Source organism: Nelumbo lutea, chromosome 8, assembly GCF_056320005.1.
Source record: "Nelumbo lutea isolate HS-2025 chromosome 8, American lotus-T2T, whole genome shotgun sequence".
NCBI classification, from domain to species: domain Eukaryota; kingdom Viridiplantae; phylum Streptophyta; class Magnoliopsida; order Proteales; family Nelumbonaceae; genus Nelumbo; species Nelumbo lutea.
In genome coordinates, this window is record NC_142691.1 from 34,328,373 (window position 1) to 34,470,464 (window position 142,092).

A 142,092-nucleotide genomic window follows, 5' to 3' on the forward strand; every position below is an offset into this window, starting at 1 on the left:
TAAAACCTTTTGCAAACATTTTGAAACCATAAGATATATAAGTATGTTCTTATATAAATATATTTTGCAAAACCAAATTTCAAACACATTTGAAATCCACTGCCGGTAGTTTAGTTTTCCATCAGAGAGTACATTTTCTTGATCATTCACTTTGTCAGACAAAGGGGTTGATCTTGTCACTATGATCACCCACTCAGATGAGTTCTCAGACTGTCCCAACATACACAGGTTTTGACCCCCTCTAAGGATCTCACTGATTGGCACATCAAAGACGGCCCAATCTGACACCTATTGTAGTATGATAATCGAGTCTAGGGGTCATGTGTAACATTTTAGCTTTTCCCATCTATTTCCAAGGTCCAGGGCGATACTATAATTTTGGTCTGGTTCAGGGTTTCATGATTAGCCATTGCCTATTTGTAGGCTACCCCAATGGCTCTATAGGATATTTATTCTAACCCAAAAGAGCAAAAGGTGTTTTGTAGTCAAAATGCCCATTTCTTGGAAGAAGATTACATCTTTAATAATCATCATCAGGAAGTTGTTCTTGATGAGGAGTTCCCAGGGGTAGGAGAGATGTCCCACAAGCTCCAGATAGTAAGCAACCAAGAAGGGCTACTTTGGTATCCAGGCCTCTAGTTCATTGCAACTATGACTAAGAAAGTTATTTGGTGGAAGCCATGACCAGTGAGGATGATCCTGTGACTTATATGAAAGTTATGTTGGACATAGATTCCTTGAAGTGAGTAGACGCAATGAAAGCCGATGTGGACTTGGTGGAGACCAACAAGGTCTGGACTGTTGTAGACACCCCCTTTGGGGTGAAAGCAATTGGTTGCAAGTGGATTTATAAGAGGAAGTAGGGTCCAGATGGTAATGTTGAGACTTATAAAGCTCTACCTGTGGCGAAAGGGCACACTCAGAAAGTGGGAATCGATTATGAGGAAACCTTTTTGCCAATAACCATGCTTACATGTATTAGGATCCTACAAACTGTCGCAGCATACCATAATTACAAGATTTGGCAAATGGATGTTAAACCGTGTTCCTAAATGGAGATCTTACTGAAGATATCTTTATGCAACAACCATATGGTTTCATAGCTATAGGTCAGAAACACATGGTGTGTAAACTCAATCGATCCATTTATGGACTTAAGCAAGCTTATAGGTGATGAGGCATCTAGTTTGACTCTATTATCAAACATTTAGACTTTGAGCAGAATCCGAATGAGCCCTGTGTTTACAGGAAGACAGTGGGAGATAAGGTTACATTCCTGGTTCTATATGTAGATGACATTCTACTCATTTGGAATGACATAGGAATGTCAACTAAAGTGAAGGTATGGCTTTCACAGCAATTATCCATGAAAGATCTTGGAGAGGCCTCTGACATCTTGGGACTTTGACTCTATAGAGATAGATCGAAGAGGATAATGGGACTTTGACTCTATGGAGATAGATCGAAGAGTATAATAGGATTATCCTAGTCTACTTACATTGTCAAGATTGTGAAAATTTATAGTTTGGAGAATTCCAAGAAATGAAATGTTTCTTTTAGGCACAGAGTCATTTTGTCCAAGGGCATGTCTCCCAAGACTCATGAGGAGATTGAAGGCATGAGAGAGACTCCCTATGCTTCAGCCGTAGGGAGCATCATGTATGCTATGTTGTGCACTTGGCTTGACATTGCTCAGGTAGTGAGTGTGATAAGTAGGTTTCAATCTAACCCAGGTTAGGAGCACTATATAGTTGTGAAACACATACTAAAATACCTTTGAAGGACAAAAGAGTTTTGTCTGGTATTTGATGGTACTTCACTATAGATTCGGGGGTATATTGATGCCGATTTTTAGTCAGATCGAGATGATAGAAAGTCTACATTTGGTTACATCTTTACGATGGAGTCCTGTGTAGTTAACTGGAAGAGTAGCAAACAGTTGTCCACTACAGATTCTACAACCAAAGCCGAATACATTGCGCAAGTGACTAAGCCACTAACATAGAAAGTGTTTGAGACACATGTGGAAAGGATGAGACTCCGACTTATACCCAATTGGACCTAAGTGCAAGTGGGAGCTGTTAGATAGTGTATGCCCATAGCTCCAATCAGCTTGATGTACATTATGACATTTATTGTAAATGAATAAAGTATATATTTGATTCATGTTATAGTGGTGTGTTTCTGTCTAATACTCTTGAATTGGACACTTATAAGACTTTTGTTAGTTTAGAATCTTCACCCTTGTTGGGTAGATCTAGGCTGATTTGTCCTAAAAACGCTAACACTGGTGTGCTACCATGTGGGTTGGGGTGGCTTTTCTCAGTTGCCAGTGTGAGACCTGAAGCACATGTAGTGTGGGTTTGCTTGAAACTAGACCATTTTCAATTATGCCCTAGACCTTGGAGATAGATGGGAAAAACTGAAATGTTACACTTGACACAAAACTCGATTATGGTACTGTACTAGGTGTCGGATTGGGCTACCTTTGATATGCCAATTAGTGAGATCCTTAGAGGGGGTCAAAACTTGGGTATGTTGGGGCAGTCTAGGAATTCATCTGAGTGGGTGATCATAGTGACAAAATCAGCCCCTTTGTTAGATAGAGTGAATGATCGGGGAATGCACTCTCTTTGATGGAAACCCTACTACTAGCAATTGATTTTAAATTGTTGAGATTTTTTTTTGCAAAATATATTTATGTGCGTAAAGAGTGGAACACTGTACCTTGCAGCCGAGGGAGAGTTCCTTTATTGTCAGGAAGTGTTTGATCATTATGGGCTGAGAGGTCAAATGTAAGACCATCTAGGGATAATTAACTGTTGGTCTAATCTCACATAAGTCCATAGTCCCTGGGCCTTTATTAGGTGGCTGGACCGATGGACCATTTAGTGTTAATGTTGGGTCTACTTAGAGTTCATTTTGATGGACTCGGGGAGTTCATCGTCTTTAGCAATGAATTCAGCCAGGCTTTGTAACATAGGTTGGGCTGGACCCATATGACTTTTGTGGAGATCAATGCTAGGGTCCCACGCTATATAAAGAGAACCAAACTAGCCAGCATTTAAAGGGAAAGTGAGCTATGTGACTAGATGGGCCTAAAGCCCATTTCGAACTAGGCTTAAATGAGTTAATTAAATGGGGCAAATTCTGGTTTATAATCTAACTAGGATTAGTTAAACGATTAAATAAGTTTTATCCATTTAAGAGTCCAGATCCAAATAAAGATTTGGATCAATGAATTCTTTCCTAATTGGGTTAGGAAGCTGATCTAAAAAAGGTTATAAATAGGAGGGCGAATTCTTCTTAAAGAAGTAATTCTTTGTACAACATTTTTCTCCCATTGCTCTTGCCACCCTACCTAGTTCAACCTCCACCTCTTGGAGTGATCAAGAATAGTTCTTGATATTGCTTCTTGGTAGAAGAAATAATCTAAAGTCATGCTCACATACTCCCTACTCGATTCTTGGTGGAGAATCTGGGTTCAACCGCTAATGTTGTTTCCGCAGATGCCTTCGTGAATTTCTTGGAGTACATACTCACCTTCTTGGGCTGCCCGACGTCAGAGTCTCTTGGATTCATTTCTGTCATTGGGCAGTTATTCAGTTAGAAGAAAGTTGATAATGGGGTCCATCCACGACAGCTTGACTTCCACTAGTAAGACTTGTGCTTCTTCTACGGATGGCCGAGGTAGCTTGTCAAGGCAGATAGTGCTGTTGAGGGTCGTGTCCGAGGTACTTGCCAACTTAGAGAGAGCGTCAGCTCTTGTGTTTTTGGCTCGTGGGACTTGTTACATAGAGAAGCATCGGAAGTGGCAAGCTAGCTCCTGAACTTTGGCGAGGTATTTAGCCATTCTTTGTTCTCTAGCCTCGTACTCATCGTTGACTTGATTCACCACGAGTTGTGAGTTGCTGAAGACTTCAATATGCTGAGAGCTGAGATCCTTGGTGAGCTGCAGTCTGGCGAGGAGGGCTTTTTACTTAGCCGTGTTATTGGATGCCGGGAAATTGAACCTCAACGCATACTCCACTACAACGTTATATGGGGTAAGGCGGATGTGGCCTATTCCACTTCCCTTAGCATTGGACGATCCGTCAATGAAGAGTTTCCATTTGGACTGAGCTTCCTCTTCTGGCTAACTCCCTTCTTCATTTTCAGGTGCTCGGTGGAGGGTTTGGATGAAGGTGCATTCTGTTACAAAATCTGCCAAGGCTTGTGCTTTGATTGTGGGCCTTGCCCTGTACTTGAGGTTGAATTCAAAGAGCTCGATGACCCACTTAGTCAAGCGTCTTGAGGTCTCAGGCTTGGTGAGGACAAATTCAAGGAGCTGGTTCATTAGAACCACATTTCTTTCTTGCCAATGGTCAATGTTACACCTTGTTTGTGTGCTTCAGCCACCTTGACCATTGATGGCAAGGAAAATAGCAAAAGACATTGGAAATTACTGTGTGTAATGCTCCATCCTGGCAACAGGCGAGCTCGTGTTGAGTTTTTGTATTTCAGCCCCCCATGGCCATTGAGAAGGGCGGGGTATAGCGAGAAAGCGTATGGGATTGCAATATGTATTGCCTTTTTCCTGGAAATGGCTGAGTTTGTGTGGTGCTTTTGGATTTTAGTCCCCCTAACTGTTGGTAGGAAGGAAGGGAGTGGCTAGGGGTGATCCCGTTACTGCTTTTGTGGGCACAACCCCCCTATATCTTGATAGAATGTCTTCTATCGAGAAACACTCAGGTTAGGTTTTGGTGGGTGTGTGACCTTCATCTTAATGTGGTCAAGGCCGATCTCTCAAAATCTACTGAGAGGCTGGAAGCCCTCATGGAGGAGTGTGGTTGTCAGCGTAAGTTAATGTTACGTGCGTAGAGAAAGAAGAAAATTGAGTGTTGTTCTGATTCCCGAAACATTGCTAAGTGCGATAAAGTGATCAGCAAACAATCTTAGCACATGCATTGGAAAGGCTAACTGGACATTTCCCCCGAAACTACATAAATGTTGTTGTGCCTAAAGAAAATGATTCTCTGGGTGTGCGATATGGTTAGGGCTCGAGACTAAGTCCTTCGTTAACTTTTGCGAAAAAGTTTTGTCAACAAATGAGAAAAAAACACCGGAACAAATGTTATTCTTAGCAAGTCATCATCCCCTATCGTCACTCGTTTGTAATTTTTGATCTTGTAAGAAAAAAAATTATCGCATATTAGTTTAAAGGGAAGAGTCTTAAACAAAGTAATGTGGCTTGGAAGTTGTGTGGTCTATGAATTTTTTGTCACGAATTGTATTAGCACATATGTCGAATGGTGATCAAATCATTTAAAGTTGCTCATTATGTGCCGACGCGTATTTGAGACACTAGAAAGTGCACTAGCTGCACAAGTAATAGAGTGATGAATAGAATATCGTTTCCCATGAGGATTTATGTAGCAACTACTAGTAGTATATCATCCTACTCTTATCTGATTAGCCGAATTGTAAATCTAATTCAAAATAGAAATTCTATCTAACAAGTTATCTCTAAGGAATTGGATCAAACACCTTGCATGCAAATTGAGAAGACAAGCTAATTAAGCACAGAAATGATTCAACAATTAGTTCTCTAGGTCATTCGAGTAGATTAGGATTCATCCTTGGTTTGGTGAAACCCCAAGGCAATGAACAGCCTCTCTCAAGCGCATGTTCACTCTATGCATGAGTGATGATTCTTATATCTCTACCAAGAATGTAATCCCCATGCATGCATTAACATCTAACAATTCTAGGGCATCATTTCAGCTGAATGAACACCAACCGAATTGTGCAAATTATCTCTAACCTTGCACTTAATTTGGTTCTTGATTATCAAATCTGAAACCCTAGAGTCTTTCTTAAGCACTTTAGAACATCCAAGAATTAAGAACAGTTTGGCCAAACAAAATTAAGATTGCCTAAATTTTTTCTCAAGCAATTCAGACATTACAAAATCAAGATATGAAATTACAAAACAACAATTCGATTAACTGTTCTACAATCAAATTTTTAATCAAGAAACATCAAGATTGCATCTAATCCATTTGAATGAACCAAGAAAACTAACTACATTCCTATGAACCCCCATATCCTCACCATTTACCGGATTATTTTTAGGAGGAAAATGCGTTGAGTGGTCAGGAAACTTGTGTAAGTATTCTGCTCCATTCCTATGAACCACCATTCTTATCACATACATAAGAGCCAAGGCAGGGGAGAATATGATATTCTTCAAGTTCCAACTTTCACTCCCATTCAATATGTAGATTAGCTCATTGATTGCCAAAATTAACCATCAGTTTGAGTTAGGTCTCAAATTTGTCACTGCACCTCATTGAGTGTTCAACTGCATTTTGTCCCTTTGAACCTCAGCCGTCATTGAATTTTTTTCTTTTCTTTCCCCTATTTTTTTGTGTGAGTGCATTTTATGCTCCATCTAACACGAGGTATTTTCTTCTTTCTTCTTTTTCTTTTTTCTTTCGGTGTGTGTGCATTTTATGCTCCATCTCACATTTTTTTTTCTCTTTTGTTTTGGTGTGATGCATTTTATGCTCCATCTCACACTGTCACAGGCTTGAGGTAGATAACAATACTCATATTCCAAGTTGCTAGTTTTACTATTCAGCTCGGAATAGCGGAGTTGGTTGGACTTTGTCCTTTTTCTTTTTTTTCTTTTGCCTTTTTCAATTATTGAACCTCATGTATTAGCAATTCAGATATGGACTAGCATTAATAATTCAATCAAGTGCTTCATACACATGAAGGTAGTTAGGGTTGGTCATGATGAAAGTCATATTCAACTCCCTTAACTTCATGCATTTTGCTAAGTTGGATCATTCACAAGAATAAAAGCTAACACATACAATGGTATCCCTTAACTCATTGTATTCCCTCTTTGAATTCACATCACCTAATAAACAACAATGATCTTGAGGGGATTTTTAGTCTATTTGGTTATGTCATTGCAAGCATGTGTGTGTTGGGATGATTGAGGTGCATGGCTACAACCTCACTCCCCCACACTTAAGATGAACATTGTCCTCAATGTTCCTAGTGTTAGAGAGAAACAATAAATTCAGCAATGAGGTTAAGTGCCCGAAAAGCAGTATCAGTTAAGGGGGGGGGGGTTAGAGGACTTCCCTGAAGATTATTCTGAATTTTGCAATAGCTCTTTTGATGTGAAGCCTCTAACTGCTAAGAATCACACAAAATTTGAAAGAGAGATCAATAACCTTATTTTTTTAAAATCATAGGAAACAACTAACTAAACTCAACTACTAAATATAAGAAAAGCAGAAAGCAAGTAAGACAACTTATGACTAAGCATCAGAATTGGGATGTCTCCCAACAGCCTCTTGTTCTCTTGGGTTCACCACGGTGTTTCTTGGTTGGGTGCCCTATACTCTTGCTGAAATCATCTGCGCCAACTGCCTGACTTGGTTCTCCAAGTTCTTTGTTGATGCTTTGTTATTCTGAAATCTGGTTTCAACACGATCTATGAAGTTGGTTATTAGCTCCTCTAGGTTAGATTTCTGTTCTGACTGATGGAAGTTTTGGTGGAAGGGCTTCGGTACATGCTGATTTGGTCATGGCTAATTCAGGTGGCCTCTCCATCTGAGGTTGAAGGAATGATGGCTCTGACTGTATTATTGCCTTGCAAAGTTGCCAACAAAGTCAACCTGTTCCGTAGACTGTATAAACTGATTGCTCGCTTGGCATTCAGTGCTGATATGGCCTCCTCCACACTTATCACAAGTCATGTACTGCACATGTATGGCTGCCATCTGCATCTCATCTATTTTCTTGCCGAGTGCACCTATTTGCGCAAACAGAGTTGTATATGTGTCCACATTATGAAGAACATGCTGCTTCCTAACTTTGTCTCTTTTTGAATGCCATTGGTAATTATTGGCTGCTATATCCTCTATAAGTGCAAGGGCCACTTCAGGGGTCTTATTGTTGATGGAGCCCCTGGATGCCCCATCTAGGAGGGTCTTGTTGGCTTCGGTTACACCATTGTAGAATGTTTGCACTTGCAGCTGAAGGGATGAAAGATCTATCGTATGGACACCCAAATCTTGCGGAAAAAAGGGGCAAATTTCAAAAATTTTTCTCTCCCTTCAACTGGGAATCGCATTCCCTATTTAGAAAATCATATTTTCAAGGATCATTCTTGAACCATAAACTGAACCGGATCTGAACCAAAAGGAGTAGGAGAGGATTATACCTGATACGGAGAAATAGTATCCCCCAACGAAGGTGTTCACACCCAAGGAAGGATCCAAAGACTGCTCCCACTGAAAATGGCGCAGTGCAGGATGGAGCAGAATCAACAGTATTCTTCTCCAAGAATTCTGTCATTCGCAACAAACAGTAGGATGGCATGTGCACACAGCTTCCTATCAATTCTTTCTCAAAGAACTAATGTCAAGATCAAATCTCGGCTTCTTCCACAACTGGAGATCGAATTGGATGTCTGGCGGCTGCAGGAAGGAGGCGGCAAGAAAGATCTTTGTAGGGATTGCAGAAATCTTTCTTCTATGCTTACAGCTCTGAAGAGGGCCTAATTATTTGATTCTTCTAAAGGCTGCCTTCCCCTCATTCTTTTGTAACCCAAAGGATAAGCTCCTAATCCACTTAGGAGCTGCTTATCCAAATCATATTTGGATCAGACCTCTCTTTAGGTGATTAGAATAAACCCTTATCTTATTTGTAGATTAGATCAGCCTTCTCCTAATCTCATTAGGAGGTTTCTAGATCTGAATCATATTTAGATCTGGACTCTTTGAGTGGATAGGGTTAAAACCCTATCCTATCTGTTGATCCATCTCAGAATTCGCCCATATTTAACTTATTAAGTAAGTCCAGTTCGAAATGGGCTTTAGGCCCATTAAGCTTATGTGCTCACTTAACCTTCCTAACTGCTGCCCAGTTGAGCTTCCTAGAATTTGTTGCCCCTAGCTTCCCTTGAAATTTCTAGAAGTTGCCGCCCCTAGCTTCTCTTGGGTTGCAATTTGGGCTGTTCTTGAGCTGCAAATGGGCCTCCTCCTTGCTGGGCCGAATATGCTCCCTTGGAAGGTTGTGGCTAGGCTCTCTCTTTGGGCATCTCCCAAAGAGCACAGCATGGGTTGCATGGGCCGAATAGCCCTGCTTTGTCCTCTTAGCAGGGTTTTTGTTCCGGTTGGGCTGAATTAATTACCTTCAATTTAGCACCTTTTTCCTTGTTTTATGCTTCCTTTCTCTTGTATTGGTTTCCTTTCAAGATTTCCATAAATTAAGCGGAATTGGGTTAAAATTCACACAAAACTAGCATAAAAACCATGCATAAAGCATCACAAAATATGTTTAATTTGTGCACTCATCAAATACCCCCACACTTAAAGCTTTTGCTTGTCCTCAAGCAAAGACATCATCCATAAACTGATCATCCCTCTTATTATCACCATTTACCGGATGAATTTTTAGGAGGAAAATGCATTGAGTGGTCGGGAAACTTGTGTAAGTGTTCTGCTCCATTCATATGAACTACCATTCTTATCACATACATAAGGGCCAAGGCAGGGGAGAATATGAGATTTTTTAAGTTCCAACTTTCACTCCCATTCAATATGTAGATTAGCTCCTTGATCGCCAAAATTAACCATCAATTTGAGCTAGGTCTCAAATCTATCACTGCAACAAATCATATTTGGATCAGACCTCTCTTTAGGTGATAAGGATAAACCTTTATCTTATCTGTAGATTAGATCAGCCTTCTCCTAATCTCATTAGGAGATTTCTAGATCTGAATCATATTTAGATCTAGACTCTTTGAGTGGATAGGGTTAAGACCCTATCCTATCTGCTGATCCATCTCAGAATTCGCCCATATTTAACTTATTAAATAAGTCCAGTTTGAAATGGGCTTTAGGCCCATTAAGCTTATGTGCTCACTTAACCTTCCTAACTGCTGCCCAGTTGGGCTTCCTTGAATGGCGTGGGACCCAAGCATTGATCTACACATCTGCCACATGGGTTCGGCCCAGCCTTTGTTACAAGGCCTAGCCGAATACACTGTTAAGGATAGTGCACCCCCTGAAACCCATCAAATGGGCTCTATGAGCCTAACACTTACCCTAAGTGGTCCATGGGCCAAGCCACTTTGTAACACCCAGGGGCTGTGGGAAGATGCAAGATTAGCCCATCAGGTATTATCCTCAATGGTCTTACACTTAACCTCTCAACTCATAATGATCCTACAGTACCCGACAAGAGAGGACCTCTCCCTCGGTTGCAAGGAATAGTGTTGCACTCTTTGCTTATATGGATCCCGGGAAATAAAACCTTCTTGCAAACATTTTAAAAACCATAATATATATACTTTTATATTTCATATAAAATATACTTTGCAAAACAAATCTCAATGAATGAAATCGGTTGCCGGTAGTCTAGGTTTCCATCAGTGAGAGTGCATCCCCGATCATTACCTTTATCCGACAAAGGGGCTGATCCTGTCACTATGATCACCCACTCAGATGAATTCTCAGATTATCCCAACATACCTAGGTTTCGACCCCCGATAAGGATCTCATTGATTGGTACATCAAAGACAGCCCAATTCGGCACCAAGTGCAGTATCATAATCGAGTTAGGGGTTGGGTGTAAGTTTCCAATTTTGTCCATTAATCTCCAAGGTCTAGGGCAATACTGGAAATCTGGTCAAGTTCAAAGATTCAATTAATCCTACACTGTATGTGCCTAGGGTCTCACCTTGGCAGCTGAGACAGGCCACCCCAACCGACTTGGTGGCACCATAGTGATAGCCTTATCAGGATAGGTCTCCCAGACCGACCCATTGGCTGTGAACATTCTAAACTAACATGAGTCTCATTAAGTGTCCAGTTTAAGGGTGTTAAACAGAAACATACCAAGGGAACATGAATCAAATATGCACTTTTATTCATTTAAATAAACTCATAAAGTACATCATTCTAATTGAAGCTAAGGGCATACAAAACTTTCTAACAACAGCCATATAGGAAGTCCATGATGAGGGACTTTCCTTAACAACTCCTTATAACGCTCCTATGACTCATATAGAGATTCTCCGTCTTGTTATAAGAAAGTGGTGATGTCATTTCTCATCTTTGCTATATTAGATGGAGGAAAGTATTTTGAGAGGAATCGGCTAGCCATCTCATCTGACGTGGCTATAGATTTGGCCAATAATGAATTCAACCAAAGCGTTGGCCTTGTCTTTCAATTAAAATGGGAATAACCTCAGCCTAACAACATCATCACTCACTCCATTGTGCTTTAAAGTGTCATGAATCTCCAAGAAGTTGGCTCTGTGAGAGTTTGGATTTTCATGAGCCATACCACAGAACTGAACTGTGTTTTGCAACATCTGAATTATGGCTGGTTTGATCTCGAAGTTATTAGCAGTTGTGGCTGGTCATACAATGCTTGAAGCAGCCACGGTTAGGGTTTGTTTGGCATAGTCCATCATAGTCCTTGGTTCGGTCATCTCTTCAATTTCAGCTCTAACTTGTCTAACAGCTCTGAGGCAGATACAGAGGGTTCTTTCACTCTTTGGATCGTAAGGGGCTTCCTCTGGTTCAGGTCTGCTTGTCTTAAATTGTAGAAGTGAAAGCAATAAAAAAAAAGTCTAATGTATACCAATTAGAAATGTAAATAATCAAACAATCAACAATCCTAATAAAGAAGTACTATTAACCACTACTGTAGCAACAATTTAGAGGGCAAAGATTGAATGCTATCTAAAAAGAAAAGCCTCAAGAAAAAGAATAATTAGCTGGATAAAAACTATAGTAGACAGATCTGAAATCTGATGTACAAGATTGTAATCAGAGATGTAACCTATCAAATCAAGAAGACTGCATACTACCAAAATTATAACAGTAATCTAAGATAGATGCAATCAGCAAGAAGCACAATCAACAATCTACAAAACACGGGAGCTGAATGCTAGCTAAAAAGAAAAACAACCTATAGAATTCTGATTTCAGAACTGAAGGTCAATGTACATAGATCTGAACTATAAAATTTTTATAAACTGTTCAGAACTGAAAATCTGCTACACTACCAAGACTAGAATAGCAACTGAAGACTAAGCAAGTTAGCAAAAAGAAATAAAACTACTTCTATCAAAGCAGCCAAGTAGCCTATAGAACAACAACCAAGACTACCAAGATAGGCAACCTAAAGAATTCTATCAAATTAGCAATCTATCAACTCAGGTCTGAAATCTATAACAGAAACCTATTGAGTTTTACCTACAAAACACAGGTCTGAATTCTATCAAATCATCAAAGTAACCTACAATATCAAGAAAATACATTCTACCGTAAACAAGAATCAGCTAATTTTTTTTTATGTGTGCACAGATCTGATTTCTGATTTCAGCAATGACATTTAATGTATACAGATCTGAACTACACCATTTTTTTATAACATATACATAACTAAAATTCAGCTACACTACCAAGACTAAAACAACAACAAAAAACTAAGCAAATCAGTAATAGGGAAAAAAACTACTAATATCAGTAATGAATGTTACTATATACCAATCTGAATCCTACTACAAATCAGAAATCTATCAAATCAGAAATGAAAACTATAATAGCAAGCTATAGAATTCTTCCTACAAAATGCAGATCTAAAATCTACCAATTGAGCAAAGTACCTATAGAATCAAGAAGCCACACACTATGGAAACAAGAACAACAACCTAAACTAAAAGCATTCAGCAAGAAGAAAGAAATCACTAATTTAGTAATGTAGGATAGTGTGTGCAGATCTGAACTGTAACGTATAGACTAAAGAGCAGCTACACTACTGAACTAGAACAACAACCTATGTTAGATACAATCGGCTATAAAAAAGAAAATTACCTAAATCAGCAAAATAGGTTAATGCATACTAATCTGAAGCACAATCAACAATCTACAAAACACAGGAGCTGAATGCTAGTTAAAAAGAAAAAACAACCTATAGAATTCTGATTTCAGAACTGAAGGTCAATGTACACAGATCTGAACTATAAGTTTTTTATAAACTATTCAGAACTGAAAATCAGCTACACTACCAAGACTAGAACAACAACTAAAGACTAAGCAAGTTGGCAATAAGAAATAAAACTACTTTTATCAAAGCAGCCAAGTAACCTATAGAACAACAACCGGGACTAACAAGATAAGCAACCTAAAGAATTCTATCAAATCAGCAATCTATCAACTCAGGTTTAAAATCTATAACAACAACCTATTGAGTTCTACCTACAAAACACAGGTCTGAATTCTATCAAATCAGCAAAGTAACCTATAGTATCAAAAACCTACATTCTGATTGACCATTTATCACATTTTAGATTTCAAAATGATTATTTTACCTTTTGCTTAAAAATATTCCAAATAAACCATCATTGTCGCTTGATATGCTCTATATTCAAGTTATCCGTCACCATGCATCATTCGACACCACCAAATCTCATTGAAACCTCCCATTTGTTGATTTGTTAAACTTAGACTTTAAAGTAACAATTCACCCCTCATCAATAAAGATTCCAAATTGAGGGCTCTCACTGGCTGCTACTCTCCTATTTTAAGATTTGCATGTCGTACACCCTCTAATACACGTAGACCACACCATCACCTTCTTAAACATGCAAACAAAGCCTCCTCCATTTTTAAACCCAAAATGACCATTTTATCCTTCTATTAGGAAAAATCCTAATTCAACTGCCTACATTGATCAACATACTCCAAATCATGATTTTTCACTCTGACACACCCTTTGAGGCCATCAAACCCCATCATTGCCCATTTTCGGACACCTTAGAACCCCCATGAAAAATCTTGCTATAAAATTCCCCATTTTACCCCTCCATCTACGAAGATTCCAATTTGTGCAGTCTTGTTGTTCAGACATCTTGAGTTTTAATATGAACCCTTGAATCATACACATCATACCCCCTTAGATTTGCCCTCTAATTGCAAAAAACACCTTCTATTTTTTCATTTAAGTCCCTACACATTTCTAGAAATCACCCAGAACCCCCCATCTACCTTGAATGCAATCTTAGCCATAGATCTAAATACCCTTTTCTTCCCCACCCATAGATCATCCTTATCATCACTTTAGTACCCCAAAACCCTAAATTGTAAAACCCTAGCCACCCCCTCTTGTTTTGCCTCCTAAGTTTGAATTTTGAAATTTAAATTTCAAGTCCCCCTCTTCTAGACATTGAATGAGGGGGAGACAAGAATGAGTGATTTAAGGAGCCTTGCCTTGGAAGCCCTCATCCCTTGGATTAGAACAAAAAGATCATATCCCTTCATCCTTTTAAACCACCATGCCCAAACCCTAAGAATCCATAGCCCCTCTCATTCAAGACCTAACTAAACCCTAACCAAACCCTTTCAATTCGAACCAAACCTAACCAATCTAGTCCTAATCAAAAGCCCAACCCCAATTCGGTTTAAAGGAAAATGCAAGAAAAATAAAAGGAAAAGAGAAAAAACCTAGACTGAAATACCAAAACAAAAACAACTCCAAGAACTCTCTCTCTCACACTCTCTTTTCTCCAAGACTCATTCTTTCCTTTCCATTTCTAGACCAAACCCTAACCTCCATCCTCCTCCTTCCTTTTCTCATTCCTAACCTCCAAAAACCTCCATGAATGAACTAGTTCTCCTTCCTTACTAGCTTTTCACCACCAAACCCCTCTCAAGCTCTCTCCCTTTCATAATGTCTCTCATTTCCTAGCCTCCCATCTCTATTTGCCTTAACCTCCACCAACACCACCACCAAATACCATCATCTCCCTTTTCCATTTCCCTCACTCACAAAAAAAAAAGCAAAAGAAAACAAGAACAAGGATTCCGGACAAAAAGGAAGAAGAAGAAAGAAGAAAGAGGAATGAGCATCCCTCTCCATCATTTTGGCTAGCCAAGTGAGAAGCAAAGAAAGAAGGAGGTTCCCATCATTGCATTTGTGTAAATTCGAAGCCATTTTCAGCACCATTTTCTACAATCGATTTCATCACCAAGTATTTGTCAAAAGGCCACAAAGAAGTGAGCTCCACACCTCATCCTTTTTATTTTATTTTATTTTATTTTTATTTTTAATAATATCATTTTTTTGGAACTTTATTGGTATATTAGTTAAACTACAATTTCAGCATGTGGCTCTTTCCTTTTGGATGACATTATGTAATTATTTTGAGTAGTTTTTAGGTTGATTAGATGTAGGAATCATTAGAACATTTTTTTTAATCAATTTGGATAAATATCCCTTGTCTTATAGTGTTCATTTTGGCTAAATTTGAATGTGTTTCAATACTGAAATCTATTTATTTTAATAGCTTTTCAACTTGATTTAGTCTAGGTTAAATGTTTTTTTTTCTGAATTTTTTATGTTGGGAATCACAATTGGAAGGGATTTTCATAGGGAATCAAATCACTCGTGGCTTTCCCTTTCCCATTTTCTTGGTAGGAATGAGGGGAACCTTGGACAAAGGAGGGTGGCATGTAGTTGCCAACTACTTTGCTCCATTAAGAGTTTTCCATACCCAAATTGAGAATGGAAATGTTAACTCATTTAAGAGAGGAATCCTTTCTAACAATCACCCTTTGTCTAGTTTTTTTTTCTTTTTTGTTAAACAATCTTTGTATGCCCTTAGCTTCAATCAGAATGATGTACTTTTGACGTTTATTGTAAATGAATAAAGTGCACATTTGATTCACGTTCTTGTGGTTTTTTTTTATGTGTTATACCCTTAAACTAGACACTTAATGAGACTCGTGTTAGTTTAGAATGTTCACAGCCGGCGTGTTGGTCTGGGAAGACCTATCCTGATAAGCCTGACACTGATGTGCCACCAAGTCGGTTGGGGTGGCCTGTCTCAGCCGCTAGGGTGAGACCCAAGGCACATGTAGTGTAAGATTAATTAAATCTTTGAACCAGACCAAATTTCCAGTATTGCCCTGGACCTTGGAGATTAATGGGCAAAATTGGAAGTTACACCTGACCCCTAGACTCGATTATGATACTGCACTAGGTGTCGGATTGGGCTGTATTTGATATGCCAATTAATGAGATCCCTAGCGGGGGTCAAAACCTGGGTATGTTGGGACAGTCTGAAAATTGGAATCCAAGACCAGTCATTGCCTATTTGTAGGCTACTCGAAAGGCTCTGTGGGTTACCTATTCTATGACCCAAGTGAGCAGAAAGTGTTCTGCAGCCGGAATGCACAATTCTTGGAAACTAATTACATCCTGGACACCCATCATCAGGGAGTAGTTCTTGATGAGGAGAGCTCAGGAGCAGTGGGAGATGGCCCACAAGTTTCAGGTAGTGACCAAGCTAGAAGATCCACTCGGGTATCCAGGCCACCAGTCCATTATGGTTATGACCAGGACAGTTACCTGGTGGAAACCTTGACTAGTGAAGAGGATCCCGTGACTTACGCGGAAGCTATGTTGGACATAGATTCCCAGAAGTGGGTGGTGGCCATGAGAGCTGAGATGGACTCAATGGAGACCAATGGAGTCTGGACTCTAGTAGATCCGCCCTCCGGGGTAAAAGCAATTGGTTGCGAATGGATTTACAAGAGGAAGAAGGACCCCGATGGTAGGGTTGAGACCTATAAAGCTCGTCTGGTGGCAAAAGGGTACACTCAGAAAGAGGGCATCGATTATGAGGAAACCTTTTCGCCTGTGGCCATGCTTAAATCCATTAGGATCTTGCTATCCGTAACGGCATACCATAACTGTGAGATTTGGCAAATGGATGTCAAAACTGCGTTCCTGAATGGAGATCTTACTGAAAATATCTATATGCAGCAGCCGCAATGCTTCATTGCTGCTGATCCAGAACACATGGTATGTAAATTTAACAGATTTATTTATGGACTTAAGCAATTTCTAGAAGTTGGAACATCCGTTTTGACTCTATTGTCAAATCGTTTGAATTCAACCAGAATCCGGATGAACCCTATGTTTACAGGAAATCCAATGAGGATAAGGTTACTTTTTTGGTTCTGTATGTAGATACATTCTACTTATTGGGAATGATGTAGGAATGTTAACTATGGTGAAAGTATGGTTTTCATAGCAATTCTTCATGAAAGATCTTGGAGAAGCCTTCTATATACTGGGTCTTCGACTCTATAGAGATAGATCGAAGCCGATAATAGGATTATCTCAATCTGCTTACATTGACAAAATAGTCAAAAGATACAACATGGAGAATTCAAGAAAGGAAATGTTCCTTTTAGGCACGGAGTCACTCTCTCCAAAAAGATGTCTCCCAAGGCTTCTGAGGAGATTGAGGGCATGAAGGACATTCCCTATGCCTCTATCGTAGGGAGCAACATGTATGCCATGCTATGCACTCGCCCTGACAATGCTCAGGCAGTGAGTGTGGTAAGCAAATTTTAAGCCAACTCATGGCAGGAGCACTGGACTGTTTTGAAAAACATACTCAAGTACTTTCGAAGGATAAAATATTTTGTCTGGTATTTGATGGTAGTTCGCTATAGATCTAGGGATATACTGATGCCAATTTCCAATCAAATCCAGATGATAGAAAGTCTACATCTGGGTATGTTCTCACGATAGGATCATGTATTGTTTTCTGAATGTCAGCAAACAAGGGTCCTAAGTAGCAAATTAACAGTCCACAACCCAAGTCGAACACATTGCCGTAAGTGAAGCTGCCTTATGAATGAAGGTGTTCATTCCTGAATTTGGAATTCAACACATCACCCATTCCACTGTTGTGTAACAATGGGAGGTTGATGTTAAGAGGTAGCATCAGTGGAGAATTTGGCAAACCCATTGACTAAGCCATTGTCACAGAAAGTGTTTGAGAAACACGTGGAAAGCATGGGACTCTGACTTATAGCAGATTGGACCTAAGTGCAAGTGGAAGCTGTTAGACAGTCTTTGTATACCCTTAGCTTCAATCAGAATGATGTACTTTTGACGTTTATTGTAAATGTATAAAGTGCACATTTGTTTAATGTTTTTGTGGTTTGTTTATGTGTTATACCCTTAAATTGGACACTTAATGAGACTTGCGTTAGTTTGGAATGTTCACAGTCGGTGGGTCGGTCTGGGGAGACCTATTCTGATAAGGCTGACACTGATGTGCCACCAAGTTGGTTGGGGTGGCCAGTCTCAGCCACCAGGGTGAGACCCAAGGCACACGCAGTGTAGGATTAATTAAATCTTTGAACCGGACCAGATTTCCAGTATTGCTCTAGACCTTGGAGATTAATGGGCAAAACTGGAAAGTTACACCTGACCCCTAGACTCGATTATGATACTGCACTAGGTGTCGGATTGGGCTGTTTTTGATATACCAATCATTTAGATCCCTAACGGGGGTCAAAACCTGGGTATGTTGGGACAATTTGAAAATTCATCTGAGTGGGTGATCATAATGACAAGATCAGCCCCTTTGTCGGACAAAGGTAATGATTGGGGATGCACTCTCTGATGGAAACCAAGACTGACAACAACGATTTCGATTGTTGAGATTTGTTTTGCAAAATATATTTTATATGAGATATAAAAGTATATATATTACGATTTCTAAAATGTTTTAATTCCCGGAATCCACATAAGTAAAGAGTGGAACACTGTTCCTTGTAGCCGAGGGAGAGGTCCTCTCTTGTTGGGCAGTGTTTGATCATTATGGGCTAAAAGGTTAAGTGTAAGGCCACTGAGTGTAATGCTTGCTGGGCTAATCTTGCATATGCCTACAGTCCTTGGGTTTTTATAAGGTGCCCAGGGACCATTTAATATAAGTGTTGGGCCCAATAGAAGCCCATGTGATGGGTTTCAGGGGGTGCACTGTCCACAATAGTGTATTCGAACAGGCCTTGTAACAAAGGCTGGGCCGAACCCATGTGGCTGATGTGTAGATCAATCTTTGGGTCCCACGCCATACAAAGAAGCCCAACTAGGCAGCAATTTAGAAGTAGTATGAGCACATGGATTTATTGGGCTTAAAGCCCATTTCGAACTGGCCTGTTTTAATTAGTTAAATAGAGGGGGCAGATATGAGATTAAATCTACAGATAGGATAGAGTCCTACCCTATCCACTCAGAGAGACCAGATCTGAATTCAGATCTAGAAACCTCCTGATAAGATCAGGAGAAGGCCGATCTAATCAGTAGATAAGATAAGGGTCTTATCCTTATCACTTGAAGAGAGTTCAAATTCAGATAATGATCTGAATTAGGAAACTCCTGATAGGATCAAGAACTGATCTCTTTAAGCCTATAAAAACAGGAGGGGATGAACCATCCAAGCATCTAGAAATCCAATCTTAGATAACCAAGAGAGAAGACATCTTTGCCATCTTCTGCTCTTGCATTCCCCTCCAGTTGCTACTTATCAGTCTTTGGAGAAAGGCTGATAGGAAGTTGTGCTTACTGCCTCCATTGGATTTTTTTTGAAAAGTTTGGTTCGTGGGACGGACACTGCTGATTCTTCTCCTCCATCCACTATGTCATCTTCAGTGGGAGCAGTTTTTGGTGATCTTCTTTGGGCATGATCACCTCCATTGAGAGGTACTATTTCTCTGTATCAGGTATATTCCTCTCCTACTTTTTCATTTCAAATCTGGTTCGGTTTATGGTTTAAGATTGATCATTGAAAAATATGATTTTTCTAAAATAGGGAATACGATTCTCAATTGAAGGGAGAAAATTTTTTGAAATTCGCCCACCCTATTCCGCATGTTTTGGGCATCCATGTGATGGATATCTGACATCCCTTCGTTTTTTTCTTTTTTTTTTCACTAAATCAGGGGAATGATACTACTTATCAATTATGGGAGAGGGGTGCTTAATACCTTCCCTCTCTCCCCTAAAAAGTATCTAGACTAGCTTTGTTTTTGGGTGTGAGTCATGTCTTGTTTTGGTTCTTGAAATTAAGAGGCCCATCACTCCCATGTTCTTTTCTTTGATGGGTGGCAGCTCCATTCCATTTCAGCCTGAGACACAATATGTGATGAGATGAGGTGAAGTGACATAATGTGTTTGGAATATTGCATTTTGAGTATAGTATCAAGTGTTTTGAAACAACAAGGGGCTCACCTATTTAAAGGAGGAGTTCTTCATCCAAGAATGGGCATGCCACTCACATGTGGTTAAAGCTTAATCCACTTGTCACAGCTCTTGGTTGACATGTTATGTCCACATAGTGTCTAGCATGCCTCTACATGGATGTCCATGTGTTGCTTCCTCGGTTAATCAAAAACACATGTCATGAACCAATATTAGGTCCACACAACCTAGTCAAGTGGTATTAGGTGAGCTCAGCTAAGTTATTTACTCTTAAGTCTATTCGGGTAAGTCAGCCCAATCAACTACTCTTAGGTCAATTTGGCCTGATCAACCTAGTTATCTAGTCTTAGGTTGGTTCAACCTTCAACCAAACCTTCTATGGTGGTGTGAAGTCAATTGACCACTTTTTCTCCTCAACTTATTGTCATGTGGTGACTCTTGTCTAATGGTTGGTTTTGGTTGTATCAATATATTATAAACATATAAAATGTATAAATATATTATATAATATATCTAAATATAACAACATATAATATATTTAATATCCATATATTAAACACTTTTATTTTATAATAAAATAATAAAATAATAAAATAAAATGTTTTAACTTTTAACTTTTTCTTTCTAACCATTTGACATACTAGTATGAAAGCACATGCACGTAAAAAAAAAGAAGAAAACTTGGGGAGGGGTTAACACTTCTATTCAACTATGCCTTTAGCTTTTAGAATCTTGGTCCTAATCATTCCTATTGCTAAGTTGTAGGGTGATAAAATGGTTGGATTCTATCTAAAAGTGAATGGAACCAACCTCAAACTCACCTTGAACTAACTCTACCCATTTTTGGAACCAAACCCTATCTATGTTGGTTCTAGGGTCTAGGGGTTTACCTTACCCAATCTAACTAGGAAAATTAGCCTTGGTTGGTCTTGGTGGAACCAACATTGGTTAACCTGATGGAACCGGCCTTGGAACTGAACTTGGCATGAAATAAATCCTAAAATATTTTGAAAATGTGATTGTTTTTCATTTTAATATTTTAATGTGTATATAATAAGTAGTGAAAAAGGTAATATTTACAAAATTTAAGTTATAACAATAAGTTTTGAACCATATATTAATATATTATGATAACATGCATATCAAATTACTTAATTGAATCAATAAATACATTTTTGAATTATATTATTATTATTATTTTTGAAAATCAAGTTTTTAAAGTACACATATCACTTTTTTAAAGGGGGCAAAGAAAGAAAAGGTTCTATGGGTATACCTTAAAACTGACCCAGAACTGCCAAGACTAGAATCGAACCCTAGAACCGACCTTCACAAGTAAGGTTCTAGTTCTAAAAACCTAGAATCATCCTTATAGGGTAGGTTTTGCATTGGATCTGACCCAACCTAACCCAACTCACCCCTCTAAATGGTGCCATTGATACAATTTAAACAACTCTGTTTCAATTTTTTGCCAAAATGTGAGAACTGGCAGTTAGATAATCCAACTCCTCCAAACTTGTCATGCCTAAGCTCTTTCTCCATTGATAAAATTCTCAAAATCCAAGAAAACCTCTCCAAGTCCTCACGAATCTAGAACCAATGCTATCTAGAATGCATCGACAATGAAAGGCTGCCTACACTAAAGCTAAGCCACACTATCTCGCACTCTATAGAATCATGCAAGGGGACATTGAAAAAATTCAACTAGGTGCACACCCAACTCATTGTCTTAGGTCTCTTCTGGCACTCACTCATGGTCAACCAAACAATAAAGAAGCTATGCTCCTCCCATCTTTGGTTCCTCATGTCCTCTCTCTCTTCTCTTGCCTAGATGAACTAGATGCTTTCCTTTGCAACACCATAATCAAAGCCTATGGGAGATTCAATGACCCAAATAGTGGGTTGGGATTCTATTATAGACAAATGATCCAAAAATGCATCCCATCCAATAATTATACTTTTACACTTTTGAATAAGATATGTGTTGAGCTTGGTTCAATTTGAGAATGGGAGAGGTTACATGCCTAGATTGTGAAATTTGGTTTAGAAGTGGACTCGTTTGTACAGAATTCGCTTGTTCATATGTACTCTATTTGTGGAGAAAATGTGGTTGCACGTCAGTTGTTTGATGTATCTCTTGAGACAGATGTGGTAAGTTGGAATTCAATGATTGATGGGTATGCGAATAATGACATGGTTAGTTTGGTTCATTCGTTTTTTTGATAAGATATATGAGAGAGATATTGAGTTGGAATTTGATGATTGCAGGTTACATGGCAGTTCAAGATATGAAGGCTGTAGAAGAGCCCTTTTAGAGGTTGCCAGTTAGAGATATTGTTTCTCGGAATTGTATAATTGATGGATATGCTAGAATTGAGCATGTGCCGTATGCTCATGGGCTTTTTGATTGGACACCATATCATAATGTAGTTTCCTAAAATACAATGTTGGCGCTTTATGTGACTGTTAGCACCTTATTTTTGCTCAGTCCCGTCTTTCTGAACCCCCAATTCACCCTCGAACACCAATCAAACCATTCCGACCTTGCCAAAACCAAGAGAATCCAAAGAAACCCAAATCTTAACCCCCAAATCCAAAAAATCCATTGTTGATCTCACTTAATACCCTTAAAGCCCAAAAATACCTCTCATGCCAAATGACCAAAATTCCCCCCATCCCAAATTCCCAATACCCTACGTCCAAATCTTGGAAATACCCCTCATCCCCTAATTTCCCAAAATACCCTTAGATAAATTACCAAAATACCCCCCATGCCAAATACCCAAAACTACCCTCTTTTCAAGTCACTAAAACTACCCCTCATACCAAATAACCGAAGTGCCCTTCATTCCAAATCCCCAAAATACCCTACAAGTAGTTCCAAATTATGAAAAAACCCCATTTTCCAAGTTCTCAAAATACCCCTTCTTCTGAATTCCCAAAATACCCTTTAACTAAATCTCCAAAATCCCCCTTCCTCTAAGTTACCAAAATACCTCTCAAACCAAACTCCCAAAATATTTTCCATTCTAAATTATCAAAGTACCCCCCCAACAAAATTACCCAAATACCCCTCTAAGCTTGCCCTTTCAAACCCTACCTTTTAATCTCTAATTCACCAAGTTACTATTTTTCCCAAATTACCAATTTACCCCTAAGCCTTAAAATACAAAATTACCCTATCCAACCCAATTTTTGAAATAAGCCTATCTTTCCACATCCCATCTTACTAAAACCTCGACCCACTTTGAGTTTTTCTGAAACCCCTCCCTCCTACTATAAATATGAGGCTCCTTTCCTAAGAAAGGGAAGGAGAATGAGGACAGATGAAAGGGGATTGAAAAGGAGGAGGTCTGAGGAGTAAGAGGAGAAGGTCCTAAGGGTTTCAAATGACTGAGGGAGACTTGAAGTAATTCGATAAGCTTTGAAAGGTTGCGGAGAGAGAGGGGGAGAGGGTTTAGGAGAAAGCTTGAGCAAAAAATAGAGAGGGGTCCACTGGGTAGGAAGATTATAGAGAATGCGAGAGAAAAGAAAAAGAAAAATGACAAGAAGAGTCCCTCGAACAGAGAAGACAAAAGAGATCAAAGAGGGTTCCCTAGAAAGAGAGAGTGTGAAAGGAGTAGGGAAGATGAGCTGAAAGCAATCCCAAACAAGATGGAAACACAATTCAGATCTTCAATCTCGTCTTTTCTCAGCAAGATTCAAAAGGACGTCCTAGTGTTTGAAGCATTTAGCAGCGGAGCCTCCCTGATTCACGACATCTTCTCTTTTTCTTCCATCAATTGTTCAGACCCTATCATTTTCATTTCCTTGTTCGAAATCCAGTTCAAAGATTGCTATCTGAAATCCATTTTTCAATAGATATCAGATTCCTAAAGCTTACTGCAACATCGTTATTTCATTCAAGGTCACAAGAGGTAAAAACAGATTACCTAATATCCCTAAGTCCCTAGTTTTGCTACAGTTATGTGTCTATTTGTTTCTTTATTTTTCTTTGATTCTCTTTTTTTCTCTTTGCTAGTTTAATCTTGTTTTTTTGCCTTGCATTCAAGTTTGAATATGAGAACCTGCGCATGTTTTAGTAGTCTGAGAGGATTGTGTTTCCTCTCTCTTTACACCATTCGGTTGAGTCCGAAGGTGGGGGTCAATAGAAAATGGGTGAGGGAGTAATCTCTCACCCTTTTGCTCTGGCCCCTGCATCCAAAAGGGGATTGGTCAAGAAGTACAAAAGGGAGCATCCTTTTGAACTAGAAGGATCTAGGTCTCCAATTCAAATTTAAATTAGGAAAGGGACTTAGCATTCACACCGACAAGAGAGAAGGGTGCCTAACCTCTTCCCTCTCTCTCTCTCTCAACTTACCTAGACTATCCTTGTTTAGGCCAGATGGTGCGGAGTTATTATTAATTTCAAATTTGTTTATGAAATATATATTAGGGAGGCCCATCACTATGTATTCTAATGGGTGGAAACTCCATCTGTTCGGCCATGAAGTGAATTGCTAGAGTTTTTTTCTAATGTTCACAAAATGGCAACTCTATTGGGGACATCTGAGAGTTATGTGGATACTGCCATTTTCTTATTTGTTTTTCTATTTTGAATCTGGAGTTAATCTAATCTGTTTTCTTTTTCATTCTTGTTGTAGTCTTAATATTGTTAGTAGCCTTGTTTTCTAATTTATAGTTAATTCATACCTTTTGAGTTAAGATGTGGCATCTCTTATGGTTTTGGTAAAAGAATCATTTTAGACTTGGTTGAAGATTATCTTGAATTTAAGATTCATATCACCCTATGAATGATGCTCCTGACTTGGTTTCATTTTAATTGTGTTGGACTCAGAGACTTCTGATCTTGTAGTTATCTCTTATGCATTGTAGTTTCTATATATGAAAATTTAATATAGACATAATTGATTTTTTATTCTAAAATTAATTTTGGAGCCTGTCATTTGGACCTCTTCTAGCATAGAATTTGGCTAAATGCTATCCTAAATTATGGTGCCTCTCCAAGTGGTTACCTTATTTTGGTATTGTGGTCATATGAAAGAGAGATGGTGTTGTGCCTATCTTGTTCCCTATTTTAAATCCAAAGAGTCACTCTTAGATTGTAGTTCAAACTCATGAAAGTTTTCTAGTCATATTTTAAGTTGATATTACAACTTGATTAATATAGCATTTCATTCTTCACCTTTCTACCTGAATTTTATTAAGTAAACTAAAGTGGTTTTGGTTTTGAAAGTGGTTAAGTCTAAACCTAGAATAGGAATAGATGTTGCTATTGCTTGGCCAGCAAGAGGTTGGTTTCTTAATTAACTACTTGAAATCTAGTTTTCTCTACTGTTGGCCTGCATGATACAATAATAAGGAATTTCTTGAATGCTTGTTCCTTGCTTAGAAATGATGTAGTTACCTTTTCAGGTAAGAACCAACTTAAATAATGCATGGATTTTTTTTATTGGTTATGACTTGTTTTAGATTAGGATAGCACTTGTGTTGGAACATGTGAGTGGTTGCCCTAACCCCTGAGTCATAGATTTATATCTTCATATCAGAATTTGAGTCTCTTTTTTTTTTTTTTTCATTTGAGAAAAAAAGATGTTTAAAGATCCTTTTGTTCAGCAAAAGGGAAATAGAACCTAGAAAAGATAAGCACTTCATGGGAATAGCAGTAGTTCCTGGGTAGCCTTCACTCTCTAATCCAGGCCTTTGTCTTACTGGAAGCCTCTTATTCGCATTGCAACCTCAAACTTAGATCGGATTTTGGAACAAGTGTGGTTGCAGTGCAATGTCTCTAGTGGGTAACTGCTTAAAGTAATTCAGATTCTCTCCCCTTGGGTTCAGACATTATTTGGGTGCAACAATAAAGATGGCTTTAGGGAGCAAGTGGGCAATCAGGTGGTCAACTTTTTTTTCAGAGAGAGAGAGAGAGAGAAGAAAACTTCAAAAGCCTGGGTAGTCTTGTTCTTTGAGTGCATCTATAGTTGGTGGAACAAAAGACTTTAGTTTTTCATAGCATAACCTACTAGCTCAGTTGTCATGAAAAATGTGATTGATCTTTGACAATTCATGCCAGGCGCAAGTCTATATTCTTTTCTTCCTTTCTAAAAAAATGAAATGAAAATCTGTTTGTTGTTCATTGATTTCTGACTCTGCTCCAGTCTTAAACATGTTTGACTCCTGTATGGGGATTTCTGCTTCGGAAGCCTTTGGTTATGTTTCCGGATTTAATCAAGGATTCAATGATTCACAGACTAAAGTTTCCATGATTCCTGGTCCAAAATTTGAACTTTGAAAGAGCATGTTGGACCCCCTTACCTCAACCATTAAGCTTAACCATCTGAGCTTTATGATGCTTGAGAAACGATCCTTGTTGCAGCCTATGACTATTGTTGCTTGCTGTATCAATCTCATGACATATTGGTAGGAAGCTGTAGTTTTGTAATTGATGGACAACACACTCATGTGAAGATTGTTGGGGCATGCTAGCATTGAACTTTTTCTTAGGCTGAAATGGGTACTGAGTGGTGTCATTAATTTTTACTATGAGCATATAGCAACTTGGGTTGAAAGAGGACTTGAATTCTTTTGTACATGTGGAAGTATGGGTCCCCATTGTTGAGTTTCTTTAGCTTCATAAGCCAGAGTCCCCATTGATCTTGCATTTGTAAGTCATTTGTATCACCCTTGTCTCCTCTAGAAGTGAGCTATAGGCAAACTGAAGTGGCCTTAATTTGAATTTATTTTATGGTTGCTGGAAATTGTTCTGGTAGACTGGTAGCATGTTTTCTAGCCTGATCTTAGACTGAACATGACCCTTGTTGAGGTGTTAGTTAGCTTGTTCCATTTTAGGTAGGTAGAATTAGTTGGCCTTCTCAGAACAAACCTAGAATCATGTGATCCTACTTGGAAAGTCTAGGGTTATCAGAAAGTTGTATTTGCCCTTGGGAAGAATAGGGGTATTTTGGTCTTTTGGTTTATCTAATTAGAAGTGAAAGGTCTGTTTTATTCAAGTTTAAGTTATGTGTCCCATCACTTGTAAGGGACAATACTGCCTTTCTTATAACTCAATTTATTCAATATAAATACAAAGTGGGTCGACTAGAGAGGTGACTTTTCCTTTACTTGCCGAACCCTTCTTCTACTCTTTCTATTCTTCTTCTTCTTCTTCTCTACTTTGAACCTAGAACTGAATAGGATTATTTACAGTGTATTAGAGCAATAAGACACTAGTTTTTTTCTTTTTTCTTCTTTACTCATCGCCGTTTCTTCTTCTTGAGTTTGCCACCAGCCATATCAGTTTTCTTTATTTTTCTCCTAGATTGATTGGAAGTTCGACAAGAGGCCAAAAAGGAGTAGTCGTTTTTTGTTTTCGGAGGTGAATATGCCTCTGTTTGTTGTGGTGGTGGTCGTTGAGGTGGTGTGCTAGAAACCCTCTATTCGGTGATGCAAAGAGGGCTATATGTGGATAGGTTTTTCAATTGTTGAGTTCTTGACAATAGTAGTGTCGTGATAATTATATTCTGTTGATTAGTGTATGGTGTGGTGTTGAATAGTCAAAGTAGAACACCTTGTCTATAATAGTGATTTCTTTGTGAAGTGAGGAGAATTAGTTAAGATGGTGTTAACCGGAGATGGAAGTGACAATAAAACAGGTGTTATGATGTCTCTAGATTACTTAAATGCTCAATGACATCTATTAAGTTGAATGGTGAGAACTATGTGCCTTGGGCCAAGTTAGTGGAGGTGTTCTTAAAGGCCAAGAAAAAGGTAAAGCATGTGAGGGAGGAAAAACCCTCATCTGATTCTCTAGGGTTGTTCACCTTTTTGCTTTCCATCGCCACTTTATATCCTTGCTATCCTCTGTTTTCACTCCCAAAACTGTCCAGGAAGCTCATACCTCTGTAGAGTGGCGACAAGCAATGGAGGAGGAATTGTCTACTTTACAACACAATTACACATAGGAACTTACTACTCTCCCTCCTAGTAAGCATGCTGTTGGATGTAAGTGGGTCTACAGAGTGAAGTATCTTCTAAATGGCATGCTGGAATTATTAAAGGCTAGGTTAGTGGCCAAGGGCTATTTTCAATTGTATGGTATGGACTATATGGAGACATTTTCTCCTGTGGCTAAAATTAGCTCAGTTTGGGTCTTGATTTCATTAGCAGCAATGTATGACTAGCCTTTCTTGCAACTTGACATCAAGAATGCCTTCCTGCACAATGATCTAATTGAGGAGGTATATGTGGAGCAACCACCAGGGTTTGTTGCCCAGGGGAAGGACAATAAGGTTTGTAGACTTAAAAAGGCAATTTATAGGCTGAAACAATCTCCACATGTGTGGTTTTAGTGGATTCAGTGAAGTAATGAAGAACTTTGGGATGAAAGTGTCAGGTGGATCATTCTGTGTTTAGCCATGACTCAAAAAATGGGAAAATCTTGTTAGTGGTGTATGTGGACGATATTGTCATAACTGGGAGTGACAGTAATGTGATTGACAGGTTGAAGAACTTCCTACAGGATCACTTCAATACGAAACTTTTGGGTAAGTTGAAGTACTTCTTGGGAATAGAAGTTGCAAGGTCAAGGCATGGAGTTAACTTATGTCAACGGAGATATATCTTTGACCAACTTGAAGAAATAGGGCTGTTACGTGCTAAACAAGTTGTGACACTATGGAACCAAATGCTAAGTTGAGTATTGATGCATGTGAAGAGTTTGATGATCTTGGAAGGTACTGGAGGTTGGTGGGAAAATTGAACTATCTGACAATTACATGGCCAGATATATCATTTGCTATAAGTATGGTGAGTTAGTTTATGCAACATCCTCAAATTCCTCATTAGAAAGCAATTCTAAGAATTGTTGGGTATCTGAAGGGTGCTCCAGGTCATGGTTTGCTATACAGAAGTAGAGGAACTCTTGAGATAGAAGGGTATACGGATGCGGATTGGGCCAGTTATGTATCAGACAGGAGATCAACTACATGGTATTATACCTTCCTTGGTGGCAATCTAGCAATTTGGAAGAGCAAGAAACAAATATTGGTGGCAAGAAGCAATGCAGAAGTTGAGTACAGGGCTATGGCTCATACCACATGTGAGCTAGTATGGTTGAAGAACTTGTTACAGGAGATGGGGTTCTCAGTTGACAAACCCATGAGGTTATACTGTGATAATCAAGCTGCTGTACACATCTTTGCTAATCCAGTCTTCCATGAGAGAACAAAGCATATTGAAGTTGATTGCCACTTTGTAAGAGAGAAAGTGATTAGTGGAGTGATAATTACATCTCATGGGAGCTCAGGAAAGTAGTGGGTAGATCTCTTTACAAAGGGACAGTTTCGGGGCAGAGTAGATTATATTTGTGACAAACTAGCACTATATGACGTATACTCTCCAGCTTGAGGGGCAGTGTTAGTGTCAACAGAAATAGGGGTATTTTGATCTTTGGATTTATCTAATTAGAAGTGAAAGGTTTATTTTATTCAAGTTTAAGTTATGTGTCCCATCACTTGTAAGGAACAATACCATCTTTCTTGTTACTCAATTTATTCAATATAAATACAAAGTGGGTCGACTAGAGATGTTGCTTTTCCTCTACTTCGAACCTAGAACTGAATAGGATTATTTACAGGAATTATGGGAGTTCACTTGGAAGGAAACCAATGATGGGGAATTCGGTGAAGCTGAGCTGGGCTCTTTGTCATACACTTGCAGTGTCTAAACTGGTTTGTCAATTGGCCCACTTGAGCTTTAGTGCCAGACTTGACCTCTCAATGGTATCCATAGTTGAAACCTCTATGGCTTATTTGCTTCTATTGGAACTTCAGTAGCTGGGTTGGTGTTGTCTAATACTTTTGTCTTTTACTTAAATTCAGTTATAGCTTAGAGTTCCCTTCAGTAATAAGACACCAACCCCGATCAGAGTAAATCTCTAAATCTTGAGTTGGAGTGTTGAGGTGGGCCATCTTTTTTATTTGACAGTAGCTTATATGTTTGACACCTTTTAGATCTGATAATCAGTTTTGTTCTCCAAGAAAATAAGGGTTTTAACTAGTCTGACTTCTGAATAATTTTCCACTATTATGATAGATTATTACTGTTTTTTTTTTGAAGAGTAGATTATGACTGTTAGAAATAACATTTAGACCCTTTCTGTCAGCAAGGTTTCTTTTACCCGGTGAAGAATAAGGTATGTCATAAATAAAAACTGTAAATATCCTTTTTTTCTCTTCCTCCATGATGAGACATTGATGTTTGGATCTGATCTTGTTCGTCCCCAGGTGGACGAGATTAAAAGTTAAGTGTCAACTTTCAAGGTAGAGTTCTTTACGTTATCTCTTGACTGCCAGTAATTAGGATATTAGTTTTTTTTGGGTCCATTCCCCATTTTAGCTTTGAATTAATCAAATAAACAGTGTGGTGTCATAGGCTTTGAGCAAACATCATGGTGTTACTCAAACTATGAGAGTTGGTTACCATGGCGGGCCACCACTTCTTCCCCTACCTACACATGTAAAACCGGCCATTGTGCTTTCTTTGCCCCTCAGGATCGTGTTGGGATCCCTCCTATCAACCGTCCAATTTGCTCCTTGACCACTCGGGCCCATACACAGTACTTGGTTTGCTGATTATCTCCAAGTCAGTTTGCATATTAAGAATCATGCTCTAAAGACTCAGCTGCAATGATTTGTCCTGGTTTTTCAAAGGATTATAATTTTTGTTTCTCAAACTGTGATTAGCGTAGCCAAGGGATGGACAACAGAAGCGTATTGATTTTAGAACCACAAGGGGTATTCTCTATTGAACATCTCAGTGGTAACCTGGGAACATAGGCCTGATAACCAAATGGAAAAGGGGATTCTGTCAATGAGATTTTTTTCCTTTTTTTTTTCCTTGTTTTTTACATTCTGGGATGTCATGTCTTTTGAGAATGAGTGTGGTGTAGATCATAACTTAGAAAAGTTAGGTTTTCCTCTCTTTAATCAAAATAATCGCTTGAAGTTGTTCCTTTTAGTGACAATTGAAGTTGTTTATTTCCTGGTTCATTGTTTCATATTGAATATCTGATTGTGTTGGAATTGACAAAGCTCTTATTGTTCTTTTGCAACTGTGTGCTTATTTCAAGCTTGTCCTTTTCTTGAATTGTTAGGTTATGATTTATGTTTCTGGCCAGAATGGGTGAGGGCAATACTATCAATTTGCTTCCGAGCCGAGGTGTGGCTGAGTAGTTCGAGACCTGGGGTGGCTGAGGGATAAAAGGCCGGTCCTACGAGGAGCAAAGGAGAGAGAACTTTAGAGGCCTCAGGTTGATACTCGAGGTGGGGACTACGATGATCAAGTTAGTATGGGTGCAACGCAAGGTGTACGAGGCCTGAGGTGGGAACACTTAGACGAGCCCACAAAGGAAGTTAAGAATGCTTAAGTCAAGATTCTAGATGTTTACCATGACGGGGTTGCCCCATATTTATACTTGAGGCCTCTTGGAGGTAGGTGGGCTTGGATGGTCAGGATGCGGTTCAGCCCTGGGGAGCACGGTCATCTGAGGTTGCCAAGTGCGACCATGCCATTGGTCCCGAATTGCACGCAAGCATGTTATTGGTTAGGGCCATGTGCACTTACATCATTTGCCCCCCACTCTCGAGGTTGTGGTGGGGGTCTGAGTTGAGGACCTCGGCGTCGAAGAGAGTGTGTCGCATATGCTGGGAGGCTCCCTTGGGCCTTCTTGATGAGGGCTTCGGCTTGTTGGAGATGAACTTGGCATGGCGTGCAGTGGCGTTGACTTGATCTTTGCTCATCTCTTTGAGGGGTGTCGTGGAGGCCTCGGCTTTGGCTTTGGCGTATGTGCCAGATATGGATGAGAGAGGTCCTTCCCCTATCTTGCTTCTTGTGGGTATTGAGGTGAGTCTCTGTGTGGCATCAACCTCGGTTGGAGTTGCCAAGGGGATCACTTTCTGTGTGGTGGTCATGACTTAGCCGTGTGTGGAGTGGGTCTCATTTCACTACTGGTAGGTCATAATCCGTGTGGGAAATGGATTTCAGTGACAGCCGTAGACCGTACACGCCACAGGTCCCTGCGTTGGTGGGGTAGGACCGTGTCCAGGATAGGCTCCGAGTTGGAGCCGTGTGAGAGATGGGTTGTGGGGTTGTGTCTGTAGGCAAGATGGGCACCATGTCAGCCGGGTTACGCGTTCTCCAGTTCAGCACCGTTGGGTAGACTGGTTGATGCAACGAGTAGATTGGTTAGTTCACCTGGTGTCATTTCGTCTTCCTGAGGCAAGCGGCGTGTGTCGGTCGCCGGATAGGACCACGAAGACGGTCATTGGATTGGAGGCAATCTAGCCATCCATTTTCCTTTAAATTGGGGCCTTGGTCACATTTGCTTCTAGGCTCCTTCGCATCCAAGTGCCCGTGTTTCCTATTGCCTTTGCATATGAGAGTCCTTGGCTTTCCTTAGGGTCTTCTAGACTTTGTATCATTAGGTAAAGAACCCCTTCTACACCCATGTCTTACTTAGACTCTGGCCTAGAATACTATGAACTCCCAAACTTATTGGGGTGAGCTCCTTCCAAAGTTTGTTGACTATAGTTGCAGCGGAGGCATAGCGAGTGAGCCCAAGGTCCCAACTTTGAGGCCCAAGATCGAGGTGTTGAGGGAGGGAACTGCCCTGGTAGGTTCTGAATGCAATCGATGGGGTGATGAATCTCTCAATGAGAGCATCGGATCTATGAGGTCGAGGGAGGCTAAAGGGTCTTCGGGGTCACTTGACGTGGTTGACAACGAGGAAGTCCCCGAGCCCAGCCTGAGGACTATGGCCAATTATGTGGCCTGAGGGGTGAACATAAGGCGTTTGCCACACTTAGAGTAGGATAGTGTTCTTCACTTCGAGCAGGTGAAGGCCTTGGCGAGGAAGTACTACAACCCTCGATCTTACAGGCATAGGGTTCCCGACACTAGTGATCGGTCGTGGACGTTGGATGGGGGGAGATGCACTTAGCCATCGAGAAGCCACAACCTTTCCTTCGGGATGATGAAGCCAACGTGATAACCCACATTCTCGTGTTGGGGACGATCTGAGCCAAGACCCTAGTGGAGGAGGAGCTTCCATTGGTTTTTGTCTGGCTCAGTCTTGCCCGCCTCGGTAAGCGAAGTCCTACTGTTAGCTTTTAACATGTTGGTCTTTCATTTTTTCTTGGAGGTACTAGTGCTCACTTCGTTTTCTTGCAAAGATGCCAGTTGATGCAAAGAGGCCATTGTTGGAGAGGGCCCGGGCTAATAAGAAAGTGCTAGGTGAGGGCATGTTAGGGAGGCAGATGTTGAGAGGGCCTACACCTGTCGAGAGGATGCCCCAACCTCAGGCTCTATTTGACACGGGGCTGATCAAGGCAAGAGAGGAGCCGATAGCGGGAGATTGGCTAGAAGAGGCTAACTGATGCACTTCAACCCCCTCTGTGGAAGAGGTTGTCATACAAGGACCATCCAGTCGAGGGCGGTGTGCGAGGGAGATAGGCCGTCGTTGCGCCGAGGGTGCCACGATAGGGCCTTTTTCCACTCCTCTGCCTTCATTGGAGCCACAGGAAGAAGGGGGACTGGTTACGCAGAGAGTGTTTTGCCCCTAGTGGTATGTCCGAGAGGGGGATTGCCTTGATGTCGAGGGGGTTGGGAGAGCTTTGATTAAGGGGAGGATCCCATAGGGGGATCGTCTAGCGATGATGAACAGGAACCCTATCGCCCTCTAGGACCACCTGGCCAATGTATGCTTTTCTTTTTGTCGCTCCTCTAGTTGGAGTTGTCTTTCTCTCTCTTTTTGGCTTTAACTTTCTGATGAGGGTATTTTTGTTGTAGATCTACCAGTAGTTCGTCGGCTTGGATGACCGAGTTAGGCTCCTCCTCAATCACTTAAAGAAGGTCGAGGGTAAAAAGGAGAGGCTCGAGGTGCGGGTCACCGAGGCCGAGATGCCTTCACCTTGCCTTTTGATGAGGAGAAGGGGGTCCAAAGGACGTTGGAGGAGGACCTCATGGTAGAGAAGGCCCATACAGCCGAGCTTCAAGAGGCCTTGAAGAACTCAGAGCTCGAGCGTGTTCATCTCGACGAGGCCTTGGCGACGGAGGCCGAGAAGGCGAAGGATGTCGTTGACATCTGGAAGATGATGAAGGATTATCAACGCTGCCTCGCCGTTTATGGGGCTAGCTTCTACCTGGAAGGGATCAAGGACATGAAGCTCGAGGTACTGAGGTTGGCGTCGGACTTCTCGGTGCACTGGCTAAAGGTCCCAGGAGATGTTGAAACCCTACCTGATGAGGGCATTTTTGTTGTAGATCTACCAATAGTTCGTCGGCTTGGATGACTGAGTCAGACTCCTCCTCAATCACTTAAAGAAGGTCGAGGGTAAAAAGGAGAGGCTCGAGGTGCGGGTCACCGAGGCCGAGATGCCTTCACCTTGCCTTTTGATGAGGAGAAGGGGGTCCAAAGGATGTTGGAGGAGGACCTCATGGTAGAGAAGGCCCATACAACCGAGCTTCAAGAGGCCTTGAAGAACTTAGAGCTCGAGCGTGTTCATCTCGACGAGGCCTTGGCAATGGAGGCCGAGGAGAAGGCGAAGGATGTCATTGACATCTGGAAGATGACGGAGGATTATCAACGTTGCCTCGTCGTTTATGGGGCTGGCTTCTACCTAGAAGGGATCAAGGACATGAAGCTCGAGGTACTGAGGTTGGCGTCGGACTTCCCGGTGAACCGGCTAAAGGTCTCGAGTGATGTTGAAACCCTACCTGATGAGGACGTTGTTACTCTCACTGCCGAGGACTTTTCTGTCCTTGCTGCTAAGGTTATCGAGGTTTCTGCCCCACCGCCGAGGATGCCACTTAAGCTGCTCTGTTTCTTGCTTTCTATCTGCTTGTATTTTTTGTTTGGTGTGTTTTTTGTAAAGGGCCCGACCCCTCCATCTAAAACATACTCTTTGTGAAACTTGTGTCGTTCACTTAAGAAATTGAGTTAGAGGTCGAGCTATGCCACTGTGGTGGTCGGGGCCCCTTCCCTCGATGGGGAGGAAAGGGAGTTGTTAGCACCCAATTTTGGCTCGGTTTCTTCTTTGACCCATTTCCTACATTCCGAATGCCTGATCGGACCACACCAATCACTTTAAAACATGCCTAAACCCTAAGAAACCAAATTTTTGCCCAAATGCCTATAAATCCACCGTTAAACCTACTTGATTCCCTTTTGATGGTCTTGATTATGGCACATCACCATACCTGATCCTCGATCAAAATCTATCATGTGAAACAAAACCCTCTAACAAATACTCACACAAGATTTCAACCTTGAATTCTTGGATTTAGTCAACATTCCAGGATCTGTACATACCTAACACAATCAAACAATTCCAATAGCCCCATAATCCTGATTCATACTGACCCACCAAATTTTATTCCAAGATTCCCTCATTTGACCTAACATCCAGCCTTGTTTCTGTTTTGGTGAATCTTATTGATTAAAAGCTCACCTATCACAAATCTTCATCATCATAACCTTATTTGACCAATTAGACCCCCCACCATGTTTAGAGACCCAAAGAACCCTAGCACATCAAATTTTACGACCAAACACTTCCATTTGACCATTAAAAAATTAAGATTCCATTTCAGACCCTCTTATTGATTGGAAAACCATAAGAATGTGATCTAAACTGAACTAGTAAATCAACACCTTTGATCAAAGATTCATCACTTCTATCAGATTCAGGATGTTCAGAAATGCATATCCACCAAATTTCATCCCAAAATTCTACTGTTTGACCTTTCATTAAACAAAGATTTTATTTCAGCAAATCTTATTAATCCGAATTTATCAGCTATAGATCTCAATCTTCTTGACCTCATTTGTTCGATTAGATCTCACCACTATGTTTAGACACCTGAAAAACCCCACAACACCAAAATTTACAGCCAGATTCATCCATTGGACCGTTAAATTAAAGAGATACCATTTTCCTTTAAACATATGAACCAATGAATTTGAGCCTAATAGGCTTAAAAGGCTCAAAATGCCAAACAAGCCCCTACTTAAAATCAAGAAAAGACGAAATATCAATTAAATTTTTTTCAAATTTATGTTTTTTGCCATCGTTAGCCCCAAACACGGGGCTGTAATGTTTGGCACGCTTCAATCCCTCATTAGACGCCGAAACCCATAAGAAACCACCTCTTTTTCAAAATCCTTGCCTATTGTGGTGAAAAAACACTACTGAGCTACATACATTGTAGCTAGACGAGTTTCAGTCCCATCTCCCTTCATTTTCTCTGTAAATAGAGGCCTAGCTCAAGCTTGAAGGGAAGAAAGCTTCCCAACTCTTGTAACATACTTTGTTTACTTGACACATCGAAATCCTTGAAGCCAAGCTCAAGCCTTATCCCTTGTTTTCTAGACTTAACACTAGAAACACCCAGCCTAGTTCCTGCCTTGCTCAAGTTTCATTTGAAATTCTGTCAGTTACTGGAGAACTTGTTTCAAGGTCGTAAATGAGAGTTAAGCCTCTCATTCCACCATATCTTTGCTTTTAGTTTAGTTTTAGGTTGCTCAAATCCCTGAAATCTTAGGAATCTTGCATTCCCCGCTTCCTCTAGATTGAGAAAAAGAGGTAGAGAGGCGAGGGTGTTAGGGATACTAGTACTTAAGACCTAATAACATCACCTCAAATCAACTATGGATGAAGTTGAAAACATTTTTACCAGATTTCAGGAGCTTTGGCCTAAATTAATCCCGTAGTGGGGTGTCAAACACCTTCCCTCAATCTTTGGAATCCAAAGCCTTTTGGTTCAATGCCTTTCCTTGGCAGAGAATGGAGTCACTATCAAAGCAAGTAAACCATTTCTCAAATCTAAAAATGAGAGCCCATTTCCTCTAAAAAATGGGTGGCGACTCCAACTCCTTTGATTCGGCCATGAGCTTTCTGGAGTTCATAGTTGGTGACTCCATTGGGGGACTTTAAGGATCTTTGTGGAGAGACATTTTGACTCAAATTCGTGCTCAGCTGTTGTGTGCTATAAGGCATAGACTGTTTTTGTTGGTTAGCGATTGAAAATCGCACATCAAGAAGATTAGGCATGATAGACCTTCCTAGCGCAATTCAAAACCACGTTTTAGCATTCTTTATTGTAGGTGACATCCTCTGTGTATGCCCAAAACCATCACTGGGCCAAAATTACGCCTAAAGCTCCACCTAGGATTATACCTTTGTTGAAATCGCAACCAGAGTTCTACCCAAAATACCTCTTCTTCAAAATCATACCTCATTTTATCTCTATCTTAGCCTAAAAGCCAAAAACCACACATTTCCGCAATTTCATTACACTTCAGAAATCCGAATAGCACATTCTCAGAATTTTATCGCAACCCATAACTTCATCGTAACCCGTAACTTCATTGCAACCCATAACTTCATCGCCACCCATACTTTCATCGCAACCCGTAACTTCATCGCAACTCAGAAGCTCATCGCACCTTCAATTCAACCTAGAAGCTTAGAATTGTAACGCAATCCAATCACATCACAACTCAGTCTAACCTCATTGCAAACTAGAACATGCTCATCGCACCTCCTTCTTGTCCGTCACACAGTATTCTAGTCTTATCGCACCTAAATCGCACCCATCTACCCTTTCCACGCCCTGTTATTGCATTGTACCCCTATCATAGCGCACTAAGTGCCTACCGTGACTAGCATTTGGTCTAGCAAAAAAAATCATACAGTTCCTATAATCTCTCAAAATTTGTAATTTTTGCTTTCTTTATAACTGAATGTGTTTTGCTTAGTTGTAGGTAGCGGTAAATTGCATTTGTTCATTGTTTCTTTCATTCTCTTTGTTTTAAAGCATTGAGAGAACCTAGCTGCTATTAGATCCCCAAATGTGGCCACTTGGAAACTTATAGGATTGCTTGAATACTTAAACATGTGGTTGTATTCTTATATAAATAAAATTATAATCCCATTTCACCTATTAAAGGAAGGGTAGTAGGTGTGTGCCCCTGGATTTTGGTCGTTAAAGGATCCCCCAAAACTTTCAAACTAGCTACCAACCGAAGAATCCAATTTGTCCATGGGTGGAGGTTTGAAGGCTAGCAACCTTTTTGGAACTTTAAAGTCTAGAACTTCCCCAACAACTTCATGCATTGCTCCTAGAGTGCCCATATCAAAATAAACCTCAAATCCCTTAAAAGAAAATCCTAATATAAGAAAACATCAAAGTACCCTTTAAGCTATCAATGTTACACCCAAGATCAAAGTCTAAAATCTCAATCAAATCTGAAATCAATATTAAAATCCAATAAATTTACCAAATATAAAGCTCCCATTAGAAATACTTAAAGAACCTTATCTTGCCACTCATGGGTTGTTGTCCTCAAGTCTAAGTAATGCCCTTATGAGATTAGCTATTAGGAAATAGCATCAAAAGGCCAATTTTTGATATCTTATGTGCTTCATCATGTGCCCATCTCAATACTACGTAGATGCATGACTGTATGAATTCAACTCTTGAGAATTAGCATCAAAATGCCATTTTGACTTCTACTATTGTCTATCCTATGCCCATTTCAAGGCTAAGTAAATGCATAACTCTAAGAGATTAACTCTTGAGAAGTAGTATCAAAAGACCATCTTGACATTCCTTATTTCTTGGAGTATTTAGTAGGTATGCATATGGCAAGGGTCTAACCCTCTCTTGACCGATATCAAAAGATACTTCATCTCTCAATTAGTGCACTTTGGCTTTGCCCGGTGGCTTTTGAATAGGACATAGGGTATGTGACACACAAGGGAATCAAAGGGTAAGCCATTGCGAACCATTTAATTGATAACCCCACCTCAGAGTATGAGGCAATCCCAAAAAGTTACTCAGATGAAACCATTTTGGAAATACAAATGGGGAAAAGGTGGAAGGCATACTTTAACGGAGCATATGAATGGGAGTGGGAATGGTCCTTATGGACCCCCGAGGCACACAGTTTCCTTTATCTATCTGTTTGGACTTTCCCAACACCAATAACACTTGAGAATGGGAGGCATGCCTAAGAGTAGTCCAAATGGCACTAGACTGGGGCATTGATGAATTGGAGATTTATAGAATCTCTTTCTTGGTCATTAGTCAAGACAAGGGCGACTGGGAAGTACAGGATGAACAACTAGCATTAAATCATAAATGTCTCAAGAAATTTATCAAAAAGTTTAAGTGCATTTCCTTCAATTACCTGCCTAGAAAGTATAACCGTTAAGCCAAGTTGTGCTAATATCCCGCATAACCTTGAGCCTTAGCCACATTTCGTCCTAGTACTAAGACATCCCTAATTACAGATAAAAATAGGAACATGAAATCAGATGACAAAGAAATTATTTCCCCCATCCCCTTGTGGTAATGATGGGAGAAGTAGTGAGTGGAGAGAAATAAAAAGTAATGGCATGGCCTGAAAGGGAAGAGTGAAAACTCAAAAGGGCACTTGGAGTAAAAGCATCAAGCTGTGGCAAAATCCAATTTCACCGGCCTGGATGAAAACCAATGGTGGCTTTGATATGCAACAATTAGGTGACACCCAAGCTCAGTGAAAACCTAGATCAAGTCACTGAGGGCAAAAAAGGGTAAAAAAGTAAAAAATAAAGAAAAAGAAAAAAAAGGAAAAAAAGGAAAAAAGAGGAGTTCAACTTATCAATAGGTTGGGGAATCCTATCGTTTATAGGTTCTCTCCTCTATTCGTATGAGTGTAAAGTTTTCTCCTTTAGTTCTCTAAAAAATCTTGTTTCAATGTTTGATACACCTCATAATTCCAAGAATTACAGTGGGACTAAGGTTAGACCAAGGTTATGTAAGGGCTCGGGACTAGACAAAGTTAACCCCTCTTTTAAGGTTATGCGCCTCCAATATTCTTCCAAAAAGAAAAATAGTGATAATAATAATAAATAAAGTCCAAAAATAAGAAAAAAAAACAATCAAATGCCATCATAAAAAATAAAAAATTATCAAATCATCAAATTCATCAAATATCAAAATTATCAAATCATCAAATATCAAATGTCAAACATCAAAATCAAATTATCAAATTCATCAAATATCAAATATTAGTCATCAAATTCATCAAATATCAAAGTCATCAAATCATCAAATAACAAAGATCAAAATCAAATTATCAAATCATCAAATATTAAATCAAAATCAAATTGAAATCAAATCATTGAATATCAAATAGCAAAATAGCAAAATCAAATTATCAAATTCATCAAATAATCGCATATCAAAATATTAAAATCAAATTATCAAATTCATCAAATATCAACATATCAAATTTATCAAATTGTCAAATATCAAATATCAAATTATCAAATCATCAAATATCATAATATCAAATTCATCAAATATCAAATTTATCAAATCATCAAATCATCAAATATCAAATATCAAATCAAAACCAAATCATCAAATTTATTAAATATAAAAGTTATCAAATCATCAAATAATCAAATATCAAATTCATCAAGTATCAAATCAAAATCAAATCATCAAATATCGAATATCAAATATCAAATATCAAAATCAAATTATCAAGTATCAAAATTATCAAATCATCGAATAATCAAATATCAAATCAAAATCAAATCATCAAATATCGAATATCAAATATCAAAATCAAATCATTAAATTCATCAAATATCAAAATTATCAAATCGTCAAATATGAAATATCAAATTCATCAAATATCAAAATTATCAAATCATCAAATAATCAAATATCAAATTCATTAAATATCAAAATCAATTAATCAAATATCAAATCTAAGTCAAATCATCAAATATCAAATATAAAAATATCAAAATCAAATTATCAAATCATCAAATATTTAAGTATCAAATTCCTCAAATATCAAAACCAATTCATTAATCAAAATCAAATCATCAAATTCATTAAATATCAATGTCATCAAATTCAAAATCAAATATCAAATTTATCAATTATCAAAGTTATCAAATCATCAAAAATCAGATACCAAATCAAAATCGAATCCTCAAATTTCGAAATTATCAAATCATCTGATCATAAAATGTCAAATATCAAATAAAAAAAATCAAATCATCAAATTATCAAAATTATCAAACATCAAATCAAAATCAAATCATCAAATGTCAAAGTCATCAAATATCAAATTCATCAAATCATCAAATATCCAATAATAAATTCAACAAACATCAAATCAAAATCAAATACCAAATATCAAATGCATCAAATATCAAATCATCAAATCATCAAATATCAAATATCAAACATCAAAAATAAAAAAGATCAAAACTATCAAATTCATTAAATCATCAAACACCAAACTATCAAATATCAAAAATCAAAATCAAATAATCAAATTCATCTGGGTTATCGGATAAAAAATTCATCAAATATCCAAGCTATCAAATTTGAAATTGTCAAATCAAATTCATTAAATAAAAAACCTCAAAATTATCAAACTAAAATGATCAACAAAAGTTACCAAAAAAATCGAGAATAAGACTCATCATATACAAAAATTCATTAGATGTTAAAATTCAAAATCACGTTTCCCAAAGTCACAAATACTCGAATCTTCAAATTCAAAAATTATCAAATCTAATCAATAGAGATAAAAATTATCAATGACTTCTTCTGGCATGACACCACTTTATTGTTTGTGTGATGGTTGCATTTGCCTGCTAAGGCCTGGGATGGTACTACACCTTCCATGCGAGGGTATTGCATTATATCAACTTTGACATTGACTAAAATTCTAGCAGCAAAATCTTCTCTCCTAACCTCTTGCCCCTCACAAAAACCTCTAGGTGCATCTTTTTTTTCTTTGTTGTTCAGCAACTTGCTACCTCCAATGAAGAAGGGTAGCTATTAGCACCCAATTTTTGCTCGATCCCTTCTTTGATCCATCTTCTACATTTCGAATGCCCGATCAGACCACACCAATCGCTTTAAAGCATGCTTAAACCCTAAGAAACCAAATTTTAGCCAAAATGCCCATAAATCTACTATTAAACCTACTTGATTCCCTTTTGATGGCCTTGATTATGCTACATCACCATACCAAATCCCCGATCAAAATCCATCGCGTGAAACAAAACCTTCAAACAAACAATCAAATAAGATTTCAACCTTGAATTCCTAAAATTTAACTAAGATTCCAGTATCTGTAAATACCTAACACAATCAAACCATTCCAACAGCCCCATTATCTCGATTTATACATGCCCACCAAATTTTATCCCAAAATTCCTTCATTTGACCTAACATCAAGCCATGTTTAGAGACCCAAAGAATCTCAGCACAACAAATTTGACCAATCATCCAAACCTTGTTTGACCAATCAGACCCCACCACGTCCAGAGACCCAAAGAACCTCATCACATCAAAATTCACTACCAAACACATCCATTTGACCCTTGAAAAAGTAAGATTCTATTTCAGACCTTCTTATTGATTGGAAAACCATAAGACTGTGATATGAACTGAACCAATAAATCTACACCTCTGATCAAAGATTCATCACTTCCATCAGATTTAGGATGCTCAAAAATGCTTATCCACCAAATTTCATCCCAAAATTCCCCTATTTGACCCTTCATCAAAGAAAGATTCTATTTTAACAAATCTCACTGATCCAAACTTGTCAGCCACAGATCTCAATCTTCCCGACCCCATTTATTAGATCAGACCTTACCACTATGTTTAGAGATCCAAAAAAACCCCACCACACCAAATTTTAGAGCCCGGTTTATCCATTTGACCGTTAAGTTAGAGAGATACCATTTGGACACACCATATTAAATTGCCACATCAGCTGTCAAACCTAGCGTCTTAAGTGGGAAGGGATTGACGTCAGCTCCTTACTTAACCCCCTTTAAACACCTGGACCATTGAATTTGAGCCTAATAGGCTTAAAAGGCTCAAAATGCCAAACAGACCCCTACTTAAAATAAACAAAAGATAAAATATCATTTAAAAGTTCTTTAAGTTTACGTTTTTTGCCACTGTTAACCCCAAATACGGGGCTGCAACGTTTGGAACGCACCAATCCCTCATTGGACACACGAAACCCTTAAGAAACTACCCAAAATCGAGAAAATTTGTTGCACAAAGATGGAAGGGTCAACTTGCAAGCCCCTCTCTCTCAAACTTGCTTATTTCTGTTAAAAAACTCTGTTGAGCTACAGACACTGTAGCTAGACGAGTTTCAGTCCCATCTCCCTCCATTTTCTCTATAAATAACATATTCAGTATGCTTGAAACCCTAAAATCCTTGATGACAAGCTCAAGCCTCATCCCTTTTTTTCTAGACTCAACACCAAAAATGCCCAGCCTAGTTCCCACCTTGCCCAGGTTTCATTTGATGTCCCGTCAGCTGCTAGAAAGCTTATTTCAAGGTCGTATAAGAGAGGTAAATCTCTCATTCCACCATATCTTTTCTTTTAGATTAGTTTCAGGTTGCTTAAAGCCCTAAAATCTTGGGAAACTTGCATTCCCAGCTTCCTCCGGATTGAGAAAAATAGGTAGAGAGGTGAGGGTCTTTGGGAAACTAATACCTAAGATCCGATAACATCATCTCAAATCAATTCTGTGTGAAGTTGGGAACATTTTTACCAGATTTCAGGAGCTTTGAGCAATCTTGTTAGTTCATGTTTTTCAGGAATTTGAGCCTAAATTACTCCCATAGTGAACTGCTACAGTAGCTTGGAGATAGGGGTGCCTAACACCTTCCCTTTCCCAATCTTTTGGATCCCAAAGCCTTTTGGTTCAATGCCTTTCCTTGGCGAAGAACGGTGTCACTATTAAGGCAAGTAAGTTGTTTCTTGAATCGAAAAATGAGGGTCCATTTCCTCTAAAAAATGGGTGGCGGCTCCAACTCCTTTAAGCCAGCCATGAGCTTCCGGGAGCTTACAGGAGATAATGTCCTTGGTTCTCTTGGCCTGCTTTTTATCCCCATGGGGTGTTGGTTGGGCCAGGTCGGGATGAGCCACCGAGGTGTCGAGGCTGCTTCTCTCTAGACCTTTGCCCTTGCAAAGTGAGTGGATCCGAGGTGGCGGCCTGTTGCTGCCAAGGGGTCGGGGCGAGGTGTATGCCTTGGCTGACCTGGCTTGACTTTCTTAGGAGTTCGTTGGGGTGTGATCCTTTGGACGGCCAAGGCTACCGAGCTGTGCCTGACCGAGGTCACCATGCTCTTCCCATTTGGTGAACCACTTAGGTTATTTTTAGTGTTTGTTCATTATAGGTTGGTGTTATTGGCTGATGCCTATAGCCGATGTCCCTGTCGTTCCTTGCCATGGTGCGAAGGCGGGGTGGATGTATGGTTCGTAAGGAACCATGTGTCCTGACCACCAAGGGTGTACGGGTCGGCTGGTTGATGAACTTACAATTTATCTATAATTTTTGAGGACTTTAGCATGGATTTTTATGCCGGTTTTATTAATTTTTGCCTTAATTTAGCTTGATTGCAAGAAAGATTTCAGGGGGAGCCAAATCAACAAAAAGAGGGCAAAAGCAAGGAAAAGAAAACCCAAAATTTATCAAGTTCAGCCCGGCCCAGCCATGAGAGCAAGAGAATTTCATTCGGCCCAAGAAGAGCAAGTGAAACTCTTTGGAAAATCCAAGGGAAGAAGCCTAGCAAGAAGGAAATTTCGGCCCAGCCCATTTTTAGCCCAAATAACAGCCTAGAGTGTAGCCCACATGAGCTCAAAAGCAAGTTAAGTTGTAGCCCAAATAGCAGCCCAAAGGGAGCTAGGGGCGACAACTTCTAGGTGTTTCTTGAAGAGAAGGAGGGAGCACTCTAGAAGGTTCATGAGGGCTGTAATACACCCCATTCTAGAGGCTTCAAGAAGGGGCAAGAGCCCCCTTGAAAAACTATATAAGGAGGCCTCTAGGAGGGGAGAAAGTTGTTCAATTGCTTGAGAGGAAGGCTCTCCCACTCTTAGAGGTTCGGCCACCTTGAGAGAAGAGAAGAGAAGAAGGCTAGGCGCAAGGAAGAAGAAGAAGAAGGGCTGAAGGAAGTTCAAGACAAGCAAGCTAGAAGAAGAAGATGAGTTTGAATTGAGGGTTTGTGATTCAAAGATCTTTTGTAATAAATCATTTGTAGTTTCATTCTCTTTTGATTTGAATTTAGTTTCTTAGTTATATGTTTTTTCTTCTTTCTCCTTGTTTCCATTCTTCCTTGATGTATTTCAGCTTATAAAATTTCAGTTCAGCAATCTAATTCATTTTTATTCATTCAAATGGTCATGCATTGTACTTGAAGTTTCTTGAATAAGGGTGTGATTGTAGATTAATTCGGCCAACTAACCTTCAAAACTCAGATCTGAATTCTCAGATCTGAGATTGCAAGATCTGAATTGCTTGAAAGAGAATTCAGATCTGCAATTTTCAGATTGGGCGAATTAATCTACAGCTTGGAATTCCTAGAGTGCTTGAGAGAGACTCTAGGAATTCAGATCTACTATTCAAGAACTGAATTGAGTGCAAGGTTAGAGATAACTTGCACAATTCAGTTGGTGATCAATTCAGATTTGAATTGATGCCTTAGAAGTGTTTGAAGAAATGCATGCATGGGGATTAGATTCTTGCTAGAGATAGAAGAACCGTCACTCATGCATAGGATGAACATGCGCTTGAGAGAGGCTGTTCATGACCTTGGGGTTTCACCAAACAAAGGCTCAATCATGATTCATTCGAATGATCCAAATTGATAGATTGCTGAATTCTGAGATTGACATTTACTGCTTACTCTTCTAACCTGATTTGAAGGCAATTGGACCAATGATTTAGATAGATTTTAATTTAGGATTTCTTAGCTTTCATTAGAGTTTTGATTTATTTGTTGATCAGATAAGAAGTGCTCAATTTAGTATTGGTAATTGTTTCCTAAATCCTCGTGGGAACGATACTTCACTCTCTACTTTATTACTTGAACGGCTAGTGCACTTGCTAGTGTCACAATGAGCAACACACCACTGGTCGTGTGGCCAATGGGTCTTGCTACTCGGCAAAAATAAGAACATGTATAGTAAAACATTCTGTCGAGGGGGAGGAACTTTGCACTTGTACTCATTGTTCAGCTAATAGGGAGTACATTCACTGGTAATACATCAAGAGGTTTTATGAATTCCATGTTCGAGGGACTGATCTTCCATTCAAATGCTCGAGCCAAAACGTGATGGAGCCGACAATTTGCTTGATTCTGTAGGGACCCTCCTAATTGGGGTCAAGCTTGCCTACACCGAGCTCGAGCACCATGAATTTTTTGAGAATGAGGTATCCTTCTTTGTAATGCCTTTCTTTCACCCTTGAATTATAGTAGTGGGCAACCTTCTGCTAAAAGGCTGCTAACTTGATCTGCACCTGTTCTCGAACTTCTTCCAACAGGTTCAGGTTTGTTCTAAGTTCTTCATTGTTCTTGGCTTTGTTGTACGCCTCGGTTCGAAGCGTCAGTTGGCCGATCTCTGCTACAATGACAACCTCGGTGCCCTAAGTTAAGTTGAATGGGATTTCTTCTATAGATGTTCGAGGTGCCATCCGATAGGCCCACAAGACACTATTCAATTCATCAGCCTAGAGGCCTTTGGCTTTGTCAAGTTTGGTCTTCAGTCCTTCTAGGATAGTCCTGTTGCTGTCATCGGCTTGGTCGTTAGTCTGGGGATAGCCTACCGCTTAATGCCAAGGGAGGCACACCATTCTTGGAACCTCGCATCATCAAATTGCTTCCCGTTGTCGATGATTAGCATGTGAGGGTGGTCGAAGTAGCAGATGATGTTCTTCTAGAAGAAATTTTATATCAATCTAGTTATGGTGGTAGCCAATGGCTTGGCTTTGACCCATTTAGTGAAATAGTTGATGGCGATGACGATGTACTTTTTTTAATGGCTTAAGGGAAGGGGCCGAGGAGGTCCATGCCCCACTTGGCAAAGGACCAAGGGTTACTGATGGCCGCCCGGGTTATTGCTAGCTGGTGGGAAATGTTGTAGTGTTTCTGGCATTGATCGCACTTCCGCACCAACTCGACTGCATCCTTCCAAATTGTTAGCTAGAAATACCCTTATCTTAGTGCTTTTTTTGGCCAAGGCTTTACCTTTGAGGTGGTTGCTGCAGTTGCCTTTGCAAATCTCTCGAAGCACGTGTAGTGGGTGGCCTACCATCGGATTTGCCTGGCCTGTTTTTGTCATTGGGCAGCTACTCGATCAGGAGGAAAGCAATGATAGAACCCATCCAGGATGGCTTTGCCCGTACTGGGAATATTTGGACTTCTTCGATGGTAGGGTGAGCTAACTTCTCCACGCGGATAGTGTGGCCGAGAGTTGCGTCGAAGGTGCTTGCCAATTTTGATAGGGTGTCAGCCTTCATGTTCATGGATCGTGGGACTTGTCGTAGGGAGAAGTGTTGGAAGTGGTAGGTGAGCTCTTGCACCTTGGTTAAGTATTTGGCCATGCTTTGTTCCCTGGCCTCATACTCATCGTTGACTTGGTTCACCACCAACTAGGAGTCATTGAAGACCTCAATATGTTGGAAGCCAAGGTATTTTGCGAGCTGTAGTTCGGTGAAGAGGGCTTCATACTCAGCCTCATTGTTGGATGTCGAGAAGCTGAACCTCAACATGTATTCTACTTCGGTGTTGTCTAGGGTAAGGACGATGAGGCCAGATCCACTTCCCTTAGAGTTGGATGACCAATGGAGGAACAACTTCCAAGTGGGTTGAGGTCCTTCGACCGGTCGAGGCCTTTCTTCCTCCTCTTCTTCCGGGGCTCGGCGAAGGGATCGGCTAAAGGTGCACTCCATCACAAAGTCGGCCAAGGCTTATGCTTTGATTGTGGGCCTTGGCTGGTACTGCATGTCAAACTCCGACAGCTTGACCACCAACTTGATTAGTTGTCCTGAAGCCTCTGGTTTGGCGAGGATAGCCTTAAGGGGTTGGTTGGTTAGGACCACGATGGTGTGGGCTTGAAAATATGGTGTAAGCTTCATGGTTGAGACCACTAGTGCGAAGGCTAGCTTTTCTACCTTGGGGTATCGGGTCTCGGCGTCACTGAGAAACTTGCTGGCATTGTAGATTGGTCTCTACACTCCATCTTCTCTAATCAATACTGAGCTGATGGCCTCATCACCGGCCAGGAAATATATGTAGAACACATTTTCTGGGAGTGGCGACGAGGCAAGGTAAGACTTGAGTTCTTCAAAGGTGCACTATCACTTTTCTGTCCACTGAAAGTCTTTCAATTTCTTAATGGCTGGGAAAAAGGGCAAACAACAGTTAACTGACTTCGACATGAAGCGACTAAGGGCATCCACTCGGCCAATAAGCCTTTAGGATTCCTTAACTGACCAAGGTAGCGCCATGTCTATTATATCTTGGATTTTCTCTGGATTGGCCTCTATACCTCGTTGCATGACGACAAAGCCCAGAAATTTCCTGATGTAACGAAGGCACACTTGTTGGGGTTGAGCTTCATGTTGTGCTTCCGCAAGGTATTGAAGGTCTCAGTTAGGTTCGAGGTATGCGAGTTAACTTTCAGGCTCTTCACAACCATGTCATCTACATAGGCTTCGACATTTCTCCCCATCTGGTGCTTAAAGACTTTGTTTATGAGGCACTGGTAGGTGGCTCCAGCGTTCTTGAGGCCGAAGGGCATGACTTTGTAGCAATAAGTGCCATGCTCGGTGATGAACGAGGTATTTTCTTCGTCCTCGGGGTGAATTTTGATTTGGTTATATCTGGAGAAGGCATCTATAAAGCTAAGTAGCTCATACCCTATGGTGGCATCGACAAGGTGGTCTATTCTCGATAGAGGAAAATTGTCTTTGTGGCAAGCTCAGCTTAGGTTTATAAAGTCAACACAGATCCACCATTTCCCATTAGCTTTCTTTACCATAACCACATTGGACAACTAGTTAGGGTAGTGTACCACTTAGATGAAACTGGCGTCGAGTAGCTTGTCAACTTCCTCTCCCATGGCCTTAAATCGCTCTGGTGCAAAGTTCCTCTTTCTCTACCGAGACGGCCTAGAACTCGGGTCCATGCTCAGCCTATGAGTAATGGACAAAGGGTTAATTCTAGGCATGTCAACGACAAACCAAGCAAAGAAGTTGGCATTAGTTCTAAGGAAACTTACCAATTTTGATTGGCTTTTTGGGGGAAGGTTGGACCCAACGCGGATTGTTTTTTCAGGCTCGGCCTCGTCCCGGGGGACCGAAACGAGGTCCTCAACCGATTGGCCTCGGCTCACTGGTTCTTCCCTGAGGTCAAAACTCTCAAGTGGCAGGGTCTCCTTATTCTTGCCCTTTAGTGCTGCCACATAGCACTGGAGGGCGACTTGTTGGTCCCCTCGAATGACTCCAATGCCATGTTCGGTGGGGAACGTGAGGGCAAGGTGGTAGGAGGAGATGGCTGCCTTTAGTGCATGGAAGGTCGGCCTCCCGATGGTAGTGTTGTAGCGATAGCCAATCTTCACAACCAAGAATTCGTTCATTGTCGTTACCTATCGAGGTTTTGTCCCTACCGTGACTAGTAGGGTGAATCTTCCCTCAGGTCTGACCATGTTCTCGAAGAAGCCAACGAGTGGCACGTCGACGGGTTGGAGGCACTTGGGTGCCAGCTTCATTCTCTCAAATGCATCATAAAAGAGGATGTCGACCGATGAGTCGTTGTCCACCAAGATCCTCTTCACCATAAAGTTCGCAACGACGGCGGACACCACGAGCGCATCGTCATGGGGGACTAAGATCCCCTTCAAGTCCTCATCTGTGAACACGAAGGCTTTATTCTGCTTCGGCTTCTTGGGATCCAACCCTTAATGTTCAACTTCTTGGCATAGGCCCTACAGACCGAGATCGGGGCTTAACCCAAGGCCGTGCCACCGATGATGATGTCTATGACGCCAGCTAACTTTTGTTGTTGTTGCTATGAGGATGAGGCACCGACCTCACCTTTCACGTACTGCTTCAGATGACCACGGTGGATGAGGGACTCGATTTTGTTTTTCAACTCATAGCAGTCCCCGTTGTTGTGGCCAATGCCACGGTGATATTTGCAGTACTTCTTTGGATTCCCCCTCTTGGGGTTCCTCTTTATCTTCTCAGGCCATTTCACATACTCTTTCACTACCTGCATGAGGATCAGCGATCGGGTGGAGTTGAGTGGCATATACTTGTTGTAAGCCAGGGCCGGGGCCGGTGGCTTCTTGTTGTCCTTGTTGTTGCTGTTGTCATTGCGGTTGTCTCCATTTCTTATCTTCTTCTCTAGGCCTCCATGATGGCAATTGACCTCTCCTTCCTGGCAATCGCCGACCCAGGCCTCCTCGGCGGCGATGTACTTCTGAGCTTTCTTCAAGAATTCCACCTTAGACTTCGGCGGTGTCTTGGCTACTAGGTACTTGAGGACCAAGCCTAACAGGAGGCTGTTGATGGTTGCGTGCATGGAGACCAGGGAGTTAAGGTCTCGGACTTCGAGCTCCTCCTTGAAGCGGTTGATGTAGGACCGTAGGCTCTCGTTGTGCTTCTATCGAATGGCCATGAGTGAGACGACACTCTTCTGGCAACCTTGCTACTGATGAAGTGGGCGAGGAAGAGGATGGAAAATTTTTCCCATGAACTGATGGATCAAGGGGGGAGTCTGGAGAACCATCGATGGGTCGCCCCTTTGAAGGTCACTGGAAAATTCTTGCATGTCGGGGCGTCAAAGTACCGTAGAGGAGCATGAGCGCCTTCGAACTTTCCAGGTGGTCGTTCGGGTTTGTCATTCCACCATACATTTTGAGTGCAGGCGCTTTGAAGTGCGGCAGGAGAGGCTTGAAGAATGATGTTTGGGGTGAAGGCGTCCATCCTCCCGGATAGATGGTTTGGGTTAGCCGAGGCTTCAGCTCAGCTTTCTCTGACTTGGCAGAGCTCATCTTTGACAGTGTTGAGCTGTCTCTGTAGGTCAACAAATCTTTGTTCGAGGGGAGCTTGGTCCCCGTCCTAGTTCTCTCAGACTCGGTAGAGATTGGCTCGGTTCCCCGAGTACTCTGATGCAGGTACATGTCCATTTCTTCTAGCCCGCCTGTCATTTAGGAGGTCTTGGAGGTCCGAGACGTGAGAGGAAAGGCGTGGCGTTGGTTCTCAGCACTTGAAAGGGGGCTATGGTGGCCCGATTGCCCACCTTCATCCCAGGAACTTTCTCGTCGGAGGTTATGATGGTGTTCTTGGTCTCAATGGTGATCACAAGACTGTGCGGATTCTTCCCCTCTTCTGCTAGGGGTTGGAATGTCCTTAGTGCTTGGATGGCACACCGACTGCTATCGAACTCTGAGGGGTCAGCCCTATTGGATCCGACTGGGCCTATAGCTAATGGGTCCGGAGACCCGTGCTCGCCATAGTTTCCCAAGCTTCCAGTGGGGTGGCAGCCTCCTGCCTAGCACCCCACCTCGTCTAGCCTCTGTGCGAAGTTATTAAGTCGGTTGATGAAACTAGTCCATGGTGACTAGGTTTTGAGTATTCCTGTTGTTTCTTGCCATGTTGGCTGAATCTTAATGGTTAATTCTTTAAGTTTCTTGAAGTGTGAATTTAATTTGAGGGAGGTCTTAGCGACGTTTCCCACATATGGCGCCAATTGTTGTTGGTCAAAATGGGTTGAAGGCAACACTATTAATTTTCTTCCGAGCCGAGGTGTGGTTGAGTAGTCCAAGGCCTGGAGTGGCCGAGGGCTAAAAGGCTGGTCCTGCAAGGAGCAAAGGAGAGAGAACGTCAAAGGCCCCGGGTTGATACCCAAGGCGGGGACTCTGGTAGTCAAGTTAGTATGGGTGCAACACAAGGTGGACGGAGCCTGAAGTGGGAACAATCAGACGAGGCTACAAAGGAAGTTAAGAATGCTTTAGTCCAGATTCCATATGTTTACCATGAGGGGGTTGCCCCCTATTTATACTTGAGGCCGCCTAGAGGTAGGTGGGCTCGGACGATCAGGATGCGGTCCGGCCCTAAGGAGTGCGATCATCTAAGGTCATCGCATGACCGACCTCTGCTCTACACACACCTATCCGCTCTATGTGCCACCGCCAAACACGTGCAAGCATGTTATTGATCAAGGCCATGTACGTCTACATCAATTTATATTCAAGTTTTTTGTTTATCCATAGTGCTTGTCATATTGAATGGAGCATGCATTTGCACATTGGATCTTTAGATTTCTAGGAACCTATCGTCCTATTAGGAGAGAGTCTTGTACACTTGGGCCATCAGGACTAGGAACCTGGTGAGGCCAGTGGAAAGCTCTCAACTAGTCACTAACCTAAGAAATCTATAAGGGTGGAGGTTTGCAAACCGGTGGCCTTTTCAACCATGACCTAGATGTCACACTCCAAGCCCATGCTCATCATTTATGTGCTAGCCGCCTAGGTTCTAGGGGCAATCACCTTATGTGTGATAAATTTTACATGATCATTTTTAGAGGGTCCTATATTAAGAAAGGAAAAACAACAAAAATAGGATAAAATGCAAAAATGATAAAAATAAAAATCTAAAAAAAAAACTCCAAAGTGCAAAAAAAAATCTAAAATTCCAAAAAAAATACAAAACATAAGAAAAGAAGAAAAAATCCAAAATTTAAGAAAATGAAAATACAAAAATACAAAAAAGGGGAAGTCCAAAAAAATCATACAAAACAAAAGAGAGAGAGAGAGAGAGAGAGAGAGAGAGAGAGAGAGAATCCAAAATATAAAAAATGGGAAAATCAAAAATAAAAAGAATGAAAATGGAAAATCCAAAAAAAAGAGAAAGAAAAATACAAAGTGAAAAAATAATATATATATATATATATATATAATGGAAAATGCAAAAAAAAATCCTAAATATAAAAAATGGGAAAATCTAAAAATAAAAACATGGAAAATTCCAAAATAAAAAACAAAGAATGGAAGAGAAATCCAAAATATAATAAAAATGGAAAAATCCAAAATATAAAAAAGTGAACATCCAAAAAAACGAAAAAGGGAAAAATCCAAAATACAAAAAGGGGGAAATCCAAAGGCTAAGAGAGAGAGAGAGAGAGAGAGAGAGAGAGAGAGAGAGAGAATAAAGAAAAAGAAATAAAAACCAAAATGTCTAAATAGAAAAAAAAAATAAGAAAATTACTAAAAGCTAAATGATGAGGGAAGAATAATTTGAAATACAAAAAAAAAGGAAAATGAAAAATATATATGATAAAAAAGAAAAAAAAAACATAAAAAATAATATAAAAGCATATATATATATATATATATATATATATATATATATATATATATATTACAAAGTAAAAAACGAGGAGACACTATTAAAAAAAAGAAAGAAGAAAAAGGAAATAATAATAAGAAGAAGAAGAAGAAGAAGGGAAATGTGTGCAAAAGAAGAAGACCATGTTACATCTACAGGAGGACACCACCAATGGATAATAACTAGATTAATCGTGTGAGCCATGAAATTTGATTCCTCGCAGAGTAATCCTACAATCACCTCCTCATCTGTGTACTTACCTGCCTCTTCATTAGAACCCATGATAGCAACCTTAGTCCAATATACTGACTACCTTAAACTTCAAGAGAAGCTAGAAGAGGTAATAACCTAATTTGCAACTTTTTGTGAAGAACATACCTAGTTAGAACCACCTCCACATCCCCTAACAAATCAAAGCACCCAACCACCAGCATCGGGAGCCTTTCCCACCTTCACACCTTCGAGCACATCAACATCTTTCCCACCTTTCACGTCCTCTTCATTCCCGACATCTACCACACCCAATACCACCTTTACACCCCCTCCCTTTGTGTTCTTTGCTTTGTTACACCAGTCTCCATTCTAACCAGCCATTAACTTTTCGAAACAGTACTACTGTCAGCCCACTCGACCCTATGTGGTGAAGACGACTCAAAATGCACTACTACACCACCCCCTCCTATGTCCTAGCCCCCTTGGAAGGATGACATGGAAAAATTAAGGGCAGAAGTGAGACAAGTAAAGGGAGTGCATAATTTGGTAATCACAAACTTCAAGGAATTATGTTTATACCCAGATGCTAAACAGCCTGAGAAGTTTAAGATGCCTGATTTTGGGAAATACAATGGAAAAGGTTGCTTGTAGACTTACCTGAAAGTCTTTTATGGAGATATGTTTTATTATAGTTCTAATGAGAAGCTTTTGGTCCAAATGTTTCAAAAAAGCCTGGCTAGGAGTGCTAGAATGTGGTTGCCAATCTTGTGGCATCCAAACTGTGTTACCCCATACCCAAGGAAAATGGTTAAACTCTTCATCAAGACTTTGAAAGATCCATACCACACTTTGCTGGTTGCACAACCACTTAAGGATTAAAGTGATGTAATGAAGGGAGTTGTTGGAATTGAGGAATCTCTTAGACATGGTCGGATTAACCCACTAATGATTGGAGTAGGGGCAACCACCTCTCTATCAAAGAAGTCTAGAGCCAAGTGTCAAGGAAGGAGTGAACTACAATTCATATTTGGCCACCTAACTAGCTTTGTAGCCATAACTTCATCTAATCATGCTTTTAGGGTGTCTACACCAATGCATCAACAGCAATGCACTCCAAGGGTGTAACAAGCTCTACAAATAGAAAATGAGTTAACCCCACTTCCTTGTCCACACTCTCAGTTGTTACCTACCTTGGTTAAAGATAGATATTTGGAGTTTCCTAAAGAGAGACCTCCATTGGTGCATAAACCAAAACATTATGACGAGAATGCGTGTTGTGATTATCATATAAGCCTAGGGCATATCACTAGCAATTGCCATCAACTCAAGATTGCATATCAGGAGTTAATTGATCAAGATCTCATTGCATTTCCAGAGCCTTGAGAAACATTTTTGCACTAACCCATTCGCTCATCTCTTAAGAATATTTTGAGTGCCATCTTTGGACAGTTTTGGGTATTATCTGTGGTGTCAAACTAACTACGTAAATCTGAATATAGTTTTTGAGGCAAGGGGTCAATGTTCTCTACTAAGGTTCAAAGTAACGGAAACGCTAAGTGTATTGGAAAGGCAATTTTAAGAGACATATCTGGATACACCTAGGATACGTATGCGTATCAAAGAAAACTAAGATACGCATAGATATGCTCAAAAACACTATACATATTTTAATAAATCATAAAAAATACACCAGTAACACTAAATATAAGACCTTAATGAGGTGTATATACATTAAACTAATATATTTTAATGGTTTTATGAAGAAATGTATTGTAGTTAATTATAATTTCATTAAAAATCCTATGCTTAACTATAATTTATAAATTATAATTCTTAAGTTTTAATGTTTTATGGGATGGGAAAAACCCAACTCTCTTATCCAACCATAAAAGATGCATCATAATAACTTCTAAGTGAAAATATAATTAACAATTATTTATTATTTAAATATATTATTTATTATATATTTTCAAAAATAAAAAAATAAACATTATATAATATATTTAAAAATTAATTATTAAAGAAGAATTTTCAATTGGTATGCGGATATGATATATCGTCCATAGAATTATAATATATTCAATTGTTGTGATCAAATGATAAACTATAATTAATTATTTTTTATTTTTTTTTCTAAAATATAAAAATAAAAAATATTAAAGAAGAATATCCCATTGCTCTATAATATGATAGATAAATCCATAGATCTAAAACATATTTAGTCTTTATAGGCAGAGAAAAAACTACATTTTCAATTTTTTTGTTAATTTATATTTTCCCTAAATACCATCATGAAATTTTCATAAATCTACTGATAATACAAAAAAACAATTGTGATTTTCAATGTGACAAAATGTAGATCAACATAAATTTAAACATTAAAGAAAAAAGAAATAACAAGATATTATAAAAATTGAAAAAAAAAAACTTATTTTTGCCATATTTTTTCAAAATTTGAAAAATAAAAATAAATAATGATTCACACTTATTTCTTGCAAATGTTTGCAAATCTAGCACTTTAGGAATGAGATTTGGAGTTTTAGAGTCATTTAGGCGGGGGGTGGGGGTGAAAGAATGCTTATTTCAAGGAAAAGAATCTTACTTTCCCCCTTTATTTTATTTTATTTTTTGTTTCAATTTTGGTTGTATCTCTTTTGTCGATATGCTACCAATATGCCCCGATACACCCCCAATATGGGTCTCATACACATGAAAGAAGACAAAACACCCGATTTCCATGTGTATCCCGTATATGTTTTTCAAATGTACAATATATGCCCCATATCGGGTGTATCATATCAAAATTTTAAACCTTTCTCTCTACCCTACCTCCAATCATTCGGAGTCCTTTTTGTTACATGTGCTTAGTTTGTTATCCTTTCTTTTGTCATTCCAAGGCATTTTGAACTACGTCCGGCTTGATCCCTTTCAAAATGGTACATAAAGTAACCCATCTCATGGGTCTGACCACTTCCATAAATAAAGTATTATTTCTCAATTTCTCTTTTCTTTTCCTGAGATGCCTATATATAAGAGAGTGATTAATCCATTCAAGGTTGTCTACCTACAAAAGAATGCGGAGTTTATTCCCTCTCAGAGCCCTAAAAGCATGTTTAAAGAAAAGTTATTTGTTGATTAAGAACTTTATAATCGAATTCCCTTTTTAACATTCCAACCCATAATAAAGTCACCCTCATTGTCCAAACTAGGGAAACATTGAAGCCATCAAAATTTAGCAAACTCCTATGATTAATGCCTAAAAGCCAACATAGAACAAAGACACCATCCTAACATAGTACATTGTTGATTAATTAGAGAAAGGACTCGAGGCCATCCTTGGCCGTTTTTTTTATTCTTTATGATATTATGAATTGTCAAAAATCGCTTGTTAACTAGTTGAGCTCATGCAATAGACCTTTTTTTCAGCAAATTAGCCAAATCCATAGGATGCACCATAGGGATTATCAAAGGGACAAAAAATGAAAAATAAAAAAAGAGAAAAAAGAATAAAGAAAAAAAAAAAGAAAGAAAGAAGAATGAGAGTGTTTGAGTGAATTTGCTCCACCAAAGGAATCATAGCCGTATCTAGAGTGCAGGGGTAATAAATCAGACATAGGCTATACTCAACATATGCTTCTTTAATATACAAAGTGTAGTCAATAGTGAAATAAAGGGAGGTCTCCTATGGTCGCTTGTTTAACCTTGTGCATTTAATCCTGATAATATGAAGTAAAGTCCCTTAGTTGGCCCATTGAGCTTTTCTATCAACCTTTTCTTCACAATAAACATTTCCTAGTGATGAGTGAGAACGCAGTTAGGGTAATTGAGCAAGAGTTCAAAGAAAATGAGAAAAAAAAAAGAAAAAAGGAGAAAAATGAAAATGAAAATGAAAGAAAGAGAAATGAGCAAATGAGCAAAAAAAGAAAAAAAGAGAAAAAGGAAAAAAGGAAAAGGGAATGAACTTTTGATAGCTTTACTGAAAATGAAAGATCAAGGAAAGTTGGACAATTATCAAGGAAGACCAGTGCAATAGTGAGTTGGGAAATGAAGAATCAATAAATAGTTAAAATAAATTGAGGCATTTGAGATCTTTCATGATGACACTCACACGCTAGTTCTGATTTTCCCTACATATTTACATTTGATCCCAAAATAAAGTCATCCCTAATCAATAAAAAAGCACGATTCATGTTAATGAAGATTATGAAGAGCAATGTCCATCCTTATGACTATGAAGAGAGCCTTAATAAAAAATCAACAAAAATATAAAGAGAGAAAGGAAGTTTAAAAAGAAAATGAAAATGTGGTGATGAGAGTAGACCCTGAATTAAATCTCTAAAGAGATGTCAGGTTAACTATTTCTGCATATTTACTTATTAGGTTGGGTCTGGGTCAACGAGACCTAATCCATTAAGGGCACTAATCGGCATCTTAATTTTTTTCACATAAAAATGATACATCTCTCATCCCCTTCCAAATCCAGTGTTGATTATAGCTTAGGCCAAGGTTCAAAATTTCATAAAGTATCGGGTTGTATCGGCTGATACATATTGTTCCAACAAGAGTCTGATACGCATAACATGTAGAAATCATATGTTCCATTCATTCATTAATCTCTTTAATTACTTCTATATCTTTTTTTGGATGCCCTTCATTCTCTTATTAATTCCACTAATTAATGATACTCTCTCATTAATTCTACTAATTAATGATCCCATCTCATTAATTTCGTTTTGTTAGTATAAAAACTACAGACTTTAAACAATGGCAAGATTCAAACCTTGATCACTAGGTTTTAACAACCGTAAGTCACCACTAGGCCACACACATTTATTTGTTATAGTTGTATGCATTATTGTTTTTAAGTAAATTTTCTCTTTCCTTAATGGATATTTATTAATAAATGCTAGAATTAATTATTAAAATTTATATACAAATAAATATTAATATAAATTGATGTACACACATAACATTTATATTGGTTATTCGAAAATTGATGTATACACATTCATATATTAGTTTTTTTTTTCCTCACATTTTATTTATTTTATCATTTTTCAATAATTATTAATTATAATTATTTATAATTAAATGATTGTACATATGGATTTTTACATTTAAATATCTTATTTACAATCATTTAAAATTTGTAATTATTATTATTAATATATTTTATAGAATATAATTATTATTATTAATATATATCTTAATTTTGTATCTATATCTATGCGTATCCAAAACATATCCCGATACATCTCATAAAATTATTTTTCCACTACACCTTGCATTTTTGATACTTTGAATCTTGGCTTAAACCCACATAACAGGTCGAATATATGATTCGATTGACTTCTGTTCTGTAACACTCTTTTTGGTTTGATAGAAAATAGATGTTCATTTGGGAGGGTTTTCACGCAGCAGATTCAGGTATTGCAAAGTAGGGTTCACACAGAAACCCATGCAATCATGTTTGGTGAAAAACATGCAAAGACAAAACTACACTTGCATGAATTGCGAAATTGACTTTCGACCAAAAACTATTTTTGGCAACTTCTCAGAAGTGGCTCAGTCAACACAGCTCAATCAATGCTGATGCCCTAACAAACAGGCCTTAGAAGAGAAAAATAAAGATAAGAGAAAGTTATAAAATTTGTGAATTTTAGTAAAAACTTCCTCAACATTCAGTTTCTCTCCTATTTTCTATCAAACCAAAAGCAGCCTTGTCTAGTTACATTAGCGAAGGCATGATGAAGTTTGGTAAGCTGCAAGACGTGATAATTATGCACATTTTCAGTAAAAGCAGTTTCAGAGTAAACACATTAAGTCATAAACATCACACGTTATATTTACAGCTAGTGTCCCAGACTAGCCAAGTTGATCCACCTATCAATAGTCCTTTCATTAGAGTAAGCTCATACGCGTGTCAGATGTTGTAAAGCATGCTATGGCCAACCTAAAACATTAAGTCATAAACATCACACGTTATATTTACAGCTAGTGTCCCAGACTAGCCAAGTTGATCCACCTATCAATAGTCCTTTCATTAGAGTAAGCTCATACGCGTGTCAGATGTTGTAAAGCATGCTATGGCCAACCTAAAACATTAAGTCATAAACATCACACGTTATATTTACAGCTAGTGTCCCAGACTAGCCAAGTTGATCCACCTATCAATAGTCCTCTCATTAGAGTAAGCTCATACGCGTGTCAGATGTTGTAAAGCATGCTATGGCCAACCTAAAACAAGTTGGAAACTGCATTGAACTATTGAGGCAGCATGGAGAAAAACATCTCATCTGATCTTACACTCCCTGAACATAAGATGATAAAGATGATTAAGTACAGTACAATTAATAATTAATGAAGGTTAAATTTCTTAAATTTCTCATGTTTTCTGATAAATGCTTTAACCTCCCCTGTACTTTGGCCTCTCTAAATTCCTCCCTTTGACATTCTAGAGAAATGCAAACCCCTTCCATTTGTTTGACGTTAAAAACGTAAAAATGATTGTAGCATTTAGACATCCAATTTTCCAATGAATTACAGAATAGGAGTGTTTATTAACGAAATACCCCAGAAAGGACTTTTTCTTACCATATTTTGGGGGTATTTTAGTGAATAGACACTCCAATATTGTAATTAATGAGCAAATTAGAAATTTTTAAGTGTTTAAAAGCATGACATCATTATTTTAGGTTAAGTTATTAACGTCAAATTAACAGAAAGGGTCTGTTTGTATAATTTCTCAAAAATGTCAAGAGAAGAATTTGAAGAGGTCAAAGTACAAGGGAGGTTAAAGCATTTTCCGGAAAACACAAGGAAGGTTTGAGTAATTTACCCTAAAAGTTAGGAAGAAAAGAATCCATGATTCATACAACTAATATCCAATGAAGCAGATCTTGTTGGATCCAAAGGATAAAGGATGCAAATAAGAGCAGATATAGTGATGCTATAGATTAGTTTCTTTTACATCCAACTTGTTCAATTGTAAGCACCATTTGTGTTTTAGCAGCCCAAAAACAAAGGAACCAGCCATGGCTTGGGCATGGACAAATCTATCAAATATTACTAAAACAGACACAATTTAACCTACTATTTTTATATTTGACCAACAAAATAAGTGTAGATTTAATCGTGTCTAGTGTTCAGTTATCTTTAAGTTTTATTAAAATATTGTCCATGAATGATGATGGAGCATCTTATGTGAAAATAAAAGAGGGCAGGAATATGGACAACTCATTTTACAATTAGCTCATTATCATCATCATCATCATCTATTTCTCAATTTTTATATATTTTTGTAGTCTTTTAGGCAGCACAGGTAGTCAGGTACTACGGTCATTTTGTATGTTTTATGTGGGGCTCAGACTAAAAAGGTTGATTTGTCTAGCCATGGTTTAGTTCTACTTAAAATTTCATAATCATTGTTTAAATAGTTTAGAATTTAATTGAGTTTTCTTCTTTAAGTTAAAAGTAATGATAATAGTAAACTCCTACTTAAAATTTCATAATCATTGTTTAAATAGCTTAGAATTTAATTCTTTTAAGTCAAAACTATTTTGTTTAAATAGTTTAGAATCTGTCCTAAATTTGTGCTGTTTCCTACATTCTAGCTTTCCTACTCAGATGAGAGAAACCATAGTAAACTCCTATTAGGACTCTCTAGAGTCCTATATATAGAAGTAGTTGAAAGAGGGACTAGGTTAAACAATCTAGTCAAAATGATCTAGCATTCAAGACCCAATTTCGTTCCCCTCTCTCCCAACATAGTTTTTACAAAAAAAGAAAAAAACTTTTAGCATTATTTTGTAGTGCACCATTGCTGAATTCAATCCACCTAATAGAGTGCAAAGGATAACACTCTCAATTCAAGTAGCAATTTGATCACCATTGGAGCTCCCTCATATTCAGTTAGGTGTGGACTTGGGATCTTGTTCTTTGGGCGTGAATACCACATTGGAAGCTGCACTGGTAGACTTCGTATCAGGTAACATCCTATCCAATTTGTTGGAACCAATTTTGACATGATTATTCTAAATTGATCCCATAGTTGTCAAGGCATCTGCCTAGGCAACTAAGCACTTTTTATTGCTTGCCTCACCAAACGCCAAGCACTTTACAATAACTTACGACATTTTTATATTTTATATTTTTATACTTTGAGCTCATAATATTTAGCATAAGCAATGCTACACCATAACATTCTTTTTATTACTTCACAAATCAACATGTATTTGTTAGTTTCTTTCTTTGAAGATTTTGAAGACTTAAAAGAGTTACAACTTAGAACAATTGAAATTATGACTTCACCTTGTAAACAAGAAATACCAGTCAAATATAGAAATAGAGGATCAGATCAGCACCTATCATGAATTTACTCCAAGCTAATTCACAATACTCAAAAGTAGAAATGATCTCTTTTAAATTCCTCCACCAATCCTCAATTCCTTCCTCACAGAAAATGATAATATCATCCACAAAGAAAAAATGTGTCACAATCACTTCCTGCCTCCAAACTCTCCATCCCCTTAGGAGACTACTTTCATTTGCCTTTGTTATCATTCTACTTAATACATCAACCACCTTAGTGAAAAGCATAGAAGAAAGGATCCCCTTGCCTCAAACCCCTCTTTGCTGGAAAGAAGTCACTTGAGGTTTCCCACCAAACTTATTGGTCTGTAATCCTTTGGGTGAAAAGCTTCTTTCTTCTCAGGAATTACTACACTAAAAGTGGCATTAGAATCCGGATTTCCTTTTCCTTCAATCCAAATGAGAAGGCGATATAATCATCTTTGATTATATCCCAGCATTTTTGGTAGACTGCTTCTCTACCAGGAGGTTGGTTTAAGAAAAGAGTTGGTTCGCTCTGCCTTCTCCGGTACAAGCCTTCAGGCACGTAAGATTTTAAAGCGCTAGGTTGGGATACCAGGCCATTAGTCACTAAGTTCATTCAAGTCCCCAAGCAAGTTGTCCCTTCTGACATCACCTTTACATAAGATTCTCTCCCAACCATAAGATTTCCTCCCTTCGGCCTAAGTTTCCTTTTGTAGACCGAGATTATTCCTTCGCAAAACCCTGGCTTCCTTTCTTTTTAAGGACTCTTCCCCTTCTTTTGTGATATTTTTTTCTGCCACCTCATCTGATCATCTCTACCCTCCACTTCTTCCTTACCACATGGTACCAACCAGGCTATGTCACGTCATCTTCTACCTTCTTCCCACAACTCTAGAACAGTGCTTCTGCTTTGGTTGCAACCCATATTTTGCGCCAAACTCCAAACCAGTAGATCAATTGAACAGGGGATTGCTTTTGACTTGCCACCTACAACTCTGATTCTTGTTGTGTGAAGGTCTACTATGTTCATCGCTTCCAAGACCTCTCCACATGCTATTGATACTTTCTCTAGCCAGTCCCTCACTGGTCTCCATTGTACAGAAGCTGAGATTAGAGTTTCTCGCTTCCGAATGGCTTTGTTAGGTTCAAATGGCTTACGCAGTAACATATCTTTTAGTTGTAATTTATGTGCAATAGCATTCAGAATCTCCTTCCAATCTTTTAACTTTGTTCTTCACCGAAACTACCACTTTTCTCCCAGATGTCATTCCCACGACTTACATCCATTCCTGGAGCTATCGTAAAACAGACCAGAGAAAGCTTTCAGTCTGACCTCTCCTTATTTCTTCTATTTTCTGTCAGTTTACCTCCTTGCTTTCCCATGGTAAATCAACTTGCTCATATACTCTTGTAGCAGCCCTACCATAGCTTTCCAACCAAAGCTATTTCTGCTTTCTAGGATACAAATTACTTGTCTTTGTCCTCGACCAAACTGTTCTGTTAGCATCAGGAACCAGTCCTTTACATTTCTTCTTTGTTCAACCTAATAGAACCTTTCTTCCACCTTCAACGTGTTCTTCCATCTTGGTGTTTCGCTGACTGTATTGCTACATCTACAAAGCCTATGAACCAGCTTGTTGCATCAAAAAGATCCTCTTCTTCCTTCTCTCTAATCTTTAGAGAGTCTTTTCCTCTGCTTCTAGTTTACACGAGCAGAAAGTTTTTTGCCTCAATCTAAGCTTCCTCCATTTCGTTGCAAGCTCGAACTCTATTTTCATGGTAAAGAAATTTTGTGATGCAACATTTGTAAAATCCCAGGGTCTCTACTCCTGTTCTTCATTTGACATTTTTTCTTTTCCTTTTCTTTTGAAATAAAAATAGGGGTAGCCATCATTTTCAAGTTTTTTTCTTGCATCTTTTTAAAACATGAACAGGGGCTTCGCCCCTTCATCATTTTTTAGGGTTTTTTTTTCATTTTTTCAGAGACATAAAATAAGGGTTTGCCCTTTCTTCTCCTTATTAGTTGATTTTTTTTCTTTTTTTTCTATAACAAAAGCAAAGCTTAGCCCCCTCTTGTCCTAGGTGATAGTTATTTCTAAGACACGAGCCTTGAAACATTATGAAGAAAAGGTTTATTTCTGAGAAACATGCCTTGAAGCACTAGGAAAAGAAAGTTTACCTTTGCGCACTAGGCAACACCTAGTCAGGCACCTACGCTTGCACGTGCCTTGAAAACTATGATTGATCATAGAGAAAGACCAGTTTTCTCATGTGAAATTCGATTTCTAGGTGGGTTGATCTTAGAAATTTTTTAAATTTCTAGTCTCCACACCAAGGTCCAATCATTTTGGTCCAATATCAGTCCACACCTATTAGCATTACTCCACCAGTGTGAGCTTGTCTTAGACTACTAGTTCCAAGCCCAGAGAAAGAACTGTGTCAGGTTGGCAGTTTGACATTTAAAACATTTGCCACTGTTATGGTCATGGCGGCAACCATAAAAAGAAGCGATTTGTTATGAGTCAAAGGGGCTACAAGGACTAAGGGCAAAGCAAAAACATGGGTTAAGACTTGAATGATGATGATGACAACAATACTTTCTAATAGCATCTATGGCGTACATATTTGACTTGAGTCAAAAGCATGGTGAATGACATTGAATTTTATGCATATTGTGCTCATAGTGACTGCTTCATATAAACCCTAGGGCAATTCTAGGTCTCGATTGAGTGATTCCCTTCTTTCTCTATCTAAAATACTAATTTTTGGAATTTTCTGATCTTTTATGAAAAGCTTGTTTGCATTCTTTCAAATTTAATCACCTCACCTGTCATTCCTCAGATAATTCCTCCACTATTCTTAATTTTCTAATTTTCTATATTTTAACCATCAAACAAAGAATATGCAATTCCCAATGACTTTACCCAACTTTTATAACCCCTCTCAACCCATTTCTTGATTCCCAAATCTATCCAGCTACTTAATATAGTATTTTGGGTAAAATGATTTCACCAGTGCCTGACTAGATCACCATTGATTAGTGCTACCTGAAGTCAAGGTTCTAAAAAATAGGTCAAATAGGAGCTAACCAAAATAAGAAAATAAATATCAGGTGTACCTCAGCTGGTAATGAGAGAATAGAATCTCTCTCAGAATCCAAATGCCCATTCACTCTTCTGCATAAATACAAAAAGAGGTTGAAACAGATACGAAACAATGATGATGATGATGATAATAATAATAATAATAATAATAATAGTAGTAGTAGTAATAATAATAATAACCACCACAACAACAACAATTAACAACAGCAACAAAAATAACAAGGAGCAGGTATGCTAGTTCAGTCATTTAGTAAAGAAGTCTAAATGAACCAGGGATCCTCAACCTGAAAAGAGTCTCCTTGTTCATCTCCCTAAACAACATTCATGAAAGAGATTTTGACCCAGAAGACCTTGCCATACATTTAAAAGAACAAAAAGAACAAAAAACCTTGCATCATTTTAAAATAAAGTAAAAACAGTTTTGCTAGTGGAGCCATTAAAAGAACTCTAGATAAAGAAAGAATTTTTGAAGTGGCAAAGTTTGTCTGAGGCCCAAAATGGTCAGTTTTGCTAGTAAGAACAGTTTTGCTGATCTGTTTCTTCTCCTATTAATGAGAGGATATTCAGCCTGAAAGCCCTAGCCACGTGATCCAACAAGACCTTTTTTATGTCAGCAATTTTTGTACTAAGGAATCAAAATATGGACAGCTAACATCAGTTGGCTAAAAAAACCTACACAAAATGGGATCTAGGGAAAACATGGACCATGGGATTGAACAAGCCACCACTACAAAAACCTATCAATTATGTAGACAGTTAAGATAGGCCACATTATCTCTCAACCTGGCAAATCAAGTATTACTTGACCGAATTAGGAAGCCTTTTCAAAATAATGATGATGATGATGATGATGATTATGATGATGATATACAGGAAAAACAAAGAACAAATTAGTGCAAGTACCTTGGCCTCTCAGACTTTGCAAGATGTTTGGACATTATAGATGCCTGCATCAAGATGCAATTGTCCTACTTCAGTTGAACATGACAATCATACTCTCAAGGGGAAAATGTAATTTCTAGACTGCTTTGCATAAAGGGTGTTCTGCTGCAATAACAACTATATCCAAATAAGTTGTCCAGCACATAGCCAGTTTTAACTGCTAGGCAAGAGAGGATGATAGGATTTCTCATAATGGCACCAATTTCAGTACATATATTTGCAGAATTTGATATTACATACAAATTTCTGCAGAAAAGATAGTTTACATGCTGAACTTGTGTAGAATAACTGAACTCAAAAGGAATTCAGAACAACCAGATACCCCTCGTTCTAGAAAATAAATATTCTCCGACAAAATATTAACTACAATCAGGGAAGGATGGAACTCACAAAATCACAATAGGGAAGAAAGTGAATTTTTTGGTCATGTCAAGAAGAAAAACAAAAGGCAAAACGGTATATCTCTAACAAGTTTCGAAACAGCCACTATTCTAAGCTCAACCAGAAATTCAAGAAATTCTCCAAGGTAAAAGTTCAAAATGAAAACTGTACAGAACAAACCTAAACAAACTTGCTAACTATATTAAAAACAAGAATTTCAAACAAAAATTTACTGGGCCTTCTGTTAGTTCCCTGTAAAGAAACATATGACTGCTAATCTAAAGCAATAACAAACTAGGCCTCCTGAAAATCAGTCAAAGAAAGCATTAACCATAACCTAAATTCTAAAGAAACTTCTATTCATAACAAAAGCGACATTAAACAACTATTGGACTTCAAGGGCATACACTGTGCAACAGTAAGGTGAACGGAATATAGCTTCTGGATGTGCCTCTTGCAAGGGAATATCATCAGAGTAGTTGTTTGGCCAGTAAGTTTATTTCAATGAGTTTGTAGATTTAGTAGCGATTTGGCATACTCATCTACAAAATTTCTCTTTCTTTTGAGTATTTTGTTTCCTGAGTTGCTTAATTTTGTTAAGTTGTCTGTTAACAATGTGAAAATTGTCAATTAGTTAAACATTGTAATTTTCTTGATCCAACAATAGAAACATTAGTGTTCATTTTGGTATTGTGCGTACTGATGTTTGGGAATGATACCATAATCCTAATATAGGTAGTTTTCACTAATTACTTGTGGATAATTTTCACTCAGATTTCTTGGTTGTATCTAATGTGTTCTAGCAATGAAGTTTCCTGATTAGCATGCCAATTTCATCAAACGGTTCCTACTCAACTTGGTAGGAGTGGCTGAAAGGAACTGTAATGCTCTTGAAGTCTCAAGAGGTATTATATTCAGTCTCTTGAAGTTCTAAGAGTATGTTTTTGGTATCACTGCTTATTTAATCAATACATCAGCCTAGGTGTGCACCTGGTGCACCTTGCACCTCAGCCCCTATTTGCTATGTTGTTCATTCCTTCATTTTTTTTTATCAATAACAAAGGCAAAATATTATTAAGAAAAATATCAAGTACAAGAATAAGGTACAAGAGGAAGCGATCAAATCTCGCAGCCCCTCCCCAAATGAATTACATCATAGTCCAAAATAAGCTTGTGGTGATTGAGAGAGAGAGAGAGAGAGAGGGGGAGAGATAGAGGGAGAGGGAGAGAGAGAGAGAGAGAGAGAGAGAAAGAGAGGTACGGATGAGAGGAGAAAAATCAGTACTGGCTGCCACCAGTTTTCTATTTATATTAATCTTTATAAAAGAGATGAAATTACAATTATGCCCCTGGCGGCATATCCTAGGATAAGAACAATAATAAAAGAAAGAAAAAAAAAGGGCTCGTAGTTGAAACTGTCCTACCACCAGCAGTTATAAAGAACAATTAAGCCTTACAACACTCCCCCTCAAGTTGGGCTGAAGATGTCTATCATGCCCAGCTTGTCACATAACTCATTGTGTCACGAGCACGGAAGTCCTTTTGTAAGGACATCAGCAAGTTGTTCCTTGGAGTTGACATAAGGGATGCAAATTTCCCTTTTTTCCAGTTTCTCCCTTATGAAGTGCTTATCCACCTCAATATACTTGGTCCTCTCATGTAGGACTGGGCTGTTGTCACAGTAAAGAGTCATAGGACTATGAACAGCAACTCCAAGCTCACCTAGAAGGTTCTTTAGCCAAAGGACTTCAGCCACCCCATGTGCCATAGCTCTATACTCAGCTTCTGCACTTGATCTTGCTACCACACTTTGCTTCTTGCTCTCCCAAGTCACCAGATTCCCTCCCACATATGTGCAATACCCACTAGTGGACTTTCTATCATCCATAGCTCCTGCCCAATCAGCATCTGTGAAGACTTCCACCTTTAGGTGATTGTGTTTACTGAACAGTAGGCCTATTCTTGAATGTTTCTTCAAGTATCTAAGGACCCTCTCTGCTGCCTCCATGTGTGGCTTCATAGGAGAGTGCATAAACTGGCTCAAAACCCCAACTGAATAGGCAATACCTGGACGGGTCATGGATAGATAGATCAGCTTTCCCACTAACTTTTGGAACTGCTTTACATCTTTTAGCGGTTCACCAATACAGTCACCTAGCTTGTGGTCCACGTCCATAGGAGTATATGCCAGCCTTGCACCTAATTTACCTGTATCCCGTAATAGATCAAGGGTGTATTTCCTTTGAGAGACAAAGATACCCCTTTTTGAACGAGCAACTTCGATCCCAAAGAAATACTTTAGGAGTCCTAGATCTTTCACTTCAACTTTGGATGCAAGGAATTGTTTCAAATTCTGTATCTCTGAACTCCAACTCCCTGTAATGATGATATCGTCTACATAAACTATCAATACGGCAACCTGCTCCTGACATCTCTTCAAAAGAGTGTATGATCAGACTGGCACTGTTGGAACCCCATCTCTTGAACTGCCATGTGAAACTTACTGAACCAGGCTTTGGGAGACTGTTTTAAGCCGTTTGCACACCTTGTTTTCACTTCCCTTGGCACAAAATCCAGGAGGCTGAACCATGTATACCTCTTCTTCTAAGTCACCATTCAGGAAGGCATTCTTTATGTCCAGTTGATGCAAATCCCAATCAAAGTTGGCAGCTAAGGACAGGAGAACCCTAATCGAGTTCATCTTAGCCACCGGAGCAAAAGTCTCATCATAATCAACTCCATATACCTATGTGTACCCTTTGGCTACTAGTCTTGCTTTGTACCTTTCAACTGTTCCATCTGCCTTGTGCGAACACCCATTTGCACCCCACGGGCTCTTTCCCCTCTAGAGGATCCACCAATTCCCAAGTCTGATTTTTGTGGAGGGCATCAATCTCCTCCTTCATGGCATCTATCCATTCAGGGTATTTTAAGGCTTCTACAACATTCTTGGGAATAGGGATGCAATCAACTGCTAATAGGAAGGCTCGGTACGAGGGAGAAATGTGGTCATAGGAAACAAAGTGAGTAATGGGGTGTTTGGTAGTGCAGGACCTGACTCCCTTTTGTTGGGCAATAGGGATGTCTAGGTCGTCCACAGTGGGAGTAGGATTAGGGGTTGGACTTACCTCCTGGGACTCTGATGATGTCAACTGCTCAGTGTTTGGCTGCTCCACATTTCTATCACACTGCTGAGAATAAGGGTTCAATCAATACAACGTCCAAACAAAACAATAAACAATCCGGCCATCGGTTCAGCACCACCAATACAGACATTACTGTCAATTTGAATGTGGTTTCCCCACTCTAACCATCCAATGTCCAAACTAGTAATCATATAATCAAGGCATGAGCCTTACGCACCATTGGATAAAGAGTACTGAGACAAACTGAAACAAAAACACACCTGTTCAGCACTGGATAACCAAGGAGTTTGCACCATCAACACCCTTCTTCGATTAGGGTTTCATTGCACCAGCACCACCCTACGGCCAGAAACTGCTAGGGTTTCTCAGAAAGGGACCACTAGGGTTTCAGCAGAAGTAGCCACCAGAACTTAGTAGGGTTTCTGTAGATACAACCGCTAGAGAGGACTGAAAAACAAGCCGCCGCTAGGGTTTCTATAGGTACAGCCGCCAGAGAGAACTAAGACAAGCCACCGCTAGGGTTTCTGTAAAGGTAGCCACGTCCAATCACTTTTAGAAAGGCTGAAGCTAGGATCGTAGGTCTCCTCCAACCCAGAAAGCCTGCTCTGATACCATGTGGTCGCTTGTGGTGATTGAGAGAGAGAGAGAGAGAGGTAAAGAGAGGTACGGATGAGAGGAGAAAAATCAGTACTGGCTGCCACCAGTTTTCTATTTATATTAATCTTTATAAAAGAGATGAAATTACAAGTATGCCCCTGACAGCATATCCTAGGATAAGAACAATAATAAAAGAAAGAAAAAAAGGGCTAGTAGCTAAAACTGTCCTACCACCAGCAGTTATAAAGAACAATTAAGCCTTACAACAAAGTTGTTCCTTCCCACCCCTTGTTTGGCAAGCATATCAACAAAAGCATTTGCATCTCTTTTGACCCACTTACAAGTCACCTCTATCCCTTGTAGCCAATTAACAATTTTCCTCTTCTCATATGTAGAACCACCATCCAGCCTCTTCTTTCTGGAGACAACTCATAACAAGCTTTAATTCTCCCTCAATTAGTAGCTTCTTGATATTCAGCTCCTTGGCCTTTTTAATCCCTTCCATAACCACCATAATTTCACCCTCGAATAGAGAGTAATAACATTACCATCGTCATTCCTAAACACTCCTCCAATGCCTGATGGGCCCGCGTTGCCTTCACTACTACCACCAATATTGAGCTTAACAACACCTCTGGGTAGTGGGGACCAAACTGGCCCAACCACCCCCCTAAAGGGAGAAGATCTAGCAACCTCACCCCAATTCCTCATCACCTCATCCCCTGGAACATCCTTAAAGAGCTCCAAGGACATCACCCAATGGATCACCTTGATTGTAACACCTTCAATAATGGCATCTCTACTTCAATCTTTTCCAAGAAATATTTGTTGATTCCTCTCCTCCTAAATTGTCCAACACACTACTACCCTTGTGCATCTCCAAAACAATCTCCCCTTCTTCTTTGGCCAGGTTAGGAAAGGCTTTGGACATTAAGACTGAGGGTTCCACTTGCACTCAAACAAAGACAAGAACCAATCCCAAATAAAAGAAGAAAAAGAGTAGGAGATTAAAAAGTGATAGCAATTCTCGCCACAAGCTTTGCATAATGAGCACTAGAGGGGGGAGAGGCATCGATTCTATCTTTTTCTTTGCAATAGCTCACTAGTATTAATTCTTTCTAGATACATCTCCCAACACAAACCACCTACCCTAGGAGGGATAGGGTAGTCCAAAACTCCCCAAAAGGAAAGGAAGGACCTTGGTTGCCACTCGATTGGGTAAGGGATGAGAAAAAGGAGCTACAAGTGAAGGTACCAGATGGTGTTAGGGCCTAAATTCTCCTATCCTTTTTACCAACATCCAGACAAATCCCTTCTAGTGACTTAAGTTTATCACACTGTTCACCTCATAGTCATGAAACCCTCTTCTAAAGCCCAAATCCCAATTACCCCCAATAAACACATTAGATAGGTCCAAAAAACATGAAATAGGTTCCTACCTACAAATAGAAAGAGCATAGAGACCAGGAATTGTGCCTTTAGCGTAAGGTTGCCCACCCAAATATTATCCCATAATTTAACAAGATTCCCAGAACCCGGGCTATATTTGATATGTGGTAAAAAGAGGGGAAGAATATCACAAATCAATTTCCAAGGAGAAGCTTTGTTGCCCTAGCTAAAGTTCCAGAATCCCACCCGTCCGCCACAAGAACATGGATACTAATTATCACCTTTGTCCACAACTTATCTCTCTCCAAAGAAGTCTCCACAACCATTTCCCCAACAATGTCATGTTTCTCTCTTGTATGTTCCAAAGGCCTAACCCTCCATATCTCTTACTTCTACACACTATCTGCCAACTTACCCTATGATCCTTCTTCTCCTCCCCTGACTCCCACAAAAAATCCCTCACCAACTTCTCTATGCATCTACTTACACCAATTGGCGTTCTAAAAACAAACAAGTAGTACATAGGTAGATTAGCCAAAGTTAATTTGGTTAGAGTGATCCAGACCCCCAAGGACAAATAATTGTTCTTCCACAAGGCCAACCTCTTGGTGAAGTGTTCAACCACAAGGCCCAAAAATTACTCCTTGGATTATCCCCTAAAGGCAACTCTAAATATGTCAAAGGCCACTATGAGACAACAAATCCCAAGATTCCTACACATTCTAAGACCTCCCTTTCCTCCATATTCACTCCCACCAATCAACTCTTATCCAAATTTATTTTCATGTTGGACAGTCTTTCAAAAATTTGAACCACCATTCTTAAACTCCTCACCCAACCTAATCTCACTTTTTCCACAGCAAAGAATCGTGTCATCAGGAAACTGAAGGTGAGTAATTAAAACCTGATCTCTCCCAATCCCCCAGCCCTTAATGAGACTTCTAGAATCTGCCCTTTCTATGAATCTCCCAAACGCATCAGCAGTCAAGGTGAAGAGAAAGGGAGTGAGAGGTTCCCCTTGCCCAATTCCTCTCAAGATTGGAAAATGATTAACAATTGTCCCATTGACCAAAATTGAGTAATGACAAGTTCTAATACACCCCAAAATCCACCTACACCACTTGTCACCAAACACAAAATTCTCCATGACATCTTTCAAGAATCCCCAATCCACTAAATCATAAGAATTTTCTAGATCTAATTTGCAAATGAACCCTTCCCTCCCATTCCTCTTCATATCCTCCATGACTTTCATTAGCAATTAAAATCTGATCAGTTATTTGTCTATCTCTAACAAAGGCCCCTTGATATTGTGAAATTATCCATGGCCTTAATCCTTCGATAAAGCACTTTAGCAACTATTTTATAGAGGTTGTTAACCAAGCTAATTGGTCTAAAATCTCTTGGATGCAAGGCATCAGCTTTGGTATCAAAGCAATGAACATTGAATTTAGACCCAGAGTAATCACACCTCTCTCATAAAACTCCGCAAACACCTTCAATATGTCATCTTTTAGCCATATCCATGGAAAACACTGCATCCATTATTTCTTCACCGTTAAACCTCCTTTCTAGCGAATCCAGCCAACTCTTTGACTCCTCTGAAATCTTAGGCCACTCCAAACCTTCAATCCAAATCCTCTCGTTCAAGGGCTTCCTAAAAATAGATTTAGAGTGCTCCACAAAGATTTGACCAACCTCACTCCAAACCTTCAATCCAAATCCTCTCATTCAAGGGCTTCCTAAAAATAGGTTTAAAGTGCTCCACAAAGATTTGGTCAATCTCACTCTATTGGCAAACACTAATCCCATTCACCTCCAACTTAGACACTAAATTCTTCTTCCTTCTCCCATTTGCCAAGGCATGAAAAAATTTTGCATTCCTATCTCCCTCCTTTATCCATTTGATCCTTGATTTTGCCTCCAACTTGTTTCCTCTTTCAATAAAAGATCCTCTAATTCCTTCCTTAAAAGCCATTTTTCATTCCTATCTCTCTCCCCCAATGTACCGGATACCTCCTTTCTATCCAACTCCTCAATTTTGGCAATCACATTTTGATTTTGTTCCTCAATCCTACCAAACTGCTATAACCTGTAAGTTCCATTCCTTGATATTTCCTTTAAGCTCTTTCAGTTTCCAATGGAACTTCATTCCTTCCCACCGCACCCTTAGGTTACTCTCCTCCCACCAACCTTTAATTTTATCTTTGGAACCATTAGAACATAAACACATATTCTCAAACCTGAACGGGGTTGGACCTCTACCTCCCATGTCTTCCTTAGAAATAGAAATTGGCTAGTGATCTGATGTTACTCTTGGTAATGCTCTAGGCACACGACTTCCTCAATGCTCCTCCGAATCGACTATAAACAAAAATCTATCAAGTTTAGACCAAACTGGGTTGGCCTATAGGTTGGACTAAGTGAAGTTATTATAAGCAAGAGGAAGTTCTTTCGGCCCAAAAGCACCAATAACCGGATTAAACCTCCTCATGCTCAAACTTATTCTCCTTCATGGGTTGTTACTTTCCTCCAAAAATCTTATCACATTAAAGTCCCCTCCTAAATACCACAGCCCCTTGATGTCTTTCAATTCCTCCCAAAACTCATTCCTTCCCTGATATCCATTAGACCCATAGACATTTGACAAAACCCACTCAAATCCATCAAACACCTGTTTAAACTTGACTGAAACTGAAAACTTCCCCACTAGTTCCTCCAATTCAATAACGACCTCATTATTCTACATCGTCACAATACCACTTGAAGCCCCCATGAAGGACAAACAGCCCTAGTCCATCCCCTAGATTTTCGAAGACTCCTAGCCCATTTCCTATTAAATTCCATCACCTTAGATTCTTGGACCAGAATAATATCTGCTTCTCCTTCCCAAATTCCTCTTTGGTGATGGTTCTCTTGCCTTCCCCTAACCCTCAAGCATTCCAACTTACAATCTTCATTCCTTAACACAAAGAAAAACCCCTTTTTTACCAATCCCCCCTATTTGTTCCCCCTCAACCTACCCTTCCTTACACTAAACTCCTTATCTCCTTCTACATCTTTTTTTAATCATTCAACTTCACTCAACTTCCTTTTCCTAGCCTTACCCCCCCTCCTTCCTCAAATATGTTTTCACATCGTCAGGCTCTTGTAACTTACACCCCAATTTCTCCTCAAACTCAGCCATTTGAGCCTTCTGTCCCATCCCCTCACCTCTCATCCCCCCCCTCACCATTACCTTTAGATAGCGTAGCTTGTTCAACAGGTTCACTCCTAACTTCTCTTACCTCACATTAATTCCCTTCCTCCAATTCCTTCATCTTCAATTCCTCAAAAAAAGTTCAATCATCTTCCACATTTCCTTACTCCTCACCTCTTCTTCACAAATTAACACCTCCCCTCCATCCCTCATTTCTTCTTGTGGCAAAGGACACTTCTTGGGATCTGGAACAATAGACACAGGTACAAAGCACATATTAGTGTTTAACACTGAATTGACACAAGTCCATGGATCCTGGAGAAAGAGAGACTCAGTATCAAACAACGTCATGTTTGTCTTTCCCTAGGAATCATCTCAGTGCTCACCACCTTCCTTAGGTTGGATTTGGGATGGAAGAACACCATTAAGAAAATACTTCTCTGATTACTGCAAATACTTTGTTGGAATTTCTCACCACCCGCCTTCATCCACTGTACCCAAGGAGAAGTTGGAATTGTTGTTTTCATCAATGAAAAGAATGCCAGTCTGTAGAGAGTCCTCCCTCTCCCCCAGAAGCCCTTCCTCTTTGTCTTTGTTTGAACCCATTGGATCAAACTCTGAAATAGCATCTTCATCGTCATCCTCCAAATGCTCGCAATCCTCCCAGCTCTTATCAACAATTTCATCATCTTCAAGCTTCTGTCTTGAGTATCTAGGATTAGGGTGGTTGATAACACTTAGAGTTGCACTCCCTTGCGATGCCTCTTGGGACCCATTGCCAAACCAATTTCATGCCTCTATTTGGGGTACAACGGGTGTTTGCATTTCTACTGCAACTTCATCCCATGTATGAACCCATTTGGGTATAGATTTTGGGCAGCAAGGACCTTCCTTCTGTCCAAGAGGTATATGCACTGGTTCAATCTAAGGAAAGTATGTGGTCTACCCTGAATCCTCCTAAGGGGGAGACAATTGCTTTAGCAGTAAGAGGTAACACAAGTTCAACAAGAAAGGGGGAAAACCAAAAAAAAGGTAGATGATAAAGATAAATTGTATTGTACTCACTATCAAAATCCAGGCACACCCATGGGACTTGCTAGGAATTGAATGGGAAACAAAAGTGAGCACAAGAACTAAGCAAGAAATCAACACAAGAACAAAGCAAGAAACCAAATCAGAAGTTCACCTAAGCAAATTTAGCATCTCATTAGCCTCAAAGTGGTTTTTCTACCATGAGTTCTTCTCAACATTGCCCCCCTAGTTCTGATCTCAAGGAGGATATTATTAATTCCTTCCATGACCATTTGGAGCAATATGGTAGGGCTCTCAAACAAGCAGATTTTGGATCCACTCCTTCAACCTCTTTTGCTTCCTTCTCAAGTAACTCAGCTTCCACTTTCCATGTATCTACTAATACCCCAGAATCCCCATTGATTATTGATTTCGGTGCTTCAAAAGATATTAGTAATTGATCAAAAAAGGTCAACATTTTCCATTTGTACACTCTTCTCTCTGGAAAAGATAAAGTGAGGTTAGATGATGCATCTTTCTCCTCCATCATTGATCAAGGATCTATATCGCTGCCTTTTCCCTTTCATTATCAAGTGTTTTACATGTTCCAAAGTTGCTCATTAGCTTGTTATCCATTAGTAATATTACACACGCCTTGAACTGTTCAATTACCTTTCTTCCACATTCTTGTGTTTTTCAGAATTTGACCTCTAGGAGGATGACTGTTAGGAGGAACATGGTTGATGGTCTCTATGTGTTGGAGAATAAAGTTTGTCTTATGACCTCAGAGTCTTTGAGTCAATCAAGTAAGAGTCAAGTTAATTTGTGGCACCATCTTTTGAGTCCTTGAAGTACTTGTTGCCAAAATTGTTTTTAAGTCTGTGTCAGTCAGAGATTTTCAGTGTCAAGTGTGTCGGTTGAGTAAGCATTGTAGAACTTCAATTCCTTTACGTAATAAAAGATTGGATTTTCCTTTTTACATTGTGTATTCTGATGTTTGGGGATTTTCAATGCCTATGGTGACCTCACAGAATTTTTGGCCTCTTGTGGCTCTCTTCACCAAAGCTCCTATGCCAAAACCCTTCAACAAAAGGGGGTTGCTGAGAGAAAAAATCACTCTAGAAGTTTCTCGGGGTTGCTATTGCAAATGAATGTACCAAAACGATTTTGGGTGGATGATGTAATGATTGTTGCCTATGTTATCAATAGGATGCCATCCCAGTTACTAGAATATAAGTCTCCTCATCAGCTTCTCTTTCCTAAGGCCCCAACGTTTCCCATACCTATGTGTGCCTTTGGTTGTTAGTACTTTGTTCATGACCTATCTCCTACTCGTGGTAAACTTGATCCCAAAGTTATTGTTTGTGTTTTCCTTAGTTATCCCCTTTCACAAAAAAGCTATCGTTGCTTTGACCCCATTTCAGAAAAAATATTTTGTCTCAATGGATATCTCTTTCTTTGAAGATGTTCCTTATTTTCCTATCTCTCCTCAAGGGGGAGTTCGGGTGAGGAGAAACAGAAATATACACAAGTTTCATTGCCTTCTCCTGACCCCCCTCCATTTCGTGTCTTCCGGAGACAACGTTACAAAAGCCAAGGAGAAAAAAGTTCAACGACCATAGAGCAACTAGAAGTTGTGCAACCAAAGCCATTGAATTCTTAGAGGTTGGATCCCTCACCACATCCAAGTACCATAATTCTAGTTGATATCCCTTAACCTATTGATATTGACACTTCAATTTGTGATTTGAACCTCCCTATTGCAAAAAAGAAGGGTGTAAGATCATGCACCACACACCACCCCATGGCTCATTTCTTGTCCTAAAAGAATATCTCATCCTCATTTCGTGCTTTCCTATCTCCCATTGATAGTGTTCCCCTCCCTAAGAGTATTGCAAAGGCTTCACTTGTTCCTGAGTGACCAGGTGCAATGAAGGACGCGATCAATGCCCTACACAAAAATAGCACGTGGGAGTTGGTAGACCTTCCTAAGGGAAAGGAGCATGTTGGGTGCAAATTGGTGTTCTCTGTGAAACATAAGGTAGATGGCTCAATGGAGAGATACTAGGCTCGACTGGTAACAAAAGGTTTTACACAGGTGTATCGGGTTGATTATGTAAAGACTTTTGCTCCGGTGGCAAAGATGAATTCTATGTGGGTTCTTCTCTCTTTAGCAGTAAACCTAGATTGGAAACTCCATCAACTAGACATTAAAAATGCCTTCATAAATGGTGATTTGGAGGAAGTATACATGATTCGACCTCCTGGCTTTTGTGCTAAGGGCAATGAACAAAAAGTCTACAAACTGAAGAAATCTTTATATGGTCTAAAACAGTCACCAAGAACTTGGTTTAGCAGATTCCACCAGGTTGTTCAACAGATGGATTTTAAATAGTGTCGAACTGATTACACACTCAATGTAAAGAAGGAACAAGGAAGGACGGCAGCCTCAATTGTCTATGTTTATGACATTGTTATCACTATTGACCGAGTCTCAGAGATACAAAGGTTATGGCTACACAATTTGAAGTGAAGGATCTAGGGCCACTACATTACTTCCTTAGGATTGAAGTTGTTCACTCTCAATAAGGTATCTTCATCTCTCAAAATAAGTACATCTCGGAACTCTTGAAAGATACAAGAAAAATTGGAGCCAAACCAGCAAGCACTCCTATAGATGTGAATCACACACTCGATGACTATAATGATGAGCCCTTAAAAGATCCAAAACAATACCAAATACTTGTGGGTAGACTTTTCTATTTATCTATGGCTAGGCTCGACATTACATATGTAGTGGAAGTCCTCAATCAGATCATGCATGCACCCAAGGCAGCACACCTAGAGGCAGCAGATAGGGTTCTCAGATACCTTAAGAAATTCTCAAGGACAGGTCTCCTTTTCAAGAAACATGGACATATGAAAGTTGAGGTTTACACTGATGTTGATTAGGCCAGCTTGGTGGATGACAAGAAATCAAACAATGGATATTGTACCTTTGTAGGAGGAAATCTTGCTACTAGGAAAAGTAAGAAACTAAGTGCGGTGGCTAAATCTAGGCCAGATGCAGAATATAGGACCATGTCCATGGAGTTGCTGATCTAATGTGGATAAAAAACCTATTAGGCAATTGGGTTTTCCTTTTGATGATCCTATGTCACTCTATTGTGACAATAAAGCTGCTATCAACATTGCAGCCAATCCAATGCTCCATGATAGAACCAAATACATTGAAGTAGACAAACATTTCATCGGGGAGAAACTAGAGAAGTGAGAAGTATGCCCTCCATACACTAGCTCAGAAGAACAATTTGCAGATGTTTTTACTAAGGGATTAAACTCCTTGCAGCATTATCATCTTTGTGACAAGTAGGGGATGAATGATAACTACACCCCAACTTGAGAGGAAGTGGTGTAATATTAGTTGTGTCGCAAGGGGCACTTTAGTCTTTTTCTTTCTCTTTTATTTTGTACGGTCGCCCTACTCTATAAATATAAGGTCTAGCACTGCCAACCTATCTTTTGGCTCTCTAACATTTTCTCCTCTTCTTCTCTCTTCTCTTCTTCTTCCTCTCTCTTCTCTCCTCATTCTACTCGACTGAAATCATTTGCCTTGCCCCCTCCCCTTCAATATCTCTTTTCAATCTTTCCCACTAAACTCCTTATCTCCCCAACATGTTTCTCGTAGAAACCATCTCCCAATTAATTAAATGATCTCTTTTGACATCACCCACTTCCCAAAGTTCCTCATTATTTTCTAGTTTTTTTGCCACCAAAGTCAGTATTTAAAAGACTAGTAAGAAATAAATTGGGAAATTTGACACAGTAAATTCCATAGGGTATTCTTCCTCCCAACAAGACATAGGACAACTTCCAAGTTGCAAGCTTTCTAGATATTCTATCCATGATGGAATCCCAGAAGTTACACAATTTAGGATTCCCTCCTACTATTTAGAATTATTTTCAAAATGACCATCTTCTCAAAGCATTGTATTAGAATATGCATGGTTCTCACAAAACAAGTATATTTATATCCCCTATGCTATAATAGATTTTTCTTTCAAGCTGGAAATAGATCACTAGGCCCTCAACTATTTTGGCAATAGTTTAATCATAGCAAAAAAAAAAATAGAGGTTTGACAGAACTTAGAAGAACAAAATAAATAAGAGAATATAGAACTGAAATGTTGGCAGAATGATTTAAATCAGGGCCCACATGATGGTTAAGTGAACAAAAAAAATATTAATTTTGAAGCTATAACGAAATGAAACAAATAAAATTATATTGAATGATTACCGAAAAAGAAAGAAATGAAATAAACCAATTTCACTCAAAACCCAATTTTTAAAAGATCTAAAATAGAATATAGAAGCATAAAACAAATGTTAGTAATGTTGCTTTCTTACTAAAATCATGTCTTGTGGTTATCGCTCAATCATGTGACTGAAAGGGGACCCTACCTGCTCCTGGATGATACTCCTTGCTTCAACAAGTTGAGCCTCAAGTTCAAGTTCTCGTTCAGTTGCTTCAGAAGTAACCTCTGCTCCTTTCTGTGCATCTTGTAGTTGAACCATGCGTTCCTTTTCAATTGAGAACAAGAAATTAGATTTTCTAAATAAAGCATTATGTGTCATCAATTGATGCAACCACTTGTTTCCATGAAAATATAAACAATAAAGAAGAAATCTGTAAAAATAAAAAATTACTTCACCTTTATAGAAGCCATTTTAGTCCGCAAGCTCTCTTCTATTTGATCTCTAGCCATATGAAAAGGCAGATCAAAGACATCCTACAAATAAAGAAATATTCAATAATTGAATCTAATCCCCCAAAGAAGTTATAAAAAAAAAATCTATTTCACAAAAGAGAAACCCTTTTGCATCGTTCAAGAATGGACATCAGCCATACCGTCCTCCCACCCAATGGGGACTGTGGAGGATCTGCATCAGGTTTTTCGCTGACAGCTAATGATTGCTTGGACAACCCATTTGGAGCATTTAAGAAATCACGCATATCCATCTAGAAAACAATAGATCCCAAAACCCACCTTCAGTAGTCATGCAAACTAAAAAAACCACATTTTAAAAGCACCACTAAGAATGATGAAGCAATGCAATGCAAAATGAGCCATGTAGTGAAAGCACGAAACAATGAGTTATGAGAAGAAGCTCACTGCAAAACAACAATAGGAAACATTTTTACCCTTTGAGAAGGAAGTGAGAATGCCAACAGCTGATAAGATTACAGCAAGGAATTGCCGAATACTATATACGTCTTTTTATAGTTGGTAAGCCCCTGTGCCTTAGACAGTTAGACTTGTGAATGTCTCAACAATCCTATCCTACATCTCTTTTACTATGGAGAGGTACATGTAGTTCTAAGTTATATGTGGCAGGATGGAGGTAACAAGGCATGGCATTAGGCAAATATTTGGGTTCTCTCTAACTCACAAATGACTCCAAGATTTTTTTTATTTTTTGAAGATAAACAAAAAAGAAAATTGTATTGCTGAAAATAAAATATACATCTAAAAGTCAGAATGCAAATCTTCTTTCTTTAGACCCTCAAATCCTGGGAGTACCAACATCCAGCCAACAGAAAAAGAAGAGATTACTGCCCCAACTTCTTCCAATATTTTCGTTCTCCCTTCAAAAATCCTCTTGTTTCTCTCCCTCCAAACCTCCCAGCAGACAGCAAATGGAATGCAGCTCCAGAGAATTTTTGCTTTAGTACTTCCAAGTTCCAACAACTCTTGGCCAATCACCAAAGATTGCAGCAGAGTCCACTGATGTCCATCCAGTCGCCTTAAAGAGCTTAAAGAAGGACCAGATCCTTTTCACAAAGAAGCAATGAACCATGAAGTGCATAACATTCTCCTATTCGGCAAAACATGGCACATATCTGTTTGGGAATTGATAGCCTTGTTTCTTTGATATGTCCTGCATAAAAAATGCAGCCTCTAGAAATCAGCCATACAAATGCTTCGATTCTTGGGGGAACAGGTCTCCCACAAACTCCTCTAATTGCATCAACCTCCACCCGGGACCTCGTTAAAGCATTATACATGGATTTGACAATAAATCTCCAATCTTTAAATTCTTTCCACCATTTGATCTCAGCAGATGAAAGACCAATTTCCAATTCTTGAAGCTTGAAGCTTGGTTTCTCTTTGAGGGCAACAGATTATGGCACAAAGTGATTGAGAGCATTCATGGGGTGGTTGGAAATGGCTGGGATGCAAAAGTTTCCCCTCACAGTTCTTCAGCTTCTCCTTGGAAAGCAATTCATGAAATCTACCCTACTTTCCTCAATTCCATCCGGTTTGATGTGGGAAAAGGTAATAAAATTTTGCTTTGGAAAGATCCATGGGTAGGGGAAACCCCACTAAAAGACAAATTTCCTGATCTCTTTGCGCTATCTAACCTCAAGGAGGAAGCTATATCCATGTTAGGATCACTGTATCCAAATGGTGTGAACTGGAATTTGGGCTTTAGAAGGGGACTAAGGGAAAATGAGTGTGAGTCTTTAATCCAAATGTTGGACCTCTTAAGGCAAATCCACTTGGACCCTTCGTTGGAAGACTCTAGAATTTGGGTAGGCTCTCCATATGGCCTTTTTTCTTGCTCCTCTTTCTTCAAAGAACTTGCTTTTCCCCCAACCTTCTAGGTGGGGTTTTCCTTGTGAAAGAAATTTGGTGCAAGCCTATTCCCCCGAAGATCCAAGCCTTTTGCTGGGAAATATTCCTTGGTAAGGTAAACACTTGTGATATGCTACAGAAAAGAAGGCCATATGTTTGCCTTTCTCCTCATGTGTGTTCATTGTTGTTTAGGGTTAAAAATATATGATGTAAAATAAATAAATAAATAAAATATATGGCTTGAGGGGCCAGACTTGACAGCTGGCCCATTCCACATAAATTATGGAGTTAAGCAACCACCCCACGTATGAAGAGTGGGGAGGCTGATCTAACCTCCCTACCCCATAACTGTCTCCTCTATATAAGGGGGAGACGAGAAGAAAATTGGGCAGCAGATAGAGAGAAGGGAGAAGAGAAAGAGATAAGAAAGAAAGAGAAAAAAGAGAGACCAAATAGAGGGAATTTGTAGTTTGGCTGATTGAGGTGTAAGGACAGGCTTACACAGGAATAAATCTTATCCTTTCCATCCATCTCTTTAAAATTTTATCTATTTCAATCCTTATCTTCTCTCTCTCTCTCTCTCTCTCTCTCTCTCTCTTAGAGTTCTGCTAGAACTCAAAATCTTATTTCAAATTACATATATGCATATCTAGTGGAATCCCATCCACCTCAATGAAAACAAAAAATAATGATAATGCTGGGGAGCCTCTGATATGTCGGTGGATTCTATCCACCCCAAAGAATTTCAGTAGGCTAACCCAGTGCTGTCAATACACCTAAAATGGGACAGGTGTGCTGACCTGTAACAGCACTTTGCCACCTGTTGCAACACTGTTGCAGACTTGAAAAGGGGGACACATGTATTATTGTGGCAGTCTATGTTGCCACTTGTAAATGGCAGGCTTCCGGGTCCCACTGTCAGTGGATCTTATCCACTTAAAAAGGGGACACCACACGTGTTAATGTTGCAGACCTGAGAAAGAGAACAGATGTACTGGTTTGCTGTTTGTTGCAGCCAATATTGCCATTTGTAAATGACAGACCCCAAGGACCCGCTGTTTCAGTTTACTGCCAACTGTTACAGAGGGACCCACTGTCATACGATGTGGATCTTATCCACTTTAAGAAGATAAATTACATTACCCCCTGAATTAGTTAAGATTCAATTGGTGGATCCTATCCACCTCAGTTATAAAAATATATATCTAAATAAATAAATAAAATATAATCTAAATTCCCACTATCAAATCAAACTAGTGGGTCCCACCTATCAACAGGGCCCACTGTCAAAATATTTAAGTTCAAAACATTAAAGTGGGCCATGCCCACTATCAAATCAAACTAGTGAGTCCCACCCGTCAGCGGGGGCCACTATCAAAATATTTAAGTTCAAAACATTTAAGTAGGCCATGCCCACTATCAAATCAAACTAGTGGGTCCCACCTGTCAATATTTAAGTTTAAAATCTTAAAGTGGGCCGCGCCCACTAACAAATCAACCTAGTGGGTCCCACCTATCAATGGGGCCCATTGTCAAAATATTTAAGTTTAAAACATTAAAGTGGACTAGGCCCACTGTCAAATCAAACTAGTGGGTCCCACCTGTCAGCGAGGCCCACTATCAAAATATTTAAGTTTAAAATCTTAAAGTGGGCCACGCCCACTAACAAATCAACCTAGTGGGTCCCACCTGTTAGCGGGGCCCACTATCAAAATATTTAAGTTTAAAACATTAAAGTGGGTCATGCCCACTATCAAATCAAACTAGTGGGTCCCACAGTCAAAATAATTAAGTTCAAAACATTAAGGCCATGTTTGATGATTAAGTACTTGTTAAAAGAAGTATTTGTTTCTTAGAAGTACTTATTTTAACAACCACACTGTTTGGTAACCCACTTTTGAAATCACTTATTATGTTTTTAAGCACTTATTGGGGTGGGTATGTTTGGTAAGCTACTTTCCCCATAAGTGCTTATATTGACACAAATGACAATTTTAGCCCTCACTTCACAACCTCATCTTCTGGTTCTTGTTCAGATGCATCCAACAATTGTTTCTGCTTATGTTTCTTAATAGTAGAATTGTGATTAGAGCTCTTTACAAGATCTTCAGCATCCAGAATTTCTTCATCCACTAATGAATCAAGAACAGATGGAATTCTATCAAATAACTCATTGATCCCATCATCGGTTCCCCACAATCTTCCACCTTTCACCTTGAGCTTCTTCACAAGTTTCCTTTCCAATTCCAAATCTTCCTCAGCAAACACAACGCCTTTCTTCATCTCCATTTCAATATACTCTTCAAAATTTGTCTTTGATTTTCTCTTCAAATTCTTCCTCTACTTCACCATTGTTTCCATTGTATGATTAGAACCACATGATAATCGTTGCTGCATCGATGCAAACAAGGACACCCTCTATGCACATTCCCTCCACCAATTCTATAAAGACCGTTGCATCACTGGTGCTGTTGATTTCGCCTTTGGTAATGCAGTTGTGGTGTTACAAAACTACAAACTTATTGCTCGAAAAACTGCAAAGTGATTGCTCAAAAAGCCATGACTGCACAAAAGAACATGGTGACCGTACAAGGTTGGATCGACCCCAATCAAAGTAAAGGAACGTCTATCATGTGCAGTCTAACATTGGAAACCACATAGATCCGAAGAGCTGGTCAAAATTGAGTGGTGATTTTGCGTTAAAGGCTTTGTATTATGGAGAGTTTAATCTACTGCGAAAAATTCCATTCTAACAAAAAACAAGGTTTTTTAAAAGGATATGGTAATAGGGGTGTTTAATCTATGGAAATAGGGATTAGGGCTTGGGGAGATTAGCTTTGTTCTAACGACTGATGACCACCGATGTGAGGAGTAATGGTTCTCGGATGAAGAAGACGGAAGAAGAATGAAGACGGGAAGAAGAGGAAGAAGAAGAAAGAAGAGTCATTGAGGAGACTGGAGAGAACTTTTCTATGTTTACTGTCGGAATTCTTCCCGTCGCCGGTGGACCACGTTTACAGACACCGGTGTACGTGAGTGGCCGATGGAATGATTTTCTGGGTTATGGTTGGGACTAGGAGAAGTGGAGGAAATGGGAGGGACTGAAGGAGTTCGAATGAATGGAGAAGGAGGAGGTATAACCCTCATGGGGGTAATTTAGGCATTACAAAAAATTATTAGGAACTGGTTCATCCCATTTATTTGGAGAATTACTTCTTCAAGAAGTACTTAAAAAAAGCCAACTTGAAGTCACTTTTTTAAAGTACTTTGAAAAAACAAGTACTTCTTCCCCACTTTTTTTACCAAACCCACAAAACCACTTAATGTGTGGTCCCAGCTCTTAAAAGAAGTACTTCCTTTTAAGTGTTCTCAAACACTACCTAAAGTGAGCCATGCCCACCATCAAATCAAACTAGTGGGTCCCTCCTGTCAGTGGGGCCACTGTCAAAATATTTAAGTTTAAAATATTAGAGTCATGCCCACTAACAAATCAACCTAGTGAGCCCCACCTATCAATGGGGCCCACTGTTAAAATATTCAATATAAAATGTTAAAGTTGGTCACACCTAGACCTGTTCGGGTAGCCCGATGGCCTAGCCCCCCCCCCCGATCGGGCTTGGTCATGTAATTAGGCCCGCGGGCCTGACCTCAGGCCTAACACAGTAAGCCCGACTGTGTTTCGGGCCGGACTCGGGATTTGTCAAAAAAGCCCAACCCAAGCCCGGCCCGGCCCGACTCAGCATTATATATATATATAATATATAATATGTATTTTATATATTATATAAAATATAAAATATATAAATAGTATAATATTTATTAAAATATATATTTATAATTTAATATATACTTTTTTTAATCTTCTCTCTCTCTCTCTCTCTCTCTCTCTCTCTCTCTCTCTCTCTCTCTCTCTCTCTCTCTCTCTCTCTCTCTCTCTCTCTCTCTCTCTCTCTCTCTCTCTCTCTATAAATATATATATATATATATATATATATATATTCAGCTGCTAACAGTATGGGCTAAATTTCGGGCTTGGGCCCAGTCCCGGGCTTCGGGCTTTTTATGAGGATCGGGCCGGGCTCAGGCTCGAGACTTAGAAATTTCTATTAATATAGAGTGAAAGCCCAGCCCGAGCCCGGCCCGGCCCATGAACAGGCCTAGTCACACCCACTATCAAATCAACCAAGTGGGTCTCACCTATAAACGGGGCCCACCGTTAAAATAATTAAATGTAAAATATCAAATTGGGCCACATCCACTATTAAAATATTAAAGTGGGTCATGCCACTACCAAATCAATATAGTGGGTCTCATTTTTTTTACCAATTAATGGAACTCACTGTTCTACCAATTGTGGGGCCCGCTCATGGGTATAACCACTAAGAATCCAAGCTGATGGGACTGCTTATACCTGTTATTGAGTTTCACCCTTACAAAGTAGCTCTTTCACATAAAATCAAAATCAAAGGGTATTTCCTCTAAGGAATATAATTAAGGGGTTTTAGCAGACATAGTGCATGCTTATACACCCTGAATAGGAAAACCCTAATTCTACTCAAGTTCTTTTTTTTTCTGTGAATTATGATCAAAACAATTGTGTAAGAAAAGTGGTGAGACCTTTTCTCATTTAATGATATCCTGTTCTTGTGTGCATCGAATTTGGGAATTCTTTTGTACTCTCTTTGGCTGCAGGTGGTTCCCCCTCAAGATGGGGCAGGACTCTTCACCCATGAATTCTTGAGACAACGAAAGAAAAGAGGGATGGTAATGTGGAAAGCAACAAAGGCAGCAATTTGTCGGGTAATATGGGAAGAGAGGAACAACAAAATCTTCTTAGAGGAAGTGATTGATAGTATCAAGGTGAAAGTAGCCCATTGGGTAAAACCCTTGGATAGCTTTCAAGTCTTCTCAGTCACAGACATTATAAGAACATGGTCTGAAGTAGCACAATCATCGAGAGTAAGAGATAAAGTAAGGCTGGAGTGGAAACCACCAGAAGGCAATAAAGTAAAGCTAAATTTTGATGGGTGCTCCTTTGAAAATCCAGGCATCTCAAGAATAGGAGGAGTATTAAGAAACTCTGAAAGGAGGATATTGGGTATGATCTCAGGACTGGTTGGCACCGGAAACTCAGTGAAGGCTGAACTATTGGCATTACTACAAGGGTTAAAGCTAGTCAAACAGCTAGGATAGACATGTTGAAGTGGAAGGGGATTCAAAAGTAGTAATTTCATGGGCAGAAAAACAGCAGCCATACCATGGACGTTTAAACATGTGATTAGGGAAGTGGAGAAGATAGCAAAGGAGGTTGAGGCTGAATTTAAATGGGTCTGAAGAAGTGCAAATGGGCTAGCTGATGGCTTAGCAAAACAAGGGACATTGAGACTCCCAAGCCCCTATCTTTTTGTTTTTTTTTTTTTTTTGGTCTACACACCATGTCCCATTTAACCAAATAAAGCTTCCTTTTATCCACTCTAAAATTCCAAAGGAAATCCCTTTGCATTCTTTCAATCTCTCCCACCACTGGAGAAGATGCCTTTAATAGGGAGAGATAATAAATTGGCAAATTTGAAAGAACACTCTTAACTAAAATTAGTTTCCACTCAAGAGACAGAAATTTCCTCTTCCAACCCGCCAATTTCTGATCAATTCTATCTAGAACAGGTTTCCAAGTGGAAGGGGCAGCTGCCCTAGCCCCAATAGAAAGCCCCAAGTAGGAGAAAGGAAATTCCCCATTTAAACATCCCAAGGCTCCAGTACATTCCTCTAAAACAACTTGATGAATATTCTCCCACTCCAATCATAATACTTTTGCTTAGATTAATCTTAAGCCCAGACAACAGTTGGAAGCAATTAAGAATACCCCTAAGGTTATAAACCTGCTCTACAGAAGCACCCAAGAAGATCAAAGTCTCATCTGCATATTACATATGAAATTTGGCCAGCCTTTCTCTCCCAACTTTTAAGCCGGCAACCAACCCCAACTCACTTCCATGCTCAATCAGCTTACTCAACACCTCCATTACAAGCACAAAAACCATAGGATCCCCTTGCCTCAATCCTCGTGATGCACTGAAAAACTTGGTGGAAACCCCATTCACCAACACTGAAAAGGAAGCTGAGAAGATACATGCAAAAATCCAGCTTCTCCATCCTTCCCCAAAGCCCATCCTTCACATCACTTCTTCTAAGAAGCCCCATTTGACATGGTCATATGCCTTTTCTAAGTCAATTTTGCAGATCATCCCTGCCTCCCCACTTCTAATTCTTGCATCCACACATTCGCTAGCAATCAAAACCCCATCCAAAATTTGCCTACCTTGCACAAAAGCCATTTGTGTCGCACCCACCACCAAATTCAACACCATCTTCAGCCTTCTGGACAACACCATGGCAATGATTTTATAAGGACTACGAACTAGGCTAATCAGCCTGAAATCTCACTCTGACAACCCCATCCACTTTCAAGATAAGAGAAATGAAGGTTGCATTGGAAATTTTTTCTAGTTTTTTCTCCACCCATAATTTCTTCATCATATCCATAAAGTCTATATTGATCTTCCAGAACATTTTGAAGAAACCAATGTTAAAACAATCAGGCCCCAGGGCCTTATCCCCCTTCATCTTTTTGACAGCAATACAAACCTCTTCCTCTTCAAATTCTCTTTCCAGCTATTCCTTCATCCCTACCTCCAACTGAGAACAAGCTAGCTCCACCAAATGGCACTTCCTACATAATGGCATACCACGATATCCCTCACTTCCCAATAGCAAGACATCTTGCAGACCTATAAAACTCCCCATAATTGATCCAAATGAGTCTAAGTCATGCACCAAAAACTTAGAAATTGAATCAATAAATCAGGTTTTCTTCTCCAGAGTGTGACATCAGCAGGACATCATGGTAGGGATGGTGTGAGAATGTGACATCAACAGGACATCATGTTGCAACAATCAGCAATGATTTGAAAACAGTTTGGTTACCAAGTTATCAATCTAGATATGTGGCAGGTAGAAAAATAAAAAAGAAGAACAAGAAGAGAAACGAGGTACTTAAGAAGAGAAAATAGATCTGGGAGTCAAAAGTATCACTTCATTAGTCATCTCATCAACATATATAAAATACCCTAAAAAAATTGTGTATTTATATACAATGTATCTAATAGAAGGTTCTAAACTTAAAAAATCGAAAACAAATAATTTTTGGGAATTGGAATAAATGTGTTAATTATAATTTCTCCTAACTACATCACATAAAATTTCATTACTATTAATGATTTATTATCTGCAATCATAACTATTCGGAGGGCCCATTGCTTAGTATGGTAAAAACTCAGGCTGACAAGAGTAAGAACATGGCTTCAAGTCTGAGAGCAGCCACACATTATAGGCTTTGGTACTATTCACACTCCCAATGCTAGATGGTTGGTTAAAATCTCCCTAGTCCCTCCTGTGTAAATCTTCCCTATACTGTCTTCCTCTGAATCTTCATGAGAAGACCTAAGGAATTTTGGATTGGGTTTATCAGGAGTTGTAGCATTCTGGTGCGACATCATCATCCACACCAAATTAGAATCAGACGATAGCTTTACTCCCTTCAGCTTGCCTGAGGAACAAGGGCGAGATTTTCTACCCTGCTTTGCCGCTGTTACCAGAGGTGATCCTTTGAAGTGTCAAAGAGGAAGTTAATAGACTTGTATCTTCTTTTTTATTTCAATAAATCTTTTTCATTTATCTTCAAAAAAACGACAACAGACCGAAAACACCAACCTCCATCATTCGTCTTTGGTCCAACACCTGGCCATTTAAGTGGTCACATGACTAATTAAGGCCCTGTTTGGCATCAATTCTGGAAATTCTCATCTTCAGAATCCATCCAAGAAAGAATGGATTCTATAAATTCTCATCCAAAGAATTTGCACAAGTGTTTAGCACATTCATTTTATTCTTGTTTCTCAGAATCAGAATAACATTTGGCATCACCCCGTTTTTCAGATCAAATCTCTAAATGAGAAATATAGAAAACCACTCCCTTTATAAATTTGTATTTAATTAAGATAAAATCCCCTTAATACAAGTTAAGATAGCATCCCTATAATAAATTGACTTTACTTGATTTTACTAGATTTCTCTCTCTACTCTTGATATATTTTAGCATTTAGTTAAAATAACATTCCCTCTCCTTTCTTCTATCAAATCAAAGAACAAAGTATAAATATGCTTTCTCATATTTTTCAGTAATCATTGATCAACCCAAACTGGATTCAACCTACAATGAACAAAATTATGAATATCTGTTATCATATTTTTAGTAATCATTAATAAGAAGTATTCAACAACATAATATTTATCATATTTTTTAGTAGTAACCAAAAATACATTTAACTTTTATCAAACAGAGCAATAGTGGATTTTCAGTAATAATATAGAATTCATAATCCAGAATTTTGAACCACATAACTTCTCTTATATTTTTCATATTTTCATTGTTGGTGTTGAGTATTCAACCACATAACTTTCTCAAAGCAATGGTTCTAACAACATTAGCTGGTTATCACCGGTGCCTAACCACATTGCATTAATAGTTTCAGGTGGTGATAACCAGCTGAATATGTCCACAACGTATTGCCAGGCTGCAAGGCTATATCTGCTTTTCCTATAAAGGATTCCACCTGATATTTCCTGTTTTCAACTAATTGGCTATTGTGTTCCTTCCACAAGCTCCAACACACCAACGGCAGCACCCAAGAGCTTTTAAATAGATTTAGGAAATGAGATCAAGTTCTGTAAGAGAACGGACAAACAGGTTGAGAAATAGGTGAAGAAAGACAAGACTATCGATTGCAACCCTTGCAACTGAAAATCGCAACACTTGAAACAGAGAAGGAAGAAAATGAAAAAAAAAATCTGGAAATAGAAGAAGAGTAATGTCCTTTTTGAAAGACAAGACTGAAATAAGAAGATGAAATAAGAAGACAAAATGGAAGTTGATGCTGCCGAAGTGAAAGATTGAACCTTACCAGAGAGATCGACCACCATTGGGAGGAGTTTGTGCCATTGAGAGTTCCGTCACCCAAAATAGATTCCTAGCTCTCCATTTTCAGGAAAAAACAAACAGAAATGTTTTGATTTGTTAAAAAAAAAATCAAGGTTTTAAAATCTAGATTTTTGACCTCACATCCTTGAGGAGCAACCTGAGAATGGAGTGAAGATGGCTGTTGAGACCTGAGAGCAAAAAGATGAAGACAAATATACTCGGTTTAGGGATTTTTTTCACGAAGGAATATTGTGCTGCTTTGTGGTACATTACTTAAACACCCATACTTTCACATGCAAAACAAGCACACGTGTTCATTCATTTAGAAAGGACATAGCGAGAATGAGGATAAGAATTTCTCATCCTTGGATGCGAAAAAAATATGGCTTCCAAGAATCATGCCTTATGAGAAATTCTATCAAAAAATGCAGCGATTCTCCAAAACAGGCAAACCCAAACAACATTCTACTCTGAAGAATCGCAAGAATCGCCAGAAGTGACTCTCCTGAGTGATGCCAAACAGGGCCTAAAAGAGTGAATTGGACTGCCTGAGCTCCTCAGTTCAGCCACTGGTTCAACTCTTAGTGCCTTTTCACATGCCTTGGTTACCTCACCTTTCTCACTTGCTACCACATCAGCAAAGGATTTAAACTTAATCCTTAGAGCAAAATTAGATGGCGCAGATCTCTCCACTAAAATGGCACCATGCACTCCACCTTTCAGCAGAGTGAACAGTTAAGTTGCCTTCATACGATTTGAAAACCATTTGTCTTCTTTTCCAGAATCACCACATGTCCTAAATTTTGACATGTCAATTTCTTCTTCCTTCGGCAAGCCCTTCCACAACTGAGCTTCCATTGACAATGGTAACCAGATCTTGTAGGTAACTTCATCGATGACCAGATCCACCAATCTAGGAACTTCTTCTGGTCTAACTCCCTCCAGAATGAAGGTCGTCGCACTAAAGTTTGATGTATCCAGCTCCTGTAAGGAACCTTCTGGGAAAGCACAAATCTCCTCCATTAAGCTTCCCACTTCCAAAAGAGCTTTGCCTTCCAGGAACATTATTAGATTCAGCAAACCTTCAAGGGAAATCCTTTTTCTAATATCCTCTGCTATTTGTTTCCAGTTGCAGCCCTTTCTGTTGGAATAAACTATGAACTTCTTACACCACTCCATGAGGCTTTGATTAGCTCTGGCCTCCTCATTATCTTTCTCCTTTGACAAATAAGGTCTGTTAGCCAGCATTGGCTGAGAGGTTTTGGTTTCACTGGCATCTCTCCACAGGAATTCCTGTAATACCTCCGTGAAGAAGGTCTGTTTGACCCCACTCCCCAGAATCTCAGTTAGCTATCTCAAACTTTCATCTTCCAAGTTAATCCCTGCTATAGAACCTTTTCCCCAATTTACCTTCAACTTGGAAAGTGATTCAAAGGAAGTGATGAGCATAGTTGTCAAGGCGATGCCTAGGCGACAAGGCACCCCTTGAGGCTCGCCTAATCGCCTAGCAGTTTTCTACTTCCTACTATAAAATACTTTTTTATACATTCTTTTTGAGATTATAATAGACATTATTAAACTAAAATAATCATTTTGTGTGTTTATATACTAATTTCTTTTTATTATTTTCTTATTTATTAGGGTTTAATCAACACAAACATCGCTATATTGAACCCTCAACGACTTAAAAACCTGAACCAATAAGGAAGAACTAAAAATTTTATCTAATCAGCACATCTTCTTCTTCCTTCTTCTTTCTTCCTTTTCTTCTCATGAATATGTTGATTTGAAATTTATACTTCTCTTATGAAAATCATGAATAATTATTAAAGAAATATGGTTATGGTACCCAAAGAACCACCCTAGGATCTATGTTTTTAACATAAAAAATCCATCGCCTAGGCGACAAGGTGCCCCCCAATCGCCTAGCCTCGCCTTCGTGCCTTGAAAACTATGGCGATGAGCTCATGCGAATTTCTTATACTCTTTTGGATACCTCCCTCACAGAATAAAATGATGACGTTCGCAAACTACAAATGAGTGTTTGTCACCTCAAGTCTTCCTATCCTCCATCCTCTAAATAGGTTTCTCTTATCAGCCTCCATGATCATCCTACTTAGGACATCACAAATTAAATTGAATAGGAAGGGGGAAAGGGGATCCCCTTGTCTTAATCCTCTTTTTGCTGGAAAGTAACCTCTAGCCACACCATTAATCATGATCCAGTATTGTACTGAACTAAGGCATCCCTTCATCCACATCCTCCACCACTCCCCTAACCCGATTCTCCCTATAAGTTCCAAGAGAAAAGACCAATCCACAAAGTCATAAGCATTCTCTAAGTCGAACTTGCACACCAAGCCCCTCCCTTTGCTACCAACACCCGTCGGTAATATGTCTTCCTTCAACAAAGGCACCTTGATGCTATGAGATGACCAAAAGTAATACCTTTTTTAGTCTTCCAGCTAAGACCTTTGCAATATAACCTTGTAGAGGATTCCCACTAGGCTTATTGGTCTGGAATTTTTTGCTTCCTTCTTTCTGGGAATTAGGGCAATGGAAGTTGAGTTTATACCTTAAGAAATTTCCCCTTCAATGTAGAACTCATTGAAACCATCCAACAAATCTCTTTCGGTGAGATCCCAACACTCCTGATAAAAAGCCAAAGAGAAACCATCGGTCCAAGAGCTTTAGACCTTTCCATTGAGAAAACCGCCTCTCTAATTTCTTCTAGAGAAAACTCCACCTCTAAAGCTACAGCCATGGCTTTAGGCACTCTAATACATTAAACATCCAGGGGGAGATGGCTCCTCTCCCCTTGACTATGGAATATACTTTTAAAATGGTCCACAAAAACCTTAATAATCTCCTCCTCCCTGGTTATATCATGCCCATCCACTTCTAGCCTAACAAATTGATTTTTCCTTCTCCCATTGGCTAGAGAGTGAATATACATATTGTATTGAAATCCCCCTCCAACAACCATTTGCATCTACATTTTTGCCTCCAAGAAATATCTTCCTTCTTAAGGACTTCTTCTAACTCACATTTTAACTTCCACCTTTCCACCCTCACTACTCATAGTTGGAAGAGCTTCTTTCTTTTCTTTAAACCCTTAAGCTTCCTCAAGAAGTTAACCCCTTTCTTCAAGCCTCTACTCCCTACCTCCTACCACCAACATTTGACTTTTTCTAGAAAGGTAAGGTCCTCCAACCACACTTAAACAGTGAGGGGGCCCTTATCGAATTTGCTTGAGCTAGACAAATAGGGCAATGATCCGAAGCCACTCTCACCAATGCTCATGAGATTAAATCCTCCCACAAAACTTCCTAATCCACTGAAAAAAGGAATTTGTCTAGTTTAGAACAAATCGGAAAGTTTTGAAAATTTGACCAAGTATAGTCAACCTGTAACAAAGGTATCTCTTTCTGTTCGAAACTTCGAATAAGTCTACAAACTCATTAAACTTCCTCATACTTGTGGTGATTCCCCGGCTTGGATTGTTTGTCTCTATTGAAAACTGGATTATGTTAATCACCACCCAAACACCATGGTTCCTCCCACAAGCTTCTAATTGCACTCAACTCTTCCCAAAAATGGGCCCTATCTTTATGCCATCAGTCAACCTTCTAAATTTGATTGATACTGATAACTGTCCTAGTAGCTCTTCCTGGTCCTCCAACTCTTCATTCCACCAAATGGTGAGAATACCTCTAAAAGCTCCTCATGAAGGTGCCAAAACCCAGCTTAAGCCCCTAACTTGCCAGATACTCCTGATCCATCTCCTGTCTATCTCTTGAAGGTTTGTCTCTTGTAATAACACCACATCCAATTTCTCCTTCCTAAGAGCATCTATAATTAGCCGTCTCTTCTCCGCACATTCAAGCTTATAATCTTCATATCTGCAACAACAATGAACCCACACTTTAGAGCATACATAACAGCCTTCCCCTCTTCTACCTTTTCGTTTGCCTTCTTCCCTATCATATTCTATCTTAGTAGCTAAAAAAGCTCCTGGCACTTTTCAAAGCCTCATGAATGGTGTTTTCATGCCTTTTTTGTGTCGTCATATATTGGTATTCTTTGGCACATCTTGGTGTACAGCCCCAATTGGCTCACCCATTTGGAGCACCTACAGTGTACCTTGGACATATTAAGACACCATCAATTGTTAGCAAAACTTTCCAAATGTTTTTTTGGAAAACTAAGGTCAAATACTTGGGCCACATTATCTAATGTAGAAGGGTACAAACTAATCCAAAAAACATCAAGTGTGTGGTGAATTGGGCCTGGCCCACTTCTTTGAAAGGAATAAGAGGATTTTTGGCTTAACCGGTTATTACCATCAACAAATCAATGGTTATGGCCTCATAGCTAAACCCCTTATCAAATTACTTAAAAAGGGGGCTTCCCATTGGATTGAAGAAGCTGAAAAGGCATTTGAAGCACTCAACATTGCAGTAACCTATGTCCACCATAGTGCTGCCTGATTTTTCTAAGGAATTTACTATTGAAAGTGATGCATCAGGGAGAGGAGTGGGTGTTGTGTTAATGCAGCAATGCCAACCAGTAGCATATTTTAGTAAAGTGCTCTCTCCCCCAAACACAGCTCAAGTCTACATATGAAGAGGAATTGATAGCAGTTACTTACTTTGGCCATCCAAAAAATGGAGGGTCCATCTTCTGAGGTGGCTCTTTGTGGTGAGGACTGATCACTGCAGTCTAAAACATTTATTAGAGCAGTTGGAAGTCCAAAGCTACAAAAATGGACTGCTAAATTATTGGGTTATGATTTTGTGATTGAGCACAAACCAGGTTTGGTCAATGCTTTATCTAGGCCAAAAGAACTAAGCAGTATGGAGGTCTCATGGTTGCAGATTTCCCTCCAAGATCAGATCAAACCAAAAGCCTAGGAGGATTCAGAATTGGCCCAGATTCGAGCCTAGTGGACTCAGAATCCCAGCAGTGTGCCTGGCTATTCAGTGGACAGGTCAACTCTATTTTATAAGGGCCGGTTGGTGGTGGCCTAAAATTTGGCCCATCATCAAAACCTGTTACAGTCATTTCATGATTCAGCCCTTGGTGGGCATTCAGGCATACTCAGAACATACCAGCGGTCAGTGACCCACTAACCCAAGATGAAGAAAATGGTGCAGACTTATGTAGCTTCTTGTGCAACTTGTCAACAGCAAAAACACATTACCCAGTCAGCAGTCGAACTACTTCAGCCCCTACCAATTCCAAATGAGATCTGGGAAGATATCACAATGGGTTTCGTCACAGGCCCTCCCAAATCAGCAAGAAAATCAGCCTTTTGTGGTTGTGGTGGTGAACCAACTGAGTAAGCATGCCTATTTTGTTGCATTACCTCACCCATATATTGCCAGTATAGTAGTAAAGGCATTCATTGATAATGTAGCAATGTCGCATGGCATCCCTAACACCATAGTCATAGATCAAGATCCACTCTTCATAAGCAGATTCTGGGAAGCTTATTTCAAGCACCAAGGAATTCTATTGTACTGTGCTACCAGATTCCATCCTCAAATGGATGGACAGGCCGAGGTGATAAATTGTTGCCTGGAAACCTACCAAAGGTATTTTATTGATGAGAACCTGAAACAGTGGACACATTGGCTGCCTTGGGCTGAATACTGGTTCAACACCACTTTCCAATTTCCATGCCTATAAAGGAACCACTCCCTTCAAGGCTGTTTATGGATGGGATCCTCCTTCACTCTTACCTAACAAGAAGGGGTCCTCTACTATTGCTGAAGTAGACCAGCAACTATCAGCTCATGATGAATTGATTCAACCCTTAAAAAGGCACCTGCAACAGGCCCAGCAAAGAATGAAGTCGTCATATAATAATAAGCATCAAGGTGTGGAATACAATCCAGAAGTCATGTGTTTCTTAAGTTACACCCTTACCAGCAATCCTCTTTAGCTCGTTGAGCTTGGCAAAAATTATCACCCAGATACTGCAGTCCATTCAAGATCCTGGAGAGGATTGGCCAAGTAGCCTACAAGCTGGATTTACCTGCATCTTCCATTATGCACCCAGTCTTTCATGTGTCTCTCTTGAAGCTATGCATTTCTCCCCCCTACTGTTGTTAGTCCAACTTTACCTCAGTTCACTAATGATGGAGAGCTGCTTGTCCAACCCCATAAAACCACTGCAGAAAGGTGGGTGAAGTCTGACAATCGTACCATCAAGCAAGTGCAAGTACAGTGGACCAACCTTCCAATTGAAGATGCTACTTGGGAGGATTTGGCTATCCAGCAACAGTTTCCCTCCATCAACCCTGAGGGCAAGGTCAATCTTAAGGGGGAGAGAGTTAATAAAACCCAGAGATCAGTGGAGGAAAAGGGCCTGAGCGCTTCAGATTCAGCCCAGGCCCAGGATCCAACTCGAGTGTTGATCCACAAAGATATTCCCTACAAACCACCTCTTAAATATGTATATTCTAGGACAATTCAGCATAGTTAGTTACTCGGTTGTTATTCTTGATGGAAAATTGATGTAGGAGGCTATAAGTAGCAATTCAAACAAAAGAAGGAATACAAGAGAAATTTCCCTCCAATTCTTCTCCCTACCCCACTCTCTCAAGTAGGCAGAGCTCCTTCGAAGTAGCTCCAGCTCCCTGTCCTTCTCCCGGTTTTAATATCAGTATTCTCACCTAGGAGTTTTTATTTACTAATATGATTGTCATATGAACCTCTAATCAATTAAAATTACCCTAAGCATCACCAAGGACAATAAAATTAAAAACTTCTGCATATACCTAGATCGAAAAAGAAATTTTGAAGAAAAATTGCATCACAAAAGAATACAGCAATTATGGAATAATCAAATTGGAAATTTATCTGCTTCTTCATCAAGAACCATAAAAGACTGTAACATCACTTGTCAAAAAATAGAAAAAAATTGAAGAAAATGAAGTTCTTCATCAGTAAAAATAAATGATCAAATACAGAACTGTGCATCTTCACAATGACTAGAATAAGATCAACAATATCAATATGGGTTTAAGTTTAGAAGGCTGAGTGAAGTGGAGAGATTAAAAAAAGATATTGAGGGGGACAAGAAGTTCGAAGTGAAAGGGATTAGAAGAAAATGCTCTATTAGAGGACTTAGGGTTAAAGCCTTTAGTTTTCAATGAGAATCCTAAGTTGGAATGTGAGGGGGTTGGGCAGCTTTAGGAAGAGAGCAACAATCAAAGAGGTAATTAAGAAGTTCAATCCGGATGTGGCTATGCTTCAGTAGTCCAAAAGAATGGATTTTGATTGCAATTGGGCAAGGAGTGTGTGGAGTTCTAGAGGTATTAAGTGGGTGGCTGCTCCTTCGTGGGGTTCCTCGGGAGGGATTGTGACCCTGTGGAAAGAAGAGATTCTCTTAAATGTGGAGGAGCTAATTGGAGATCACTCTGTCTCCCTGAAGTTCAAACAGGTGGCCGATGGGTATGAATGAGTACTAACAAATGTGTATGGCCCCAATGATTATAGGCAAAGGGAGAAATTATGGGAAGAATTGAGTGACATTAGAGGCCTTTGGGATGGACCCTGGTGTGCGGGAGGGGACTTTAATGTAATGAGATTTATGGAGGAAACCAACAACCCCAGACAGAGAGTGAGAACAAGTATGAGGAAGTTCAACCAATTTGTGGACTCTTTTAATCTCAAAGAACTTCCTTTCCTAAATAATAACTTCACTTGGTCCAACCTTCAATCTCAGCCAATTTGCTCTAAGTTGGACAGATTTTTGTTCTCAACAGATTGGGAGGATCATTGGGGCAACCTTACTTCTAAGGCTCTCCCTAGACTCACTTCAGACCACTGGCCAATAGTTTTGGTCAAGGAGGAATTAAGAGGAGTAGGGCCTATCCCTTTCAAGTTTGAAAATATGTGGTTGTCTCATTCGGGTTTCACTGAGAAAATCAGAAAGTGGTGGGAGCAAGCGAATCCGGTAGTTGATTGGGAGGGAATGAGGTTCCACAAGAAACTCCAATACCTAAAATTTCAATTAAAGGAGTGGAATAGGCTGGAATTTGGAAGATTAAAAGAGATAAAGCAAGTTCTGGTGGAGCAAATTGAGGATTTGGACCTGAAGGAAGAAAGAGGCCCCTTTGGAGAGGAAGAAAGGAAGTTGATATGGGTTTTAAGGAGAAAGTTGGAGGACATCCTGATCAAGGAGGAAATCAGTTGGAGGCAAAAATCTAGGTATAAGTGGCTAAGGGAGGGAGACGAAACACAAGGTTTTTCCATTCAGTGGCAAATGGAAGGAGAAAGAAGAATTACATATCTAACTTGGAAGTTGATGGAACAGTTTCGTCTCACCCGGCTGAAATTGCAAAGGCCCTAGTAAATCACTTCAAATCTATTTTTAGAAGGCCTATGAATGAGAGAGTGTGGTTGGAGGGTTTGGATTGGCCGACTCTAAGTGCAGAGAAGAGAGAGTGGTTAGAAAAAAGATTCGATATAGAGCAGGTAAAGGAAGTAGTTTTCTCTATGGATAGGACAAAAGCTCCGGGTCCATATGGGTTCACAATGGCCTTTTACCAGGATTGCTGGGATATCTTGGAGAATGATCTTGCTTCGGTCTTTGAGGAGTTCCATAGGAGGGGTGTAATAAACCCGGGATTGAACTCAACTTTCATTGCCTTAGTCCCAAAGAAGAAATATGCCTCTCAACCAAAATATTTTAGACCTATTAGTCTGGTGACTAGCTTGTACAAAATCATTGCTAAGGTGTTGTCTCTCAAAATAAAGAAGGTGCTCCCCTCTATTATTGCACCCAACCAAAGTGCTTTTGTAGAGGGAAGACAAATCACCGATCAGATCCTCATTGCAAATGAGAGCTTGGAGAGCTTTAGAAAGTCAAAGATGAAGGGAGTGGTCTGCAAATTGGATCTGGAGAAGGCTTTTGACTTGATTGATTAGTCATTCTTGATGGAGGTGTTGAGGAGTTTTGGTTTGGTGACAGGTGGTGCAAGTGGATCTGGGGTTGTGTTAGGACTTGCCATTATTCTAACCTGGTGAACGGGACTGTGGTTGACTTCTTTCCAGCGTTGAGAGGTCTAAGACAAGGAGATCCTCTTTCCCCTTTTCTTTTCACCCTTATTGTTGATGTGTTTGGGCGTTTGATCCATAGAGCAGACTCGAGGAATCTGATAAGAGGGTGGAGAGTAGGAAGGGAGGAGGTTCCCTTAACTCTTCTACAGTTTGCAGATGATACTATCCTTTTCTATGAAGCAGGGAACCACAGTTGGATCCGAAATCTAAAGTTGACAATACAACTTTTTGAGCAGATATCTAACCTCAAGGTAAACTTCGACAAGAGTTGTGTGGCGGGAGTGAATGTGAACGAAAGAGAACTAAGGGAATTTGAGAAGAGGCTAGCGGCCTGGAAGAGGAGTTATCTTTCTTTAGGTGGAAGAGTCTCTCTCATTAGATCTACCCTAACTAACATTCATGTTTACTTTTTGTCAGTGTTTAAGATCCCTTCAAAGGTTTCAAATCTTTTGGAAAAATTAATAAGGAACTTTCTCTGGGAGCCTGGAGAGGAGAAGAGAGATCATAGGGTGAGTTGGGAGGTGGTCTCTAGGTGTAAAACAATAGGAGGTCTAAGGATTGGTAATTTCAAAAAAAGGAGCATGGCTCTTCTGGGGAAGTGGTTGTGGAGGTTCTCTTTGGAAATGGATAAATTGTGGACTAAGATTGTGGCTAGCATTCATGGGCTGGAAGACTGGCTGGGATCCTGGAATCTTGGCAAGGGCTTCAGCTGCTTCTCCTTGGAAATCCATCCACAATCTGTTTCCAGTTTTCTCCCCTTGGATCAGGTATGGTCTAAACTCTGGTAACCGAATAACTTTCTGGGAACATCTTTGGGTCGGGGATTCTCCTCTGAAAGACAAGTTTCCTTCCTTGTATGCTCTTTTAGACTTGAAAAATGAATCAACTTCTTCTTTCTTAGTCCCTTCAGCTTCCACTTCGGGCTTTGGTTGAAACCTTGGCCTATGCAGGGCAATTAGGGTTACGGACTTGGATAGCTTGGTAGCTCTACTAGCCTCCCTTGAGGGTGTCTTCCTAAACCCTGCTAAAAAAGACACCAGATTTTGGACCCTTTCTAGCTCTGGTACCTTTTCTTGTGCTTCTTTCTTTGAAACCTTAACTCAGCCTCCTACCCCCCTGGGGTTGTCCTTTCCAGTTAAAGAAATTTGGAGGAGACCTATTCCTCCTCGGGTGGGGTTTTTTTGTTGGAAAATTTTCTTGGAAAGAATCAACACTTTAGACTTACTCCAAAGAAAGAGACCCAACTATTGTCTACTTCCTAATAGATGTGCTCTTTGTAAAGCTGATGGGGAATCTGGCTACCACCTCATGGTCTCTTGTAAGGTTGCTAAATCTGTTTGGGAGTGGGTTTTCTCCCGTTTTGGGCATTCTTGGTATCTTCCAGAGACTGTCCAATGTTTGTTTTCTCCTTTTTTCAATTGGCCTAAGAAGCGAGGGAAGACTATGTGGAGGTGTATTAGGGCAGCGGTTTGCTGGTCTTTGTGGGAAGAAAGAAACTCACGCATATTTTCTAACAAGGAAAAAACTTTGTAAGATTTGTTAGATCGAATCCTTATAAGACTGGTCCATTGGCTAAAATCTTTGGAGTTGTTTTCAGATTGTCGTATGGATGACTTGCTAAGAAACTGGAAAGAGATTGCTTACACTGCAAGATGCAAGAGGACTCTTTGTCCGTTCTGGTCCCCTCCCCCTCGGGCTTTCTAAAGCTGAATTTTGATGGCAGTAGTGTAAGGAATCCAGGGCCCTCTGGGATTGGAGGAGTCTTCAGGAATGAGGAAGGGATTGTTACTGCTTTATTCTCTGGCCCTTTTGAAGAAGGTGACTCTCTTAGGGCTGAGATCTTTGCAGCGCTTGAAGGAATTCGAAGAGCAAAAGATCTAAATATTAGCCGTTTGATTCTGGAATGTGACTCGAAGGTGGTGATTAATTGGTTGAAGACAGAGGACAGTGGTTTGTGGAACTTTAACAATGAGAAAAAACAGTTCTTATGGCTGGGTAGGGACATAGAGATTCAGTACAGCTGGGTGAAGAGGAGTGCCAACTCATTTGCGGATGGGCTGGCCAAGCAAGAAGTGAATAGGGAGGCTGTTTTCTGGGCTAGTTTTTAATGTTCTTTGCTTTCCCTGAGTTTTCAGATTTTTGGGGAGCTAAGTTATTTTATCTCCCTTTATATTCCTTTGCCTCTATTCTCGTAATTTAATGAAATTGATGTTATTGATCAAAAAAAATATATATGGGTTTAAGTAACGACCTGCATTGAACGCAGCAATGCTTTCAAGTCAGCATTTTCTGCCATTAATTCTTGCTTCTTTACCTCATAAGCATCCACCTGCCAGTTGTTAATGCAAATTAGCAGTAATAACATATTAATCAACTTAAAAATAAAGAAAGAAGAAAGTAAGTCATCCTTCATACAATCATTTTATAGAAATCATTGTCAGCCTTCTTTCCATTCCATGTCCCACGTTGCCTCCCTTCTTTCTGCTTACACATATCATTAATACTGTTATGTGGATATAGTCAAATATTTCCAACTTCTAACCATATACTTACGTCCACTATCACCAATAATTAAATTATGGATACCTGAAGTAAATTCATTATCTCCATTCCTGATCTAGATTCCTTCTTTTTCTCCATCAATACTTGGTTTAACCTCTCCTGCAAAGTAGAAAATGGCATAGATTTATCCTTCTAATTTCTAAATTTTTTGCATTCAATAATCCTATTGTGTAAAGCATGACACACTAAGAGATTTCCATAGAAGGTGCAAGAAAAGTGAAGTGATCCTACCTGCAGCTTTATATACTCCTTCTCTTTTTTCTTCATCTCATGTATCTGTTGAGTCCGCACTTGCTTTGAAGCATTTAAGGGAGCAAAATGAATGTTTCATCAGCAACCATAAGCTTGTATCTTAGGACCAAGAATTCAACCAAAGTTAAATCAAAAGCATCCAAACCTGATTCCCAATGACCATCTTTTGAAACTCATCCCGCTCCTGTTGTAGCTTTTCAATTTGGGCTTTAAAGGCTGCAGCAGCCTTAGCTTCCTGATAATATAAAACATAATAAGAAAAAGAGGTCAAGCTTATAGGTGATGATTAATAATAACACTAAAGTAACAAATTAGTTATAATAAGAGTTAACTATTTCAGACATTGCGAGTTAGTGTCGCCAGTTCACGGTCTTTGGATGCTAACTGTGCCTCAAGCCTCTCAACTTTAGCCTCTAATCTTGATATATCAGATAGCAATCTATGACATAGGGAAAAAAGAGTAAAGGTTACAAATGAAAATTGAACCCAGGGTTACCCTACTTCACAGACCAAGTAATCAGAAGAAGCTAAAAAGTATCATCTTTTTGTTAGATATTTCCTGTCAAAAACTTCAGATCCAATGAAAACTTGAAATCAAGCTCGATTAACAGTGGCCCAATAACGCCAGATCCTGCTCCAAACATAACGTACAAAAAACCAAAACGACAGAAAATGTACATTCAAGACACCATGAAAGAATGAAATGTCTTCACCTCTGTCTCTGATCATTTGAAGACTCCCTAAACTCAATATCTCTCTGTCTCTGCTGAAGTAGAGAATATATGCAATTGCAGGTTCGTGCAATGGAAACCTGTTATACATCAAACCTAGAAACCAATCAGTGAAACAAAGCAAAGAAGCAGGCATAGATTCAAAATTAACAAATAGATAAAAAAGACCTAACCGGATCATTAGCAAAAAGATCCAAAGACGCTGGAAATCCATACGTAACCAGCGTATGGTTCAAATACTTCGTACAATGCTCCAAGTTCCCAGCATCAGCAAATGTATAATCCCTGCAATACAAATTAATATCCTAGCAAAACCACATTCCAAACCCTAGAAATGCATCCAAAAGACCGAACAAAACTCACCCAATCCCGAATCCAGACTGAGTAGAAGCCTGCAATTAGTTTAGGCCATCAATAAAAAGACTAAAGAAAGAAAATGCGTTCGAATTCTAACGGCATTGTTATGGTTTTCGGGATCGTACTCTAAGATCGAACTCTGTTTCCGTTGTGGTCATTTTGGGGGGTCTCTACACAGCTTCCCTTTGCTCTAATGGCGAAGACGGTCAAACGTAGTGAGGGAGGAGAGACCAAAAGGGGATTTTGGAGCTTTTGAGAATCTTCTATTCGCATCTGGATTTTAATATGAGAAATTGATTGGCTGATAAATTGCAATTATAGACTTGAAAAAATCAGTTTTTATCTTTTATATATATATATATATATATATATATATATATAGGCCACTTAATGTAAGTGTTGGGCCCATAAGGTCCATGTGGATGATGTGTAGATTAATGTTTGGGTTTCATGTCATACAAAGAAGTTAAACTGGGCAGCATGTTGGAAACTGGTTAAACACTGAGCACTTAATGGGCCAAAAGCCCATTTCGAATTAGGCTAATATGATCACCGGTTCATGGGGCGAATCTGAAATTAGTGTTAGTAAAAGGATTGGGTCTTTGACCTTATCCATCTAAGATACCAAATTCAAATTAGATTTGAATCTAGTAACCTCCTGATAAGATTATGAATTAACTAACTTAATCTGCAGATAGGATTATGATTAACCTTTATCCAAATACTGATTTAGATTGGAATAACTTCCAAAATATGGGGAGGTTTCTTAATCAAGAAGAAAGAGGAGAAAACCCTAGCAGAAAGATCAGATTTCGAACTAGGGGTTTTGAGCAAGCAAGAAACACATCCTGCAATCTGAGATTTGATCTCTGACAAACTCCAAAGAGAAGAGACAGTTCTGCCCTCTTCGTCCCTGGACTTCTCCTCCTTCAGTCGCCGCCACTCCCTGTTGGAAGACTGGATCTTTGCAGCAACAGGAAGTCAAGAAAAGCAGTTTTTGACAATAGTCTTGCAAGAAAGACACTAGGATTCAGTGTTCAAAGTTTCCAGAGGGTTCTTGTAAAGAATCCAGTGTGTAGGATGCACCCTGCTGGTTCCGTTCCATCCACAGCTGTGTCATCTTCAGCAGGAGCGGATCTTGGTTACTTATTTGGGCATGAATACCAACTTTGGAAGGGGGCAGATGCACGTGACGATGATGACTCGTCACTTGCTGCAAGATTTTTAATTGTATAAAAGGAGCCCGGATCTCTTATCCGCTAGAATCCTGCCCACGTTTATCGCAGCCCGCTCGTGAATTGGGAACATCTCCCCCTGTATAATATTATGTTGAGATGTTCTTTATGTATCACTGTGATAAATGTGGGTGAGTTCTCGTCGGCAAGAACCCTCCGGTGTTATCTCCTCTCTATCCCTACTTCATTCCTTCCTCTTCCCATTTTCCAACTTCTTTCTTTCTTCACCTCCAGCAGCAAGCACCCTCCGGTGTTATCTTCTCTCTATCCCTACTTCGTTCCTTTCATTCCGACGTTATCATCTTCTTCAACCACGGTCATCGGATGTAGCTCCACCCACTGCTACCTCTCCCATTATCTTTCTCTCTATTTCCCTATTCTCTCTCTGTTGTCTTTCGCTCATAGTCACTCCATGCCTTCTTTTTCTGCTCTGTTCATCTCCACCAACCAAACTGGTCTCGTTACCATCTCAACCATTCTTACTCTCTCTCTCTAACGAACTACTTATTCTCCATCCCTCTGGTTTCTATTCTCTGCATCAACTACTTTCCATATCACCGACACCGTCGCAGCTACACGTTATTCTCCCCCACCGTCCACCACTCGTCCCATTTCTCTCTCCCTCTTTCTTCCATATATTCTTGTAGGTTGCATAATGCTTGCTACAACTGTCTCCATTTTACATCACCACCTATCCTTATCGTAACCCACCATTTTCTCAATCTACAACCACACAAACATAGAGTCGCCGTCCCTTGCAACTTCTTCATTTCCACCCTCTGCAAGTCTAGTCCATAGCCGCTTCAACCTCCTCTCGCACATCGAACCACTATCTTCGTAAAGCCATCTTCACCTCACCATCCATAAACTAATCTCTCTCTCCGACTCTTCTTTTTTACCGTACTTGTCAACCTCTCTCCCACCGCACGGTGTTATCTCTCACCATAACTACCACTGCTGTTGTGCACCATTGCAATTACACTAGAACACCACTGAACCACCGTTGACCCACCACTTTACTCACCGAACATTAATGATGGAGTCACCTTCCACCAATCAATCAACTACAATGGAGAAGCCGAAAGTGATGAACTGAAGTGTTACCCAATTGTCATCTCTCACTACAATCATCAATTCCTATATTAAACAACTCTTCCGCTCACTCATCTCTCAAGTAAGGGACTAAGGCATCATTTTTTAAAACGTTGATTTGAGGTTGAGGGGCGGGAATAAGGGAAAAAGGAGGTTTGGGTTCGTTTTGGGGCTAATGGGACGGCCATTAGCCCCGCATGCGGAAACGTCCCACCATGTGCGACTGGACACGTGGCAATCGCTTGTTGTGTGTGGCATTTGTGGGGTGACAGGTGGTGGGGCAGAGATGCAAACTCGCACTATGCTGGCAAAGCATCCAACCGCTGACAAGTTGCCCACAGAGGTATTTGCTACCAAAAAAACAAAATAAAAATAAGCACGTCATATGTTTATAGAGTCTCGATCTCTTACCTCCTACCCATACAAACTCCTACATAGGATTATGCAGCAGGGAAGATGTTCCCAATTCACAGGGGTAGTGTATTGTGGGTAGACGTAGGCAGAGTTCTCGTGGACAAGAGATTTAGAATTATGTTTATACCACTGGTATATGAGGAATCTGGATCACCTACCAAAAAAATCGTTCCAAAACCCTCCTAACATGATTCGATGTGGCCAGACATCTCTACAAGGCATGTCCCACTTTTAAGTGTGTGTAGTGTCGAGAAGATTGGGAGGGTGTTGGAACGTCTTTTATTGGAAGGTGATCCCAACTCATTCACGAATTTGCATTCGGTCCACCATTTACATGTACCCTTTAATAGTTTCTTGCCACATAGTGCAATTCATCCAATTGAATATTTAACAAAAGGGAAAATCTATGATGCGTGAAAGACATGATATCAAAAGAGTTTTGACCAATCAAAACCCACCCATGAATTTTGATAAATAACACCTGATTGGCTACCACATTTATGATTCCAATTAATTGGTTTGACATTTTTCAGATATCATATCTTTTCTATATCATGGTTGAATCCTTCACATAATCTTACATTTAATTGTAATGATGGGATCCACAAAGTTGTTTATTTTTCATTTTTCAACATTTTCTTTCTCTAAAGTCCAAACCCTTTATGTCCCTATCCCCCCCTTCTTATTTCTTCTTTCTGCTCACATAACCCCCATGAATAAAAACCCTTCATGTGACAAGTATTGGGAATGGAAGGTGATGGTGCGCAATCTGGCAACTCCTTGCTGGTAGGTGATTCGGATGTCGAGCTGGATTATCCTTTGTTGTAAGGGTGATTTAGATGCTGAGCTAGATAGTTCGGTGGGGCCGTCTATAGAGAGACAGTGTTAGAGTGTCTGGTTTGCTCTACCCGAGGTGGGCACTTCGACGCTTAAGTCAGTAAACTAGAGGTTTTTAGAGAGAGCTAGAATGCTAAATAACTAGAGTATGCGAGAGCTGAATCATGCGTACCATTTCTCAAGGAAGTGATGCCTTTATATAGGTGTAAGGAACTGAAGGCTCCTTATAATGGGTCCGACATTCTTGGGGAACCACTCCCGCTAAGTTTGGAGAGGATCTCTCTATCAGTTACGTGATCCATGCGGAGGGCTAAGTTTGGTTCAATTAACTCAGATACGGACAATGCGGGTAGGCAGGCTTAACGGTTGAACATCATTACCCCAAAGAAGTCAGTCTTGATAACTAGGCTAAGGAATATGTCAGCAATTACGTCTCACAGGTCGCAACCCTAGACCCTAGTCTGCTCGACAGGTCCTTAAGGATGTCACTTCTCACATTCAGGTCCCTTAGATCAATAAGGTTAAGGTACTACAGGTCGCCCCTGAACAAGGTGCTACTAGCTGCTCTACTGAGGTGATCTGTTTACTTGGTGTTGAGATGTCATCCAACTGCTAAAAAATGCCATGGGTCGTGATGTTATTTGGAGGACCAAATTACCCCTCATCAATTGCCCCCACTCCTAAGTCGATGCTAGCTCGGCGAAGGAGCTCATAGTAATTTTTCTCAGTCTATGGTGATTTGCCCAGCCAGTCCACAAATTGCCCTGCTCACTCTCTCAACTCGGCTCAAGGACGGGTGAGACTACGGTGAAGTTCAAATTTCAAAATCTAGATGGGCATGCAAGTTTGGTGCATAAAATTTAAAATTCAAATTAGCTTGCGCACATGTAGTTTCCTTAACTGTCGTTTCGCTAATAGGGCGCTTTAGCAATCAATTTTCTTCACTAGAAAGCTATAAATAGGGGGGTCACCAGTAGGGTTCAACTCGTACTATTTTGAGATTTTCGCCAAGGGAGAGGGGTGATTGGTTGGAGGAGAATTATGTTGGAGGATTTTTGTTAGGTCACCAAGTGAAGTTTGGCCTACCGTCGGTTTCTATTTCCTGAAAGCAAGTGAGTTCCTTTTCCATTCTATAGTCATGTCTTCAAGCGATTTTGAAGAAGGGTCATCATGCTCTGCTCAGGCCGAGGAGGGGAGCTCGAGACCTTGACATCTCAGCGGGAGCCCGAGGGTTCCCCATTCGGTCCTAGCAAGCTAAGTGGGGAAGAGATTGTCAATTCAATTTCGATATTTCATATTCCCATTGAGTTTAATTGCATTTAGCCCGACCCAGATCAATTCCCATTGAGCCACAGTCGAGGCGAGGTTTGCATCTTCAAGATGGTCCTGACTAACGACCTCTGTTTTCCTTTGCACCCTTTCATTGCTGAGGTGCTTTCATTTTGTGGTGTTTCCTTGGGGCAACTCCATCCCAATGCTATCCGGACCCTTGTAGGGACAATTTCTCTTAGCAATCGTTTAGGTTTTCCTTTGGACATAGATATCTTCTTGGGGCTATGTAGTATAAAGAAGGTCACCAACATGCCCTACTACTTTTACTTGTCTTCCGTCATGGTTATAGGCTCCTAGGAGGTTTACCTACAAAAATTAGGGATTGGAAGGGTAGGTATTTCTTTCTTTGTCGAGAGGTCGGCTGGCCCATGGATACCATTTAGCGACATGATGCGAGAAAGGTTCCTGAAGTAGATTTTGATGAAGAGCTGAGTCTTAAAGTTCAACACTTCGTGCATCAGTAGTTACTAGTAGACCAATTGCTAGTCAAACCTATGCTCGTCCAGGCCGGCATGAGTCCCATAGGTATAGGGATGCAAACAGATCAAATTGGATTCGAATCGGGGTGGATTTGAATTCAATTCGATAAAAAAATCAAATGACTCGAATTTGAATTCAAACCCGTCGGATTTTGTATTCAATGGTTCGAATTTGACTCTGACCTTTTCATTGGATATTCGATATATATCCGATTTGATTCGATTGAGCATTTTCGAATCAAATATCCAATTCGAATATCACTAATTTAACTTGTAACCTATGCATTATCAACAATTCAACACACTTCTAAACATAAATTTAACTTGTAAATTTTCACCAATTTAACTTACACTTAACACAAATTTAACATGTAAAATTTCAGCAATTTAACCTCTTAATTATCAACAATTTAACATTGACTTCTAACATAAATTTAACATGAAAATTTCACTATTTCAATAATTTAACCTGTGAATTCAGCAATTTAACATGTAATTTTCAGCAATTTAAAATAATATTCTAGAACAAATTTAACCTATAAATTATCAACACATTTACATTTAATTCTAGCACAAATCAAACATAAACTATTAATTCATCAAGTGTTTAAGTTCAACCACATCATCCTTAAGTCTAAAACTAAATAAAAGTTAAAAGTCAAAAATTTAAAAGTTCCAAATGATCAACACCAAACTCGAGTTTAAATTCAAAGTTCAAGTCCTTAAGATTAAGGACTAATCCAAAAAGCTGTTGCATCCACCAAGTTAAACTTCCAATCAGTAATGAGGCAATGACAATCCATCTCAAGTACTTAACCAACTCCTACAACAAATAAAATAAACTATTGGATTAGAATTCAAATAAAAGTAAAAATAAAAATAAGTCAATAATGGGTAAAAGTAATCTTACCAAATCAGCTTGTTTCTGATACATCAACATCTAAAACATATGATATAAACAAAAAAAAAAAAAATCAATAATTAGAGCTTGCAACAGCAACATCTAAAACATATGATCTAAAGCATTTAAATGAACTTACCTTCTTCAACAAAAGGTTCTAACCAGCTTTGCCCACACATTAGAGCCTCTACAATTTATGGCCTTAACCGTGTGTGATATTTATGAATGACTCTACCATTAGTACTAGATAAACCCACATCTACATGCCATTTGTCAAAATCATCATCATCATCATCATCTATGTCATTAGCTTGAACCTCACTATTTGAACCTAAGTTGCCACTACCACTTTCAGTGAGGGAAGTATGTGACTCTAATGGGGCGGAACTTCTTAACGCTGCTTCATACTCCATGTAGAGATCACATAAAGCCATCCTAACCTTTGATATGTATCTAAAAGCCTCAACACCATATATCTTATTGTAAGAGAACTCAACAACCTGCATCTTGAATTTAGGGTCAAGTACAAATGCAATTGCTAAAACCATATTGCAATCTTTCCAATATTTATCAAACTTTTCCTTCATTTTGGATCCCATTGATCTTAAAAATTGATGCCCACTATTTTCCCATTCCCGCAACATGATATTGATTTTACAAACATTTTTAAAGAAAATATTAGCAGTTGGATAATCCCTTCCAGAAAATGCAATAGTGGTGTGATGGTGTCATAGAAAACTTTCAAACAATCATGAAAAATTGACCCTATTCTTCATTCCTCTAAAGATGGACACCTCTTATAATCTATATCAATATCAATATCAAGTAAACGAAAAAATGTTTCTTTCATTCCCAATGCACAATCCAACATTTCATATGTAGAATTTAATCTATGAGGTGTATCAACAAAAACCTCTCTCTTAGAAAAAAGAGTTTTACCTAATATTTAGCATATTGGAACCTTTGCTCTCAAAGTTGAGAGGATCTAACATACTTAATGCTCTTCCTTATTTTATGCAACTCTGAAACCTATCACAACCCATCATGCGCAATGAGATTATAAATGTGTGCACTGCAACGAACATGAAATAGTTCACCAGAAAGAGGGAGATAGGACCGATCATTAAGATCCTTCTTAAGTTCTCTAATCATAACATCATTATTGGAAGCATTATCTATTATTATGGAAAACAAATTCTCATAAAGATTCCATCCTACAAGTGCATCCAAGATGACTCCAAAAAGGGACTTTGAGATTTCACAGTAGTAAAAGAAAGAATCTTATGATGCAATGCCCAACCATCATCAATATAATGAATAGTCAAAGCACAATAAGACAATCTTTGAGTTGAAGTCCACATGTTAGTAGTTGATGAAGGGTGACTTGGCTCGACCTCGTAGCCCGGGGACACGTGTATATGACCTGACCCAGTGAACAGTTCAGCCTGACAACATGACCACAACTCGACGGGAGAGACACACCGAGTCCAACGCAGGCCACTCGGCGAGTTAAGCAACTCGCCAAGGACTAACGCCTAACCAACTTTGACTCCCACCAAGTGTGGAAGGTCCCGAGCTCCTTCTAAGGGGCCCGGAGCTCTCCCTTCCAAAAGAGGAAGCACCTTGGCTCGTGGCTAACTGTCCCGAGCACCTCGGGACAGCACCGTCCTCCCTCCCCCCAGTGCAGGCACTTCGGCACCTCGGTATAGGGACAAACCTGCCCCAGATAGTCCAGTGCGCGGTAGCTTGGTAGGTTGTGGGGAGCCCTGTCTGACATCCGTACCCACCGGACCCGGTGGCAGGGCTCTGATCCCTCGCCAGGCGGCATTCTGTTTGCCTCCTCTAGAAAGCATGACATGTCTGTCAAGCCCGTACCTGGCAATGGCAGTTTATGGCGGCAACCTGCGCCTGCCACACCTGCCCTGGCAGTAACGGCAAGGGCGATGGCGGTTATGCCAGGTATGACCAGGCTCCAACATAAAAGAACTCTAACCCACACAAAGAAAAGGTATTGAGGCTTAAGCACTTTGAGGACTCTTACTCTCTACTCTCTTTGAGATTTTCTCCAGTTCTAACTTAGCCATCGGAGTGTTACCACCGGGAAAACTCCCAGGGAACCCTTCACTTCCTCCTTCCTCTCAGGTGCCATCCGCTCTAGTCAGAAGCCAGGTCATAGCTAGCTAGGAGTACCCAGATCGTGCAGCATCATTTGGCGCCGTCTGCGGGAAACGCTTCGGAAAGCTTTCCTTTAATCTCTGCGAAACTTCCCTCTTTTGCTCACTAGCACCACTGACACCCATGGCTTCTTCTAACAACTCCGAATGCCGGAGCACCCCAGAGGAGCACTCCAACTACCCGCCGTTTGCATCGTGTAGTTCACCATCCCCCTCTCTGCAGATGGGATTCCAAGCCTGAACGTGCCCATAACGGTGGCACCCGTAACCGTCCCGCTGCCCCCTGCAGTCGGGATGACCTCCGCTGAACCCATCGTTCTCCCTCCGGTGGCCAACCAAGGCCAATTCGAAGACTTGATGCAGTGCATGCAGACCATGCAGGCCAAATGCAGCAGTTCCAACAACTCTAGCTTCACCAGCAACAAGTGTTGCACCAAGTGTCTCAGTACCAATACCAGCAACAGTTCCCTTCACTCCCTTCCCGACATCCGGTGGCGCAGCAAGCCAAGCCTCAGCGCCACAGTAAACCCCCTTCCGGAGGGGAGAGACGTCAGTATCAACTCACGGAAGGAAGGGAAGACTCCCTACCCCTGCCACGTGGCCCGAAGTCAGGTCGGGGGCTTCCTAACCGGTTAGGCTGGCATCACCCCAACACTCGCAGTTCGAGCCTCTGCTCGCGGAGAACCGGTTCGAGATGTTAGCCGATGACCTGGAGCAAGGTCCTTCTATCCACAGCTACCGGCACCATCCCTGCCTCCCACTGGGCCCATCGAACTCAGCAATATAGAGGCCAACAGCACCAACGCCGAGCTGGCCAAGAAGCAGTGAAGACGTCGCTGGGTTCGTTGGACAACCACCGTCCCCAACTTGCCCGATCTCAAGGGCAAAATAGAAATAAGTTCGGGAGAGGTGAGAGCCACACCACTTTTCTTGGTTCCCTCTCCTCTGTCCCCGGAGCTCCTCACAGTCCCCATGCCCCAAGACTTCAAGCTTCCACCGTTGGACAAATACGATGGGTCCTTCGACCCCAACAACCACATTGATGCCTTCTAGTTCTAGATGCATCTGGCCAGGGCAAGCGAATCTTGCATGTGCGTGGCCTTCTCCACTATGTTCAAAGGGGTGGCTCGAACCTGGTACCGAAACCTCTCACAAAGCTCGATAAAGAGCTGAGCGCGGTTTGTGAAGGTCTTTACCTCCCACTTCGCCACAAGCAAGAGATGCTCGAGGACCCAAGAAAGCCTCCTCAGCATAGTCCAGAGGGAGGGGGAGTCCATCCGGAGCTATATCAAGCGGTTTAATGACACTTGCCTACAGATACCCGACCTGGATCCTGCAGTTCGGCTTACGGCGGTGAAATGAAGTATCACCCACAGAGAGTTCAGATGGCATGTGGTCGTCAACCAGTCCAAAACCGTGACCGAGTTCATCGAACTCGCAGATCAATTCATAGGAACAGAGGAGGAGATCAACCAGAAGGGCGAGTACACCCCCGAAAAAAGAAAAAGGGAACCATAACCCCCGACTCCTAATGAATACAAGAAGAAAAAGGATCAAGCTCGAGGGGCGCAGCCAGTCCATCTCGATTACAAAGGTGGTCTTCTCCTCGTCGGTCGAATCAATTCTTATTTGGTTGAAGTTTGAGTATGCATCCATTAAACTTAACAGCTTGAACCCCGAGATCGCGTCTACCAAGCGGTCAATTATTGGGAGTGGGGTGTTGTGCTTTGGGTAGTTGACGTACATGCACCACTTGCCATTGGCCTTCTTAACGAGCATTGAGTTAGCAATCCAACTCGGATATTGGACATCTCTAACGAAGTCTATTGCGAGGATCTTCCTTACCTCCTCATATACCATCTTCCATCATTCTTGGGCGAAGTTCCTTTTCCTCTACTAGATTGGTCTGAGAGAGGGGTCTATGTCTGACATTTCTGTTGTCAACCAAGCAAAAACATCTAAATTTTTAATTAAGAAACTTATTTGGTGTTCAGAAGGCAAGCCCCAATCTACACCATCTTCTTGGGCTTAGTGTCTGAAACTGGCACTAGGACAATATCTTCCATGGGGCAAACTCGATCATCAGTGTTTTCTGGGGGCGGATCTAGGTCGATGTCGAAGGCCTGTTTTCCTATGCCCTTTAGTGCAGCTACATAGCATTTATGAGACTCAAACTAATCACCTCGCATGACTCCTACTCCAAAAGATGTCGGGAATTTCTTCACTTGGAAATCATGACCGAATCGTACTGAGTTTACCACCAAGCCCATCGTCACTGGAACCCTCACCTGACCTCGGGGTTGAACCACCTCTCCACTGAAGCCAACCAAGGGAACGTCGGTCGGTTGTAGGTCTTTACTGCTTAGCTCTATTCACCCAAATGTGTCCATGAAGAAGATGTCAGTCGTGCTTTCAGAGTCGATCGGAGTCTGTTTTACTTCGAAATTGTTTATCATCAATTTGATAAAGAGGGCAACATCATGCGGGTACTGGATTCTATGAGCATCACCCTTTATAAAGTAAATTACCTCCTGTCTACGTGCACACTTTGGTGGAATCTCGCCATCATGCTCGAGGTCCTGAACTGAACTTTTGCCTGCTGAGGTAGTGCACCCTGCTACTATCGACCCACTTGTGATCATATTGATGACACCATAGACTGGCTACTCTGTTGGTGGTGGGTCTCGAGGGGGCTTGTCCCTATCTTGATCCCTGCTCGACAATGGTACATTTCAGGGCGGTTCGGTAAGATGACCTCTATCTTCTCTCTTAATGAATTGTTTCAAATAACTCAATGGATCAACTTCTCAATCTCATCCTTGAGGTTACGGCAATTCTCTGTATCAAGACCGATGTCTCGAAGAAAGTGGTAATACTTGTTGGGGTTTCTGTTAGCAGGGCCTCCTCTCACCTGGGGTGGTCGTCTAACATGTTCAACCATTTTTATTTGCATCAATATCTCCCCTATTTTTGTATTCAATGTATTGTAATTTCTATTTTGTACAGGGGGAGTGTGAGAACACCGTTTGAAAGGCCGACTACTTTTGCATGGAGACCAACTTCTCTGTGGCAACGTACTACATTGGTTCCAGCAAGACCTAGTACGCCTTGGTGACTTGCTTTTCCTGCATTGCTTATTACTTCCTGATTTTTTTTGTCATTTTCTGCTTGGCGCTCAGCTCTAACCAGGATTCGAGCACCTCTTCATCCTTCATAAACTTGGCCGCTTGTTTGAGGAACTCCTCCATAGAGGCTAGAGGGTTCAACTCAACTTGCAAGCACAAGTCTGGGTGTTGAATGCCATTGATCGCTGTAGAGAGTTGGACGGCTGGGTCAAGGTTAGGAATTTGTAAGTATTCTAGGTTGAATCTCTTAATGTAATCCCGAAGTTTTTCAATCCTCTCTACGACAATAAGTAAACAGGTCATCGATTTTGAGCACCTCTAAATTGTCACGAAGTGGATGGTGAATAGGTTGGCGAACTGGTTCTAGCTTCTTATTGAGCATGCAGCCAATCCTGAAATCCACATCCAAGTTGTAACCCAAAATGTGGTTGAAAAAGCCATGCAAAAGCACGTGTCATTCATGTCGTGTAGTTGCATCAGGGCCTAGAAACTGCCGAGGTGGTCGACGGGGTCAGTTGTCCCATCATAGGATTGTAAACTAGGGGCCTTGAACTCTTTGGGCTATGGGGCTGCGAGGATCTCGGTAGCCAATGCTGAGCTGTAGGATACTAGTTGTGTCGGCGATCTGGTTGACCTCCTTGTTCTCACGTTTCTTCTCCACCTTACTTGCAGTTGGAGTGAGGTGACTCTTTCCTGTAATGCGGCATGTGTGACTGCAATGCCTCCTTTAGGACCCTTTGGTCGAACTAGTGGCTTCCGTCCCAATGGATGTTGTGGCTCGGCTTAGTTCATTTAGCGGGGCTTGGTTCAGGTTTTGATCAAGACCCTGGTTCTAGTTATAGTCAGGAACCTAGTTCGGGTTTGACCCAATGTTCTAATTCTATCGTTATGGATGTTGCTATTGTATCCCTACCAGGGTGGCAAATAGCTCCTCCCATGTCCTCATCTATAAGTTCATTCCACAATGTACTACACCAATTCATTTAACTGGCACACTTCAATGCCAGCAGGAACTACTGTGGGCTTGACCAGAGGGAGGAGCGCGTTCACTTGGTGCAAGGGAAATGCATAGTTTGGCATAACTAGGACGCTTGGCAGGGTCAAGGGCACTGTGAATTGCCCAATGGTCACTAAGGGGACCTCTGGGTGTGTTACAAGCTGCTCTTGCCCCCTTGTGTAACCTGGTTTTTGTTGTTGGCAGGTTGGTTGATTAAGGAAGCCATTGAGAATTTTGTGATGAAGCGATGTGAGAATTTAACTTTTGTTGTAGTTTCTACCTACAGTTCTAATTTTTGGTGCGTGATTTGGCAGCTCCCTGCTGGCAGGTGACTCGGATGCTAAGCTAGATAATCCTTTGCTATAACAGTGACTTGGATGCCAAGCTAGATAGTTCGACGGGGTGACTAGCAAAGAGACAATCCTAAAGTGCCTGGGTCACTTTACAGGGGTGGGCACTTTGATGCTTAAGTCAGTGAACTAGAGGTTTTTACATGGAGCTAGAATGCTAGATAACCAGAGTATGCAAGAGCTGAATTGTGCACCCTTTTCTTAGGGAAGTGATGCCTTTATATAGGTGAAAGGAACCAAAGACTCCTTGTAACGGGTCTGAGATATCCAGGAAATTGCTCCTGCTAAGTTCAAAGAGGATCTCTTAGTCAATTACGCGATCCACGCAAAGGGCTAAGGTCTGTTCGATCAACTCTGATGCAGACAATGCGGGTAGGCGCACTTAACAGTTGAACGTCATTACCCTAGAAAAGTCTGTCTTGATAACTGGCTTAAGGAATAGGTCGGTAAGCACATCTCACAGGTTGTTACCCTAGACCCTAGTCTGCTCGGAAAGTCCTCGAGGAGGTTGCTCCTTGCATTGAGGTCTCGTAGATCGGTAAGGATGAGGTACTATAGGTCGGTCCTAGACAAGGTGCTGCTAGCCACTTTGCCAAGGTGATATGCTTACTCGATGCTGAGATGTCATCCAACTACTCAGAAATGCAATGTATCATGATGTTATTTAAAGGGCCAAATTAGCCCACATTAGAAGGTCTTCCAAAAATTGTTTTCTTTAGATAGAGATTAAATGGTAGCAACATTTCTTTTGGATGTCTAAGGTCATCTTTCTTGAAACTTTAGAGAAATAGCAAGTGGTTGTCAATATTTACAACCCAAACAAAACTAACCTTGTTTGCTTACTTGCATTAGTTCCAGCCTTGCCACTTCTTATGCTCTAGATTTTGAATTTGCACCACTATTTGGATTATTTTCCTCTTCAAGTCCTTTCTCCCTTGCTAGAACTCCACCTTATAGAAGAAATCTTGTCTTCAACTAGCATTACATTTGTATATAATAGTACAACTCACCTATCATCATGTCTCTAACATTACAGGTGAAATCCATGAAACTCATCAAGTAGTGACTAGTGATTAAGACCTTGCAAGTTGCATTTCTTGTCCTCCTCGCTATCTGCTAAGCTACTAGGGATAAGAATGGACTTGGAGTCTTCGAAGAGGATAAGAAAATGTCACCAAAGGGAACATGGGACTTAGCTCGAAATAATATGAAGTTTAATCTCCTCCGTAGAGGATGGTTTTCTTATTTATAGAAATGAGGTAAAAGTTATGTTGCATGAAGAAAAAAATTCCAAAATATTCTTGAGCTCAAGTAGTGTTTGGGAATAGATCCTATCTATTCCTCCCCTTGCATTTCCCTCAAGACTACAATGTCATTAGAGAATGACCTTAGGCTTTCTCCAAAGGTGATGCATGTTAGTACAACACTCAAATACAACTAATCATGGTTTCCACGAGGCACTTACCATGCATCTGACAACCTTAAAGCCATCTACGCACTTTATACCCCTGATATGGTCTCACAAGGTTTAACTAAATTAGTGGGTTTTGATAATCTTGGGAGGTAAAATTAGTTTTCCCTCACAAGGTTTGGTTCATAATATCATTTTCGTCTTGCCTCAGGACGCGTAGTTTTCCTGAGATCGAATTAGTCTTGCCTCGTAAGACATCACTCATGAGGTTGAATTGCTTTGCCTTAGTAGGCTTGGATCGTGAGGTCAAACTACCCTTGCCTCGCAAGACTTGGCTCGCAATGCCAAATTAACCTTACCTTGAAGTGTAAGTTCACGATGATGAATTATCCTGATTGTTGGGACCAATGGTCTTACCCAAGAGGGGTAAATTGGGTAGAGATCTAAAAACTTTGATGGTTTTGGAATCTCATTCAAATTCACGCATAATTATGCTCAAGATCCTTCTCCTCAAACTGAATCTTTAAGCTTTATGACAAATGCTATGCAACAAAATTTGAAGAACTAGTCAGTGCGGTTCATAAGCTAATCAAGATGAAATATTTGAAATAACAAAATTGTTGAACTAGGAAACTTGAATCTACAAAACAAGTAAACAAGATAGTAGTAGGAAATTCACAAGTTAGTAGTCAACAATATAGCACAATAACAACATGGACTACTGACAAGAAGATAGCAAGTTAGTATATCAATAGTTAATAAGAGATTAATAACAATGAATACAAATTACTATAAAAAGTAAAGTACAACTAAAAATGGAGGAAATGGCCGTTGTGCCTAGTGATGTATGCCTTAGTTGTTGGAAAGAGAGGAGTAGCCAAAAATAAGTAGCATGGGATTAAGACTTGTTGGATTTGGATAGCCGGGGTATGAACTCATTATCAAATTAGCAAATTAACTGAGAAAAGTAAATATTAGAAGGATGTAAATGAACAATAAATGTAAATAATATAACAAAAAAAGCAAAGACAATAGGTAAGTGTAGTTAGTAGAGTTAGTAATATTAGAGCTCAAACTGTACTAATTGTCCTTGTATCTTACAGATATAAAGAAAAGAAAGTATTGTGGTACTAAAAGAGTTAGCATAAATAAAATAAACTACAAACCTAAAAAGAAATGAAATGAAAAAAAATAATGCATATAAGATGTTATAGAGGTTCGGTCAATCTTGCTTATGTCCCCTACTTGAGACACAACTAAGGTTTCTACTAATAAATTGAATATCCCAAATACCAACCAAGCCTTTACAACCAATAGGACTTTACAGGTGTCTATAATACTTAAAACAATTAGTCTTACAAAGGTGCCAATAAGACCTAAACTAGCAACCTTCTGAGTGCCTACAATACCTTATAGTTGGGTTTAATAAAGGTGTCACCAGACCTTAAATGATGTTCAATTTTTTGAACACCTACATATTCAAAGATCTCCACTAATATATCATAGAGCAAGTTTATAGGAATAACAACCCCTCGATAGGTAAACATAAACAACTTACAATTCAGACTAATACTATTGCTAAAGTTTCTAAATAAATGCTCGTAGAGGTCTAAAAATGGGTTTGCCTACTTTAAAGTTATAGTAATAGGTTGTATCAAGCACGATACGTCCCCTAGAACTGGGTTAGGCTAAATGCTTGAGGCCTACATCCTATATAAGCTCATATCGGCACAGCTCACAAGCCAAGCACGACGTAACAAAAAACTAGTCATTGTATCAACACCAAATTTATGCCTGGTCCCTTCACCCTACCTCTTTATACCCTCTTTTAAGACTTCAAAACTAGAAAACATAACCAGATCAACTTAAGACTTTCTAAAATCTAAAATTACCCCTTACATATAAACCATACAAATAAACTTAAAAATTACTAAGAACATTGAGATAAACAATTTACATTACATACACTTACTAGCTCGATCCAACAAGATCCCTAGGCTTAGGAAGCTATAACTTTGCTACATGTTACATTTCATGACCAAAGTCCAAAGATCCACCGTTCATCACACCGACTTTCTCCCTAACAGTTCCAATCAATGGAATGTTAAAACCTTGACTCCATGAAATCAAATTCAACACATCCATTGCCTTAAGGATATTAAGACATGATCAATCACTAAGTCCTACTTCGAGTCTACGACAACCAACCATAAAAATACTAGGATTCCATTTCAATGACCTTGGATAAATAGAACTAGATAACCGATATCAATAAAATCTTTTTAAGATTGGAACATTCCACTTGACCCATCATCTTTATCTATTCCCTCACACCAAATTTCAATTCAAAACTCCATTGTTTAATCGTTTAATCAATAAAGATTCCAATTTAACATTTACTATTAAATCGCATATGAAGTTGTAGCCCAATAAACCAAGCACCTCTCATTAGTTCGAAAAGATTATATTAGACCATCCATTGAATGTATTTCAAGTAATACAAAGGATAAAATATCGGTGGACAAAAGTGAAAGATTATGACGTCAAGAGGCTACAAGGAGATGTCATTTTGACTTCTATTCAAAGAGAAAAGGATGTTGAAAAAGCACTTAAGTCCGAACCTTGGCTCATTGAGGACTACCTTGGCATAGTACAGAAACAAAATCACGTTTAGAGAGGGTTTAAAGAATAAAACCAAAGCCAAAATAAAAAGAAAGAACAACACTTCACTAAATACATAAGAGAAATTTAACACAAACCTCTCACAGTATTGTCCTAGCTACTCTTTACAAAGACTTACACCCTTGTGACTCCTACAAGAAAGTTTCCTAATTTATGAAAACACTTCATAATAGAATCCTACTAAAATTTCAAAAAAAGAAAGTCGTAATTGAACAAAAATTTGGAAATCACGATCTAATGCTAACTTGGTAATTATGAATTAAAATAGAAATTTTGCATTAACGTTAAAAAATTGGAAATTATGATTGTTAGCACCCGATTTTTGCTCGATACACCGCCTAAACCTCCAATTTGCCTCAAACACCCGATCAGACCCTTCCAATCTCTTTGAAACACCCCAAAACACAAAAATCCTAACTTTTATCCCCAAAGCACCTAAATCCACCATTAAACCCCTCAGATACCAATCCGATGGCCCCGATTAACATCCATCTACACTTCAATCCTTCGATTAGATGCCACCAGTAGACTCAAGATCTTCTAGAAGACCTACCTAGAAAATCTTAACAAAAAATGACTTTGTTTACCTTATCATCAATCAAAGATTCCATTCCGACCTCCTTGTTAGCATAAAAAACCCACAACCCATATCCTCTTGACCCAAACACATCTAAACAAAATTGACCTTTCCAATCACCCCAGAATGGCAAAAAAATCCCTACATATGAAATTTTAACCCAAAATACCTCCATTTACACCTCCATTGTTTCAAGATTTCATTTCAATGCTCTATATTGACTGGATTTCAAATCCGCCCAATTTGAGCCTAGTTGAGCCAATCACCTCAAATAGCCTAGAAACCTTACCTTGTGAAATTTCACCCAATTTTGCCTTTGTTTGCCCCTTCATTATACCAAGATTCTATTTTGAAACCCAGATTGACCGAATCAAAGCCTACTCAACCCAATCCGACTCCGCCAATCTCAGTTCTCAGTCTACCCAAAAACCCTACCCTACCAAAATTTAGTAAAAAATCCCCTAATTTACCCACTCACACAAACCCCGTATTTCAACCCTATGTGTTTTGGCCCAAACCCCGTCATTGAACCAGAACCCCAATTTGACCCATTCTTTCAAAATTTTCCAAAAACCACCCTTGAGTTTTCCAACAATTACGAAATTGTAATTATAAGGAAAAATTCCCGATTGGTACCCTATACTTTAAGTCGAGTGCCAATTTAGTACACAGACTTCAAAATGCAACAATCTTGTACCTAAACATTCAATTTGCAATGATCTAGTACCCAACTGTATCTCACCGTTAGTCAAAATACAAAAAGGCATAATTACCCACCTACAATTTTGAGAAATGCATGAATTAATTATCAAAATGTCAAAAATGACCCTAGCTATAATTCTTTCTATGCAAGTGGGAACAACTTTTCTCCCACTCTGTTACCTGAAATTCCGAAGAAACCAATTCCTTACACCGATGATGTCAAGTGAATGCAATGCCAAGAAAGTTGGAATCAAAGAAACCAATGCTCTGCTCTGTGTATTGTGGAAGAAATTGTGTCCCCTTTTTTTAACTCAGTCTTTGTTGAAGAAGGCGACTATTGTTGTCGGCACCGAAAAGGACAACTAGGGTATTTTTTTTTTGCTATTGTTTTCTATCATGTTCTATGCTTTTTTAACTATCATTATATTACATTGACTTCATTTGGCTTTTAATTCAAGATTTTTTAGTGTTTTTCATTCCCTTTGTTGTGGACATATGGTTAGATATTATCCAGATCGATGAATGGCATATGTTTTGAAGTGGGGTTTAAGGCTTATAGACATGGTTTGATTTGTTTGAGATGGATGAATGGCATATGTTTAGTAGGGTTTAATGTTGTGCGTGGGGGATGTTTCCCTTTCCTTATATGATCGATCATTGTTAATGGTGGTTCCCCACCTTGTCTACTAGACATGCATTCATCTTCATAGGCAGAAATTAAATGTATTGCATATGTAAAGTTTGACAACTAAGTCACCCAATGTCTGCACACTAGATTTTAGTTGTTCACTTCGTTGACTTATTCTTAGCTGCCCAATCTCTCACAAGTGAAACACCCAAGCCCTAACACTTCATGATCCTAACAAGAAACTCTAGACTGATTCCTAATCAATCATATACTACCGTCTGATCAAGTAGAAATCACAAAACAAATAGGATTTGGACTTTGAAAGTTTGGTTCAAATCCGTATGGTTCTGGCAAATGATTTTGTACCATATGTCAGACATAAGGTTTAAACCTATGGTTCAGAACCATAGTTTGATCGTGGTTCTGACCTATGGTTAAAACCAATGGTTCATACCTATGATGCAGACCATGGTTCAACATTATGGTTCAGAAACATTGGCGGAACTATGGTTGAGACAATGGTTTTGACCTGTGGTTCAAACCATGGTTTAGCCTTATGGTTCAAAAATGTAGGGCAGAATTGTCGATACCTATGGTTCAAAACTATGTTCTGACCATGCATGTTATATTGGATTTTTTTTGTTTATTATATCATTTATTGTATTTATTTGCAGATGTATACAGCTTTCATCCACCATGGTGGAACATTCATTGATTTACCACCACAAATCTACCCTAAGGGTGATATTGTATGCAACAATGTTGATGGTGATTTATTTTCATATATTGAGATAGTTGGCATGTTGAAGGAATTGGGATACTCCGATCATTGTCAAGTATGTTACAGAAAGCCAGGATACGACATTGATGCGCACATGGACTCATGGCTCATATAAGCCTTTATGTTATACATGAGGCACACAACATTCAAGAGGGTAATGAGGCAAGCTCTTCAAGGCCTTGGACAGATGAGTATGATGAGATTAACATCCCATTGGATGGATGCGATATTGGCGGTGATGAAGAATACAACAATGATCATGGTGAACAATCCACACCACTAGAGGATGTGTTAGTGGTCTTAATGAAGCACAAAATGATCATATTAACAAACCACATCCTTGTTTTCTTGAAGAAATGAATGTTCTTGGGTTGGAGAGAAATGGATTCACCCAACTTGGTGGGGATGATATTTGCCAATCTAGCTATATTTAAGGAAGCACTGGTTAACTTTGCCATCATACAGGGCATATAGTTTGATTATGTGAAGAATAATAAAGAGAAGGTCACTATAGTTTGCAAGCAAAAGTATGATTGGAGCATTCATGCGTCTTGGATGCAAGACTGGGAGTCTTTACAAATCAAAACTCTAAGTGACAAGTGTGAGTGTGCACGAGCACTATGCACGAGCACTAAGGAATGACAAAATGTCATCTACATGGCTAGCTAATAAATATAAAAACAAGTTTATTGAAAATCCTGGCTGGAAAGCCCTTGCTTTGCACAATGAGACTCTAAGAGATTTTAGAGTAGATATTAGTAAGTAGTTGACTTACTACTGATTTAATTAGTAGTTGATATCAGTAAGTAGTTGACGAAATGTCTCTCTCTCTCTCTCTCTCTCTTTGTCTCCCCACTTTTGTATCTGATTAGTTGATAAAAATTCTAATTAGATTCCCCTTCTACCTCTCTCTCTTCCCCTCCCCCCCTCCCTTCCTCTCTCTCTCTCTCTCTCCACTTTTGCATTTGATCAGGTTTCTGATCAACATTTCATTAGATCAGATTTCCCCTCCTCCGTCTCTCCCTTACCCTCCCTCTCCCTACTTTTGTATCTGATGAGTTGATGAGAAATCTAATTAGATCAGATTTCCCCTCCCCCCTCTCTCCCTTCTAGACTTGTTCATGGGTCGGGTAGCCCAATGGGCTGGCCCAACCTGGCCCGTTATTAAGTCGGGCTTGGTCATAATTTTAGGCTTATGGGCACGAGCTCAAGCCAAAAGCACTAGGCCCGACTTTTTTCGAGTCAGGCTTGGGCTTTCTCAAAAAAAGCCGAGCCCAAGCCCAAGCCCGACTTGATACTGTATCTAAATAATAAAAATATATTTTGTTTAATAAAAGTATATATAATATTTTTCTTTGTTGTTCTTGTCATTTTTCCAAGTAATAGTGAAATGTTTATTATTTTTGAGTTTTGAAGGTTTTTAATATAAATAAAACACTTTTTTTATTGAATAAAAAAAGAAAAAATTGTATTTTCAAATTTTTAGCCGGGCTTTGGGCTTTATATGAGGGTCAGGCTTGGGCTCGAGACTTAGGACCGATGGTCAGGTTGAGCTCAAGCTCGGACCTGAGTGTATTCTGTTGATACATATACCAAGCCCGACTCGGCCCATGAACAGATCCCTTCCCTTCTCTCTCTCTCTCTCTGTCTCTCTCCCTATCCCCACTTTTATATCTGATCAGTGATCAGAAATCTGATCAACCCCTTTCTCTCTTCCCCTCCCTCTCTCTCATCTCTCTCTCTCTCTCTCTCCCTCACCCCACTTATGTATCTGATCAGGTTTCTAATAAGTTGACCAGAAGTCTAATCAGATCAGATTTCCCCTCCCTCTCTCTCTCTCTCCCATTTTTCTCTCATCTCTCTCCTCTCTCTGTCTCCCACTTTTGTACTTGATTAGGATTAGAAATTTGATGAGATTACACTTCCCCTCCCCTCTCTCCCTTCTCCTCCTCTCTCTCTCTCACACACTCTCTCTCCACTTTTGTATCAGATTTCCCCTCCCCTCTCTCCCTTCCCCTCCCTTTCTCTCTCTCTCTCTCACACTCTCTTTCTCCACTTTTGTATCAGATTTCCCCTCCCTCTTTCTCTCTTTCACACACTCTCTCTCTCTCCACTTTTGTATCAGATTTCCCCTCCCCTCTCTCCCCTCTTTCTCTCTCTCTCTCTCTCTCTCTTCCTCTCCCCAGTTTTGTATATGTTCAAATCACTTTACAATCTTTTTCATATTAATGATGGGTTATCTATAAAAGGTTACTTATTGTTGGGTCCCTACTATTGATAGGTAATCCCTCATCGCTTTATTAGGGACTAACAATTGGATCTCACATGCAAGGTTGGTCATCCCATTCTAATGGAGATCATGTGAAAAATGGAACTCGGTCATAAGCATTCTTGATTACCTTGGTCCAAGAGAAAAACCTTGGAATGAGGTGCAAGAGTGCTAACCTCCTATTATTGTCCCCTGTGTTTTTTGGCAATAACACTTTGACAATGAATGAGAACCAATGGAACTAATGTCTTCCCCAACCTAAATCATTAGGTCCTTAGTATATTTATGCAGTAATATGTTCATTATTGTTGGATACTAACCGCTGATGCCTCAGTTCTATCACCATTGGAACTTCACTAATTATTAGCTGATTAATACAATGCAAATGGAACAACAATTATAATAAAGCTCATACACTCGATTAACCCTTTCCATCCACAAAGGGATCAAGTTTCGGACTAAAAGTTCATCAGGATACTATTCATTAATGACCAAAAAATACACATGTCCAGAGGTAAAACAAGCAAACACATAACTCTAATTCTTGTACATATACCTGCCAAAAAAACATACAACAATTAACACAATGAGTAAGACCCTCATGGTCTTTAACCCTTTAGTTACTATTTCTTGGGAGGGCTGCAAAGCCTTAATACGACAGTCCAAACTAGCTACTAGTTCATGAAGCTCTGCAATGTGGCTTTTTGGATGATTCGTTGTTGAATTGCCTTCATTACAAAAGTTTGTGGGAACTGCCCATTAAAAGAAATTGCACGGCGGAGGTACGTTGCCCTAAATACAATCAAATGCAAAGAAGTCAGAATCTCATCACAATAAATAATTTTAATACAAACAAATGCCCTTAATTGCTTACAAGATTAATTGGGCAACTATAAAATATCCTATTCAGATTTTAACTTGTTTCTGAAACCCGAATGACAACCCTCCTTCCACATTTACAATCCTTTGGCTTGTATCTAAGATACCTAACATGTTGACTATCATTTGTGGATTGAAAAGATGACATGATGCAAACTAAAACATAAAAACGACCAAAGTATTATATGAAACAGGCAACTACAATCCATAAATTTGAAATAATACTAACTAGACAAAATATTCTTTACTTTTTTCTTGAGAAAACAAACTTTCACCAACTAATCTACCATATTAATTAGTTCTGGTATGATAAAGATTTTGGTTTGGGATTTTTTCTTGTTCATTCATCTCCCAAATTCCTTTGTATAGGAATTTTTCTTGCTGTTCAATGTATCGATGGTCATCACTTAATCATTAGAAAACTGAACCATTTCATATTCATTCATCTCTCAAACACCATCGGACCATTTCAGGTTCATTTATCTCTCAAACACGAACAATTGAAAATTTGAACATTTTGATTAGTAGTTACAAAACTGAACCAAATTTTCCTAAAATTTCCCTAAATTATAATATATGTGTCAGCACTCGATTTTTGCTTGGCCCGCCGCCTGAACCCCAATTCATCCCATATGCCCTTCTGACCTCTCCAAAACACCCAAAAACCCCAACTTTCATCCCAAGATCCCTCAGAGCTGCCGTTAATCCTGCCTGACACCAATCCAATGGCCCTGATCACCCCTCGTCTACACCTTGACCTCTAGATCTGATGTCACCATCAGACTCAAGACTCAAGATTTTCCGTTATTGCACATGAGTAAGGGGTCGAAGGGGTTTTTGAAGAGAATATGGATCGAAGGGGCAGGAGTAAGGGGTCAACCGAGAGCCAAGAACTTTGAGAGAGAGAAAGAGAGAGCACTAAGAGTTGAGAGAGAGAGAGAGTGCGAGAACCGAGAGCTTCGAGAGAGAGCTAAGAGTTTTGAGAGAAAAATAGTGTACTTGGACGAGAGGGTTTGAGAGGAAGTTTGGCTGAGAGAGAAAAATGGAGAAAGGTGGGAGAAAAATCTGAGAGAGGATAGAGAGAGGGAAGCGAAGAAGGATTTTGCAAAGAACACAATAGGTAAAGAAGGGTTTGAACAAGAAGGGAGCACTTCTCGAAGGTTCATACCCCATATCTTTTTCTCTTTCTCGCCCAGCTTCAAGAGGGCGTCCTAGTAACACTTAGCAGCCTAAGAACCCTTGTTCCTTATCGTCTTCATCTCATCTCACATTTACAGTTCAAACTCCACCATATTCTAGTTCGTAATTCGACTGAAATATCTACATATGAAAGCTTTTTTTAACAAAAATTAGAACCTATAGCTCTACTGCAGCATCGTCAATCTGACTCAGAGGCCACAAGAGGTAAAATCTGTTAACTCATCTTCTTTTCCCTGCTCGAAGTTGGTTTAACAGTTCGTTGATGTAGTTTAGTCTTCCACTATTTATCTTTGTATCTATATTTTTTTATTTATTTTATTATCGACTTGCTTGCTTTTGTGGTTGTTTTGTTTATTTAGTTTTGCAATCGGGGTGTTCTCCCGTAATTGAGAGGCTAACATGTTTCTTCACTCTTCAAACCAGTTTACTAAGTCTGAAGGTGGGGGCTCTAATAGAAAAGGGGTGAGGGATTCCCCATCCTTTTGCTCAAGCCCCTACATCCAAAAGGGGGTTGGTTTGCGAAAGAAGAAACACTATGCTTCTTTGAGCTGCTAGAGAACTCGATTCTTAGATCCATTGTAAGTCGATAAGGAAAATCCAATATTCACACTGACCTGAGAGAGGAGTGCCTAACTCTTTCTCTCTCTCTTTCTCAACTTATCGAGGATGGCCTTATCTTGGCTAATCTATATGGAGTCATTGTCAATTCTAAATGATTTCGTAAAATTTAAATCCGAGAGATCCATCACTCCCCATTATTAATTCCTGATGGGTGGCGACTCCATAGCATCTGTGCCACACTGAGCATCGGAAAAACCGGCTCACTTGCCACTTGGGGTAGAAATGAGTGACCACCCATCAGATTTGGAAAGGGAGGTGATGGGACCTCCGAGATTGTCATCAAAATCATTTTATCCAAATAGTGACTCTAGAGCCCAAGGCATCGACTAACTAGTCCGAGTAAGACTTGGATGGGAGAGGAAAGGGGTTAGGTGCCCCTTTCTCGAGTCCAATCGATGGGGCCCACATGGTATTCCAACAAGCATAATTACAAAAGGCAAATATTTAATCTAAAAAAACTAACTAATATCGTGCAAAAATAAATCAACATAAAAGTATATCCTCCTTAATTTTTACTCATTGCTATTATTATTTTTATTATTTTTTATATATATTTTTATTTTCGTTTTTATATTATATTAATTTATTCTCAGAGAGCTATCATCTTAATAACCACACATTACACCCGCAATCATCCTAAATACAGGTTCAACATTTCTATCCAATTTCTAAAGATCAAATTAGGTTATCATTCATTTCAATTTAGACAATTAAAATGTAATTTGCTAAAAAGACATCCAAACTAAGCAAATCGGAAGCTAAGAAAAACATTATAAGATTCATGCAAAACTAGGATATCATAAATATAACATAAATAAAAATTCAAAACTTCTTAATATTCTTGTTTAAACATGACTGAACCATCACAGATGAGATCAACTAAATGAAGGAATGAGAGATCCATCGTATGGACGCCCAAATCTTGCGGAATAAATGGATGAATTTCAAAAAAAAGTTCTCTCCCTTTCAACTGGGAATCACATTCCCTATTTTGAAAATCATATTTTCAAAGATCAATCTTGAACCATAAACTGAACCAGATTTGAACCATAAACTGAACCAGATCTGAACCAAAAGGAGTAGGAGAGGATTATACCTGATACGGAGAAAAAGTATCTCCCAACGAAGGTGTTCATGCCCAAGGAAGGATCCAAAGACTGCTCCCACTGAAGATGGCGCAGAATCAGCAATATGCTTCTCCAAAAATTCTGTCCTTCGCAAGAAACAGCAGGATGGCACGTGAGCACAACTTCTTATCAATTCTTTCTCAAAGAACTGATGTCAAGATCGAATCTTGACTTCTCCCACAACTAGAGATTGAACTGGATGTCTGGCGGCTGCAGGAAGGAGGCGGCAAAAAAGATCTTTGCAGGGATCATAGAAATCTTTCTTCTGTGATTTCAGCTCTGAAGAGGATCTGATTATGTCATTCATCTAAAGGCCGCCGCCCCTCCTGCTTTTGTAACCCTAAAAGATCAACTCCTAATCCTATTACGAGCTGCTGATCCAAATCATATTTGGATCAGTCCTCTCTTTAGGTGTTAAGGATAAACCCTTATCTTATCTACAAATTAGATCAGCCTTCTCCTAATCTCATTAAGAGGTTTCTACATCTGAATCATATTCAAATCTGGACTCTCTGAGTGGATAGTGTTAAGACCCCATCCTATCTGCTTATCCATCTCAGAATTCGCCCATATTTAACTTATTAAATAAGTCCAGTTCGAAATGGGCTTTAGGCCCATTAAGCTTATGTGCTCACTTTACCTTCCTAACTGTTGCCCAGTTGGGCTTCCTTGTATGGCACGGGACCCAAGTATTGATCTTCACATCAGCCACATGGGTTCAGCCCAGCCTTTGTCACAAGGTCTGGCCGAATACACTGTTATAGATAGTGGTCCCTGTGCCAACACTTACCCAAAGTGGTCCCTGTGCCAAGCTACCTTGTAACACCCAGGGACTGTGGCAGATGCAGGATTAGCCCATCAGGCATTATCCTCAATGGTCTTACACTTAACCTCTCATCCCATAATGATCAAACACTGCCCGACAAGAGTGGACCTCTCCCTCGGCTGCAAGGAACAGTATTGCACTCTCTACTTATATGGATCCCGGGAATTATAACATTTTGCAAACATTTTAGAAACCATAACGTATATATACTTTTATATCTCATATAAAATATATTTTGCAAAACAAATCTCAATGATTAAAATCAGTTGCCGACAGTCTTGGTTTCCATCAGTGAGAGATCATCCCCGATCATTACCTTTGTCCAGTAAAGGGGCTGATCCTGTCACTATGATCACCCACTCAGATAAATTCTCAGACTGTCCCAAAATACCCAGGTTTTGATCCCCGCTAAGGATCTCACTGATTGGTACATCAAAGACAGCCCAACCCGACACCTAGTGCAGTATCATAATCGAGTCTAGGGGTCGGGTGTAATTTTCTAGTTTTGCCCATTAATCTCGAAGGTCTAGGGAAATACTGGAAATCTGGCCCGGTTCAAAGATTCAATTAATCCTACACTGTATGTGCCTAGGGTCTCACCCTGGCAGCTGAGACAGGCCACCCCAACCGACTTGATGGCACAACAGTGTCAGCCTTATCAGGATAGGTCTCCCCAGACTGACCCACTGGTTGTGAACATTCTAAACTAACACAAGTCTCATTAAGTGTCCAGTTTAAGGGTATTACACAGAAACATACCAAGGGAACATGAATCAAATATGCACTTTTATTCATTTACAATAAACTCATAAAGTACATCATTCTGATTGAAGCTAAGGGCATACAAAACTGTCTAACACTAAACACTAACATGAACAATAGCATTTGAAATAGAACAATAATAAAATAGTGTTGGGATCAGATTCATGTCAAGGGTCCATAACAGAGACCGTAAAATGAAAAGAGAGAAGAAAAATTGCTAGGTTGGATTTAGGCCTTAATATGAAATGTGCAACAGGGGATTTCTTCATTTTGGCCATTTCGTCTTCAATAATGACAGTGATGGTAACTGAGGTAGAATCTGAGAGGACGAAGATGGATCTTTCTACTGTAGAGTTTGCCTTGTCCTTCACAGTGTAGAAGCGGGTAATGGCAAGGATTCACTGCCGCCGCTCTGCTTTGGATTCGAATGACTGAGAAGATGATAAGTGCGAAAAGAAATAAAATATTAGTTTCAATGGGGAGGGAGATAATGGGTAAGAGAGAGGTACAAAGAGAGGATGAATGAGATATAGCAGCTGGAGGTTCACTTCCTCTGCTCTACTCATCGCCTCAAGTTTGGCGGTGACAGAGCAACGGAAATGGAGAAGAAGAAGAAAATGATGATGATGATGTTGATGATGAGAGAAAGAGGAAAAGAGAGAGATATAGAAGGAAGAGGAGGTTGGAGCCGAGTCCAGATCCACCACTGCAACCAAACGGAACAAAGAAAGAAAAAAAGGGGGACAATGATGTGGAAGAAGAAGAAGAAGGAAAAGAAAAAGACAGAGAAGAGGAGAGTGGGAGACCTTACCATCATTGCTTCTAGTTTGAACTGGGGAAGAAGATGAAAAGTGCCTTTCCTTCCAATTCTCTTCAAAAAACCCATAGCTGTTAGCACCCAATTTTTGCTTGGTCTGTTGACTGAACCCCAATTCATCCCAAATTCCCTTTTGATGCTCACAAATTGGAGACTCCATTGGGGAGTTCTTGGACCATAGGTGGGGCCCGTTTGGTGTAATTGTCATTTTTTTTGTATATATTTCATGATTTTATGTTGTTTTACTTCTATTAGAATAATAATTGCTCTCTTGATGTTTATTTGATAGTTCTTTATTGCTTTATATCTGTTATTTCTTTATCTGCTCATGCACACTCTGCACACATCATCTTCAATTTAGATTCAGCATCCCGTCATCCTATTAGGAGAGAGTCCGATACACTTGGGCCATCGTGACTAAGAACGTACTGAAGCCCATGGAAAGCTCTCAACCAGTCATCAACCTAAGAAGCCCATATGGGTGAAGGTTTGTAGACTGGTGACCTCAGCCTTGGATCTAGGTGTCAAACCCCACCCCTCATGCATCACATTCCACATAGAACACATGTGTGAGCCTAGTCATTTAGAATGTCAGCCACCTCAGCTTTGTTTGCCTCTGTGCCCCTTGTGGGGCCCACATCAAATAATAACATAAAACAAATATATATATAAAAAGAAAGAAGATAAGAAAATAAATTAAAAAAAAATAAATAATTAAATCCAACAAATCAAAAGAGAGAAAAAATGAAGGGCAAGTTCTTAAAGGGAAAAAATCAAAAAGAAAAAAGTTCAAAATAAAAAAAAAAGAAAGAAGAAAAATTAAAAATTATAAAAAGTCCAACAATTCAAAAAAGGAGGGGGTCCTAAATACAAAAAATAAATAAAAAGAGGGAAATTCAAAATAAAAAAGAGAAAAGTCAAGATGCAAAAAAAATCCAAAAGAAAAAAGAAAATAAAAAATTAAAATCAAAATACAAAAAAGGGGAAAATCCAAAGTTCAAAAAAATAATAATAATAAATAAAAATGGAAAACCAAAAATGAAAAAAGGGAAAAAAACAAAATACAAAAAAAGGGAAGTACCTAAAAATAAGAAATTGGAAAATCTCAAATAAAAAAGGAGTGGAAAAAAATCCCAAAAGATAAAAATGGAAAATTCAAAAACCCCAAAAAAGGGGGTGGAAAAGGGAAAATACAAAGTAAGAATTCAAAGAACCAAAAAAATAAGAAGGGAAAAAATCCAAAATATAGAAAAGTGGGAAAGTCCAAAATCCATAAAATAAAAAATAAAAATCCATGAAAAGAGAAAAAAACCAAAATACAAAAATAAAGGAAAAGCCAATATTCAAAAGGGTGGGGGGAATCCAATGTGCAAAGAAAAGGGAAAATCCAAAATTCAAAAAAAAAAAGGGAGTTCAAAACCCAAAAAAAATAAAAATACAAAATACCAAAAAGGAAAATCCAAACTCCAAAGCGAAAAATCCAATACCAAAAACAAATAAAAAATGAAAAATTCAAATAAAAAAGAAATTGTAAAACATAAAAAAGGGAAACAAGTCAAGATATAAGAAAACTATGAAATTAAAAAAATAATAATAAAAAATCCAAAATTCAAAAAAAGAGTGGAAGAAAAATCTAAAAAATCAAAAAAATCAAAAAAGGGAAAAATCTAAAATTCAAAAAGGGGGAAAATACAAAAAGGGGAAGGGTCAAAAGGAAAGATCCTAAATACAAAAAAAAAAAGGAGAAAATTTTCAAAGTATCAAAAATGGAAAAAGTCAAAAAAAAGGGAAACCCAAAATAAAAAAAAAATCTAAAATACTAAAAAGGTGGGAACAAAGGGAAACAAAAAAAATAATAGCATAAAATAAAAATAAATAAATTAAAAAGCAAAAAACTATAATAACATAATGGTGGATAGAAGACTTGTGAAGGCACCATAAAATAGAGCAAAGTACACAAGGAAGGAAGAAACAAGAAGAATAAATAAATAAAATGATAAGAAACAAAAGGGAAGCATCATCTTAAAAAATCACAAATCAAAAAAAAAAAGAAAAAAAAACTCAATTAATAATAAAGAATGAAGTCACTTTTGCATGCTTTGGTTGTGATTGTGAGATTAAGTTTTTTTTATGAGGCGGGGCCGTAGTGGTGCGTGTCATGCTGAGGACCGGGCTGGCCGGTGGGCCGAGCTTTGCGCCAGGTTGGGCCGTGCATCGGACCAAAGTTATTTATTTAAAAAAATTAACAAAAAACTTACAATTTTAATTTTATATGAATTTTGTGTATAAAATTGCTTATATATGCAATAATTAATTAAATTAGTATAATAAAATAAAAATCTATATTTATTTTATTAAGATATTATATAATTATAATTTATATAAATTTATATAACTATTTAAAATATATATAAATATATGTAAAATATATATAAAATTTATATGTGGGTCGTGTCGCGGGCTATGCTGGGCCATGCTGGCCCGTGGACCTAAAACCCCAGGCCCAACATGGCCCACATGGTCGTGCCAGGCCACGTCAAGCTGGTCCAAATTCGTGTTGGCCCGTGGGCGGCATGACCCGATTTACACCTCTAGGCAAGGTGTAAGTTGTTTTCTTGTTTCCCCTTTAAATTCCATAGAGTGAGAAGTCTTTTTTTAACTTGTGATAACCAAAACAATTTATTTAATCTGAACTGAGTTTTTTTTCTCATATTTGGTATGTTTCGAAAATGATTCTTTCTTTTATAGTAGAGGTCCATCTTGTTTGCATTGCATTGCATTAGCCTAATCGACTATAGAAACATTAGTGGCCTTTCCAGCCATGGAGTAATCCCGAGTCGCTTTCCTAGATTGTGTCTCCTTACCTCTTCTAATGCAATTAGAGTCTAATAAATCAACCCGCCAACTAAGTTCCATAGCTTTCACCCTTCTATCACTACCCTTGAGTTTAGTGAGTCGATAGCCAACTCAAAGCAGCCTACCCTCCTCATTGGTGGCCAGCCCACTCCTAACCTGATGCATATTTCTTTATTTTCCTTGGTATTCACCCCATTTGATTCCGAACTAGGGCTAGGGCCAGTTTTTTATCTCAGTTTTCTTGATGTTTTATTGTCGTTGCATGGTTTTCACATACATTTAGCATTATGCATATCTCACCTTAGCGGCCTTATGTAAATTGGCCCACAACATATCCCTTAGTAGTTTTCTCATTCCCTTTTGTTGTCCAATTTTTAATAAAAATCAAAAAGAGAAAAAAAACAAATAAAAATGAAGAAATTTGTCAACACCAAATTTGGAGAATATTAAGACATCGGATTTGGAGAATATCATATTATTGATATTAGAGAATCCTAGAGAATCATACATTGAGACAGGTGATCGACACCAACATTCAATAAGTACAGAATTGCCACTGAACGTAGTTCCCATCTATGAAGATATAGCCAAGTTAAAGCAAGATCTTCAAAGGTTAAAGCATATTCAATTCCCTTCCGCACTGGGTTTCAACAAGTTGTGCATATATCCGAGGTTGGAATTGCCAAAAGGTGTTAAAATCATAGAATAAGTATGATGGAAGAGGTTGTCATAGGGCGCATCTGAGCATATATTATGGATAAATGTTTTTAGCTCCGGGCAGATGAGAGAATCCTCATCCAGCTTTTCCAACGGAGTTTAGAGGGTGAAGCACTAGCATGGTTCACATCACATGAAGTAGATAAGAAGAAGAATTGGAATCAGGTGGCTACAACATTTCTTGAGTGATTTGATTATGGTGTAGATCTAGCTCCAACAAGAGAGACATTAGAAGGCATGTGAAAAACACTCGAAAAAAGTTTTATAGAATATGGACACCAATGGACATCCATTGTTTCTCATTTGAAGACTTCCATCCATTTGGAAGAAATGATCGAATTGTTTCTAAGGACCTTAGAGCCACCTTTCTCTACATTAATGTAATATCAAGATTTCAAGGATTTTAAGGGCATAATCAACATTGGAAAGATAATTTGCGTAACTATCGATCAGGAAGTCGTGGTCCGACTTCGAGTTGTAAGCATGTTGCTTCTCCCTCCCAATTAGATAGACAAGTTAAGAGAAAGCTTACTCCAATCCCTATGCCATATTCTCAATTACTTCCTTGATTGGTGCAAGGGGGATATTTGGTTCCACTTTAGCCAAAACCAGTTCCAAATCCATTTCCTTGAGGGTTTAGATCTAATGCATTTTGTGATTATCGTCAGATGCCTGGACATCCTACTGATCAGTGTGTCCCTCTGTAGCTTGCAATACAAAATCTTATTGATAGTGGAAATTTTCAGCCTTATCGGCATACTGTAAGTTTTGATCATTTGTTTTTCATGTTCCTTTTTCCTCTTGCTTATATTTGAAGTTGTAAATAACCTGAACTACCCTCGGTCTAATCCCTTATGAGGGGTACGTAGGCCGCCTAAGTAGTGGTGCTTGGGTTCGACCTTGATAATAAAATAAAAATGAAAGTTTCATAATCATTTGAAATTTCATAATATAATCTGTAGATCCAAAATTCTTCATACCCACTAAACAACCATAGGTTGCCTCCCTGATAGGTCCTACCCTACCTCGACCATGTCATTCATAGCATGTTTTCTTGGATTTCATTCACTCTACCAATGGCACACACACATAATAAGTTCAGTTTTTGCTTAATGAAAGCTTCTTTATGAAATCAACTATTATTGTCTCTTGTTTTCATCATGCATAATAAGTTCAGGTTCTTTGGTTTGGTGTCTTGTTTTGAAAATGTCTACTCCTATTGAAGAATGGTTTGTAACCTGCCAAGAGTTCGATGAGCAAAATCAATTGGTGTTTACTTTTGGTTCAAAGTGAATTGGCTGATATCCCACACCAGTGCAAACCCATTTCACATACCCCAATCTGGCGTACCGTTGTCCCCACCTGCCCCTACAGCATCTACACTCACCCCCATAATTTTTAGACCACCGCCTCAACCAGTATTCATATCCAACCAACCATCGGTTCATGGACATTCACTTGGTGCATCTATAATGGCCAAGAAGCCGCTAGTCATATTGATCCCACCTCTAGCAATTTTGCCCCATGCATCATCTTCCAATATGGCATCACACACATTATCCCCTATTCAATCCCAAAGAACTCACAATGGCCAACCATTTCAGAATGAGAAAAGGGTTCTCACCCATTTACCATGCTCTCATGCCCAGTTGTTACATTTTCTTGTTTCAAAGGGATATCTTTAGCCATTAAACTGCAGACCACCTCCATATAACCCAAGCCAAAGAAATATGATGAAAATGCTCATTGTGACTATCACCAAGGACCGGGGCATGCATCTGATCATTGTTGGCCACTGAAGTTTGCTATTCAAGATCTCATCGATTGGGGTGTATTCGATCCCACCAGGGAAATGCCCGATATAGCACCACCCATGCCTAAGAAGCTGATTCATTAGAAGATATCTCCAGTTTTGTTTTGCTACATTAGGGATTTTTTTATTATTCCTTTCTTTTCTGATAGTTTGAAAATGAACATGATCATTGTGCAATTCATATTGCATATTAATGAAAGCTTTTACTTAGTTGTTTCATTTCATTGTTCGGCCTTCTGCTTTGAATAAATCAATGAGTTCTAATAAGAGGACTTTCTAGCATGGGAAAGAGATGAAGTGGATTCTTCCCTCAGGAAGATTGCACGATCATGATTTTCTTGTATTGCGAGATCAGGATAGGCCTCAAAGACATATTTTGTGAATAATGTTTATTATCGAAGGTCCATCGATAGGAATGTCTAAGGAAAGGGGGGTAACCCTTTTGATCCAAAGTAGCAATATCCATTCCTAGGCATGTCCATGGATAAGTCCATTATTGATAGCTCAAACTAGGGCAATCATAAGGTTGAAGTCATTGCGATGGGGTATGCACTCCATTTAATTTGTTTCTTGAGCCAGCATAAAATGAAGGCATCATATTAAGCTAATTATTTGTTGATTAATCAAGGAAAGGACTAGAGGCCATTATTGGCATTTTTGTTTATCTTAAACCCCTTACTATTTTCAATGCCGCTAGTTAGCCCATTGAGTTAATTTCATTAGACATTCTTCTTTGATAAATTAATCAAATTCCTAGGATGCTTCTTTCCCAAGGGATTTAAAAAATTGAAAAAAAAAGAAGAAAAAGAGAGAGAGAAAAGAAAGAAGAAAAATAATCATTTTCCTTCAAATAATCTCATAATATTTCAGTCTTAAAGATGTCAAATGACATAAATACTCCTAACTCAGTGGAACTCAAATTGGGTTTGACATGTAGTTCTTTCCTATGAGTTGTGTGTTTGATAAAGAAATGATAGGATGCCCCCTTTTTGTCGATTGCTTTATCCATTTTTTGTTAAACCCTCTTTATTTCGCTAGTCATCTATTTGAGCCTTTGTAGGAACCATTCTTTCAAATAAACCCTCCTAAGAGGTGGATGTCATATACTCAATTTTGCATGCGAATCTCAATAAGTTTATTGGGAATGACAAAGAGAAGAAGAAATGCATAGAAAATTTAGGGTAAGTGTGCATAATAAAAAAAAAAGAGGAAAAAGAAAGTGAAGCATAAAAAAAACTAGGGCAACCAATTGCTACAAAGAGTGAAGAGAAATGCACGAAAATATTGTTTCATAGTAACATCCGTTCTCAGTTTTTTATTTTAGCATTACCCATTTACATTTCGTCTTGTAATAAAGTCATCTTTGATCACACGGGTGCATGCCCAATAGTATTTAAAAACATGAAGAGCACTTTGTTTCATTTATGATTACAAGAGTGTTTTATTAGAGACAAATAAGAGTATAAGAGCATAATTTTGAATAAAATCCTATAAATTGATTCAAGCATCCGATACCATCATAGTTTAAGTTTCTTGAGCCTTTTATCCCTTGTTTTAGAATCCTTGTCATAGGCCACGTTTTGTCCTAGTCGAAAGTTCTCCTCGATCTTTGAGAAATTGGTAACTAACACTGGACAGACCTAAGTGGGCTGGCACAGAGAGAGAGAGAAAGAAAAAATAAGAAGAGAAAGATTCGAGGCTAGTGATCCTCTAAAAACTAGGGGCAAAATGGTCCAAAGAAAATTTCTTCATCGAAAGTTGAATACCAAAGAAGGTTTAGTGATCAATGATTTGAAGTGCAGCAAAGGTACCAATCAACCCAGTTGAGCATATTTAGATTCATCCCTCTTTTGAAACTTGCGATCAACACCGATTCTAAAGGGTCACAATCCACTTTGTGCAAAACTGAGCTGTTATTTTCTTCCTGAGTTATCCTTCTCAATTGATCCAAACTGAGCAACCCCCTTCTGATGAGTGTTTCTCGATGTGAATCTTTGATCAACAATCATTGCATATCCGATGTTTATGTTTTTAAGATTTGAAATGTGTTGATCATTCCATTCCAAGGTGAAAGTGACTACTTTTGTCTCTTATCCAAGTTTAGGCAATCCCCCATTCCAGCTATCTTTGAGTATCCATTGCTTTGAATCATCTAAATATGGTATTTTGCATATTATCTATATTAGATTTGGTTTTTTAATTACACCTCATGTTGATTACAAGAAAAAGAATGCATTGCTTTTCTTGACTGATCGACCAGTTAAAATTTTCATTTGAAAACATTCATTATGCGAATAATCTTGTTCTCAATTAATCATGTCATGCTTTTTAAAATCATCGAGTTTCTAAATCATCATATCATTTCTTGCCCTATGGCATTGAATTCAATGTTTGATCATGATTCATATTCACTTCAAAGCCCCTTGTGACATCAAAGTCCCTTGTGACAATAAAGCCCTTTATGACATTAAAGTCCCTTGCGGCAGAATATCAATGTTTTGTTGATTTGCATCACGTCATAATACATCATAGATATAGAAATCATTACTGTTTCAATTAAAGATCATTACATTATCATATTTGAGTCAAAAATCATTCATTTGAGTCAAATTTGTTTCAAAGTCTCTTGTGGCGCCAAAGTCCTTTGTGACAGTAAAGTCCTTCACGCCACCAAAGTCCCCAATGGCAAAATATCAATATTTTGTTGATTTACATCACGTCATAACACATTATAGATATAGAAATCATCACTGTTTCAATTAAAAATCATTACCTTATCATATTTGAGTAAAAAATCATTCATTTGAGTCAAATTTGTTTCAAAGTCTCTTGCGGCACCAAAGTCCTTTGTGACAATAAAGCCCTTCACGACACCAAAGTCCCCAATGGCAAAATATCAATGTTTTGTTGATTTGCATCGTGTCATAATGCATCCTGAAAATCATCATTGTTTTATTTAAAAATCATTATCTCGTCAAATTTCAGTAAAAAATTGATCATCTGTGCCAAATTTATTTCAAAGTCTCTTGTGGCATTAAAGTCCATTATGGCATCAAAAAACCTTCATGGCATTAAAGTCTCTTGCAGCAAAGTATTAATGTTTCGCGGTTTAACGCGCATAGAAGTTATCTGTTTAAATCAAGAAAATCTCATTTGAATTATATCAGTATCAAAGTCCCACGCGATGTCAAAGTCCCTTGTGGCATTAACGTTTATTACAACATCAAAGCCCTTCATGGCTCTAATATCCCTCGCATTAGAGTATCAATGTTTCGCGGCTTAACGCACATTAGACATAGAAATCATATATTAAATTATGAACTTTTCATCTGAATTATATTAGTATCAAAGTTCATTGTGTCATTAAAGTTTGTTATAGCGTCAAAGCCCTTATGGCATTAATGCCCTTCACGGAATCAAAGTCCCTTGAGGCATCAAAGACATTTAAGGAATTAAAGCCCCTCATGGTTAAAAAAAAAATCAACATTAGTTCCTCACCTTTCAGCATAGAAATCGTCTGCTTCAATTGTTATTATATTTGCTTCAAATTCCGTTCTGTCACTAAAGCCCCTCGTGGCACTAAAGTCCCTCGTGCCATTAAAATCTTTCGTGGCACTAAAGTCCCTTGCAGCAAGAAAGTCCATTGTGGTGAAGAAATTAACATTGTCTCACGTCATTGCATAGAATAAATCTTGTTGTTTTCTCGATTTTTAGCAATTTATTATTTAAGTCATGGAATAACACACATTTTCGTCAATCAAAATGCAACACTGCATTTCAAAAAAAAAAATGCATATCAAAAAATCAAAAAAAAAAAAAGAGAAGAGAGAAGAAAAAAAAACTTTGGCCATGAGAATCTTGATGACAGGTCCACCTTCATTTCCATGCATATGGTAGCATGCCCTTCAATCTTATAACCTTTGATGATTTCGTTATTGTGTTGAAATTCCCCATCCTCCGCCAAGGAGCGCAAAAGAAAATAATAGTTCAGGATATCATATTAATCGTGCATTAATCATATAAGACACCGCCACACACTTGAAAGCACAACACTTTGCACTCTTACTAGATTTTTCATGTGTTTTGTCGAATTTTCAAGCGTAAAATGCTGTTACATGGAAGGATGTCTTTCGCCCGACCAAAGAGCAGTTACACTATATCAACT

General features: G+C 39.4%; 1 protein-coding gene, 1 long non-coding RNA gene, 1 other non-coding gene and 2 pseudogenes across 4 annotated transcripts; 3 read left to right on the top strand and 2 right to left on the bottom strand.

Annotated features, from left to right (window-relative positions):
* The first annotated feature begins 11,017 nt into the window (after window positions 1-11,017).
* Window positions 11,018-11,124, top strand: LOC148843776 (small nucleolar RNA R71). The gene has a single exon (XR_016103911.1). It is a non-coding gene; the product is annotated as a small nucleolar RNA R71 (small nucleolar RNA).
* A 10,224-nt stretch (window positions 11,125-21,348) lies between these two features.
* Window positions 21,349-22,694, top strand: LOC148843777 (uncharacterized; annotated as a pseudogene).
* Window positions 22,695-23,712: 1,018 nt separating this feature from the next.
* Window positions 23,713-30,120, top strand: LOC148843778 (uncharacterized). Its single transcript, XR_016103127.1, has 2 exons — window positions 23,713-23,999; window positions 29,714-30,120. It is a non-coding gene; the product is annotated as an uncharacterized LOC148843778 (long non-coding RNA).
* Window positions 30,121-59,358: 29,238 nt separating this feature from the next.
* Window positions 59,359-104,648, bottom strand: LOC148843779 (uncharacterized). 2 transcript variants are annotated; one of them, XR_016103126.1, is made up of 16 exons: window positions 104,449-104,648; window positions 104,330-104,358; window positions 104,140-104,251; window positions 103,949-104,046; window positions 103,578-103,674; window positions 103,381-103,470; window positions 103,215-103,277; window positions 103,008-103,082; window positions 102,837-102,902; window positions 102,673-102,750; window positions 80,584-80,694; window positions 80,387-80,464; window positions 80,136-80,255; window positions 65,913-66,056; window positions 65,024-65,081; window positions 59,359-59,882 (listed from the first exon to the last, which is right to left on the bottom strand). XR_016103126.1 is itself a non-coding variant. In XM_088957126.1 (16 exons), exons 1-16 carry the CDS (start codon window positions 104,479-104,481, stop codon window positions 59,874-59,876), a joined length of 1,161 nt encoding a protein of 386 aa, XP_088813252.1. In that variant the 5' UTR covers window positions 104,482-104,648; the 3' UTR covers window positions 59,359-59,873. The 2 variants fall into 2 exon arrangements, 1 of the variants encoding a protein (XP_088813252.1); XM_088957126.1 differs by having other exon boundaries at window positions 65,913-65,956.
* Window positions 104,649-110,807: 6,159 nt separating this feature from the next.
* Window positions 110,808-111,974, bottom strand: LOC148843780 (zinc finger BED domain-containing protein RICESLEEPER 2-like; annotated as a pseudogene).
* Window positions 111,975-142,092: the final 30,118 nt, after the last annotated feature.

What these genes read in the sequence shown, in the direction of transcription:
- LOC148843779 (XM_088957126.1), bottom strand. Translation starts at nt 104,481, where the DNA reads ATGACCACAACGGAAACAGAGTTCGATCTTAGA. An exon ending in AGATGGTCATTGGGAATCAG is followed by an intron (nt 103,278 to 103,380) that starts GTTTGGATGCTT and finishes AATGCTTCAAAG; the next exon opens with CAAGTGCGGACTCAACAGAT. An exon ending in ATGATTTCTATAAAATGATT is followed by an intron (nt 102,751 to 102,836) that starts GTATGAAGGATG and finishes AACAACTGGCAG; the next exon opens with GTGGATGCTTATGAGGTAAA.